This window comes from Camelus bactrianus, chromosome 9, assembly GCF_048773025.1.
Source record: "Camelus bactrianus isolate YW-2024 breed Bactrian camel chromosome 9, ASM4877302v1, whole genome shotgun sequence".
Classification (NCBI taxonomy): domain Eukaryota; kingdom Metazoa; phylum Chordata; class Mammalia; order Artiodactyla; family Camelidae; genus Camelus; species Camelus bactrianus.
This window is the reverse complement of record NC_133547.1, coordinates 25,385,900-25,507,795: the sequence shown is the minus strand read 5'-3', so window position 1 is coordinate 25,507,795 and position 121,896 is coordinate 25,385,900. Positions and strand designations below refer to the sequence as shown.

General features: G+C 45.2%; 2 protein-coding genes across 4 annotated transcripts in view; one reads left to right on the top strand and one right to left on the bottom strand.

Moving 5' to 3' along the window:
• Window positions 1–5,145: 5,145 nt before the first annotated feature.
• Window positions 5,146–68,177, bottom strand: LRRC8B (leucine rich repeat containing 8 VRAC subunit B). 2 transcript variants are annotated; one of them, XM_074369889.1, is made up of 5 exons: window positions 68,022–68,177; window positions 30,198–30,252; window positions 21,294–21,395; window positions 16,607–18,771; window positions 5,146–9,906 (listed from the first exon to the last, which is right to left on the bottom strand). In XM_074369889.1, the coding sequence occupies exons 4-5, from the start codon at window positions 18,743–18,745 to the stop codon at window positions 9,634–9,636; spliced, it is 2,412 nt and encodes an 803-aa protein (XP_074225990.1). In that variant the 5' UTR covers window positions 18,746–18,771; window positions 21,294–21,395; window positions 30,198–30,252; window positions 68,022–68,177; the 3' UTR covers window positions 5,146–9,633. The 2 variants fall into 2 exon arrangements, with proteins under 2 accessions (XP_074225990.1, XP_074225991.1); XM_074369890.1 differs by lacking the exon at window positions 68,022–68,177 and adding an exon at window positions 56,891–56,986.
• A 50,006-nt stretch (window positions 68,178–118,183) lies between these two features.
• LOC105065289 (guanylate-binding protein 6) overlaps window positions 118,184–121,896 on the top strand; it is an 18,201-nt gene continuing 14,488 nt past the window's right edge. The window contains exons 1-2 of one of the 2 annotated variants that reach the window (XM_010950367.3): window positions 118,184–118,413; window positions 120,308–120,401. The gene's annotated coding sequence lies outside the window, so the exon portion shown is untranslated. The remainder of the gene's footprint in view (window positions 118,414–120,307; window positions 120,402–121,896) is intronic. The other variant, XM_074369886.1, reaches the window with a different exon arrangement.

Genomic DNA, 121,896 nt, shown 5'->3' with positions numbered 1-121,896 from the left:
ACGCTTGATACTCAGTGTTAACCCTGATCGACACTTCCCGCTCGCTGAGCATTTTTTGTAGATCAGAATACTGGAGTTGGAAGGCACCCCCAGGGACCACTGAGGCTCACCCGCATTAGGCTCCCTCCGTCCAGGACCCGGAGCACACAGCACGCGCAGGGGACAGTGGAAACGGCAGCGTGCTGACGCCTAGAAGTCACTGGTCTCCCACGTTCTCTCCCACTGTGAGCTGGCCAAGCTCCGAGCCACAGCTCATCCTGAGAAACACGCGGATTTCCTGCAGCCCCTCTGGTCAGGGACTCGGCCGGAGCCTCTGCTGGCTATGTGAGGCAGCCCCGGGCTGTGGGCTCGTTTCCAGTCTGCAAAAAAAAAAAAAAAAAAAAAAATCTCTGTAGGTGCTTGTCTCTAAGCTGGAGGAATTAGACTCACCTCCCAGAAAGAAAGAGGGAGGCGGGCCAGCTGCTTTCATCTTTTAGAAGAGCACAAAAAACAGCTAAGGTGAAGGTGCGAAGTCACTTGGTAAGTCTCCTTCTCCTGAGCCCAGTGCAAGGAGGAGGGACTGTGAGAGCGGCAGCCCCACTGTGTGGAGGGCCTTGGACGTGCTGATCTGGGTGCTCAGTGGGCCCGACACGCCCCCCGTCTTGAAGGGCAGGCACATTCTGAAGAAGCCAAGGGGAAATGCAAAGTGAACCAGTGCTTCGGGGAGTCAGTGCTCAGAGCCCCGTTAAGGCTTTCTCCAGGCGTAGACGTGTGTTCAGCCACAAGGCAGGGGCAGGGAGGGACACACCATCGTTTTGGGGTAAGGAACACGGCTTCTCATCTGGAGCACGGCACGAAGTCAGTAGGGACAGCATAGCCCGTCCCTCCTCCTCCTCCCCCTCCCGAAGTCCACATCAGCAGAGCACATTCAGAGCAAGTCCAGCCTGAGCTGTGCCCGGTAGCCCCTCTGCAGCTCTGAACGCTGGCCAGCATCTCCCTACGTACATCAAGACTCCCAGGGAGTCAACTGGAACTACAGTTCCGTATAAAACCCAAGCTGACTGGGAGCCCCCTCTGCACCTTGAAACGAAAACCAGAACGTCGGCAGCTCTCTTCAACAGGATGAGGTCTTTATCCAACGTCTCCCACAGGGTCTGAAATCCAGAATGGCACTCTGCTCTAAGGAGAGCCCATGTGCTCACAGTTTAGGTTAGGACGTGAAAATAAGAGCCCTGCTGTTGGGAAAAGAACCACAAGGTTTAAAATTACATCAGTCCTTGGGGTGAAATTGCTGTATTTATACTACAGGGTGTCGAGGACTGTGCGTGTGTGTGTGTGTGTGTCTGCATGCACACCACCCCTCTTCCAGGGTGTCTGCACATCCTGAAAGACAGAAGACTGGGTTAGAGGCCAGAGTCCTCCGCTGCACTCACCGCCATCACTCACCTGCCACAGGACCTTGGCCGCACGCACTGTGCAAAAGGCAGAGATGTGGTGCCACAGAGTCTGCGGCTCGAGGCCTCGGCCCGCTGCGCCCTGGCTCTGTGCCGGCCCACGGCCAGCTGCGTCGGTTAGTCTTCCTGGACCGCTTTCTTTTCTTCCATAAAATGGAGTCGGCGCCTGCCTTAACGCGTAGTAAGCATCAGCGATGCTTACAAAGTCTGGCAGACGCTTTAGCAGTTCTCAGTAATTGTAACTGTGGATGGTCCTTTCAGAGCCCTGTTCCCTGCCGAGTGAGATGGGGACGGGAGCCTCCAGGGCTGTGGGCGCAGTGACAGGGAGCACAGGGAAGGGCGAGCAACAGGACGCAGACCGTGGCCGCAGGGACTGCGGCTGCTCAGAGGCGGCCCGGGGCCGGGGGTCAGGGAGGACGCCTGGGCGCTAGCCGTGGCTCTTCCGCTAGGCTTTGGTTCAGCCGACTCTGTGCCCCGGAGGGCCACACGCAGTCCCTGTGCCACCTCCCTCAGACAGCCGGCTTCCGACCGCGGGCCAGCCACCTAGGCCTCCCTCTTCAGAACAGCCTCCATGGTTCCTCTAACTGGAAATCTCTGTGTTTCTAAATCACATTAAGAGATGAGGCGGAAACTCAATGGCTAGGAAGGGACTTGCTGGCTCAGGAGAAGACGGCTAGGACAGACGGGCAGCGGGAGGGCGCACCAGCTCAGAGTCGGCGAGAGGAGACCAGGGAGCGCTGGGGACCATGGCGTGAGCCCTGCGTCTTCAGACACCCGGGTGGGGGAGGGAGAGGCGTGCCGAGCTTGGGTGCTGTCTACCTGACCCTCCGTGGGAGCGGCTTCGCAGACCTGTGGGTTAAGTAGGGCTCCTCTTCTGAACAGCCATGAGATGCTGGGAGAGTCCTCATTTTTAAGTCTTCTTTCTCATCTGTAAAATGGGAATGACACACCGAAGCAGGCTGTCGGGTGGGTTGACACAGCACACGTGCGGGGCCGGTGGAGCCCCCGGCGGGAGGTAAATGGCTCGCTGAGGTGCTTCCCCAGAGGTGACAGACTCCACGCTGGAGGAGCGGGGATGAAGCGGCTAGATGTTCATCTTTCCTCAGTGTGGAGCCTCTCATGAGGTCTGGGACGCTCTGCTCTGCCCAGGTTCCGCGTCACAGGTCCAGAGAGTTTCCCTCAGGCCTCTTGCTGCAGACTGCACCGGCGCTCCTTCACTCGGCAGCTTCTTCAGGGTTTTCCTTTCCACAGAGCAACCGCCTGAGATGGGTTCAGTCTGTTGTGGAAAGGGGGACAGAACGCCCTCTTCTCGCCACGATGAGCCGAGTAGCCCTCCATGAAGTGCAGCAGAGGCAGGAAGACCGGCACGCGAGCCCTCCCCACCGCTCGAGGGAAGACTGGAGGGGGACTCCCCGCACAAGGCGGTGTTTGAACCCTGGACCGGGTGCTCACTTACAAGGGACACCGAGTGCCACCGGAATGACTGGTAAAGGGTGGGGACCAGGCCACTCAGGTCTCCACGTGCAGCTAGGTCACCAGCCTAGGGGACGCGACGGCCCTACTCTGTCCAGCGCAGTGAGCAAGTCTCTTCTTTGGAACCCGGAGTTGTGCCAGGAAGCCCCCTTGCAGGGAGTGGGGACCTTGATAACGGAAAGACATTCATTTTGATGAGCACAGGCTAAAACACCCCCTTTGATACGGCAGGTGTGTGATACTTTCAAAGCTGGGGTTTAGTGATGGGTGAGGGTACGTAAGCTTGGAGTATGCGGTTAGGCCAGTGCCAGACAGCCCGGAGAGAGACAGAGAGAGACAGAGGCAGGGACAGGGAGACAGAGGGGGAGGGAGGGGGAGGGAGGGAGACAGGCTCTGGAGTCTGCAGGGAGTGGGACCGGGAAGGGACAGAGTCGGGGCCGAAAAGCAGGGCGCCCCACTGGAGAGACGGGAAGGGAGACCCAGCAGCCGATGAGGCCTGGGGGACGAGACCATCCCCTGGGGATGGTGCACAGAAGTGCCGTGAGAACCCTCCTTTGCCCAGCAGCCCCCTCCCCGCACCTGTCTCTCTGCTCGTCGTAGTCTCGAAGCGCCACCTCCCTCTTGTACCCAGGCCGCCTGCTCACGTCTGGTCTGGTCCTGGTGCTGGGAACTGCATGGGGCTTCTCAGTGCATCTCACTCGAGATGGAGTCATCGAGACTAAGGAGGGTCCCTGAGTCCTCCAGCGCCTACCTCGGGGGCTGCACTAGACACAGGCAGGGCGGGGAGGAACTGAACCCACGGGAGGGAGTGGGAACCGAGCACACGTCTGCTTGACTTACTCTCATCTCAGCGGCAGAGGGAGGCAGAGAATCAGAAAAGATGTGTGTGAGCCGTCCACACACCAACAAGCAGGCCTGTGTAAAAAGGCACCGGACACAGAAGGTATTGGTATAAGCAGCAATTTGAAAAGCTCCTCAGAAGCACACAGGCCGTCCTGGAGACTCCGTGGCACGGCAGAGGCAGGACTAGGAATGCTGGCCTGGAGCACGACGAAGCTACGCGGGCGCAGAGAGCTGGCTCTCCAAAGACGACACGCATCAAAAAGTGACTTTTTTCCTGATCCTTCTTTGGCATATATATTCTTCCTAAGTGTGGGGTTGAGTTCAAGGTCTGGCTCTGTGCTTTTGGATAACTGCTTTGCTCTAGACCTGAGAGATGAGAGGGACAGAGGACACACGCCAGGAACCCGGATTTCAGAGAACCGAGACGAGGGGCAGGAACCCAGGCACAAGCTGCAGCTCCAGAGAGTCAAACCGTGGCCTCCACGGCGCCAGCGCAGCCTCTCTCTTGCACAGCCAGGCCCTGGGTGTGGGTTGAAAAGTGAGTTTGCAAAGCAGAAGGGAGAGCTGAGGAACCCGAGGCCACCTGGTCCCCGCACTCTGGGCTGGGTCACAGGACCCGGCACCCAAGGCACCTCGCAGGGAGGCCCGGGCTCAGGCACTGGCTTCATTTCCTAACGCATCCCCACTCCTAAGGCACTTAGAGGTGAGGGAAAGCCTCACTTGCAGAACTGCATTTCCAGGAAAAAATACGGCCGCCTGGTTTCCTTCATCTGTATTGAGTTCTGTTCTCTCGGTACCTGCTTTACTGTGTGTAAACTCATGTGTGTGTGTGTGTGTGTGTGTGTGTGTGTGTGTGTGTCTGAAAGAGGAACGTCTTCCATCCAAAAGTTTCAACCAATGCATGCCTAGCTTACCTGATAATTCAATTTTTTCTCCCTTTACTAAGCCTTCTCAAAAGTTCCTACCTTGCAGCTTCTCACTTTTTACTGATCCAGGCCACCATTCAGTGTCGGTGTTGGACTAACAGCACACAGAGAAACGGGAGTCAGGAAGGAGGCGGGGAGAGATGGGCTGGTCTGTGAACACCAGTCCCCAAGGGTGAGCACGACTGGACAGATGGGCCTGTCAGGAGAGCGGCAGACTTCACGCCCTCCCCCACCCCAGCGCGTTCTCGGCTCAAGCCGTCTCTTTCCAGGGTCTTGATATTTTGCGGCCGTTGTAGTGTATTTTGAAAACTCCCACTACTGTTGTGAGATCTGCATGCAAGTCTAAAGTCAATCTTCCGGTGAATAATACAACAGGACAGCTGCCCAGGGAGCCGTGGGAAGAGGAGGGTCCCTCTGGCACCTGGGCCGCGAGGGTGAAAGAAGTGGCGGGCACTGCGTCCGACACGGCGTCCGCTTGTATTCGCCATTTATTAGAAAAATCAGATTTTTATTTTACACAAAAATTACCTTAAAAACAGTAAAATTTACCAAAAACTACTGAATCTCAGGCAGAATGGTTACTACCAAGATGCAGATTTACACGGTAAACCTGAGGGCCCAAAACATTCAACTCACAGCAAAACCTTACATCTTCAAATAATCATTATCAGAAGCAAAAACCAACTATGTACATGTTTCAAAAGACGTGACAAAGACAAAATAATGGATGCTAGCTGTCACTGTGAAGCTAGCTAACAAAAGAAAATGCCTCTACTCAGGGTTGGCCCATTACTTTGCTGAGAGTGAAACATTTGAAGAGTTTTTAAAAATATCTGAGCATAAATATTTAGGGTTACACACAACACACATACGCACAAACACATCCATTTTAATTCTGTGCCCCTTTGTATTTTTAAAATTGCACCGTCTCTGTCAGAGATAGTATGTAACATGCAGGAGGCATTCCTGTTTTTCTCAGCAGTGGCGTGTTACACAAGTCAAACGCAAACTTAAGAATGAATTCAGTTCAGCTGGAAGCCACTGCCACTCAGTACTTTGGCTCATATATTCTGTTAATGCTTTAGGGGTTGATGAAATTGTTCACATAAAAAAAAGTTGGAGAGAACGCAGTCCATTACCAAAGGTACTTGGTAGACAGTCCCCAGTGCATGCAGCAGTGCTGGGCCGGAAACTGGAAGGAACCAGTTAAACAGCACAGCAGTGTTCCCCCTGCTTCAACTTCCATATCCAGCTGAAGATAAGAAGTAATTATATCCAGGGCATTTTGCAGCAGTTATTAGTTTATGCCATTTCATGTATATAATGTCTTCATAATTCACACCAGGATGCAAAGTAACTCCTCTCCTCTCCTCTCCTCTCCCACCAGCCTTCCTCTTGTTTCCAGAAAGAAAGAAACACTGACGCAATACGTAGCTCCTGAAAACAAAGTGGGTCTCCAGTTATAGTCACGGGCTGCTGGCAGGGATGAGGGATCACGGGACCAGCCCTAAATTCTGCAGGATGGGACAAGAGAACTAAGCAGTCAGGCACAGTGATGGGCTCTGGCTCCCCCCAAGATACGTGCCCGAGGGTCACTGCACGTCCTCCAGCACAAACACACTCTGTTGCCTCACAAATTCAAGGAAGCAGGCGAGTGGAGAGGGAGAACAAAATTCCTTATCGGACGGGACAGTGCGAAGGGACAGTAAAGATGGAAAGAGCATTTCAATGAAAATACGAGGAAGGAAAGCTGTTAAGCCCTCGAGGATGATTGTTTCAGTGGTTTCCGAGCCCGTCGATATAACGCAAACCCTAATTAAGCCACAGGACTCGACTCACGAGACGCCCAAAGGACAGAAACAAGTATTTCACTATCAAACAGCAATGTTAAGCCAGTAACTCACTGCACTTACGCTGGAGCTAAGCCACAGGGCTGGGACCCCGAGGACCTCTGTGCACCCTGTTTAGCACAAACATCTGCTGAGTGACAGCAAGACGTGGTGCTATCTGGGGGAGAGATCGAAGGCTGAGGATGAAGGATGAAACGCCGTGTCTAAGTGCCACACAGACGTACCCCGACACAGGTTAGGGAGGGAACACCTTCCTTACCAGGAATGCTCAGAACCACCTAGGTTTGCAGACCGAGGCTGAGCATTCAGTTTTCTTTGAAATGTTATAACTAAGAGAATGGAGCACTCCGCGATTACAAGTGAGGAATAAAACAGAATGCCTATCCCAGCGCTAACCCGCAGCCTCTGGCGACTTTGGAAAAACACTAAACATATCCAGAACTAGTAAGTTACATTTTGCACACACAGGGGTGTGTGTCTGTGTACGCAAGCTCGTCTTTGTGCTTCTGTGTCTCCTTGTGTGTGGATGTAAGTAAATGAATCAATGCCATTGTCAGCATAAGCCTTAAACTTTGTTCTGAATAACATCTATATTTTTTTGGAAAATACATGATACATTCTTGGAAATCAAGTGCCACCTAAAGTCTCAAAATTATAAGTGAACAAACTTTATTTTCTTCGTTTAAAATCCTCTTATATGAATACAAACACTTGCAAAATGAAGATCTGCTCCCACAGAGCGGTAGAGGTGGCATCAAACACCAGACTTTTGCACATTAAGTGGGTGGCCTCAGAGTCCATGGCGTCAGTGCCACATCATTCGAAAAGCTCCCCAACACTGACGCGTGGGGCTGAAGCAAAGAAGAGGTCCAAAAGCTACGGCGTCAAGAACAGGGACCACACCCTGCTGTCTGGAAAGCAGCTTACAAAATTCACCATTGAGCCCGACAGTAACTCGCTTCTAGGGTTTCAACAGTGGGTGCGATTTAGTTAGTGACTTTTGCAGGTAAACAGAACCAGTGACTAGCCGTGGAGAAGGTCCAGTCTCAAAGAAATGGTAGCAAATCTGAAAACTGTTTTTGAAAACTCTTTCTTATAGAAGAGGGTGGGATTTTTCATACAAATTATGGCTAATTACATGGCCCAAAACATTTAAACATACGTCCATGTATCATATTCATGTTCCAAATGTCAGATAATCCTATCCAACAGTGGACTCGGTACACATGACAAGTCTATTGTGAAACACAGATGCAAAACATTAAAATGATCAACTCACATTAAGAAAATTGAAAATAACAGAAAACCCTAGAGAGAGTGAGAATCTGTTTTCTGAAGCCCTAGAGGAACACTTCGTCAGTTACGCCTGGGACCCTGAGAACTCGAGTGTTCTGACTAAAGGCAAGTTTTGGTAAGAATTGCGTTTTTACACTTGTTTACAACAAAATAAACAATGTTTTAGGCAGCCTTTGGTGTCTTGTGTGTTTTATAGTTAGTATTACTCAAATCTCGTCTGATGTGAACAATTCTCTTCTCTGCGGACCAGTCCAGGGGTGAGTGGCAGGTGAGGGAAGCTGCATTTTGCTGTAATTTAAAGACCCACTTCATCCTCTGGAAGGGGCAGAGCACGAAGCACTGCACCTCACGGTTCCGTGCGCCTCCCAGGTCTGTCCAGGCGCGGCTAGCAGATCCCTTCACGGCTACGTCCAGAGCGAGGCGGCAGCACGACGCCTGGGCCCGTCAGAGAAACCGCATTGGAAATGCACATTCCCCCGAACGAGTCAGTCGATTTTATTCATTTTACAACATGTGTGATAATCAACGGCCAAGCACAAAGCTCTTTATAAAAAAGAGCAAAATGGACTCCAGGAAAGTTGGACAAAGGCATGAGATGCATTTCAGTTAAGTGGACCTACTTCTTTCTGAGCTTTGAGAGCTCATCTGAACCACCGCATAGAGGCTGAGTGTTTTACATCATTATCACATCTAGAGATCATGCAGACGGAGAAGAAAAGTGTTTGGCTTAACTCTTACTTCTACAGAGTGTTTTACAGGCAGTTTTAAAGACCCAGATCTGCGCCTGCCCCTCCACCACAGCTCTGGGAGCAGTTAGCACAGCGACAGCAGGGCGACCAGGGAAGAGAGAGGCAGACGATACGGCCGTCCTCTTAGAAGGAAACCCCCAAATATTTTAGGGCATGAAACACAAGGCTTTTGTTATCCAAAAGTAATTAGTTGCAGAGTACAAAAACATTTTGGAGCAGAATGCACACAAATATGAGAATCAGAAGCCGCCCAAACCAAGCATATTAATAATAAATTCTTAAAGAAATGCATGTGTTCCCTGTACCTTACAAAAATCATTCCCACAGATTTTGAATCCAAGATTATATAATAGAAAATATTTATGTGTTTTACATTGAATATAAAAATTACTAGCAAATAAAAAAGGCTTTGACGATACACAAGAGGACCTTTCAGCGGACACATTCATTTTTAGGACGCCCCGAGGGTGACGTGCCCTAAGTACCCTGCTCCTGCTCCAGGTAAAGGCCAAAGGCAGGCACTTCCTCAGCGTTCATCACTGTCATTAAAGGAAGACTCAAGGAAGCTGGGACAGGAAGTAAAAATTGAGCTGAGAAGGAATTCTGCCAAGCACAATGCACCCTGCTTAAAAATATTTAAGAACAGAAATCAAAGACAGTGCTGAGGGCACATCAAGGGACTTTATACTGATGCGTTTATGGTCTAGGTGACAAATGTCACAACAGGAAGTCCGCTAAAACAAGTGTGCAAATAAGTAACAGGGGCTGGGGGGGGGGGAATGTCTACTCTTTAGGGTGTAAACTGCAGCAACGTCACGCCCCCATTCACCCTCCACGTGCACCTCGGACATCTCCGTAAGTTAAAGATCAGTGACTCACAAAACTTTGTTCAGTGTTAACACTTTTTTACCTGTTTAATTTAGGGATAGACACTGAGTTTCTTTAATAAGACATTTGGTTCTAGTTACTCACAAAGATCCATTTTTCATCCTTGTAACTCAGGAAATTTTAGTTCTCATTTAAAGCCCTGGAGTGTTCTCTTAGAAATGATTTGCCCTTTAGGTCAACATTTATCTAAGCACGTCTGCAGACGTTCTGTTACAGGAGGAGGAAGGGTACTGAGCAAGCTTTCCTCGGCGATCAGGCAGCTCCGTTTTAGGGACTGGCACCCTTCCAGTTCAGGAGGAAGCGTTTCCAGGTAATTACCCATGAGCTCCAGATGAGTAAGGTTCGACAGCTCACCCACGTGAGGGGACAAACTCATCAGGCTATTTTTCCCCAAAAGTAAACACTGCAGCTTTTTGCACTGAAACAGCCCATCTGGTAGCATCTCAATCTGGAAAGGGAGAAAAAGAAGCTAGTAAAACTGGTTTTGGATGGCCTACCACAACATATTTGTTTATATACACCCTTACATTCCCCCCCAAAACATCTGAAGTGGACAGAGACGATTTTAAAGGAAAAATAAGGACATCCCGACATGGAGTCAGGATTGAAGCCACCACGAACTTCTAAATCCCTGTTATACACAAGTGGGCAACCGGTTTGGCTCGGAACGTTCTAACGAGCAGTTCTCAATTCTCAAAGAAAACCTCTCTGTCACACATTCATCCCTAAGATAAAAAAACAAACCAGTAACTCAGGAGAATCATAATTATTCTTGAGTCTTAGATCAGAAATAAATCGATCTCAAGAATCCTCATACGGAGTTTGCTGTGTGATGTAAGGGGCTCCACCGTCAAGAACGTCCTGAGAACAGACACAAGGCTATTTGTAAGGGTTTCATAGCATAGACTGAAAACTCGATTCTGTTAAAAAAAAAAAAAAACGTTGACAGAAGCAGAGACCAAAAGATATAATACATACATATGTACAGTTCATTCCCCTCTACATACACACACACGAGTTTTCACTCTTCCTCCTCTCTGGGAGCTTTGATTAAACCACATGACAGAGAGATCACTTTAAATACGATAACCCGCCTGCAGTTAGGTCAACTCTCGCAGCGGCTCGGCTGCACTGCTCCGTCTCTGGTGTGAAGGGTGCCATGTGAGTTTCCGGGGGAGCCACAGTGTACATATAAATGCACAGGATTTACTGGGGAAAGAGCTCCAGCGAGAGGCCGAGCATGCACAGTGCCCTTCACCCTCATCCTGCCACTGAGGGGCACGTTTGCCCCGGGCAGAGCGAGCTGCACACACCCCGCCCTGCAACGCTCGGCACAGAGATGCAGCAGAGAGATGAGACAGAAGAAATGTAACCTTTCTGATCAGAGACACCTGCAGCTCAGGAGCAGGGTCGGTGAGCAGAGGGAACAATCAAGTCCTGCGCTGTGAGCTCAGGGTTGAGAGTGCCCTTTGATGCCGAGGCAACGACAAGCAAAAATGAGTTGGAAGGATGGAAGGCTTAGCTCACCTGTATTCAGTGGACGCCTGCTGAGCGCCTGGGCGGGGGTTGTGCCAGGTTCCCAGCCAGGTGTCGTAGACAGAGCGCTGAGTGAGACAGATGGGTCTTTGGGACCCATGCAGGGTCTTTCAACATTGGCACTGTGGACATTTTAAACGGCATAGTCTTTTTATGGGGGTGCCCTGCATACTGGTCAACGTTCAGCAGCCTCCCTGGCCTCTGACCGCTAGACACCAGTGCCACTCTCCTCCAAAGCTGTGACAACCAAAAACGTCTCCAGGCAAACGTCTTCTCGGGGGCAAAACTGTCCCAATCTGAGAAGCACTGGTCTAACAGGGGAGAGAAGTAGCAAACAATCATAGCAATCACCAGTCTGCAACGGCTGCCATGCAGAAGAGTGCCCTAGCCAGGGCTGCACCAGGGAGTCCCAGTCTCCTTTCTGCGGTCGGTCGGCTTCCAGATCCCAGCAGGTACCTTGCTTGACTGGACTATTTCCTGCTGAACACCCTGAGCCATTGCCTCCCTCTCCTTCTGTCCGGCTGTCGGTACTACCCTGTCTTACCGATGGTCCTTCGAATCTCAGAATTTGTGATTTGAGTGACTTCCCAGCCCCCAGTCCAGGCAAGGGATTTCGCCAGGTAATGGGAGTGCCCCTCTGGGGTCAGCCCCTCAGTTGTGTTGCTTTCGTGAAAGGAGCTAAGGGTGTGGCTAGAGGCATGCTCCCTGAGGGTCAAGTGTCCCTTTCAGGGGCTTTCTCTTGGGATCAGCAGCCAGCTAAAGCACAGGACCTCAGCTCACCTGCTGGAATTCATCCTTGCTAAAGGAGGCGGGGGAGCTGTGTTAGAGACTTGAGCAGTTTTACCCTGAAAAATCTACTTACACATTTTGCCTGAGCCAGTAAAATTTAAAAAGAAATGTTTAGATGGCATTTATTTATACTGAATTCATTAAGCATGCTCTTTCTTAGACTATATAATATGTGAGTCAGGAAGGAAAAAAATTCCCCAGTGGACTAGTGATTTCTTCTCAAAAATCAAAAGAAATATTTACAGACCATCAGATGATAAACTTTATAAACAGAATGGTTTTATAGGATAAATTTTATACATACATAAACTGAAAAAAAAAACCAACCATACTAATGGCTACATGACCACTCTATATCCTAGAATTTCCTTACAACCAAGTGTCTTCAACAAAATCGACTGGACCCCCAGAACATGCAGGGAAGGGTGGCTCTTTCTCTGTGTCCACGGCTGACACTGATAATTAAACATTCCCCTGTTTCCCAGAGGCTGGGACCCCACTTCAGAACTCCTCAATGTCAGATTTCCTGTTTTTCTGGCCATTGACACATGCTGTCTCGGAACGTGCCAACCTAATCTATGAAATCCAATCATTTCAAGAAACAAAGTTGCGTTATTTCCGTATTAAGTAGTAATGTCAAAACCAACAAGCAGCACTGCCAGATAAATGGTCTTCCAAAGAAATTCCTGTATTATTCACCTTCTGGCTAAAGTCTTCCAATTAATTAAAGAAATGCATTCAATGCAGAAAAGGAGAAATTGGAAGACCTAGGTGTAAACTGAAATGGTTTTTAAGATGTGAGCAAAGCTATTACATCCTCCCCCTTCCCTGTGCTTCTCCGTCACATTTAACACCATCATTGTCCAACTATGCTTTGGCACCAGATAGAACTGGGTGCTGCCTCTCCCTCTCCCATCATCCACACACACCACCGCTTCCCAGGGATCATCATTTGGACCAGTGCGTCTGCGATGTAGTAGAAAGAGCACGCGAGCCGGAGCTGGAGCGTGGGGTCCACCCCAGATCCATCCCTGGGAAGCTTTGGATCTTGGGCAAACTGCTCTGAACCTCAGTTTCAGGACCAGCAAAATGAGGGCAGTGGACTAGAGCAGAGGTTAGCAAAGTTCTTCTCTAAAGGAGCTGGACAGAAAATATTTTAGGTTTTGCGAGCCAGGTGGCAAAATTGAAAATATTATGTAGGTACTTGATGACTTAAGAGGGAAAAAATTTCATGTTATATTTTTAAGTGATGAAGTTAAAAATATAAAAACAATTCAGTACAATTTTTTTGGAATACAGGCCCGCTAATGAGAACAATGGAATTTATTCATGAACACTGAAATTTGAATTTCCTATAATTTTCATATGTGATAAATATTATTATTCTTTTGATATTTTTTCCCACAACCACTTAAAAACTTAAAAACCATTCTTAAGTCAGGCTGTGGGTGGATCTGGCTTGCAGGCTGTATGTACTTTGCTGACCTCAGGACCAGGTGACCCACAGTGTTCCTTTCAGATATGAGCCTTTGTCTCCTGGTTTTAATCTATATTCCTACTTCTGAACCGTAACTGATTAAACCTCCCCATGGGGTTTCGTTCCTCGACTGCCCTCTCCCAACCCTTCTGAATGCTACCACCAGAGCCTCCTTTGAAGGTACCAGTTCAGGCTCACCAGCACTTTCAAATTCAGGTCTGATCCCGGCTACTACCCAGTGACTCAGCACTGAACTAGACTGGCAGACTTCAGGGCACTCTCCTCCCGACCCACCTTCTGAAGGCTCTCATCTCTTACTCCATCGGGGCATGCCTACTGCAGTCCTCTGGGCATGACCTCTATTCTTTCACATCACCCCATTCAGTGTTCCCAGCAACACTCTTCTCCAAGAGTTACCACGAAAAAGAATGCCCTGCTCAAATACGCGTGGCAACCGTTGTGCACCACACCTCCCTCTCAGAGAAGCACAACGCATGCTCACGGATTAAAGGCTTTGAGGAGTCCTGCAGCAAAAATATCATAAACGTGTTTAATGTTTTTTTGTGATAAGAACCATTACTACCCCGTGGAAGAAGCTCTGGAGTGCCCTCTCAGTGCACGTCTGCCATGTGGGGGCTGCCCAGCATCCTGATGTCTAGAGAGTTCCCTGTCTCGTCTCGGTGGGAAGCAGAGCCCACTTCCCACTAGAGGAACTGTATTTAGCATCTGTAACTGAGTTAGTATTTGTTTCCTCCATCTATATACGTGACACAATGCCTAAGTCTTTGGAGAAAAAAAGAGTCTTTAAAACCTCTTTTTTCAGGAATCTTTACCAACCTCCATTCCAAATGGAGGCGTTAAGTCACATTTCTGAGTATATGCATATCTAAATATTAATACAGCCAGTTTGATTTTTTGTTTGTTTGTTTTTGGAGTTTTTTGGGAGGAGTTAATTAGGTTTATTTATTGATTTTTTTTTTAGAGGAGGGACTGGGGATTGAACCTGGGACCCCATGCATGCTAGGCATGCACTCTACCACTGAGCTATACCCTCCCCTTTTATTTTCGAATTTTTACAAATATTTTGTTCTACTTCATAATATCATGAGAATCTCAAGGTTTCAAGAAGGAACTCTGAAGAAATTATTTAAATCCCTACGTGAAACATGAATCCTCATTCCTTCAACAATATTCCTACCAAGGGACTGACCATGTATATCTGAACAGTTTCATGAATAAGAAGATCACTTCTCCCTTCTCAAATGTTCATTCAGTCTTTAGACAGCTTTTTTGGGAAGATGAGAAAGCTTTTACTGATTGTCTAAGTTCTAACATTTACAGCTACTCCCAATAAGCTTTCTTTCCTATGTAAGTCTTCCAAACATTTGAAGACCAATACTGTGGACTGTTCTCTCGCCCTTCCCTCCCCAGTACTTCCCATCATTAGGCTACACTGTCCCATTAGAGAGGAACTTGTCCTCTCTCTGGCTGTTGTCTTCCAAGTGAGTTCCTGTTCCTCCACATCCTTAGTAGGTAAGACTCTTTGTGGTTCTAAGGATGCTCAGCATCTGCTGGTCACCAGATTCTGGAGACAATGCAGCTAAAGGCACCACTCTACTCTGGCCATGAACTGTCCCCAGCATAAGGCTCCTCACGTGCTACCAAGTACCTCCCTTATTCAAGACAGACTGTATCTGACACTCACGCCTATTCTCTCTGTCAACCAAGATCAAGAAGTAAATGAGCTTGGTATCAAAAGTACCAACGTCTTACAGTTTCACTACCTTAAGGCAGGAAAAAAAACATTAACCTGCTTATACATTTAGATAATTCAAGAGCTGCTAACAATTTAATCAGCTCCAACTTTCAAAACTTCATGGAGTGATTTAACTGTACAACAACTTGGTAAAACCGATGCCTTTCAAAATAATTATATTTTTTATGATAGGTTTAACAATGGAAAAGGTGTCACCAAAATACTAACATTAATCAACTGCATAAATCAATGACACTAACGGTAAATCTCGAGACCTGTAGTTTTCCAAGGTGGTCGCTTGACCAGTGGCATCAGCTTCCCTTGAGATTTTTAGAGCTTCAAACTCTTGGGTGCTACACCAGACCTGCTGAATCAGAAACCCTGCAAGTGGGGCCCAGAAATCAGTGTTTTAACAAGCCCCTCAGGTGATTCTGGTGTACACAGATAATCCAGATCAGGCTTAAAGGAGTTTGAAAACCTCATAATCCTTTAAGACCTGAAGTTTTTTGTGTTTTATAATGGCTTCTAATCTTGTGCATATGAGTAAAGTCACAGAGTTCTAAAAGCATGAATTTTGCTCTTCTTCCCTAGATCTTCGGTATTTTCCCAACAATCCATGGTTTCTGAAAATACCGTCAGGTGATTAATGTGTTTATCAGCCAACACCATGCTTACAGCTATATTTAGCATAAAATACGAATTACAAAGGAGGTAACACCTTTCGGGGTCGGGTAGAGGGAAGTCATCCCCATGTTCGACTAGAGAGGGGGCACCTCCATCGTCTGGCAGACCTGATTTCTGACAGGTTCTTCTCCTTCTTCCTGTGCAGATGTTACCATCACTCTCTTGCCCTTCCAGCCAGCATGGTTTTTGTTTTTTCCCTCCTCCTTCACATTTTAACCTAGGAAACTACTCATTTATTTTGTTTTTTCTTGTTTCAGCAAAGTTAAGTTTTCCTTAACTTGGCTTTACTGCTGCAAATTATGGTTCATTTTAAAAGCGTGGATGCTGGAAAAAGCTTCCAAGAAGCCCTAGTGTCGCATTATAGAACCAGGCCTTTCATTTTGAGTTGTCTTTCTACACATGCGTGGAGATCTCAAGTCTTTCTTACTGCATCACAAATAGGGTTTATGAATAACTCATGATCCCAGTATTTTTAACAGAAAGTTCTCCTGTGACAGATTTGGAAAGCTGAAAAGTTCTACGAAACTTTCTAAGTACTTAAGGCTTTTCCAAAATGAACACAAGCTCTGTCATAACTAGTTAATTAGTTTAAAATACTTCAACTCTGATGGTTACATTAAAAAAAAAAAAGGGAAAGAGAATAAAGAGAACATTTGTTGATCAACTACTGTGTGCCAGGAACTGTGCCAAAGGCCTATCCATTTTCTCATAAAATCCCCATGACAGCTTGTGAGTTAGATTAAAAACTGATGCTCAGTGCTCTGAACACTTGTCTGGTGGGTGGTAGTCAGGCCAGCTCAGGACGCTCGGCATGACTTAAAGTCCATTATCTTTACTTACATCACACGCTGTAACAGCAGATGCTTGAAAGACTGGCCAAACAAAGGGAAGAGTGGAGTTACTTACGTTGTTGTTGGTCACAGCAAAGTACTGCAGATTACTCAGATACTGGATTTCTTCCGGAATGAAGGTCAGGTGGTTGTAGCTTAGATCCAGGTAATGTAGTTTGGTGCACAGGAAAAGCTGCAGGGGCAGATTCTCTATGTTGTTATGGTCCAGAAAGAGCTGCTCGAGATTAGATAATGCCCCGATCTGTGCAGGAATATAAGCGATGTTATTGTGCCACAACTTCAAGCAGGAAAGATTCTGCAGATGCTGAAAGCTAATGATCTCTTCCACAGTTTTAAGGTTATTTTCTCTGAGGTCTAACTCATGCAAATTGTTCAGGCTGAAGATGGAGTGTGGAATGCGTTCCAGGTCGCAGCTGATCAGCTCCAGGCTTTTCAGATGGACCATCTTTTTCAAGTTGTTCAACACAACCAGTTTGCTTCCCTCATTATCGAGGGACAACTTCTGCAGCGAAGGCAGGAGGTCTGTGATGACTTGTGGGATCCGGGAGAGGCTGCTCTTCAAGTAGAGGGTCCTCAGGTTTTTCAAGTCCTGGAAGCCCTCCAGCTGCATGGTACTCACCTGCTCAGGTAGAACACAGCCCGACAGGTAAAGTTCCTTGAGATTCTTCAGGTGGAACACCCAGCGGGGAATTTTCCCCATTTCAGTAAATTTCAGGCGGAGGATTTTTAAATTCTCCTCTAGGAAGGCCAGGGCGGGATGGTCGACCACCAGAGATGAATGGTACACGTGGAGCTCCTTGAGGTTGACCAGCTGCGAGACTGCGGAGGGCAGCTTGACCTCAGGGATCAGCTCCAGGCTGAGCACTTCGATTTCAGTCAACTCAAAGACATTGTCTGGAAGACCGTTTAGCATGAAAAGGTGCAGCTCTGCCTTGTCCTGGGAATTCTTCACAAGCTTACTCTTCAGTTTCTCAACCGTCCACTCGTTGTTGAGGTTGATCTGTTTCAGTTTGTTCTCACTGACCTCCGACAGGAAGATGGAGAAGCGTTTGGAGTAAAGAGGATCGTACTGGTCAGCCAGGTGCAGGATGAAGGCGAAGTCATTCTTGACGTCCGGGATGTCACTGTAGTTGCTCTTCTCTCGCAGCGCCTCAAAGGAGTACTGCTTCAGAGAACTCCGCAGCATCCACCACAAGCTGTACGAGGAGGTGAGGCCGTAAAGTATCACCAAGATGACGTAAAACGAAGCCAGGACCTTAAATATCTCTGCCAAGGAGTAGACGCACTGGTAGCGCTTATACCCCGTGAAAGCCTGCAGGTCCACCGAGCAGTCGATTTCAAGAGCGATGTAGGTTAAAAAGTACGGAACGTATGTGATGATGAGGACAAACAGAATGACCTTGACGATGATCTGCTTCAGATACACTCTGTAAATGATGTCCTTCTGCTCCACATGCATGCGGAACCTTTTCACTTTTTCAAAGATGGCTTTGGCCTGTTCGCCCTCCTTCTTGTCCAGGACGCTAGAGGCCGGGCTTTCTAAGCCGGCTGACTCCAAGCCAGGCTGCGGGAAGGGCAACGGCTGCTTGTTGGAATCGACGTCGGCTGAGCACCCTGAGGACGAAAGCAAAACCTTGGACTTGGAGAGTGTCAGGGGTCGCCCTGACTGTTCGGCCACCGTTTCCGACAGGGCTCGGGTGGTCCATGGAGAATCGAAGCACTTGTGCAGGATGGCAACAAAGTGCTCGAGCCGGGAACTGGTGCTGGGGTAGTGAAGCCAAAAGTTGCTGCAGGCTGCAAAGATGAGCGTGTGCAAGAGCACCAGGTAGGGGAAGAACTTTGCAAACCAGTGGAGCTGCTTCTCGTAGCAGACAGCGTCAATGTAGGCATACTGCTGTCGGTGGAGGTCGTTCTGGATTCTGAGGGGGAGCGGAGGCGGTGGCCCGGGATCAGAGGACGCGTTCATGCTGGCTTTCAGGACGTCCCAAGGCACGGCGCAGTGATTGTCGAACTCCACCTTACATGGGAGACAGCACAGAACCCTACTCTGTGTCAGCTGGAGGGCTCCAGCCAGCACGGCCACCAGCAGCATGATCAGGGTGATGTAATACCAGAAGACGTCCCACCACGGTTTCAGGATGTGATAACATGACTGGGCGTCTGCTAAACATTTCAGCTCTGTTAGTGTAATCATGACTTCCCCTTGCAGGAGTACAGAAGCTGGAAGAGGAAAGTAAAAGAAAAACTACTGGAGCAGGTACCCCCAAGCAAGCTGAAGCTCTAAAGCTCAAGCACATCCAAGCAGGACTCAGCTCAGGGGCAAGTCTTGGGAGGCAGGGCTGATGACCAAGAGGCAGGAGAGCCTTCTGGTTTCATGTGAAACCTCAGGCCATCCCTCTGTGCGCTACACAGCCCCTCAGTTGAGACACATTCGGTGCCGGCCAGGCTGCATCTGCAAAGGTATTCGGTGCAGGACATGGAGCAGCTACCTCGTTTCCTCCTGGAGCGCCACTCCATGCTAAGCTGTTAAAAACCGGAGGCCAAATTTTCTTCAATCAACATTAGGAAAACTGGTTTTTATGCCACTAAGTTCTAACAGCCACGTTTTGTACCTTCCAAACGGTCTGAATAAGCTCTTTCTCACGTCCCACTCACTTGCCCGGAGCATCGGGCACAGCCCCAGGGCTGTGCTCCCACCACTGCAAGGACTTCCTTTGAGCCAACACTGCTTCATAAAATTATCCCTTAGGGTTTGAGTGATTTATCAATTGTATGGTCAGAACAAACTGTGATTTAATACATTATCTCCTTTCCCCTCCGAGCTCTTGCTTCGTAACTTAAGTTCACACCCAACTTAGAATATTTAAAAGCTGACACACAGAGCTGATGGCTTAAAAATGGATGGGGAAGGAGGCCCCAGTTACGACTCCCCCATGGGGACGCTCTCACGTTTAACGGCTCGATGGCAAAGCACTAAAAAGATAAATGATCAGGGCACATGCTATTATTAAAGTATTTTTGCCTTCAGAAAAACAAGGTGGATTTTGCATTTTCACGTCAAAAAGTACTCAGACAATGCTCTTTACAGAAATGATTGATGTAGTGTTCAGCCTTACATGTACCAATTGTTTAAAAAACTGCTAGCTAGTAAAATCCAGACCATCTATAAGATGGCACAGATTAAGACAGATAAAAGGAAATATTTGGATCTAGTAACAATTCTGGTAAATATCGCAGCAGCATGGTCGTCTTTTGCTGGTGGTCCAGCTCCAAGCTTTGCTCGAGGGCTTCTCTTGCACTTTTTTGAGTCTGAAGTCTTAACCTTCCTGGGTCTGAGTTTCTCTCTCTGGACACCCTAGTACTGGGAGCACCCCCAAGGAAAACTTTCTGCTCTCACCAGTCCCCCTCCGAGGGCCTGGTGTCCTGCCTTTGACCCTAGAATCCCATGACAGGGGCCCTGGGACCTGCGAATACGCATCTTCTCTTTTGCTAGTCAGTCCGAGCATGCTCCTGACCACCTGACCCTGAACCCTAACCCTTCATGCAGTCCCCTAACAAGGACACCCCCGATCCTGACTTTACCTGCTGGCCTGGGGCACCACCGTCCAGCTGTATTCTCACTGGGCACCAGCATGTCATATGGATTCAACTTCCTCTTGGGACACATGGCTTGAATAAATAACTCTCCAGGGCGCCTTTACTTTAGTTTAGTGGGTCTAGCTCTTAACTTCCTCCCTTCTGCCTCACCCCACTGCAGTTAATCATAATTGTGTGTGAAGACAAGACAAGACAAAAGCAAGAGGATTATAAGAGACAAACAGAAAATCCTGGACTAAGACCCCCAAATACTATAAACACGATGGGAGGAAAGGATGGCAAAAAACACTGCTGGAGGAACATGTGAAAAATATCTAGGGGTTTCAGTCGACATAAATGCATGCTTTAGGCTAACTGTGTCAGAGCTATTACGTAAAACACAGCTATGTGCTGTATTTATGCTGAGCAGAGTTATGACATGACTATAATCTAGGGGCATAGTATTACACGAGCCCAGTAAAGGGGCAACAGTCCTTCTGTGCCCAGCTGGTGAGACCATACCTGGCACCCAACATGCAGTCATAGGGTTAAAGACCAAGTGGGCAATAAAGTAATCAGGAGCGACTTGCCTACGAACCATTTCCTATAGAGGAACACAGGTACTTGACGGAGGAACACATGCACTTGAAGATATTCAGCTGAGATAAAAGATGACTAGGGGAACCTGAGAATTTATCTTTACATCTTGCAGTGCCACCCCTTGGATTAAAGAATAAGTGGAATTCTTCCAGAGGCAGAACGAGGTGGGTGCTCATTTTAGGAACGACATTTTGATTCAGTTTGTAGCAGAGCATCCGCAGAACTGACTCCTCCGAGGAATAGCTGAGGCCCTTCTCCCGACTGGGGCAGAGCTGAATAAGATGACCATCCACCAAGGAGGCTGCAGAGGGATTTCTTGCAATGGATAAAGAGGGTGAACGGGACCATCTCCACGGGCTCTGGCAGCTCAAAGCTTAGGGCTTTCTTTATACTCTCAAAGGTCCTGAGAGTTAAAGTCATGTAAGATCCACAACTGAAATTATGGAAGAATGTAAACACAAATGGCTCTAACAACAAGGGTACTTGACAAGACAGTGAATATTTATCCACCAAAGAACATAAGCCAACACTGGCCAAGATAAAATACTTCAAATATTTATACTTACTATAGTGAGAAAAATGAATCCGAGAAGTTGACTGTTCTTCAGTCAGGAGGCCTACACCTTTTGAAATTTCTTAGACACACCATCTCTGTGATTGTCTTCATTCTATGAGAAAGCATAGGTAACTTGAAATAGCTATGGATGTTCAAACAAACAAAGCTGGAGACACTATCCTCAGAGACCCTCTCCATCGGAAAACTTTATATGGCAGATGGATTTTTCATAGACCAGCTTACTTTTCATATTGGGGGACATTCTGGCAAAGGTGTATAGACAGGACCCCACCCACAAACAGATCACACACAGCCCCTGAACTCCCTTAATTTACAGAGAAGTTTCTACAGAAATTTAGACATTAATGTATTTCAAAATGCTGTGTCTACAACACTTAGATGAACACGTGGCTTTCTCAAGTAGTTTATGTATGTCAAGTTCTCTCACTTGGTCCTCACACACAGTTGCATTTATCAGATGGCCTGTCAAACCATATAATTTTTGAACCTTACCATACATCCATCCAAATAAGACTCAATGCTCCTAAAATTTAGCCTACTGATTCATCAGATAGTTACAAGTTAATAACTTTTTAAGACATAGTCCCAAAATATGGCTGAAATTCTCTGAAATTATATTATTAAATATAGCTCCACCCTTTGTATTGGGCTTTTGTTTTTTACCTTGTAGGTGAATAAAAGCCATTCTTAGCATCTACTTAAACAATCATTTGCAGTAGTTTAAATTACACATATATTGACTAGTTTGAAATGTGAAAACATTCTAAAACATAAACAATTTTTTTAGCTGGGTATGAAAATTATATATTTAGTCCCTATGTAATCTCTGAAAAGTTGCTGGGAAGTTCTATAAATTTGGCTGAAGATACAATCCTTTTTTGGTTTATTAAGTACTTGAAATCCAGCTCAGAGTACTGACCCCAAATTGTATTTAAGGTATTTTTAGCAGTATTCTTGTAACTTTGTCATTTTCAAAGATCAAAAAGTTAGCATGTCTGAAATGTACTTTGGATTTACCAATCCATGTGTAAAGCCTGCTTTATAATTACCATCCAGTATCAAATTATTTTGCAAGCCAGAAAGCACAGTTAGTGTGTGACAACCCAGCTATGTACTAGTTCATACTCGGCGCCACTGGAGTATGAGTTTCTTGTTCACGACTCATTTTTGAAAGGCTTACAACATATGCTACATAACTGCATTTACGTGTAGTAAGCATGATAAAGACATTCACTGTGTGAAACATTTACATATTTCCCACTGCATTGCATCTGTAATGAGCCAGGGGAGAATTTATTGCCTAATTCCAGCATGCTACCAGGCCATCATGATCACTTCCTGCACAATACAGTTTCCTTTAAATACTGCAAATACACTTTTCTGCTTTAAACACGGTATTTCTAGGAAAAGAGAGAGTCACAAGCCAACTACAGTAATATTTTAAAATAATCATAATGAGAAACTTCTGCAACTAACCTGTCAGAGAACCACAGCTGAGGACAGGCTCGCCATATCTATTCTAACCAAAAATTTTTCTAAAGAGTGCTTCTTGTTCACCTTTTTAAGAATTATTTTTAAAAAAGAATTATAAACTTTTCCTCTAATCACCTAGTTCACATTCCCTTTGATGATTTCCTTGTCAACAAGAAAGCAAATAAAAATCTATTATTAATAATCTAATGTCTGTTTCTCTATTTTCAAAGCACTTTCATTACATTAGTTTCATGCCAACAACAAACCATTAAGATAAATATTATTCTTCACACATTTCATAAACATGGAAAATAAGGCAGGCCCAAAGGAGCTATCTTGTCCAAGGTGACAAGCCTGGCAAGAAATAGTTACAACTAGAACTTAGGTCCTCCAGCTCAAATCTCCAGCCTTGTGCACACTAGACCATGCTGTCTCATTCAGTTAACTATGCCAGTCTGAGTTCTCTCAAAAGCTAAAGAGAAAGCTGAATATTTAACTCTCTTCCCTAACTACAATGTACTGAATGTTTGCATCCCTATAAAATATATACTTTAAAATCCTAATCCCTAAAGTGATAGTATTAGGAGGTGGAGCCTTGGGAGGTGATTAGGTCCTGAGAGTGGAGCCCTTGTGGATGGGATGAGGGCCCTCACAGAAGAGACCCCGGAGAGCGCTCCTGCCCCTCCCACCACGTGAGGACACAAGCAAGAACGTGGCCATCTGGGAACTAGGAAGTGAGCCCTCATCAGACACGGAGTCCGCCAGGACCTCGATCTCAGGTTTCCCAGCCTCCAGAAACTGTGAGAGATAAATGTGTGCTGAAGGGACTAAGACATCAACTTACCCCCACATCTGCATTATAACTGCTTCCATTTTAACCTTTTGAAAGACCAGGACACAAATGAACAGCTTTCTGCAGTGTCTCCAGTTATATACTATATAATCTGCTTTCTCAGCTAAACTTTTTCTACTAAACATTTCCCACTGAACTACCTAAGACTTTATATAAATCTGTCTGACTTTAATGATGTATGAAAAGTTTCAAGCATTTCTATGTATTAAATGATGTTAATTTTTCTAACTGAAGTGTTTAACTGGAGATTAGAACATAGCTCTCCTTTGTCATTACAAAATTTAATACCGTTTGTGTGTCTAGGGAATTTTTTCCAGACAATATTTTTGCAAACAATGAGAATTCAATCTGAATCAGATCTCTATTTCTAATATACCAATGCACTAAATCAGTTCAAAGAAACAATGTTAAAAGTAAAGGATTTTATGGTCCTAATTCCATTCCTTTAACTTTTAAACCTCATTAAAAAATCATAAAAGCTTTCAAAGCACATGAATTCATTTGGCAATCTCCCCCCACCACCACCACCACCACCAAGTCTCTAAGACTGAACAACAACACTCAAGTTAGCCGGCCTTCACTTCCCACTAGTCCTTATTTTACTTTGAAAGCATTTCCAAAATAACCAGTGAAAAAATAAACAAATGATGATCAGATGGCATTTAGAGTCATTATATGCTGAGATCTGGACGCCACTTCAAAGGTCTCTGCCTCTGGCCCCAGGCAGGGATACAGCCAAACAATTCAGAATGGGGTTTCTCTATACCACCATTGAAAACTGATTTAAAAATCACCTTATATCCTTTCAAAATGCTTAGTCCTACTTCTCATCAAGATGCTTCTGGGGTTTAACATACACCTAACTGAAGTTTACACTCACCTCTGTGAGTTCTCTCGCTGGGAGACAATGTGCTATATCCAGGATTAATTTGCTCCTTTTCTTTGTACTAAATAACCCCCGAACCTTCATCAGAAATCTGATGACAATCATTTAGCATTTCTCCAGCACTTGAATGATCATTAGCAAGACACTGGTTTTGAGGTCTAGAAGAGAACTAGGATTCATCTAGTAAAGGGTTTCTCTAACATCAGTGCTCGTGAATCACTGGAGAGCCTGTGCAGTCGAACACGACGAGCCCCTCTGCGCGTTTCTGACTCGTTAGGGCTGGAGGAGGCCCGAGAATGCGCATTTCCAACAAACCCTGAGTCGGCGTTGATGCTGCTGGCGCAGAGGTCACTTTTTGAGAATCGCAAATCTAAGACAGGGTTCTCAATTCTGGCTCACGTCAGAACCAGTTGGGGCACTTTTACAAGAAACTGAAACTCGGGCGCCACTCCTACAGAGCACTTCAATTGGTCTAGGTGAGGCCAGACTTTTTTTCTCCCCAACTCTCCCCAGGAGAAGAGGCTCACAAGACAGACTGGCAACAGAGTATCTGGGGAAAGCGCCTACCTTTTAAGTCTTCCCAGAAGTTTCGGGTGTCTAGATCCCCCCCCCCCCCGCCACAGGCCACGAAGTAACAGCTACCGCCAACCACACTCCAGAGACTCAGGCCTGTGAGGCAGTGGGACAGCGAGTCGCTGAGCTGCAGAGAGTTGCAGGATGGGTTTAAGGAGGAAGGATCAGAAATAGGGGGCCAGCTGAAAGGCTATTTCAGCCATGTCGGCCAGAGATGACATGGCAACACTTTGTAATATATTTGAAAAGAAAGCAGTATATGAAATAATCACTGTAAATAAAAATTCAACACCATTAGCAACATCAAATATCCAAAGAGAGGGCCATGGAGAAGCAGGGTTTAAAAGGGCTCTGATTCAGATCCTAAGGTACTATGGTACCTTCCATAGTTTCTAGCACGTGGTGTACAATAAACACAGCTGAACACACAAAAAGCGGAAGGCAGAAGAAAGTACGTTCACGCCTTAGGCAGGGTGTATCTAAGGTGATTAAGCCTATCCCTGGAGAGGCTAGAACTCAGAAGCATATAGATGGGAAGGATTTTGGCTAACTGGTCTGCATATTCCAAACCTTAATGGCTTAAAAGTAGTTTTATTTCCTGTGAGTCTGTGGGTAGTTCTTTCACCTCGTGGTGCTGGCACAAAGAAGGCCCAGATGTCCTCACCCGCCAGGCTGGTAGTTGGCTCTGACTGCTGGCTGGAACTTCACCTGAGACTCTTCTTGGCTGCTCGAGTGTCCTCACGTAGCCTGGGGTTGGGTTCTGCAGTGGTGCGCTCCGAGCAGAGAGGCGAAAACTGCAGGTTTTTTATGGCTCAGCCCCCAAAGCTACACAGTGCCAGCTCTGCCACATTCCACCAGTCACAGGGTTCAAGGGGACAGGAAGCAAATGCCTCCTCCCCGCGGGAAGACCACTGGGGCGTGCGGCCATGTTGGATCCACCACAGTCTCTGCCCACAGATGACTTACCGTTCTCCCGCATGAAAGGCCTCACCCTCTCCCCAGCCCTCCAAGAGCTTCATCTCACCATGGCATCAAGTTCAGCTTGAAGTCTAGGATCCTGTGCTGTCAGTCACGTCCAGGATGCTGCGGGACAACACCCTTAAGGTTCTGTCTAACAGGGCAGATCCAGGAGGCACTGCCTTAAGGCCTTTTGAAGTCTTAATGCAGGGTCCTGCACCCGTGCCCTGGCTTTCATTAGTACCTTAAGACCGAGTTTTACTGCACGAGCGCTCTGGATCTGTTCTTTCAGCTTGAGGCCATTTCTTACTTTGGGTCCCTTTTGCTGGGTGGAGAAGCTAGGAACAAGAAACAGTTTCATCCATGACCCCAGAAAACTCTGGACTGGAAACGTATCTTCTAAAATCTACTTGAAATCTGAACCGTTTCTTCTTTAATTAACCTCTCTCTTACAATAATTTGGGCGTAAGTGGTCTAAAAAAGTCAACTAGTACTTCTAATATTCCGCTGGAAAATCTAAACCAGAATCACAAATCCGTTAGGTTCATTTTCCACTTTCCACGTTACTGTGGGTGTCAATCTTGTCAATCTTCCCGTCAACACACAACCAGGGTACCACTTTACATCCTCCAACAGCAACTTCCTCACTGCCCTTCCAGCCACCATGAACAGTCTTCTTACTTCCCCTCCAGGTTCACCACCGCCTGGTCCCAAAGCCAGTGCCAGATGTTTTGTTACAGCAGAACCTCACTTCTAGGCACCAATTTTTGTTTTGGCTCTTTATTGCTATGTAACGAACCATCCCCAAACTTGGCAGCTAAAATAACCATTCATCATTTCTCATGATTCTGTGGGATGATGAGGCAGTTCTTCTGTTTCACATGGTGTTGGCCGGAATGTTGGGATGGCTGGACGGTCCAAAATCAAAGGGCTGCTGTTTCAGCTGGCTGCTGGCCTGAACTCAGCTTGAGCGAGTGGCCAGGCGCCGGCCGCCCTTCCACATCGCTGGTTAGGCTTTCTCACAGCCAGGTGGCTCAGCTCTAAGCAGGAGCAGCTGCAAGCACCGGAAGGCAGAGGCTACAAATCTCCTGAAGGTCCAGCCTTAGGAATTACTCCACACCATTTCTGCCACACTTGATGGGTCAAAAAGGTAACAGGGCCAGCCCAGATGCACAGGAGGGGAAACAAGACTCTACCTCTTCATGGGAAAAATCACAAAGTATTTGCAGCCATCTTTAGTCCACCACTGGGAGTCATGAGCATTTAAGGAGCAGACAGTGCCATAGAAATGAATTCATTCTCTGAAAGAATTTAGTCAGTAAAGAATAGAATTTCTCTTCCCTGTATAACATATCAGATGAGGAAGGACAATCAGACAAGGAAGATTTAGCAAAAGGGGGACAGAGAAGCAGAGTCAGTAACGTAAAAAAAAAAAAAAAAAAAAAAGCAGCAGTGCAGTGCTTGTGGACACAGAAGCCAGAGTCGGGCTTCGCAGCCGAGACACAGAGGAAGCAGGGGAGGGCAGTGACTGGCACCGCCTTTCTGCAGCTTCTTGCCCAGAGCTGTGAATCAGTCCAGTAACATGCGAAGTATGAGGAAAATCACCCTAACCAGCTGAAGCCCCAGGAGAAAGGTACTGGATGTGACAGGTGAGAGCATGTGAGCAACTCCAGAAACCCTAATTAAATCACTTGCTGAACTTTAAGGACTTTGGCTTCACGTCTCCTTGTTTCTGACGGTTATGAAATACATCGCGCATTTAATTTAGATGGTAATTGTGTTTTTAGGAAAAGACCTCTCAATTCTTTGATGCTTTTAGTAAGCTACCAAATTATCTATAATCCATTTAAAATGAAGAGAAGTTACAGCCACATTATTATAATATTAACACTAGAGCATAAGCTACCAGTGGCTACAGAATTCCTAGAATGTGTAAACAGAAGGCAACCTCAAACCCTTCTCCACCATCTTCATCGTTTATAAAATTGTTTTCCTGACCCCTCCTGTCTCCTCAGAGTAAGCAAGCCGTAAAGGAGAGCCAAGCCCAGTCACTATGCGTGGTCTCTGGTGACACACACATGCTCTCCTTTCGGATGACGAGCTGACGGCAGAGACCATCAGCCCACGCGTTTCTCCTAGTGCTTCCACAGGTGACCCACCTTCCACAGGAGCAGGACCACATGGACGACTTAACCCAGGAAGAAACCACAGAGTCTGGGTCTAACTCTCCTCAAATAAGAGAACTAAATACCAGAGGTGTTCGAGCAGCTTCTCTATAGACACAGGGTAGCAGAATGCGGGATTGTGGCCAACTTTCCTAATTTGAAAAGAACTGGGAGGTTGACAGCATTGCTTCTGGCCACCTACCCTAAGTAATGATAAGCCTCCTCAATAAAATAAAACAGGGTTTTGGAACACGAAGTGGCAAACATAGTCCAGAACATTTCTATGCTATAATTGTTTTTAAACTATAAATCAAAATGAGATTTTTTTTTGAGCCCTGGGACACAGAAACCAGTGTATTCCAGAAATACTTAAAGGTATGATTAAGCCACCAATCTTAACCATTTCTCTAAAGTTAACATGTATATGCATTCAGTTATGGAAGTTAGCATTACAAATGAACACCAAGGCAATAGGAGGCCTGTCTCTGCCTTCATGGGATTTGCAGTCTTATTGTGGAGAGAAGACATGCATGGTTGAGAGTAAGCCCCACCATCTATGCTGTCATTTCAGCACCAAAATGAGCAGGATGATGGCCAAATCTTTATTGGGTTCTGCATTTGGTTCTACAGAAACAAAATGCCGAAGGAGAATGGGTGAAAACTTACTGAGAACGGCAAAGCAGTACTTGTCAAAGAGAGGGCAGGATTTTAGTCAGTTCATGCAACAAATACTTAGAAAGCCTACTCTGTGCCAGACAGAGTTCTATGTCTTAGGGTAATATAGATGTGCAAGACAGACTAGATCCCTGCTCCCAGGGGCCTTACTGTGCAGTACGGGAAGAGAGAAAATTAAATATACACGCACGATGGAATCAGAAATTTTATGAAGAACACACAGCTACTTTAGACTGGGGAGTCAGGGAGAGCCTCTTTAAAGGGACTGCCGTTAGAGTGGAGACCTAAACGGAGCCAACCGTGTGATGGTTTGGGGGAAGATCCTTCCAGGCAGAAAGAGCAAGAAACTTAGGATGTGTGTAGATCAAAACGGAGGCCACTTGGCGGGACTGTCAGAAGCCCGGCGAGAGCAGTACAGAGGGCCCGCAGCCGAGATGAAGCATCTGGGTATCGGCAGCGGTGGTGGAAAAGCCACGGAAGAGTCCTAAGCAGAGAAGTAGCTCATCTGTCATCAGCTTTTAGATTCATGGTCAGCTCAGCGGATCAGCAGGGAAATGCGGGGACACCCAGGAGGTCCAAGGTCCACACCTTCAACCATGAAAAGAAGGGTGTTCAAGACGCAGCAGGGGGCAGACCCACTGTCCTCATTCCTGCCTCACCTGGACTGTGCGTTCGGAGCTGGTGACACGCTTTTAACACGTGTGTCGTATTCTCAGCACCAGAGGGCCATGCTGCGTAATACCGTGTTCACATTAATCACCCACTGTGTCAAAGTCAAAAGCTCTGCCACAGAGCTAGTTTAGGATTAAACTTCCAGAATCATGAAAGATGAGTGAAGTCTGCAGGAGGTGACAGAGCGGAGGACCTGGTTATTTCCGCCCCACCTATTCTAGGAGAGCGTGGCCAGCTTTCCCTTGTGGAAACATGGCAACTGAGTCCATGCGTTAAGAGTGCTACTTAAACAAAAGTCAGAAAAGTCTAGACATGGAGTCGTGGAGCGTAAGTCTCTCACAGAAATTCATTATATTCATTAGATCTCTAATGGTAAAGAAAATGACAAACACCAAACATACACCCCTTTCTACATGCAAAACCAACAAAGGATAAGAAGATAACATTTTACCAGAATGCATTCAGATTTACTTTTCTGTTTAATTGGTTTAAAAACATCAAAAGGATTTTACTCAAAACGTCTGTCTGAATAGTAATTTCTTTTTACACACCAAGCAGTCAGTACTTACCTGCCCCAAGCTACCAGTGTAATAGTAATTTTCCTTGCCGTGTGCTCACAGTTTAGAATAGTAATCTTACCCTGTGAGTGCTGATCAACCGGAAGCTCTGCAGTTAGCTTCTGCTTGAAAAATTCCTAAAGAGATATCATAAACACATTGTTATATTTTATGCATCACAGAACTGCAAGACAATGCAGCCACCTATGTGGCTCTAAAATTTCAGACATGTATAATAACTTTATGCAACATACAAAAGATAACTTTTTAAAAAAGTGAGTGCTGTTAAAAGAGATCACTTTCTGACCTCTCACAAAAGGTGTCAGCTGAAGCCCAGGGAGAGAAACAGATCTCTGCCATAAGGCACACACTCAGTCCCATCCCCACGGGAGTTCACAGGGCAAGAAACACAAATTTTAAATTTGTAATGAAGAATGAGACAAGCATTGTATCTGAGGCACCACTCATTTTATAAGCAGAAGACAGGAAAGCTCACTGAAATCGTCTGTGCTTCAAATAGGGGAACATGGAGCAGGGGCGGCTTAATGTTTAGCATCACCTTCTCCTTCCAGTTTGTTGTTGCTCTGCTTTTTGCTGGCCTGCTGTTTGCACACGATCGCGCCATTATAAATTCAACAGCAGGACACTGAGGCCTCTTTTCGCCTCATTTCTCATACACTTTCTTGACAATGTTGTAGTCTCCCTAGACATCATTTCTGATGGAAGCAGAGTAGTTCACACATGGCTATGTCATAGTTTACAAAATCACTTCCCTTCTGAATCTTAGATTTTCTTTTTTTACTACTAATTAAGCTGTAAACATCTGTAATTATGTTCACATGATTTCCTTTGCACAGACCTACAAAAGTAAGAGTGATGGGTCAAAGAGCATGAACGCCGTAAGGCTTCTGACATATAACATAAGTTATCTCCCAAGGAGATTACACCAATTTTCTTTCCTACAAACAGCACGAGCAGCACCCTTACCACATGTGGGAACCATCGTCAAAAATAAGTCTCTGCTGATCCCATACACGAAAATGGTCTCGCTGTTGCCTTACTGTGCATTTCTTTGACTGAACTGGGCTGAATGCCTCCCGACATGTCTGAGCAATGAGTTTCATTCCTCCTTCCTGTTTCACATTTACCTAAACTGGAGGAATATTTTGCTGGGAAGACTAAACGTAGAACTTAATGAAATCTCGCTCAGAACGACAACCTGTCATCTCAGAGTGAAGCCATGGCCGTCAAGCGAAAAAAGAGAAACCTAGCTCCATTTCTTTGCCCGGGGTAAAATCAAATCACCCAAACTAATTTTAGAAACCGTAGCAGAAGTTATCGTCTTTCTTCCTCCCCAGCAGCAAATAAAAACACAAGTGGGAAGGAAGAAGCCAACGCGAAAGCACTAAATGGCAATGCTCCTCAGAACAGGGACAAATGCTCCCTGGCAGGCAGGGTCAGGGCAGGGGCTGGACCGCGACCGAGGCAGAAGGGCCGCAGAGGCGGCACCCGTGGGATCCCCAGCCCAGTGCTCATGGAGGCCGTAAAGCCGGCATTATCTTCCCCTGAAAAATGTTTTCTCCCCCCAGAGGCAGGACACAAGAGACATGAATTTTCACTCCAAAAAATAAATTCCCAGATCATCTAAAAAAATGTATTCCGGAAGATCTGGCGATGACAAGCATATGCCGAGAACTCCCTTTCTCAAATAAGAGCTCCTTTCAGAAGGTTCCCAGTAGGGGACAAGAAGGGCTACTCCCAAGTGACTGCGGATTAAGGAACAACAGGGGGCGGTCAGCTTCCTGACGGAAAAACAAAAGGCCCCGAGGCTTTCACTGAAAACTGAGAAAGCGGGTGCTCCTACCTCCCTACTGTCAGGGGGGGCCAGAGGGGACGCACAAAACACACTCCTTGGAGGAAAGCGAAGAACTGCCGCACAGTTCTGGAGACTGGGGATGGGTGAGTTTGTCTTTCAGCGATAGTTAAGCAGACTCCTTTTAGGATTTAGCAAGGAGGCAAGAATCTCTGCAGAGCCACTCGACCCATTTTGCAGGTCAGATGTGGCAGGAACCACTGCGACGGCACACTTACGCGACCTGCCTCGTGCAAGCCCCCAGGTTGAAGGCGTTAGGTCGTGTAAAATTCAAGTGTCCTGTTTCCACCAGTTTGAAAGGTTCAGACCTTGAGTACCAGGTGCACTTAAGAGAAGGACACACCTGACTTCACCGGCAGCCCCACCCTACGACCGACCGCTGCGTGGGCCACCCCGCCCTCCGCAGGCCACACTCACTGCTCCTCCACCTGCGCCCCAGAGCCCGCCACTAGTGGCTCCCTCTCACTCTTTTAAGAGACGTAATAAGCGACTGCCTCCAGACCTTTGAGGATGGGGGCAGAACCTTACTTGCCTGCATCCTCGGGACCTACCCCAGAGTCTCCTTCCAGGGCCAGGTTAAGGGCCCGGGTGTTACGGCAGCCGCCCTGTGCCAGTTCATCAACGGGCGCCGCAGCATCTCGGGAAAACTGCTGAACTGCACAAACATAGCACCTACCCGACCTCCCGTCGGGGCCTGTGCAGAGCGTGGCTGGAAGGGACGCCTGGGAGTCTGCTAGGGGACTTCTAGCCGGCTGAGATCCTGGGAGCTGGCAGAGGGGGGGCCACAAGGGGCTCTCTGGCTCCCTCTTCCCTCTCATACAGCTCCTGGCTCCTCTTAGAAATGCGGAACAGGTATTTAAAGAACAGCGGCCTGAAGTGGCGTCGGATCCTTAGCCTGCCCAGGACACAGGCTGACAACCCACCTCAGCTGCCCCCAGTCTCAGGCCTGCCCTCCCGCACCGTAAGCACTGAGTAAGGAATTACTTCGTGAGCCAGTGATACTGGATCAGGTTGCCCCAACCAGCCAGGAACCAAGGGCACAGAGGAGCGGGGCTGGCGCTCTGAGGGACCTGGGGGCACATTCGGTGGGTCGGGAAGGACGATGAGCAAAGCAGTGGGGCCAGAGCCTCAGGCAGCCATTCCACCAGCTCATGACAGGCACAGAGGTTCAGAAGCAGAGGCTGAGCCTCCCCCCTTCAGAAAGAAAGGAGAAAAATTCATATTTGCCAACTTACTCACCAAACATGACATCTCACAAATCTGAATGGAGAACTGCTGTCACATTCAGCAGGATTGGCTGCGTTAAAACGACAGTGAGTCACTCTGAATCAGTGATGGATCACTGGATAAATGCCACAGCATCCCTAAATGATCTTAAGATCTTATCAAATTATGATTTCACAATTCTTCTTCCGTACAAATTAACAGCATAATGCAACAGGAATAATGCTGGGACCAGTGGAAGTATCAAGCTGCTGCCCCACAAGGATAGTGTGCACCATGCTGTTCGGTGCCCAAGTGCTGCCCAGTCCACCTCCCCCTGAGACCACAGGCTCCGGGAAGGTAAGGACGTTCCTTGTCGCCCAGAGCCTGCCGCGTATGAAGTGCTCCCTGAGTGCTGTAGTTCCACAACCCTGTGAGCTATGATCAAGATGACAATATTTCACATCTTGGGATGGTTTCAGTCTCATAAAACCAGTAACTTCCGACAGTGATCACTGTAAAGAACGCTTTCGCCGCTGTACCATGTTGTTAACCCAACGACAGAAATCAAATTGCTGTGCAGGGCAAATCAGAGCAGTGTTTAGATCCAGCTAATTTCTGACCCAAAGTGCAAACGATGTTTCAAATAAACACTGCTGCTCACTCTTCCCCCGAAACGAGCAGTTGTTCCACAGGAGGTGCTCCTTTGGCGCTGAGGGAGCGCTCAGTGCTCTATGGCTTCTGTTAAACGGCATCGCCATTAGCTGGTCAGGCGCTGCCTTCCTGCCTCTCAGAAGGGCTCAGCATGCAAGACAGGGGCTGACACACCAGGTATTCTGATAATCATCTGTTGAATGGAGAAAGCGATGGGAGGTGGGAGGGGGAAGGCTACAGCTACTGTGCACTGACTGAGGTAGGAATAACCATCCCAACTCTAATGGTGAGAAAGGTAAGGCCTGGAGAAACCAAGAAGCTTGCTCAAGCTCAAGCTCACAAGGCGAAGCAGAACTCACAGCAGCTCTAAGGGCCGTCCGCTACACCGCCTCTGCAATGAGCTGTGTGAAAAGGAGTTTTATATAGAATGTGACATCGCTTTACAAAAAAAACTACAGTCTATCTTTTAGAGAAACTAAAAGACACAATCTGAAAATCAGGTCCCTATAGCTGTGCTAGCTCATGACTCAGCATTCCATCTAGAGAAACAGAACCACCACTGCTCCCTCCATCCTGCCTGCCTCTTTTAAGTAATTTAGATCAACGTGACAGACACCTGAGCAGGGGAGCATCCTGCCAGCACAACCTCTTCCAGAGAAACATTGCCCTCCCGTCTAACGACGAGAGGAATAACCTGCGTTTAAACTGTGTTTAAATGATGTTTCATGTGGCTTTTCTCCCTGGCCTTCCTATCAAATGTGGCTAAAATAAATTTATGCCACATCACCTAGATATGACCCTCCTTCTGAGTGCCTTGATAAAGATGCATCTCATGTCCTCATTGTTACTCTGTCAGGCCTGGTTCTTACCTGAAACTCATACAAGAAAGGGAGGGTGCACAGCGGGCAAGGCCGAGTGCAGACCGTGTCATTTGCTACCTGCTTGATCTTAGATAAGCCAAGTATCAACTTTCTCATCCCTAAAATGGAGATAAGAATGGAGTTGTTTTAAGAATTAGATAACTTAGGAGGCAACTATGAATCAAAACGCTTAGCACAGCAGCAGGAACTCAGTAAGTGCCCAGAAACGGGCACTCACTGGGCAGTAGGCTTAGCTACAGTGAGCTCTTTAAAGGCTGGCTTTACAGGGTTATCCTACCAAGAGAAACCAGACTGGATGTTAGAGGGTCTGGTTATCCACCCAACTTAGTGATTTCCGTGCCAGATTTTGCAACATATTGCATGACTCCAGTTACTAGAAAATGCTGTGAAATATAATTATAAATGTAACACCTCAATTATTTAATCTGTGACCTGCAGGGAAGACCAAAATATTGTGAAGTCAAAACAATATACAGCAATGCAACATTTTAAAAAGTTAACCGGGGCAAGCAACCTCCACTTTTTGATGCAACGCTTGTCTTCCCAACCGAGATTCATGCTGCAGACAGGTCAGATACAGCCAATGTCACACAAGCAAAGGCCATGTTTTAAAATCTATAATCAATAACTGAATCACTATGCTTCACGCCAGAAATTAATACAACATTGTAAACTGGCTATACTTCAATACAAAATAAAATATTAAAAAATAAAATCTATAATCATAGATGCACAACAAAGTGAATATACTTCATGCCACAGAACTGTACACCTAAAAACGGTAAAAATCATAAACTTTATGCTACATATATTTTACCACAAAAAAATCATCATGTAAAACAGGAAAACTGTTCTGACTGCTTTAAAACAAACATAAATGGATGACACAAATTAAATACGCAGTGGGTCCCCACGTACTGGAAAACACACCAACACATGAAAATGTAACTTTGCCATGTCAGAGCTGCTTTCCACAATCCATAGGCTATGATGATAAATAACAGATATTTACCAAGTTTCCATCACCTTTACTTTAAAGGATTTGGGTGAGATAGATGATATGATCTCACTAATTTGCCCAGGAAAGGTATGAGCTGCTTCTACACTAGAAAAACAGCCACAGAGGCAGTGAACACATTCAAAGGTCTTCTAGTGACGAGGTAAACACACACCTGAGATCTTTTTTTTTTTGCAAAATAACCGTTGGAGCACCTATATTTACAAAAATCATTAATAACTTCAGATGAATTTGAAAAGTATTTGATCCTCTTGCTAATCTTCTATTAAGAGCTCAATTCAGCAGAAAGCATTAAGAACAGCCTTGTAGGGTGTGGGTGCCAGCCAGGGTGGAGGGAGAGGTTGGTGGTAAGATGGAGAGGTTGTGTGTGTGTGTGTGTGTGTGTGTGTGTGTGTGTGTGTGTGTGTGTGTGTGGCAGTGGTTAGAGAAGAGCCACCATGACCTTCTGTCTCAGTGAGAGGAGACATACTCACTGGGCACATACACTAGTCAATCAATCCATCCCTGAGGCTTTCAGAATAACGCACATTTTTGTAGGATTGCCTTGCTGCTTCCTTGGTCTCTGAGTTATGTCGGGGGAAACGTCCATTCAAGGCAGGAGTAAACACAGGCAGTGACCTATGTTAAATGAGAGCCGATTTAACACAAGCAACAGCTGCTCTGCTCTCTACAGGGCTGTACTGGAGGAGGAGGAGGGGCATGCAGCGACAAGACTGGATGTTTACATGAAGGGAAGTAACCATCACCAGGGCACAGGGAAGAATCAGGCTAGGAGGCATCGCACCCCAACAGAAAGAACCCCCGACCTGCTGTCAGAGACCCAGCTTCTACTACCTACTCTACATCTAACTGACAGTACAATGTTGGCAAGTCATCTCACCTGACTTGACCTTCTTTGCTCACTTGTCGTGCACGAGAGCAAGCCAAACGGTGCAGACAGACCCTCCGCTCCCAGCACTCCACCAGCCCGTGAGTGGGTCGCCTGCAGCTGGAGCTACGGGAGACCTAAGCTGAAGAGACGCCTCTGGAGCGGTGCGAACTGAGCAGGGCTTTCAAAGAAGACAGTGGTAGCACCAGAAAAGGCATGAACTCGAAGATGAATGCTGTGTGTTTTCTTAGAAAGAGAGCACACTGAATGGTCTACAATTGGCAACCAATAAATTGGTCTTGCTGAGAAGAGAGCGAAGTGGGTCACAGCAGGTGCAGAAGGTCATCGGGTCACGCGTGTAATGAAAGCACGGACTTTTACTGAAGGTGGAAAGGTAACTGGGAACCACGGACGGGTCCTAATGCTGCCCATCCCTTGGGCAGCGCGGTTCGCCAGGGTCAGTGGACTGACCGGTGGATTCTCTGCTCAAGCAGAAGCTCTCCTGGGTGACATCCTCTATCCACCACCTGTGCATGGACGATTCCCCAAAACCACACGCGCGTCCACTCCCTAACCCTAAGCCTCAGAACCGCCTGCCCATTATCCTCTTGGCCATGCGCACTGAGACTTGTGGGAGCAGTTTGGACTCAGCCCCAGACGGAACCTGCCGTTCCTTCCCACGCCCGCACCAAGCCTGCTGGGTCCCTGCAGGTCAGCAGCAGCATCAAGCGTGCAGGCTCCTAACCTCACGCCTCCTTTTCCTCTATTCCCTGAAATCAGCTAGCTCTTTTCTTAAACTACCCCTTCTTCTGCATCCCTGCCATCACTCCCTTGAGTGGAGCCTGCGCCATCTTTGGGGAGGACAGCTGAGATATCCTTTCTTAGTCCGTTTCCGTATTGCAGCCAGAGAGCTCCTTCTAAAGCACATTGCCTCCTGACTCGGTTGTTTGTTATTATGAAGGCAACATCTCGGCTGGGGGTGAGGGGAGGGCAGCGGCTGGCAAGGGGCCATGATGGGCAGGCACGCTATCCAGCTTCTCTTGCTGTTTTATTAGCTCTTGCTATTCTCAGCAGGAATGCGAGGATCTGACCCCAAAAGGCTGGGCAGACGGGACCATGTTCTGTGATCACCGTGACTCCCACTCCCTTGAGAACAGCTGGAACAGGAAGGAAGGACGCTGCACCACGCGGCTCCCGGGCGGCAATCACACAGCCTCGCGGGCTCGGTATGGCCACCGCTACCTCCAGCTCACGCTGCCCGTGTCGTGGATTCTGACGCAGTCCGGACAACTGTGAGGGGAAGGGGGCGGGGAGGCCTCTGGCTCCATTTCTGTCTACCCGTTGCTGGCGTCTGTGCTCCCAGAATCAGGCACCTTTACAGAAGGTCCCCTCCACTTCCTGGTCAGCAGTGCTCGCTGCTGGGGCGGTCGGTTCTAGGAAAGCAGTGTTTGGCCCTCCTGCCGAGGCGCTGCTCTGTGAATGTTCTGGGGACGTTCTAGGTAACTGCAAACCACCCGCTTTTTATTTATTTGTGTATCTTTCCTTCCCCCAACCCTCCTCTCCCCTCCCCTCAAGTGAGAGTGAGCGGTGGGGGCTGGTTTTCTCTGCTCACAGTGTGGAAAACGTGCCCTGGAGCGGTTCCCAGGCCTGCCTCCACCTCCATCTGCGTGGACCAACGCAGCGCACTCACCCACCCCAGGCTTCTAAGCGTGGACGCTCATGCTGGCCTTGTGATTGGTAGCAGTGGTAAAAGAAATACTGTGGAAGCACTTTGAAATCATTAACGGTGCACGTAAATGTAAAGGGTGACTCAAAGAAAGTAATTTTTTTTGCCAGTAATTTTAAAAGAAGCTGCTTTTGGCCTTGGAACAGTATCCGAAGTTGACACAAACAGCCACGAAATGAGCCCTACTCACACCACTTTGGTTCCAAGGAAACAAAGCAGCACGTGCTGGAAGGCCACCGACACCCCCTCACGTTTAGGTCCTGCTATAAAGTCAAAAAGAACTTCTTAAACAGGCCCAGCGGTCCAGGTGGAAATGCGTGGCCACAACAGAGCTGCAGCAGTCTCTTCCCTGCGAGCAGGCAGTGACCCGAGGAGGAGGCCCTTCTCCAAGTCGACCCTGCAGCAATGAGCAGGAATGGAGCGAACACAGTGCCAGCCGGGGACCGACCTCTGCTCACGGTGCCGATGAAATGCGGCCGCGCCTGCCTGCCCGGCACAGAGACGGCTCTTCAAAACATTCCAGCCGGCCAGGACTGCTTATCTCTTCCGGCTCCTACTTTCCCTGGAAGGAGGTGCGGACGTAAAGGGTTGAGCAAGAGCGTGAAGAGAGAAATAGGTCAGTTTCGAAAAAACAAGCTCTTGTGTCACCCACGTTTCAGGTAAAAAGTCCGCTTTCACCCTGGTGTTCAATCGGAGCCTCATCTTCGTAGCTTGGTTATGGCCGCTGGGGCTCTAGGCCACCGGCTTCCGCTGGCTCCTGCTGGAGCAGAGAAACATCTGGTTTCTACTCAGGGGAAACACAGCGAGTTGCCTTTTTTCTGACACCGCCCCCTCTGCACCAGCTGGGTGTCCGGTGACGCAAGCCTGCTCTGACACGTACGGCGGTGTCGCTCCACAGGTTTAAGTAAGTGCTCCGTCCCACAAGACTGTCGCCACTTCAGGTGCCAGCCTCCAGTCCCAGGGACCCAGGACAGCTCCACTGGACAAAATTCAGGGGCTCTCACACCCCCCCTCAAGTTCAGTCATTCACCAGAACAAGTCACAGAACTAAGGAAGACCGTTGCTGGCACACACAGGCTTACTGTGTAGGACACAACTCAGCAGCAGCCAAACGGAAGAGAGGCCGCGGGCAAGGCACTCGGCGGGGGGAGGGGGGGAGCAGGTGGGACCGGGGTGGGGGGACCGGGGGAGCTTTCCACCTGCACTGAGCACGCTGCCCTCCTGGAACCTCTCTACGTTCCCCAGCCTGGACGCTGCCGACCTCTGGCGTTTAGGGGTGTTTGGGGAAATTTCATCACATAGGCATGCACGGCTGATGAACTCATGGGCCACTGGAGATGGAAAATCTCCAGCCCCTTCCGCCCCCTCAGCAGTCAGGAGGTGTACTGAAAGTTCTGCCCCTCCAACCACCTGGTCAGCTCCTCTGGCGACCAGCACCCCCACCCAGAGTCACTCCATCAGCATAAACTCAGCATAAACTCGGGCAGGATGGAAAGGGGCGCTTGTGAGTAACAAAAGATGCCCCAGCCGGAAATTCCAAGGGTTTTAGGAGCTCTGTGCCAGATGCCGGGGGCAAGGCCAAAATACACACGAACTTCTGACTGTACCACGTGTGGCATCACACTGCAGGGGGACAGTCTTGCAGGAGGTCTAGTGCTTGTTTAGAGCAGCTGCACTCTGAAGCAGTGCCAAGCAGGCCACTTAGGAAGTTAAGCTCACCTTCAAGGACCAAACAAAGCAGGTGAGCCAGCGACACCCTGGGTCAATGACTAGAGCAGTCACTTCTGAAGGGAGGCCTTCCCTGGCCACTCTGACCAGGCCCTTCACAACGTGCTTTCAGTTCTCCATTCCTCGCTTTCACAGCACTTACCACACACTTTCATGAAGTTGTTCAATTAAGGCTTGTTTCTCTCCCACTAAAGTAAGTGCAAGCTCCGTCAGGTCTGCTCTACGTGTATCATGCTCATCGCTGTGTCCCCAGGGCTTAGCAGACAGCCGCTGCTGTTAAATATTAAATGAACATTAGAAGAATTAAAACTAGACCCTCCCCGCCGTGTGGAGCAAAGACAAGAATAACTTATCATTGCTGCATCATCTTATCTTCAATTCACCAAATTCCACACGACACGCAAAAGCCTCTGACTCCTTCAGCAGGTAAAGACTCTTCCAGCCGTATCAGCAGAGAAGAGACTTCGCTCAGCCGCGGCATCAAGAATACTTCGAGGAGCTCTCGGGACGCTGGAGTGATGAGTACGGTCAGGCTTCCGTAAGATCCCACAAAGAGCTAACAGGGATCGGGGAGGACGCCCGCGGTCCAAGGAAGGGGAGTGGCAGCGTCCCTGCACATCAGGCTGGCTTTGGGCTTCAGAACCCAGGGTTCTGCGGCCTTGCTTGCTGTCAGCAAAGAGGAGAAACCATGTTCTCTCTGCAATTTAGTTTTGATGGCTTCCCAGGAAACAAAAGCCACATTCCCCATCTGGAAGCTTCACACAGGATTTCTAAGTCAGGGAGGGGCTCTGTCTGGCTCAGTCAGCCGCGCAAGCACCACCTCCGCTCAGCGACCTAGGCTCCTCCTCTGTTCACAGCAAGTAAGTCTACAGTCATTTCTCTGCAGCAAACCTGAATGTGGAAGGACTGCACCACGAAAGCTGAAGGCGTCTTTTTTTTCTGTCTCCCCCCCCCCAACCCCTACACAAGAAACAGTATTTTTCTATTTATACTTGACAACATCATGTGTTTTTATTGTGGAAAGTCTTACTCATTCAAAGACGGCGACAACTTAGGCACTGTTCGTTGAACAGAGAAAGGAAGAGGCCTCATGTGCCACCAACGCACGTCATGACCAGAGCTGGGTACTGAGACCGTCACATCTCGCATCCTCTCTGACACAAGGTGTCCTCAGTAATCATGGCCTAACCGCTAAGGTGCAAAGCATCATCACCCCAGATGCTGAAGAGGATGGCAAGGCGTCCAACTCAGACACAGCCTCCACAAGGAACTCATGCTTCGTTGAAATAAGCCTGAATGTGAGATCAAACAAATGGCTTCCACAGTTGTGTCTTAAGGGAATCTGTGCCAAAGCAGTAAGAGTCACTGCCCAGGAGCTACGAGCTGGACCAAGAAAGATGCATGGGGTTCACACAAATGGAGGTGAGGGATGAGGGGCCGAGGGAGGAGGATTAATGGCGGGGCATGTAATACGTTACGTGAAGGAATGAGGAACAAATAAAGAAGGCGGGGGAAGACAAGGCGAATTTAAGGAGTTAGTGAAGAGACATCTATGGATGAAGTGGAATTTTTGAGACAGAAATAATGGAGATAAGAATGGAAAGTAGATTTTGGTCAAATACTAAAGTCTAGAATGTCTGGCTAAGAATTTTTCAAGACATAGCTCAGCCCTTCGCATCAACAGGCACCTGAGAAATAACTGCTTCGGCACAAAAATGCCACTTTCAGGATTAATAGCCAAATATCTTTATGAGAGCACAAAGGAATTTAGATTTGATCACACAAGCAGTAGGGAGTCACTGATGATGCCCGAGCAGAGGAATGATGGAAAAAACACACTGAAGGGCATGTTAGTGCGCATCAGGGACGCTGACTCGAAAGCATCAGGACTAATTCATCGAAGGGGGTTTGAGGACGAGACAGGGCGCCTAAGCCTGTACCAGGGCACATATCACATCACCTTGTGAAATAAAACAGAGACTTCGAAGGTAAAATGCCAAGCAGAAACATGAGGCAGTACAATGATGCAACTGAACAAGACAGTTAGATTTTGAGGCAGCAGACTGTTCCCAAAAGTCTTAACTGATATTTTCAAAAGAGGAATAGATTTGATCAGCTTTTCTACACTACATGCTACTTGAATACTTTGGTGAAATTTGATGCTCTGGAGTAAAAATGTTACTTTCAGAAACAGTAGTCAAGTATTTCATGCAATGCCACAGCACACAAGAGCAGTCACTTAACACACACACACACACACAATGGCGCCAGGTACGCGAGTGGCCATGCTGGATGCACCGTGAGCCAGCCAGCAGCCTGACAGCACGATGGGCCTTCCTTCTGGAAAAGCCACTAGGCGTGATGTCAGTCACCACGCAATCAAACCTCTGCTTAAAATCAAGTTACAGTTATTCTAACTATGGGCCAACATTTCATTTGTTTCACAACTGGTGCCTAATCAAACAGTTCTGTAGACTGCACCACAAGGTAACTTAATTAAATTCGGTGCCAAAAAAGTGGGGTCTTTTTTTTTGTTTTCTTTAAGCAACTGATCTATCAGTTTAGACAACAGAAATCTCATTTCTATAAAAATTATCACATGAATTAAATCTAAATCAAACCAAAATGCATCTGTTAAAAAACAGTCTTCTCTCACAAACTCTGCTTAAATATTTCCCAGCAACCGGCTTATGTGAACAAACCAGGAAGTGAAACCAAATTTGGTCACGTTGTGAAAACCAAGTAACATGAAAGAATATGTCTGGCTTAGCTGAAGCACTGTAGAGATTTCACTTAAAAATTCACCCCCTTGGAAACATCGATTTAATTAAAGCAGCAACAAGAGGAATTTCAAAAGCAGAAGGTCTTCACTTTGTTGTTTGGCAACTTCCCTCCATCTTCTGTGCAAACGTCTTTTCCTGTAGCCAGGCTGGCTCCTCTGAGATGCGAGTGCTCACCCGCCGGCCTGGTGAGTGGGGGACGGGGATAAGCTATCATTTTCATGCTACTGAGCCAGCTCTGCCACAAACCGGCACAATCTTTAACGACCTGCTTTGGAGAAATGTACCTTTTGCCTCTAAGGTAACAAGCAAATCTCATTTCTCCTAATTGTTTTGGGGTTACTGTCATTCCCTGTATTTTGCTTTAAAATACAAACTCTTTAAAAACAGGAACTGTATTTTACTATTTGTAGTTTGTTTTTGAACTGAGTATGAAGATTCAGTGACCCAGACGTACTAAGTCATCAAGTACCTAATGATTACCCTTACTGTCCAAGGACAGTGGCGTCAGACAAGACTTGTCACAGTTATGTTCAATATCTTACGTCACCTGTAACGAGAAAGAATGTGAAAACGAGTGTATACGTACGTGTACAGAATGCTGCGCACCAGAAATCGACACAACACTGCAAACTGACTACACTTCAATTAAAAAAAAGACTTGTTACAGTTCATATGGCCCTTCTAAGCACAGCCGTAAGTCCCTGCACTCCACTTCCACCCTGACTCCTAGCGGGCTGCCTGTGGAAGAGACAGCTAGAAGATACCTGTGCAAAAATAGAACGAATTCTCATTTACTGATTCTTTTTCTTTATTCTTAAGCAAGATTTGAGTGAGTTTAATATGAAAAATACTGCAGTATTTTTATGGACATTTCTTAGCAATGAACTACTACGACTTCATCAAGTGGTCAGATACCTCCCATCAGACACCGCACAAACACAGTGCAAGTGCGAACACCAGCGCTGCTCTGCAGACTACGCAGACACGTGGCCGCTGCACACGAGAATGAAATTTAAAGAGAAAAAACCTGCGAAGATAAGCAGCGACGTGCAAACCCACTGGCGTGTGTGTGTGTGTGTGTGTCCATACCATGTGTGTGTGCGTGACAGCCGGCACACTGACGTGGGCAGTGAACCCAGCAGACATTTGGAAGAGCTGTGTCACGCCCAAGAAAATGAGACGGTCCTACTGCCGTTTTGTAAAGAGGCCGAAGAGACTTCTGTACGGTCCCTCGTGGACCGTAAAGAAGTCGTGCGGAGGCAGTCGCCTCCTGGTCAGACCCCTGCTCTCGGGCACCTCGTTTTCTTCCTGTTACTCTCACTTTCTGTAGCAAATACCACACTGTCACGACAGCACCTGATACTTTGCATTCTTTGGAGTCTGGGAACAGGGTGGAATTTATTGCACATTTACTGTGGATGTGGGCTAAACAGGACAAGAAGGAATGATAATCAGTGAATGAGAATTCATTATTTCATTTTACTCTGGCATTTCACCTTAAATCTATCCTTAAAACACTCAAGGTTAGGGAGATGGGAGATACACACAAAATGAATAGGGAACAGGAATATATATAATCAAGGATTAAACAGTATAACTGAAACAGTGAGATACATTTGCATAATGCTTAAAGTTTATGGAGCATCTTTTCCCACAAGTCATTTAAATCATGCACTTGACTTTGCAATATGGACACCAGCTCAGAGAGAAAAAAATAAACTAAGTCACACGTGTCTGGTGAACGAGAGCTTGACTCCATAACTGACACCAAAATCGTGCTGTTCTCGCCGTCTGAGGCCGCCTCTCACAGCTCAGGGAGTGGAGAAAGCAGCCCGGGCGGTGTGCACCTGAGCCCCTGGGGGTAAGCAGGGGCCAACCAGGAGGAAGACGTCTCGCTGGGGCGGCAAGAGCAGCGGGGTCTCGCGTGAGGAAGAGCAGCGAGGCGGCAGGTCCCACTGAGGAGAGAGTCTTCACAGCCAGAGCGCGATGACGTCACAACGTGAAGCGGTGACGTGGTGAGGGCAGTTTGGACCTAAGATTCCATCCAGAATGAAGACTATGGCTTCACTTGACTCACAAAAGGGAACCATTATAAATTCTGAAACAGAACGTGAGCAATGTTCTGGGGAAATTAAGCTGGTGTGGCACGGGGGCTACCCTGGGGCGGGAGAAGGGAGGGGAGGGAGACAGAATGAAGGCAAGGGAGCCAGGCAGGATCCCACAGCAGTAAATCAATAACTGAGGAGTGAGGACCCGAACAGGGGGTGTCCGTGGAGATGTCCGGTGTGACTTTAAGTAGTGCTAACAGGGAAAAATCTGGCTGTACTGGCTGACGGGAGAGATGAGGAAAGGAAATAGAAGTAGACCTGGGCGAAGGCTTTATCATAAAGTGTGAGTTAATATTTCAATATTCACTGAAAAGCCAATGAGCAATCTGGTGAATTTTGCTCTTTTCCTTTGAATCAAGGGTAATTTACGAACATAATTAAGCTTTTATACCTTTATTAGGAGTTTGGCATAGCTAAGTTTTGACCGAGCATTGCTCTTGGGGGTGAATCCAGGGGGAAAGCTGAAGAAGGTGAGGTGAAAAGGCCATTTAGGTTCAGGTCATGATGAGACTTGGGTACCATGCTGTGGAATTCATGAAGGTTTTTATGCAAGGGAGTGAAATGTTCTGGCTAGTGTCAAATTTCAAATTTAGGAATTTAGCATTTGCTGCTTTGGCAGCAGCACGGAGGGTTCATCAGAAGGGAGAAGTGTATGATGTGGGCAGGAGGCCGGAGACAGGAAGGCTTGCGCGAAGACGCGACTGTGAGGAGAAGGGGGAGAGAAGCAAGTACGTTACGGCGCTGTTGAGTACCACCACTCCTAAGCACTTTCAAGCAGGTGTTCTGCTGAACAGCTTACGGGCACGGACTCCAGGCTCCCTCAGGGACTGACCAGGGCTGGTGGCAGACCAGGTGCTAAGGAGAGCCAGGACTCAAGAACAAGTGACCACCCTGGTTTTGGTCACAGAGTCGATGGTGAAAATTGGTCAGTGGAGAAGGGTGAGGAGTCTGGTTTTCAAAATACTGAGTCTGCAATACCCGTGGGTCATTGGGTGAAGGTCTGGCAGGCAGTTATAGATGCAAACTGGAGCCCTGGGTGAGGAGGACGAATGAACGAGCTTGTTAGATGCTCGTTGTTGCTGCTGGCCCTGGCCAGTGTTGGATTGAAAGACGTGCACTTGGTAATTTGGAAAAAATCAGTTACTTAAAATAAAGAACTAGACTGAGTCCATCTTGTCTGCAAAGGATGCACTTGGCACTTTCCTTTGTAAATATTTCTATTTAAAGATGAGACAATTTAACTTTTTACCAGGGCAATCAAGTTGACTAAGACATGAAGTCTGCATGTTATAACACACCCACACCCACACACACACACACACGCACACCCCTCCTTGAGTGGTTTCTGCTTGTCTGCCCAATCCAGTAAACAGGACTGGAAGTTCTCAGGTGACTTCCAGCCTCCCTGCTGCAGGTGCTCACTGCCTCCCTGTCCACGAACGGCCGGCTCTCACACGATACGCGATACACGAGGGCCTGCTTTCACTGCACTGCACTGAGAGAAGGCTGCTCTCCCCCCGCCCCCCGCGACTTCAACTACATTTCGTGCTCTAAACCTATTGGTTGTTTGAAGAAATAGTGAATATATTTAGCTTATTGAGGAGTTGACAGAAACAGGAAGGAATTTCAGACGTCATATGTTTTGTATTTTTACAAATACCGATCTTTCCTTTGCTAGCTCTGGTAGAGTTGGAAACTGTATCCTGGGGAATCCAATGCTGAAGAGCACTTCCTGTTCTGTTCTTCTCTATGTAATTTATCTCTGCTTAATGTACTATGTAATCATTCTGTCTGTTTTCTATGTCTACCCACTAGCTTCAAGAGCACAGAGCTTTCATCTGTAGGGTTCAGCGATGTGTCCCCAGATTTCAACCCAGAGAGCAGGAGATCAGTAAATAACTGCTGAGTAGACAGATCGCAATCCCGTGATTCCTGCACTTCGAGAACTCAGCGTGTGTTTTTCCTTAGCAATCATGGCTCGGTCTCCATATTCCAGCTTAACCCTGAACCACGACTTCTATTTATATCTCCAAAGAAACTCCTTCAGGATCTGCATCTTGGTGGGACCCTGTAGGGCACTGAAGGTAATTGGTGCAAAGAAATTACCAGTGGGAAGAAAGGAGGAGTCACGGTTCCTCTCCGCATCCCACTCTGGCTTCTGGTTTCCTGATCTCAATTCCTGTTTTCAGCACCTGCTTCAAGCCAGACTTCCTTTTGCTATTCTGACCCCGGCTTACCTGAGCCCGACACCTGTCGTCTTCATCGCTTGACATCTTGATTCTCTTTCTTGTGGTTAAACCTAGAGAAAGGCCTAAGCCTGTGCTTCTCACACAGCCTAGGCACTCACACAACTTCACCTCACAAGACAGTGGGATTTGACACAACGCTGTAAAATGACTATGACTCAATTTAAAAAATGTGAAAAAAAAAAAGACTGTTATACTTTCTCCTCAAGGTTCTTACTACCTTTTCTTGTCCCCCTTATAACACCCGATAATTTCCTCACCCCCTGTTTGATGGGATAATCACAGCAACCACTTGCATTTCTTACTCTACAGAATTTTTTCTGGTCTACTGGATTTAGTCAGCACGAACTATTATACAATCAAAGACAAGAAGAAACTATTACCATTCTCCAGATGCATAGTAAGAATGAAATTAAAAAGGACTTCAAACTTAGAAAAAAGATGTATTCTAAGCAATTTACGCTACATATTTTCCGTTTGATGTCTAGCTATGTTAGGAGAAAGTTCTGTGCTTGCGCATTCGTTGTGAGATGCAGCCAGTGTGCAACCTGAACTCTGCATTTCAAGTCGCTGGACTGGGTCGAATTTAATTCATCGGCCAAACACATCAATTTTATCAGCAGGGCAATGTTTAGAAAGGCTCTCGTCGTCTGCACAGAAGACAATTCACTTGACAGCACTTTCTTGAGTAATGACTCGAATCAGTCAGACTGAAAATAAACCTAGAGGGTGCACAGCTGTCACACAGCCCACAGCAGTCCTCTAGCAACAGCTTGATTCATTTTTCCCTCTCTGTACAACTGGTTCTGCAAACACGACTGCAATCCAATAAACGCATTTTTCACCCCACTGTGAAGAGAGAGCTTTTCATTGTAGGGGGAGGGCCCTGTTGGATTCCTTTACCCTTACAGGTATGATAAACTGCACAGAGTGACTTCTGGATTCTATTTAATGAGAAACAGACATTTAAAGTCAATGATCTATGTAAACCAGTTACAAATTAGGGCTCTAAAATTAGAGAATAATGTTTTATCAATTATAGCATCAAAGTTTGAGGGACAGACAGGTACTAGACTGTCCACTGAGTAAAGGCAACTTATTTATTTACACTGTAACATTCCTTAGTTATTAACTTTTTAATCATGGAAAACTTTAAACATACGCAAAAGTAGTATATGAAACCCACGTGCCCATCACTCTGATACAACAATCGTGATACCTACCCTGACTGGATTATTTGAAACAAATTCTAGATATTACATCTTATCTGTCTTATTTCAGTATGCACCTCCAAAAGGTAGAGTTTTTTTTTTTTTTTAATATAGCCACAATATCCTAATTGTGTGCTGGTGGATATTTAACAACCAGTTATCTGAGGGGGAAATAAAAGGCCCCGATCTGTAGTCTTTGCCAATTTCCATGGTGTAAATATTCCACCACGGCCAATTTCAAGCTACTGACACGATGTCACTGGATGTGCAGCTCCTTTACTATGCAGATACATTAGACATACATAACCTTAAGAGCACAGACAACAGCAAACTATAGTAAAATAGAAAATTAAAAGTTTTGAGTGTGACCTTTATTTTAATACTTTGAATTTTATAATGGTTGTGTTTAACAACTGGCTTGCAAAATTCTTGAGAACATAACAATCAGCTCCCATCAGCTCCAGCGCACCACTGAATCCAAGCAAATAATGAACAATTCCTTAATACCACCAACCACCCAAATTTCTCTTCCTTCTCTTCTTCCTCAGCAACAGAGGAGCATTTTCAGCAGGAAGGAAGAGGGAGCTCTGCTTCGGCTACATCGAAATGTTAGGCTTTCTAAATGGTTTGGTGCTGCTGTGTGCAGCTCCGTAGACTGTGAGAGGCTGTTTCTAGGCTAAATGAGACGCCGTCACGCACGGGTACCCCGTATTACTGGCAATCGGCAGTGTTTTTATTTCACTTTTACTGCCCATTCTCAGGCCCGTGAGAGAGAGTTTGAAGAGGAGCAGGAAAGCGACCTGGCAGAGGGAATTAAGCCCTTTCCCAGGTGGACAGCTGCGATTCGACGGAGCGCTCTGCAGGAGAAACTCCTGAGATGCCAGACAGATCCGTCCCACCACGGAGACTCAGTTTGTAAAAAGCCCGCTTGAAATGTGCCTTCCAGAGCTGAGTACGGCAAGTCAGATGTGGTGGGGCGTAAGCATCCTGCTGAATCCTTGGCAAGGACGCCAGGCTGCCCTGTGACTCCACCCTGAGCTCACCGTCAGGTGAAACTCAAGTCCAGTAAATGAACCAGTGTCTCCCAGCACTCGCCCAGACTCCAGAGTGTACCTTCACGAACCCCCTCCCACCACCCAATCTGTTCCCGAACATCACTCCCCACCCTGCCGTTGGACAAACCCTTTATTCCAGACAGGCCGGCCTGCGCACTGCCCCACAAACACACCCCGTCTTCATATATTTAATACATACTATTTTATATTTATTCAGAAGTATAAATAGTAGCACAAGGAAGCCCCTGTGGCCTTCACCCAGCTTCAGCAGTTCTCAACACACCACACCCACGCCTGGGATTACTGCAAGCAAATCCTGGACGCATCACTTCACCCACAGTTCTTTCAGTGCTGCGAACATTCTGCCCTCTGCACATCTCTGCTCAGACACGTCCCTCCCATCCCCTGCACCTTCCCAAATTCTATCTCATCCTGCCAGGCTCACCTGGGTCTCACGTCCTACATTGTTTGCACTGAACCTGCCCGAGTCGTATGTCTCCTTGGACATCCTTCTTATCGCTGTCCTGGGGCTCCTTACCACTTAAGTTGCACATTCACAACGTCATTGGCCTGGAAAGCAGGAAATTGTTCTCACTGCACAGACAGTGCAGTGACAATGCTTAGTAAAGAAAGAACTAAAGGATAACAATTTGGTCTTATAAAATTTATTAAAATTTGGTACACCAATTTCACACAGCAAACTGACTAAATTCCTCACGTGGCAGACGCCTCGTGGCACAGAACGTGGTGTGCAGTATGACAGGCCAGAGAGAGCACTAGACATGGGGCTAAAAGGCTGGTCCTTGTCCTGGTCCTTCTCTTCGTGTGTTTTTTGGGTACACTGAATGACTCAGAGCTCACCCATAAAATCACCTGTAGCCATCCTCTCTCCCCGTCACTGAACGGTCAGAATCAAATGCGATTATATATGTAAAGACGGCTTTGTAATTATAAAGCATTTGTTGATACACATCATTACCTGTAAATGTAGAAATAACTGGCCATCTGATTTGATTACAAGGAAAACTATTGCTTTGGATCCTGATTATATGAGAATAAATTAAAGCTCTCAACCGGGAAAACGAGAATGTGAAAGTCAGCATCGTGGTCAGACAGGATTCAGAACCACAAGCTTAACCCTGGGGGAATATAAGAGCACAGATAGATTCTAGCTTCAAAAACCACTGCCTTACAATCAACATAGACAAACCGAAGGACCCCTAAAAAGAGACTGCAAAAGAAGCAAGCCAGACAGTCGGCTGTTTAAGAAAAATTCCTGTTACATGACTTACATGAAAAGGCAAAATTCAACGTCTGATTCCCTCCTTCAAATGAAACTGCAGAGTTATCCAGTGGCATGGCTGTCATTCTGAGTTTATTCTCTCCTAGGACATTTTCAAAGTCTGGCTTCTCAACTTTTCCTTCTGCTTTGCCAAAGAACAATCATGACTATCAAACTGCAAATATTTATCGTATTACACTAAACACTACTTAAATTACAGTGGAACTGAGGTCTCTTCTTCCTCCAACAGAAAAGAAGATGGATGGCGTCATCAAAAAAAATACCGTTCTACAAATGACACTGCAAGCAGTGTCCCGTGAGGGAAAGACTCAGCCTACCTAAATGATCCACTGGAATATTAATATTACAAGTTTTCTTGCAAGTAAGTGAAAATTATGAGGGGTGAGGAAAAGGCTTCTAATTTTTTTTTTCATAAAACTCGGGATAATCTAGGCCAATGTAGAGAAAAGGCTTTTTCAACTCTGGACGTTAACACAATTTAGCAATAGCTGGTAAAAACAACAGCTGCTAAGCCTGGTAGATCCAAACGAGATTACTAGTTCAACATCACAGAAACACACAGAACATCTCAAGATTCACAGCACACTGACGACAAAGCACCAAAACGAAATCTCATTAGGAAAGGAAATCTTTTGTCTAGGGAGAATTTTTTTATTAGACTGAACCATGTGTAACACCTCTGAATGCTTCACTGGAAGGGAAAACACAGCATCAAAAGAATGAACCGCGGAGCGGCTTCCTTCCTCTGCCCGCTCCCCACTCCCCGCCCTCCGCCGCACACGCCGGCCAGCTCTCTGCACCCTTGCGGCTCGTTCTCCACTCACACACCCACTTAGACAGAAACCTTTTTTTTTAAAAAAATCATCATTTTTCAAAAATGAGATCATATTGTTAGAATAAACCTTCTCTCATCTGGATTGCTTGAAGATTAGGAAACTACCCCTAACTGACTCAGTCACCTTCACACCCAACAGGAAGAGAAACAAAGGCGTTCTAGGACTTCTGACAAATAAAAATGAGCATTTCCTACCACTTAGACTTACGTGACTCTGAGTGTTGTTACCATGAGGACCAATTATAACGAAAGACTCTTCAAAGTTAAAACCTATGTATCTCAAAATACGTGTTAAAGATGGGAAGGACCATAATTTTTTTTTACTTATTCGTTTGCTGAATAACTTGTGCTTGAATTTCAGAGAATGCAAAGACTGAACATATTTCAGGCTATAACAAAAATTTAGAGGCTTTTCCAACCTGGTCTTGGAACAGCTATAATTTCTTCTAATTAGTCTGTAGTGCTCCTGGGCAATCAGTAACTATACAAAAGCCTAATTTTCCAGAATTAAGCAATTGGACTCTACTTTTAAGATAACCAGGAAAAAGGTCCACTGAAGCCTAGTTAACTGAAACAAGTCATAAATCATCAAGAGACAAACCGGGTGGCACCTGCCCTAACAGTTCCTCCTAGGTCAAAGGTCAATGGGACTCAACAAGCCCCGTGTTTTGTGAGGCCCTGAGAAGCGGCTGACGTGAGGCTGAGGTAGTCGAATGTGGCCAGTATGTTCTGACTCTCAGCTGCGGGAGCTGGTGCCCATCACAAGGTGACCACGTGTTCAATATGCTACTTAGCCCTTTACATCAATTGCCTTATTCATGCTCCCAACAACTCAGTGAGGTTATCTCCACTGTAAGATGAGGCAACTGAGGCAGTTACGGGATTTACCTACGTCTGCACAACCAACAATCTCACAAGGCTAGCACGAATGCGAATAACCTTCAAACAGACCTTGGAGGAGAGTCAAAAGCAGCTCAGCCCAAGATGAGATGAACAGCAGCCTAAACGTGCTTTGTGCCTTCGCGCCGCCGTGCGCGCAGCAGCAGTGCTCGGCAAAGCGGCTCGGCAGGGTGGCCCCTCACCCTGCCTGGCGGCGCCTTCACTCGAGCAAGCTCGTCTCTCAGAACGCAGCTTAACTGGGAAAGCAGAAGCAACGCTGCCTGGCCTACTGTCTCCTCCACACTGAGACAGCCTCCAACGCAGCGGCCACTCCTTCCGCTCCGGAGGCGTCAGAGAACAATCGCCCACGAAGGAGTGAACTCCTCGCAAACACAAAACCTACCCGACAGCTCGCAAGCCTCCTAGAAGACGAGGAGCTGCCCTGCACGGAAGGACTACCTGGTTTCTGCAGACTCTCCTGTGCAAAAGAGTCCTTTTCCTTCCCACAGAATACACACTCCTTCTCCGCAGCCTTCCCTCGTCGCTAGTCAGAAGACACTCACGTCCAGAACCGTCCTAGTCCACTGGGGCTGCTGCAACAGACTCCCACACCCTGGGCGGCTCAGTCAGAAACTCTCACTGCCCACAGTCCCAGAGGCTGAGAAGCCCAGCATCCAGGAACCGGAAGATTCGGGGTCTGGTGAGAGCTCACTTCCTGGTCCACACACGGCTGTGGCTGGAGGGGCCAGGGAGCTCTCTGGAGACCCTTTCACAAGGGCACTAATCCCGCTCTTGAAGGCTCCACCCTCGCGACTCAATTACCTTCCGAAGGCCCCCTCCTACCACCATAACCTTAAGGGTTAGGTTTTAACATATGACTCTGGAGGGAGACGCATTCAGTCTGGAGCAGAAGACTCAGCTTTAAAGCTGTGCTGGTATGACATATATTCACGGGTAATCTGAAATTTGAGGATTCGAGGGGCCTCATAAATAATCAGGAGGAATGTAATCCAGTCCTTCTGTGAAAAACAGCTGAAGAGCTAGGACTTAATAGTAAAACTAGCAAAACTTCAGCAACGTAACCACCATGAGACCCGTGATGAAAGGAAACGGGTGTATTTACTCCTCTGACCTCTTCCTCAGGCATTTTTTTCCTATTAGCCTCCTCTGCTCCATCCTCACTGCCCTGCTTGGTCCCTCGGCGTGCTCTCTCACATCTCCAACTCATCCTCCACACAGCTGCCAGCATCGCTTCCTGGAGCAAAGCCGACGTCACCTTCTGCTTCCAAACCTTCCCTGCAGCTCCTGGGCTGCCCCTGATGAAGCTGCGTGCTGCCTGGGGGGCCAAAAGTGCATGTGCAGGCCCGCCCTGGGCAGAGGCTGCGCCGAGTCAGCACTGGGAGCTCCAGCTCCCACTCCAGGCTCCAGTGCTCTGGTTCTCCCAGGCATGGTACCAGGGGAAAAGCTGACTTTGGTGGCGAGGGCTACACTGTCACATACGGAAAAGCCCCAAAGCATGAGGTTGATTCCAAGCACATTTCCACATCCGTGTAAGAGCCAATATAGTAGATAAAATTGGCAAAGTCCTACTTCATCAGGCAAAAAAGAAAGGAGCCCTATGGCCAAAGAAACTCGAATTTAAAGCCAAAAGGAACTTCAGGCCCTCATGCCACACACCGTGCAAGACACACAGAGCATTCACCTTCTTCAGCTCCAAAAATGTGATTCACGCCCCTTGACTTCATATACTAAAACATGGTGCTAAATTATTTTCCCTTTACATAAACATAGACATAAAATATGAGTGATACAAAACTTAAGACATAATAATAAATTTAAAAATAACTGTCCAGAGGATGTAATTAGCTGGAATATTTTATTTAATCTCTGGGTATTTCATAGTGAGTGTCTAAGAACCTGACATGTGAAGACACAACGTATGAACGAATGACCACGCGTGTGGAAGGTCAGAAACTGCCCGTGGGCACCTTCTCCCAGATCTTACGAAAAACACTAATTTCCACGGTATCTAGAGAACATTTAACTGTAATTCTAAAACAAGCACAAAATAAGTGCACATTAGTTTAACCACTTATTTTTAAAAATTTAATGGATGGGAGCAAATACTGCAAGCTATCAGTAAGCAAGATAGATCTTTAATTTTTTAAAATATCTAATGCAGGCTAAGTACCTTGAAGAAAGGAAAGTCCATGCTGGCAGAGCCCCTCTCCTGAAAGGTCATGTTAAACAACGCTCAATCCAGCCAAGGACTCAGGACTGGCAGACCTCAACACCAGCCAAGATCCCCTCCCACGTGCTACGCTCAGTAGGTTTGCCTTTTGCAGTGGGCTGACTCTGCAGCACTTATCTCTGCCGTGCACCCCTCCACAGGCTCCCACCGCTCTCCATTCACCTTCATGACTACGGGTCAAGAAAGGGCTGGTGAAGCCAGAGCAACAGAAGAGCAGACCCTGAATCAGCTCGTAGCCCCCGCGCCCCCTCTCAGCTGGGCTGGCCCAGTTCTGCCACCAATAAAGAACAAGCCACGCCCGAAAAAACCTTGATCCCTTTTTAGCACTGTAAACCATGGAAGAGATGCTTATTACATCTGCTTTGTTCTCGATTTCTATGGTGCCCATCACCATAGTAACAAGGCACACAGATGGAAAAGTAGGCTAGAAATACCCAGAAACGGGAAGTGGGGATGGGAATATGGAAGAAGGGTCCTTTCACTGGTTCAGAGAGAAAAGGCCAGAATTTTTCTATCTATCAACATAACACTAAGGGGCACTTCTAATGGGGAAAGTAGGTTTCTTTGTCTTCAAGAGCAGCAATAGAAAGCAGCCTAAAAATTCAACAACTATCAATGTTCGCAGGAGGTAGCTGCCAAGCTTCGGAGGGTTTAAAGCCAGATGTGTTTTATTAGAAAATCCTGTATGCAAATCAAAAGCTTTATACAGCACCCAACTTTGGAAGTCACATATGCACTCCCCAGTGTGGAGGATTACTACTGAACATTTTTTGTTATTTTGCAGTGTTAAAAGTCGAGACATCTGTTAAGGAAGCGTGGCTGGGAAGATAAGCTGATACAGTGAGTATCTTCCTGAAAGAGACAGCTCTGTCTTCCAAGCTTTTGTAAAAAACGGCCCAAGAGGAAATCCCTGGGTGGGGTTGTGGGGTGGCTGTTATTCCCCCAGGGAGTCGCTGTCCCTGTTGAAACTGGGACAAGGTCTTTCCCAACTCCAGCCCCTCTGATGTCTGTACAGAGACCTTCAAAGGCGCTGTCAGTCCCTATCAGCTCTGTGAGAAAATTCTTCCCGCTCCAAGATCTCCATTTTATTTTTTTGTTTTTTTCCTTCCCTGCCACCAGCCCGGGTCCTAATTTTCTAGGACATTTGGAATACTTGGGATATTATTTATGTTGTTACTGGTCAGGAAACAGGAAAAGGAGACACACTAGCTGCATGAGCTAGTTGGGGAGGTTTTATGCCATGCAGATAAAAATGGTGTATATACAAAACAAAGCAGGAGATGCTTTATGGACTAACCTGAGAGAGTTTAACACTCTAGCAACCTACGAGTTTAGCAGAAGAAAGCAATGGGCAACTTTGTGGGACTCGTAGGCCCTTGACTCAGCTGCAAACCAGTCTGCCACTGGATGCTTCTTACCTTGATGTCTTAACCTTAATGTCTTGTCAGCAAAAAGAAAAGCTGAAATAGAGCAGGGGTGTGAACTGGAGGTGTCAAGGCACGTTAAAATGTTATGCATGTGTGTTATTCCGGGAAAAACTCTCAAGGCTACGTATGCACGTGCGATGTAAAAACTGAGATACTCTCTAAGGTCTCTTTCGCACAAGTCTAGAATACCATGAACTGAGTCAGGTTATCCACATGAACTCAAGGCTCTGAGCTCCGACTCAAGTGAGCGTAATATTCAGGTCTTCCCAAAAGTCCTCACCCTAAGCTGAGGGATGCTGTTCCTGGCCACCCTGTGCAACCCCCGCCACCAGCCACTCTCTAGCTCTCTGCCCTGCTTCATTTTCCTTCATTTCCGCTCTTAGCACACGACATCATGTGTCGGATTTGCTTACTGCCTTTCTTCTCTCCTCTGGGATGTGTGCTACATCCAAAAAGGGCTCATTCTGTCTTCTTCATTGTTGGGTTTGAATTCTGTTTTCTTCATAGTTGCATATAGATCCCAGTGCCTGGTGAGATGCCTGGTAAATATGAATTGCTCAAAAAATAATGAATGAACTTTTTTTAATCCATAACACAAAGCATGGCAGGCCCAAAATTCAAATACTCTTTTTCTCTTTGTAAAAAATCTGGGGGCCTGCTAAGAGCCGCGCACTCTACTGAGCACTTCACGAGCGTATCTATCTTACTCAGTCTTCACGTGCTCACCTTAAGACACGTTTTCCAATCTTTAGAGCCTTCTATAAAATAACACATCCGGGGAAAGGAGGCCGGCAGCATACTGCAGAAGAAGTTGCCTCATCAGGTGCCAGATCTGCACTCACGTGTGGCATCTGCTGAGACAAGCCGCACATCTCCTTATTAACTCAGTGTCCACGTCCGTATCATGGGGATGGATAACACTTGCTCCATCTCCCACAGGTCATCAGGAGAATAAATGCGAGTGTAAATGCTTTGGTATGAGAGAAGCGATGCGCAAATGTATAACACAGTAATGAGGTGGGGGCTCCTGTGAAGTGTTTCAGGAGAGATCTACTATAAGCTGTCGGGAGAAGGCAAGGGGACGGGGGACACCTGCACAGCGTCCTGACATACAAGGTGTCGGGAGGACCCAGTGAAGACGTCCCACTCAGTGGCACGAAGCCAGACTCACCTCCTCTGCCTTCAGACTGCAGTGCTCTGTAAAGAAAACAGCGTCCCAAACCTAGCCTGGGACCAAACCATTTTGCATGTAATTCACAACCTCCTCTTGGAAAGAAATTAGCATTCCCGATGAAACACCGCAGAAATTTTCTTTTCAGTGGGATTAAAACTTGTTTTCAGAAGTCACCTACTGCTGCCGTAGGTGATTGCCGGTCAAGCACCTGGTGATCCTTACCAGCATTCTTTTTGTGTCTAATCTAACAGTGAGTATTAAAAATTCATGTACTATTTCTAAATGTTCTAGGAGAGTTTGAGCATACGTTCTTAAAACAAATAATGGTGATTCAATTACTTTGGTATCAAATTAACTTCCATCAAGTATTTTTAAAAGAGTCATAAGCTCCAACTATGTTCTTTCCTTAATGAATGCTCTTGTCCACCAAGAAGAAATCTTTAAACTGGTCTATTAGAGGCCTTCCCCCTTAAGAGTTGATAGTCAGTTTGACTGAAAAGTTTTCTTGAGCCCCCCAAACCAGCTGATCTTCAAAGTGGGTATAGGGTTTGGGGGCCTTTTGTTTTTGGAAGGAAGGGTACTCTGGTAGAATCCCTTTCCAGATCACCAGTTAACCCTTGTCTAAAAAGCATCTGCTTCAGAACCCCTGATGTCCAGCTGGTTCTTTCTGGCCATCTCCCGTTTTCCCTTTTCAGCCATCCTCTCCCCACGTTCCAGAAGAAAGGTAAACAGCTCACTTATCAGGAGACTGCTTACGGTGCATTGCCTTGGGCAGTGAAAATCTCCAGGGCCCAAAGCCGAAGGTCATTTGAAATACCTGTAGGGTGAGAGATGTTAAGAAAGAGAATGATTTTCAAGACCGAGAAATCCTTCTGGGAGTCAGGGGAAAATATCCATCCATGTCCTTGCTTGCAAACAGCACTAGAAGAAGACCTTATCAAGCTGTTAGACAATCACTTTTGTGGTCAGTCGCTACGTAACTTTTGGCATACACCTCAGGAGTTTTAAAAGCAGAGTGGAGTTATACTGCCTTCATGCCCATATATTCATTTATGCAGTAAAATAATGTGTCTCAAGTGTTTACATTTAAAGAGAAGCACTTGATTTGATTATGAAGCCTATCTTGTTTTAGCATACGTGATATTTACCTCTGCATAAACAAGCTATTTTAAAGCCCCAGGCACCTCACTGAGAAATTATTTTCCAGCAAAATTTTACCTATGCTTAATAATTATTCATCAAAATTCTAATATACTTGTTCTGGTCAATTGTATGTTAGTCAAAATTAATAACTCAATCCAAATGAAATTTTATTTGAAGTATAGAAACTTATTGTCAAAAGAACTTAAAAAAATAGATTTGGTATGTGTACATGTGTGTCACAAGAGTATGACAGGTAATAAGTAAAAGATTTCAAACGTAAGAACATTGTATGGGGATTAAGTTTTACAGGAGAAGAGGAATGAAATGATTCCACGAGGGAAACAACTGTGTAAAACTCCCGGCTTCTCTGGAAGAGTCTGTTTACAATGTGGTTTTTACACGGATGACACGGTAGAGACAAAACCACTTTGGTATTAAATTTAGCTTCCGTTGTGTACATTAAAAAGAGTGGTTTTTAAAAATCAGTGTTTATAATATCAGAAGCACCATCTTTTATAACTATTTAAAATCAAGATAAAAATTTTTGATATTAACTTTTAAACTGGATGAGAAAAGGACAGTGTTTCAAAATCCTTTTAGAGGTAGTGGATGAAAAACATTCAGACACTTTGTTCTAAAGTGCCTGGAAGCCAAGAACCTGTGCCGACCATCTAACGTTTTGATACAATAAAAAGATAAAGCCAGAGTCATTTCAGGAAAGTCCGAAAGCTGTCTCGAGCATCCCCTGCAAATGGCCAAATCAAGCGCTCTGCACACAGTAAGTGTTCAGTGAACGCCAGCTCACTGACAAAATACTTCGGCCATCCAACTGGCATCTACTAACAGCACGTGTACAGTACCCCTTCTTCCTACCTCTAACCTTCAAGGAGGTCTTTCAATTTTTCAAATGCCAGCCAAAAGTGTCTTACTGAAACAAAGCCCCGGACTAGATAGTAAGCACACCGAATCTGACTGCTCAGTTCTTTTCCAGATGTTGATTCACGTGCCGAGCGTAATGCCTGGCCCAGGAAGCTCAGGAGATGAAGAAAGTAGCTTCACCACGAAGGAGCACCGAGCAGGCGGCGGAGACGGTCTCTGGCGCGGGGATTACACGAGGGTTAGTGCAGGCTCAGAGCCAGTGCAGAGAAAGGAATGAGGAGCTCCTGGAAGTGGTGGGCAGAGGGCAAGGGTCTGGAATGGTCTTTCAGAATAGGTACACTTGAACTGACTCTTGAAAGACGGGCAGGTGTTTGACAAGGCGATGTGAACACCACAGACAGAGGGGAGCGAAGCCACCTGGCAACCTAGTGCCTTCCTCCCTGCACCGCAAACAGTCTGGGATGGCTGGTGCGTGGTGCGTGACTGTGCACACTGTGTGCGTGGTGCGTGCACTGATGACTTAGAAATGACAGAGGGGCGAGAGGTGAAGCTGGAGAGTTGCAGAAGCACACAGAGGAAGACTGTCTTATGTGGGTCTCCAAGGCATCTGGACTTGATCCTGCGGCAAAGCAAGTCACGACACGATTATTAAACTAAGCAGCAGTGGTTGTGGAATTTGCCTTCCCTGCAGTGTGGGTGACAGATCTGGGAGGTGGAAGAGGGGAAAGACTACAAACTGAACTGCTGGCTGGAAGACAATTAGCGGTGGTCCTGGCAGGACTCAAGGCAGTCAAGAGGCTGTGAAGGAAGGGCGCTGAAGGGAGGGACCTTAAGGATGTGGCCTCTGGACAAACTGGTTACTATTGTTTAAGGAGTAGTTTAGGGGGGAACAAAGCAAAGAGAAGCCCAAAATGTGTTCTAAGTTTTTTGGGTTATGTAATTGGGTAAATGGTATTGATGTTTGATGGAATCAAAAGATGAATCACAAGTTTCAGGGAGAGAAAGTACCTTCAGCGCCCTAACTCCAGGCCCCACTTGTTCTACGAGGCAGGTAATTTTTTTGCCCACTATCACATGCAGCAGGTTGGGAAGTTCGCTCCATTCCAGGCTTAAGAGCAGGTAAACCAGGGAGACAAGATCCACGCTTTCACAGAACTTACATTCTGGTGTCTGTGTTGGGGGGAACAGAAGATGAACAGGTCGGCAAGCAATAAACCCAGGCCCGAGGACTGTGATGGGGGCAGGCAGCCACACTTTATCTAGGCGATCAGGGAAAGTATCCCTGAGGTCACACTGAAGCTGACCTTCCATTGAGAAGGATGCAGTCATGCAGATTCTTAAGGGAAGAATGTTCCAGGCAGAGAACAGCATTTGAGAAGTCCCTGAGGTCAAAACAAGGTTGGTGCACCCTGAGGGAGGAATTCCACATACAGGGCAAGTGAGGAGCTGGGGGAAGTCCCAGTTCCTGTGGCATTCCTGGGAGGGCGAAGGGGAAAGGCTTGCGGGCCCTTAGGGCAGTGCTGCCTAGCACAGATACTCTCGGGGAGGCTGGAAACCCGCCCACCACGCACACACTGTGCCTGCAGAAAAGGCATCATGACTCACAATTGCTTTGGGAAGACAAGCCACTGCTCAGCTGCCTATTCCCGCACTGAAACAGGGCCAGGAACAAACTCCTTTAGGTTCGCCTAGACAGATGAACTTTAGACCCTTTAGACGAATGGAATTCACCCTAAACGTATCAGCTTAGAACAAGAAAGCGCCTGCAGCCCAGTGGCAGGCGGCTCTGCCCCGAGGCTCAGTCGTGCCCTGACATGGTGCACAGGAGCAGAGCCTCCAACCAAACCCCAAGCCCTACCAGGGGCCAGAGGCGACATTTCCCCCAAAGGATGCCCCACTAGCTCAGCTGGACAGGACAAGGAGAAACGGCACCCCACTGCCAAGGTGCCAAGCTGGGCTCTTGTCTATGCGGACCTGGAACACCTTGGAGAGACAGGTGTTGGGCTGCCTGCTGGCCCTGAGGTGGGCCGTCCCAAGCACGGTCCCGCCCGCTCTCTGGCACACGCTGCTCACACCTCTCACCCCGTGGTTGCCTTCCACTGCTGCGTTGTGGGCTACCTGTTCTTCTGCCCACAGTGTTTCATATGCCCCCCGTTCAGCCAAATGGCTTCCAATTCCACCCGCTAAGGGCGATGCAGATCCACCTCGGACCCTGTCTGAAAAGAGCCTGCTTTACGGCCAGTTTCGTCAGATGCCTGTGCTTGGTGTATCAAAAAAAAAAAAAAAAAGTATGTGAATTTAATGTTTGTCAATATAACATGAATAAATTGTGAAAGAATTAAATTATTCCTAAATTATGCAGCCCCTTTCAGAGCAGCACGCTGAGAAGTTACATGTCATGGGCACTTAAAGACGGCCCCAAACCATGAAATGCATTCTCTGGAGTGGTGCTGGAGACCGTGGCGTGTTCTGGTCCATGCCAAGGGCAGGCTCACCTTGTGTCCGAGCTCATTTCAAACCATATGCCCATAACATCTCTTTACTTCAGCTCACTGGCCAATTTTTCGTTCCTAAAGTCACCATTCAACCTCGGATCATAAGATGTTCGCACATACTTTCACAGCACCCACACGTCTCCTTCGTAATGCTTTAATAATGGCAATGTTTCACTTACTTGCAGTGATCGATTCACCTGTCTCCCTCAGTAACTGCAGCTTCCACAGCAGCAGGGACCATGCTCATTTCTGCTTACCAAGATGTCCCCAGAACCTAGCACAGCTTCTGGCACACAGTAGGCGCTTAACAACTAGCCACTGGGGGAAAGATGCTATGAAATATACTCACTGGTGGAAATGTTTCTGCTTCTAAGAGTGGATCTGCCAAAAATCATTCAAATCAAGGCTGAATAAGGTTAAATAAGGCTCAGCTATGCTGTTTTTTTCTTTAAAAAAAGATACATGAAAGACTTTGCTGCTATTTGGGTTTAAACTGATTTTGGAGACAATTATCAAAAGGTTTGACTAACAATTTAACAACACTCATTTGGATATGCATGGAGATGACCAATTTTAAAACTTTTTTTTTAATGGAATAACAGTTTATTTTCAAAAAGGTTCACCCAGATTAGGCCAAATTTAAAAAGATAAGAAAAACTACCACTGACGTTGTCAGGCGCTCTCTCTCTATTATTTTCACTTAATCCTCATATCTGAATCTTACCCCGGGTCACAGATGAGGAAATGGAGGGAGCAAGAGGCTGGGGTTCGACACTGACTAAGCGGCAGAGCCAGGGTTCACATCTAGGTCTATTTGATCCCAAGAGCTATGTCTTAAATCTAAGCCTTACCTTAAGCTAAAAAAAAAAGCTGACATTGAATAATAATGTGTTTGTTGCTCCCGCTCATGAAAAGGTACAAGACTACAGCTTAGTACCATCAACTGGGGCGAGTATTTAAAATAGGATTTGGATGCCCATGATGCGGTAGCAGGGAAATGAGAAAACTCATGAAAAAGGAATAAGGAGGGATATGAACTAACATTAACTGAAAGCTTGTTTATGCCAGATGCTGTATTAAATGCTTTCATAGTAATATTTCTTTTAATCCTAAGACTCCTGTGAGATGGGTAATAACAGTCAAGAAAAAAGAGGCATAGAATAACTGTGGTATTTGGCTACTCTGATGTTCCTTTCCCCCTTTCTTCCTAAAGATGTGAACCTCCCACATTTCAGCTGGGCATAAGGGTGTATGGAATAAGGACAATATCCCCCAGTCTCTATTCCAGCTCGGTGAGGCCATAATACTAAATTCTTGTCAATGAGATGTAACAGGAAGTGTATAACAGCCTCCAGGAAATTTCCTTAAGAGACCATAGATTCTTGGAACCCTCCTACACTGCTGGTGGGAATGCAGTTTGGTGCAGCCACTGTGGAAAACAGTATGGAGATTCCTCCAAAGACTAGGAATAGACTTACCGTATGACCCAGGAATCCTGCTCCTGGGCATATATCCAGAAGGAACCTTACTTCAAAATGACACCTGCACCCCAATGTTCATAGCAGCACTATTTACAATAGCCAAGGCATGGAAACAGCCTAAACACCCATCACAGATGACTGGATAAAGAAGATGTGGTATATTTATACAATGGAATACTATTCAGCCATAAGAACTGACAATATAACACCATTTGCAGCAACATGGATGTCCCTGGAGAATGTCATTCTAAGTGAAGTAAGCCAGAAAGAGAAAGAAAAATACCATATGAGATCACTAATATGTGGAATTTAAAACAAAAACAAAAACATAAATACAAAACAGAAACAGACTCATAGACATAGAATACAAACTTGTGGTTGCCAAGGGGGTGGGGGTGGGAAGGGACAGACTGGGATTTCAAAATGTAGAATAAACAAGATTATACTGTATAGCACAGGGAAATATATACAACATCTTATGGTAGCTCACAGCGAAAAACAAAATGTGACAATGAATATATGTATGTTCATGTATAACTGAAAAATTGTGCTCTACACTGGAATTTGACACAACATTGTAAAGTGACTATAACTCAAAAAAAAAGTTTAAAAACAAACAAACAAAACAAAAAAAGAGACCACAGATTCTTGCCTTTCTCCGTCTCCTTCCCTTCCTTCCTTCCTCCATTCTACTTTGCATGTGATGGCTAAAGCCCCATCTAGGACCATGAAGTTGAAGGCCTCATCTGATGTTTAGTGGACCTAAAAGGTAGAACCAGCCTAGGTCTCAGGAGATTTGTGAACTCATAATACCAGTTCTGGATTGTCTCTCTAGAAACTTTTTTTTTTAATGTGAAAGAGAAACAAACATCACTTTGTTTAAGCCACTCTTCTTTGCAGTCTCTGTAACTGGCAGCTAATTTTACCTCATCCAGAAACTCATCCAAAGTCTTCATGTAGGATTCAAATCCAGGCCCACCAGTCTGCAAAGTCCATGCTCTTACGTAGAAGCCTGAAGAACTCCTGCTTATAATTCTGCAAAAGGTTGGTGGTAGGGGAGGAGTGTGTGTGTGTAAAAATGCTGACAAGAATTTGACAGAAGAAAAGAAGGAAGGTTCGAATACACTCTCAACTCTGCATACCTGAGAGACAATCAAAGGAAATATGCTACTGGAGAGCAAGAACGTAGTCTCCATCAGAGAGGGACCTGCACGGAGCTGAGAAGGGAAAAGAAACAGAAGCTGTGCAGCTGGTAATGTCTCTGAAAGATGATGCTGACCGAGAAGGAGGCACTGTGGAGCAGAGCCCTGGAAATGGCCACAGGATGAAACAGACAAGGAAGAATTACAAGGAACCCTGAAATCAGAGAAGCAGGAGATGAGATGCACGGTCTGGAAAGGGACAAGCCAAGTCACATGACCCATATCAAAGACAGCATACAGCCCAAAAAGGCAAAAACAAAGGTCAAGGTTGAAGCTCTGACAACTCATTTTTATTCATTTCCTTTACACAGATTCACAACAGCATTGAAGAAGTGAATTTAAATTGTGTTGCAATTGAGTGGAATCCTAAATGAGGGGAAGTCACAGAACAGGGAGTTTATTATTACCCTTTGTTCAGTTTCTAAATGAACAGCACTGATAAGAACTTAGCAGAGAGACCCAGTGATTGGAGTTAGGCCTAATTTTATTTAAGATCAATCTTAATAGTCCAGACAGGGAAAGATAAGTTGTTATGTCTGCCAAAGACATTATTTTAAACACCAGAAAAAAAAAAACTAAGTCATAATAAGGTTATGCAAGAAATTTATAAAATATAGATGGGAAATAAAATGCAAGTGGGCAATAGCAAAAAAAAAAAAAAAAAAGGAAAGGCGGCAATGTGAAAGCAGACAAGACAGAAATGGCAATGCGTTCTGCAGCTGGTTAAATGCACTCTATGCTGTAACTGGACCTCCCCGGTTTCTTTTGAGTGGTCACAGGTCAGATTTGTTTGCAGAGCATACTGTACTCCCCAAGTCAGGAAAGCAGAGAGGGACACGCTGTATAGCAGGCAATGAGAATCATGCCGCCAGCGGGAGGGTATAGCTCAGTGGCAGAGTGAGTGCTTAGCATGCACGAGGTCCTGGGTTCAATCCTCAGTGTACATTTTTCCTGATGATATCAGTGTATGCTAGGTGGATGCTGGAAAGGAGAAACAAAAATAAAATGTGGAACTTCAATGTGAGAGACACTAAATAAATTTCAGAGATTAGACTAAATAGGCTATTTTCGTATGGGCAGTAAAAAGTCCAAAAGGAATATAAAAATACTCAGGTACCATCAAGAGGATTTTTAAATTAAAAAAAAAAAAAAAAAACTTGTTTATAGATTTTAAAAATTAGCTTAAGCAAGAATCTTCTACATATTAAAATATTTCTACCCTTCGACCCCAGAAAACAAAACAAAACAAAAAATCACAAATTTCAAGCCTTTGCAGGAAAATACCCACGCAGTCTAAAAAAATTTGGAGGGATAATGGAATATTATTCAGCACTGAAAAGAAATAAGCTATCAAACCATAAAAATGCATGGGGCAAACTTAAATGCATAACACTAAGTGTAAGAAGCCAATATGAAAAGGCTACAGACTGATTCCAATAACATGACATTTTGAAAAAATAAAACTATGAAGACAGTAAAAACATGAATGGTTGCCAAGGGTAGGTGGGGGAAGGAGGCATGTATAGGTGGAACACAGAGGATTTTGGTGGAGCACAGGACTTTCAGGGCAGTGATAATACAGTATAGTACCACACTCTGATGATACTGTAATGGTGGATGCATCATAGAATGTACACCACCAAATGAGCCCTAATGCAGACTATATATGGTCTGCGGGGGAGAATGATGCATCAACGTTCGTTCATCGATGTGTCAGATGGACTACTCTGGGGGATACTGATGATGGGGAAGGCTGTGCAGGAGTTGGGGGCGGGGGTATATGGGGACTCTGCGCACTTCCTCTCAGTTCTGCTGTGAGCCTAACACTGCTCTAAAAATAAATTCTATTTAAAAAAACAAACCTTGGAGGACATGATATCTCTTTCCAGTTATATTGACTAGAGCCCTTTTCATTTTAACTAATGTTAGTGCTTTCCTTCTGAGGAGTCAGAAGGCTGAAACAGCAATGGGGAGGGGAACGGTCTTAGAAAAGCAAATCTTAACAGCAAATCTAAATCATTGAAAATGAAATCACTCTCAACGTGAGAATGTGCATGTTAGGCTGGACATGTTGGAACACCTTTCCAACTGAAGAAAAACAGAACAAGTTTCAAAGAATCGTAAATTTAATTCTAATGAGCAGTAGAGGGGTAAGTAGGGTTAAGTGCCGTAACTCAGCCGTGCACTCAGTGACAGCTGTGCGCCCTTCATACCTGAACGAAGAGCAACGTCAGACACGTCAGCGCTTCTACTCTTCACTCACACAGACCCAGTTACTCGTGCGCCTGGCTGTCATTTCATGTTCCTTCAAGGGTGGAGCTACTGACTAGGAAAGCCAGGGGCAAAAGAAAGTCATCTTGGCACTCACAAACCGAAGAGCATTTTGGGGTCTCAGGAGGTGGAACCTGAACACACGGAGGGTCCTGGAACTGGTAACTAATTACACTGCAGTTTGGTTGCTTCTGTGTCTTCAACCTAACACTTAGGTTTAGCAGACCTAACAGTCTGATAAAGAAACATGCCATTTCATTTCCTCTTGGAAAGCAGTGAACACTGCCTATTTTAAGTTGGCCACATATTTGCAATTTAAAATTTTCATACTGATATCTTTTCACGGACTTTTAAAAAGGTTTTGGCAAGGCAAATTTACTCAAGGAAGTTCACGGGTAGGTTTTTGTTTTAAAATTTATCTGCCCTCCTCTCGGGAGGCGGGAAGGGGGCTGCTGAGAGGGAGCCTTTCTGACCACAAAGAAAGCTTCCACCAACGTCATCCGACTAGAGGCGACCTATGGACTTCGGGAAGTCAGCTGAGGACACAGAGTGACGAGCCAGCACCGAGCCTCCTCCCCGCCGGTCTCTCAGCACCTGCTCCGCTGCAGCCCCGCCGGAGGAAACTCTCGGCTTCTCTCTCGAAACGGGTGTAGGTTGCTCCCTTCGCCCTAACGAACGCCGACACCACCATCATATCGCAGGCCAACAATCGAAGGTTTCCCATGAGCAGAAAATGTTTGCCAACCAACAGCGCCAGGGCAGGGGTCAAAAGAGACAGGCCGCAGCGCAGACGCCCCCCGGAGAGGTCCGCTCCCCTAGGGAGGGCGAGACTGCAGCCCGGGGACCCGGAGCCCGCTTCCCGCACCCCCCGAGGACTCGCGCTCCGCTGCCGCGCCGACGGGGCTCGGGGAGAGAGGGGCTTGCTCGCCGCGGGCGCCCACTCCTCCTGCCCCAGATGACCCCAGCACTCGGAAGAGGTCCCCTCCGGGGTATCACTCCCTCTCTGCCGGGGACCAGGGAGCGGCAAAGCCGCGCCTCATCGCTTTGGCCCAGCCACCTGCCCGCAGGCCCGGCCCGCAGGTGAGACGGGGACAGGTACCCGCACCTGCTCGGCCGGCCCCACCTGCTGCGTCCCCTCACCCGGTCCTCCTCCTCCACCCCCGGGTCGGCTCGGCTCCTGCTCCGCGCGGGGGGCGCCCCGCCCCGACCTACCTGCGCGCCTCCGGCCCCGGACGCCGGCGCTCCCCGCGGCGGGCGCCCTGCGCCGCTCCGGGCGCGCCGGCGGCCGCCCCGCGCCGGCTCTCCCTCGCCGCCGGCTGCTGCGGGCTCAGCGGGAAGCCCCAGCGCTGCCCGGCTCGCCGCCTCCGAGCGGCTCCATTGTGACGCGGCGCGTCCGGGCGGCCAATCGGGGCGCGGCGGCGCGAACCGCTGACTAAGAGCGCGGAGGGAGGGGGAGGGGACTGGGCGGGGGCGGGGGCCGCGCCGGGGCGGCGGCGGCGGCGGCGGAGGAGGAGGAAGAGGGAGAACGCGCTGCGGCGGCTTCGGTGGCTGCGCCTGCTGTTGACTTCGCAGCCGCCGCGGCCCGAGTGTTTGCCGAGCTTCGGGACTGCGCGGCCGGTGACTCACCGCTCAGCGCTGGGAACAAAGCGCGGCTGCCGTCACCCGGGAGCGCGCCACGAGGCCGCCCGGCCGCCCCGCCGCGAGCGCCGGTGCGCGGGCAGCAGGGCCCGGCTGCACACCTCTCGCGGGCGGGGAGAGGGTCGGGAGAGAGGCGTAGGACTGTCCAGGCGCACATGCGAGGGGCTCTGGAAGTCCGGTGTTGGTGTCGGCCGCCGCCTTCCCACGTGTGCATCCTGAGCGACTTGTTATTTACAGATGGGTTTGCAGCCCAAGGGAAGACTGGGAGCAGGCGCGAACTTAACTCTCACACGCAGAAATCTATCTTTTCTTACACCGCGTGCTTAGACAGGCTGCAGGGCCGCGTGGCAGTTTACAGTTGTACCAAACTAAGCGGCTTAAGTTAGGATTCTGGGCCTCCAGTAGCATCCGTCTCTCTCATAAATCCTTATCCTCGAGATGGGGAGGGAGCATCATGGCAGAGGGGCCTAGTTTTACTCATAAAGGGGGTTTTATGGCCGGTCCACCCGCCTACTGCCCCGCTCGGTTTCCTTCTGCAGTTGAGTGGCCTTCCTTTGAAAAGCAGCAAGGCTCCTTACCAAACAAACACTCCAAACCCAGGAATTCGGGGGATTTAAAATTTCTGTTATCCCCATTCACCACCTCCTCTCATCCCCACCCCAGATTTAACTCAGTCTTTGCACAGGCTGTCATCCTCAACACTGATTCAATTTAGGCAACACCTCTATCTCCGGATTGCTACAGGGATCACATTCCCATTTAACGAAAAAAAAAAAAAAAAGTTTTTACAGGAACCTCCCAAAGGAATAAAATAAACACTATAAAAACCGAAGCCTCTGAAGCCTTTGAAGCATATCTGATCGGTTTGTATAAATGAAAGTAAATGGCACAACTGTGCTATCTGAGACGGAGATGTGCCCGACAGAGACTGATTAGGACTCCGGATTGAATTACCCTGAAAAGGAGTAAGAAGGCTGTCTTCTCTATTCTCTCCTTGTCCACTCCATTCTGAGCTGGCAGCTGCCCTTCCTGAGTCTTGGAGGAAAGGCTGGAAGAGCATTCCTTCCTTTGGTCGTCGATAGAGTTGTTATTTAGCTTATGAGTGTGAGACATTAGAGTATGCGTTTATGGACAGATCTTTTAAGCTAACTTAGATTTGGGTTGGGTCCTCAAACTGCCTACAACCTGGAGGGGAAGATAAAAGCTACAGAATTAAATATAAAACAGGGGAAAAGGTGAGTGTTACGAGAAATACTGATTGGGAAGTCATGACATTAAAAACTGAAAATGTCCAATTTCCCATGTGTCTTTGAATGTTTAGAAAGGAATATCCTCTCCCCTTCCAAATCTATGGACAGAGAATGCATTCTTCTGCCACAGCAATATCACTACCTGTGTGATTTGGAGGAGTCACTCAACGTCCTTGGGAGTCAAGCTCTTTATCTACAAAATAAGAGATTATAAACTAGACGATCTGTTAAGATTTCAACTCCAGTGAGGGTACGAGTAAAAAAGTGACTCCCGTGCTTGATAACCCAAGTCACCATTAGCAGGAAGATGAAGTGCTCAAGTTCATAAAAACCACCATATCAGCTCTGGGTTCATCTCAGATATGTAGCTTATAAATGTGTTTATTTTATTCCAATTCTCATGAACAAAATCGCCCTCCATGATAACAACACATATTACTAACACTGGAAAAAGTGGGCTTCTGAATTTGAGCTATTGCTCCTGGGAATCCTCCTCTGAAACTGTAGCATCAAATAGATGTTTCTTTGTTTCTTCCTCCTCCTATTTCGCTTCATGTAAGCTCCTGCCTGCGTTGCAGTGGGGAGAAAACTGAATAACCTCAAACGCTGTTCTCGAAGAACTTTAATACTACTCATGTGATTCGGGCCCAAAAAGAAAAGAGAGTATTTAGTAACTAGAAATTACTGGCATCCCAGGGTAGGCCTTATGATGAGAAATACAAAAGTGTTTGGTGTTTTATGCCTGTTCCCAGTTTTTCTACTACGCTGCAATCTCTTTGAAAACACAGCAGGTGGAGTCTTGAAATATGCTCAAGTCCTTAGAGGAATATCCAAAATTCTCTAAGGGACTCTCTGATCAACTTATTTTTATCGAAGAAAATCAATTATTCTATTCAAAGAAAATTCTAAAAAGACTCAGTCACTATGTCCACAGCCAAATTTGTCAAAGTGTAAAATTGTGTTTAGAAGTCTCATCATAAATATTAAGCACTCATTTTGTGCCCATCAGTATGCTAGACATCAAGCGTGATATCAAACAAAGCGTCAGTCTTGGTTTCTGACCTCAAGCAGCTCAGAACTTAGATGAACACATAGAAGACAACCAAGTACTAACATGGAGAGCTGGATCGGTGCAGGTGGTAATAATCAGGAAGAGTCTGATTGTTTAGAAAGAACTAAATTCTATACCTTTGCCTTCTCTGCCCCAAATATTGTCTTAAAATGACCAATCCACCCTCAGGGCTCAGTCAATCTCTTTCTGGTTAGCTGAGAAACTCTAGAAGAAACAGACGTAGAAATACTGTTTTCTTCAGCATGCCATTGGTTTGGGGAATAGCTAGGGGTAGGCGCCTCACATTCGTATGATGAAGGGGATGGCTGTGAGCAGCAGTGCTGCCAGTTCCGCTGCCCAGTGACACAAGCAGAGTCACAAATAACAGACATGAAAGGGTCACTACAGTCTGGTCATCTGGTTATTGAACTGCGTGACCCACATGGAATAATCAGCTCACTCCTGGGTTTGGCAGGGCCCTTCTGAGTTGATTCCCTGAAAAACAAAATGAAATAAAACAAAAAAAAAACCCAAACCAAACCAAAAAAAAAAAAAAGAGAGAGAGACCCTGAGTGTCATCAGCATTAAGCTATGCTCCCATGTGGCTGCCTTGATAAGTGTTCAGTTTTCTGTGTCATGAGAAAATTTTTATGCTTAATAGAAGACAGAATATTATCCAATATTAACAGTTCTTTTCCAATTCTGTATTCTAAAGTTATTTCTGATAATGAAAACTCCTCTATTTTTTTAAATTAATTAAAACATTGAAAGTCTACAGCATCTAAAAGAAAGCACTGGAGATCTGGAGAGGTGAGGCAGAATACCACGGTAAACAGGAATTATTGCTCCTTTCCTCAGAAGCATGTACTCTTCAGGGGAAGCACGCAGCACCTGAACAGAAAGGAGAGGTTGGTGGGCCACGCAGGGCTGAAGGAGGAGCATAGGAACATGGGTCTGGGGAAGTGTGGCTAGCTTTATGGTGCTCGATTGAAATACCACTTTGGAATATTGTCTCAGCATCAGGGTTCAAGTTTGTTAGTCCTACTGAGACGTCAGGTCAGAGAAAAGAGCAGCAGTGAGAAGGCATGCACGGCTCTGCGTTCTCAGAAAGTCATCCCCTGGTCCAGCTGTGCATGACTGGGCATATTGTCACTGAGGGAGAACTGATATTTACTTTTGGCCAGAGACTTCACCATGTTTCCCTGACCTTTTCAATCTCCTGGTTGCAGAGGTTTAACGTGAGCTCTCCTCGGGCCTGGGAGAGACTCTGAGACTGACCCCTGAGGATGAGCTCAGTGGTGAGAATTCCAAGGACAGGATGAGGAGGACACTGCGCGTGTTTTTGGAATAAGGTAGCTTGACTAGAGACGGTAATTGTGCAAGGCCAGCTGTGCACTTCTGTGTGAGCTGATCCCTTATCATGGTCCTAGTCTGAAATATTCACGACCAACTGCTCTGTGTTCTCAGTGCCCACTGTGCTGATTGACCCTCTGCCTTAACTATGGGACACCCCTTCCTTTTTCTGACAAGTGTTAGGAAGGCGACCTTCCAGGCTCTTCTCCAAAGGAAAAACACGAATTCCTGCAGCAGGATGCCCGCCATCCCCAGCTAATCTGTCTCCTGGGAAGACATCCAAACGTTTCTTTGAAAGTTTCCCATGCATCCCATTTAAAGAATATGTACTGTCATCTGGGTCACATACTGTATTCCACCACACAGGAGCCAGCCAGTTATTGACTCTTGTCCCTTTCCCATCCATAAAATGAAGACTTCTAAGAAGAAAACGTTTGCAAGTGAAGCCAGGCTGAAACTTAGAATTAAAGCAGAGCTGGTGCTCCTTAGCTCCTGTGAAGTGGTCTGAAGAAAGCCCTGATGGGTTCTGCTAGTGACTGAGACAGTGCCTGCTGGGGTCCCTGTGAGGGTTCGATCTGTGTTCCCTGGACCACGTTGAAATCTGGGCAAAAGTGTTCCCGATGCTGTGAAAGCAGCTGGTTTCTGAGGTTCCTCACAGTCAGCTCATTTCTTTGCTTTGTGGTGACCCAGGTCTAACATCAGCCAGAGTTTGATTCCACCCCCACTCCCACATTTTGTTCCTCAACGGCTGTGTGTGTATGTATTTGTGCACATGTGTTTCTTGGCCTAATATTAGGCTATCTGTTCATTGTAATACACATTTAATACCGGACTTCAATTCTCGCCCGGACCGATTCTCTAAGAGTAGGACATAATGTGTGCGTGCGCGCGCATGTGTGTGTGTATAATTTACTAAGAATTTTTTTAGAATCAAAATAAATTATAAAAGAACAAGATTCAGAACAGTTTAGAGCTAGAGAAGAAGAGATGTGTGCCAGAAAGTGTATGAGAATTCGTATCGGGTTCTTCTGGTGGCTCTTCTGGCCGTGAGACCTAGGGCAAGCCACTAGCAGTCTAGGCAGGAGTTTCTGTTTTCTGTGTGTTTAATGTACCTACCCTGGGCTACATAAGAAAAGAAGATAGAAATAGTTCATGCTCCAGAAATCTCAGACTTCATTTCATTTTACTCACTCATTTATCGTCCAACAAATATTTATTCTATGCCTACTGTGTGCAGAACACTGGACTGGCTCTGAGGATGCACTGGTCCATTTGATGGATGTGGCCTTTGCCCTCCTGGGGTCCACAAGTCTCCAAGCATTCCTCCAGGGACCGTTAGGCTGGACATGATAAATCAGTGAGGACTAACTAACCAAACCCCAGTGTGTCCCCACACCACCATTCTCTTCAGCTTTGTCTCCTGAATCCTATGTATCCAAATGCAGGCACACCTTCCAATTATCCACTTACTCTTCTACTAACTTCTCTGCCAACTTCTTTATATCCAGTTCACTCTCTCTGCCAAATTTTTTGGAGCATATAAAAACAAAAAGACATGTGCCCTCAAGAATCTTAAAGTTTTTAAAACAAAATAAAAAATAGAGGCAAACAGAAGGGACAGACTGGGATTTCAAAATGTAGACTAGGAAAACAGGATTGTACTGTGTAGCACAGGAAATATACACAGGATCTTGTGGTGGCTCACAGCAAAAGGGAATGTGACAATGAATGCATGTATGTTCATGTATAACTGAAAAATTGTGCTTGCCACTGGAATTTGACACAACATTGTAAAATGACTATAACTCAATAAAAAAAAAGTTTAAAAAAAAAGATACATGCTTACCAAAACAACAACAACAACAAAAAAAACAGAGGCAAATATGTAGCTGGATACATGAGCAAATACAGGGCAGAGCAGAATTTCCTAATACAGGATATTGACATGGTTCAGAGCCTACGACTCAAATACGCTTTGTCATAGCTGAATGTAACCAGGTCGCCTTGTGAAAAACAGAAGTATGATAATAAACCAGGCGTCCTTTATCTCGTTACAAAACTGAAGGGCAGAGATAGTCGGGTCTCACACGGTAGATGAGAGTGGGTTAAAGTGGAGAGGACTGCCCAGATTTCTCAGGGAAATTGAGACTAAAGGGTAAAGTAAAGGACTTGAGGCCAGAGGAAGCCTGTTGTTTTTGTGAGCAGAATAGCTTTTGGTGTCTGGTACAGGCCTCTGTGTACCTGGGGGAGTTACAGACAGCTCGATCACAAGTAAAAGTGAGGGGAAAGTGTACTAAAGGGTGGAAACAGATGCACAGGTAGGTGTAAGTTTTACAATTTTGCCTTCATCTTTGAGTGAACTTGATTATCAGGTAAAATCCCTGGATTTGCTTAATTTACTTAACCAATTCAATAAGCAGATAAAATACCTTGCTCTTCATCCTCAAGGACAGAAAAAAAAGATGTGTGCATTCTGACAAAACACAATCATAATGCAAGTAATTTCTATTTATAAACTATTTTATAGTTCATGCATATCACTCAAACAGTGTATTACTGTCATTTCTAAACAATATGCTCTCTCCTCTGTCGTCTGCACACCTGAGTCACAGCGTCTATTAGCAGTCCCCAGTCTTGCTGAGTCATTCTGTTCATTCGCCTGTAGCTCGGCCAACATTCAGAGGCCCAGCAGGTTGAGAGTTGACAAGTGCTTAGCTACAGATCCCTAACTTCCTCTGGAGGAATGCTGCAAGCCTTGGACCTCAGGAGGGCAAAGGTCACATCCATCACATCGACTAGGACATCCCCAGAACCCAGTGCAGTGTTGTGCACATGGCAGGCACCAAGTAAATATTTGTTAGATGATAAATGAATGAGTGAAATGAAGTCTGAGGCTTCTGAAATGCACATCTTCTCTAGCTTGTACAGTGCAGGGTCCTCTCAAGCTTTAATCCCTAGCTCTGTCTACGTTAACATGTTCTTACTTGATGGAAGAATCAACACACTTAAAGACTGGGGTTTGGAAGTGGGAAGGAGTACACAGGAGTGATTCAGGAAAACAAGGAAATGGGATACAAGTGGCAACATTTGTCAAAGTTCACTAAAAAAAAATTACCTATTACAAGGTTACTATTATATTTCTCACTGCTCTGTATGTCTGCATCTTCACCTTCTGGCAACATATACATCCACGTTGGATTGAGCCATTTTCCCCAACTCAAGGATGTTGTGACTTTGAAGTACCATAACATCTTGAGATTTCTTTGATAGTTTTTGACCAGTGGGTTCTAGGGACGCTGGAAACCCTGACAGTATAAAGTAACAAGACAATGTGAAAACATGAGTCAGAAAATCATGGCTGCCTTTAGACGCAGCTACTTAAATGCTGCATGGCGACTGAAAGTATGAGTTCTGGAGCAAGGCTACTTGGATTCAAATCCTGACTTGGCCCTTGTGAGCTGCTCGATTTTTGTTGTTACTTGATTTCTCTGTGCCTTAGTTTTCTTTTTGAAAACTGAGTTGTGGTGAGGACTAAATAAATAACTCTGTTAGAGCAGTTCTGGGCACATAGGAAGTGCCGTATTAATCTTGGCTCTTGTTGCGAAACGGGCAAGTCACTTACCCACTCTGGGCTTAGAGTTTCTAGGTATAAAATGAGAGGTTTTGACTGGATTTTCTCTAAGGCCCTCCTGAACCTACTGTTTTCAAATGCTTACAGTCCATGCACTTTTCTACATATACGTATGCCGTTTGTGATAGGAAAGTGCATGATTAGTTAGTAAATGCTTTCCTTGATTGATGGAAGGAGAGGTTATTAGGAGATTGAGACAGTCTTCTTCACTAGAACTTAAATCCCTCAGGGTAAGAACTTCCTCCTCAGGGTCCCAAGGCCTAACGTGGTGCCTGGGGACAGGGGCTGCTCTGTGAACTGTTGATGAAGGTGGCGTAAATGCCTGGGTCCTGTGTCCCCAGGGCTGTGGGGCTGGGAAGGGGCTGTAACTGCTTCCTAAGCCTCGTCTCAGTTACAGCCACTTACACTGAATATTCAGAACACATTAGTGCTCTCTGCTGGGGACATTCCCAGTACAGGCGTTCATGGTCGATTGAGGCTTTGATGGCAAATTCTGACTTGAGTCCATAAGTCCTGGATTTGAGAAGCAGGGTACGGAAGGTACACACAGTTTGCTGTGTCGCAAGCACAGATTTGGTGTTACGGCATTGAGGATGACATGATCAGCATTGAAACGCCAAGTCTCATTTCTTTGCCATGTATTTACGCCTTTCTTCCAGAGCACTTGTGTCTATACATTTGTACACACGTTGTGTTTGCTCTCATTCACTTTAAGTAAAAAAAGAGATGGCATTAATTAAAATATTAAGGTTAAGAAAATGAAAAGACAGCCCACAGAGTGGTAGAAAATATTCACATATAATATACCTGCTAAGGGACTTGTACCCAGAGTGCATGAAAACAAAACTCAGCAAAACAAAGGGATTTACGCTTCCCGTTTAAGTGACTATTTTCTCTATACCTCGAGTCCTTTTTTTTTTTTTTTTTGGCGTTACCGCTTTCTTTTTCATTAATTGAACATTTTCTAATATTACGTTTTAATTTCTTTAATGATTTTCTTGCTGTATGTTTTTAGTTGTTTCCTTAGTCATTGCTTTAGGGCTTACCATGCACATCTTATCAAAACCAGTTTCGGAATTGCACCAGCCATTCCAGAGAATGCAGAGACGGCGTTCCCACACAGCTCTGTTCTCTCTTCCCTCTTACTGTGGTATTCTTGTCGCAGTGTTATCTCTATGCATGTTACAAGCCCAACAAAACATCGTTATAATTATTATTCTTTTACGTAATTGTATGTCTTTTACAGAAGCTGAGAGCAGAAAGGAGAGCAAGTATGTACGTGTAACTTTTCTCACATTAGCCTTCTTCCCATTTCAGGGTCTCTGCCCTTGCTCCTTCGGATTCAAGTGAAACATCTGGAGTCAGTTCTTAACCCAGCGTAGGTTTGTTCTCACCAACCTCCTTGTGCTGCTATTGGCAAATATATTACATTTCTGTATGTTATGGGCCCTCAGATACAATTAAATATATATTGCTTTATGCTTTTTAAATGAGGTAAGAGAAGAAAGGGTAAGAAATAGGCATTTATACTCCTTTATAATTGCATGATTACCTTCACCAGTGTTCTTTGCTGTGTGTGTGTGTGTGTGTGTGTGTGTGTGTGTGTGTGTGTTCAGATTATTGTCTTGGGTCACTTGCTTTCAGCCTGAAGAACTAACTTCAGTTTATCTTGTAAGTAGGTCTGCTGGCAGCTGATTCTTTCCGTTTTTGTTTATCCAAATGTCTTTTTATTTCATCTTCATTTTTAAATGATAATGTTCCTGGATATAGGAGTCTTGATTAAGAGTTTTTAAAATTTGAGGGCTGAGAGTATGTTATCCCATTGCCTTCAGCCCTCTATTGTTTCTGATGATAAGTCAACTGTTAATCTTATAGGAGTTTCCCTAAGCGAGGAGTCATTTTTCTCTTGCTGCCTTCAAGATTTTCTTCGGCATTTTTACTATGATGTGTCTATTCGTGGGTCTTTTTGAGTTTATCCTACTTGCAGGTTGTTGAACTTCCTGGATATGTAGATTTAAATTTTTTCAGTAAATTTGGGAATTTCTTAGCCACTAACTTTTCAAATATTTTTCTGCTCCCTTCTGTCTCTGTTCTTCTGGTGCTGCCTTTCCACGTCTGTCGGTGTGCTTTAGTGTCCCCACATTTCTCTGAGGCTTTGCTCATTTTTTTCTTCATTCTTTTTTCACTCTGTTCTCTGGATTGCATAATTTCTATTGATCTAGTCTCAAGTTCTTTAATTGTACCTTCTGCCAGCTTAAGTGTACGATTGATCCCATCTAGTGAATTTTAAAATGTCAGTTACTGCACCTTTCAACTCTAAAATTTCCATTTGGTTATTTTTAGTAACTGCTGTCTCTTTATTAATGTTCTCTACGTGATGTGGCACTGTCATCATGCTTTACTTCTAAAATCACGGTTTCCTTTGTTTCTTTGAACATATTTATAATGGCTTCTTTCTCACATCTGGTCACTCCTGCAGGTGGCTTTATTGCCTGCTTTTCTTCTGGTATCTAGGCCATAATTTCCTGCTTATTTTGCATGTCTCATAATATTTTTTGGAAAATGAACATTTTAGATATTGCAGCAACTTTGGGTACTGGCTTCATCTCTCCCCCCTTCCCGTGCTTGTCATTGTTGTTAGCTTGTTTACTTGTTTAAGGACTAACTGGATTATTTTAGTGATGTCCGTTCCCTGCTCCTCCTCCTCTATCCCCTCAACAGACATAGGGCAAAGCCTCTGATGTTTTTCCTCAGGGATTCATCCTCGGACATGCCCAGCCACTCTGGGATAACAGGGTTTTAGCAGGACTTTGGCAGTGCTTGTCTAGTTACCTGACCACACTAACCGATGAAACTCCACTAACCGCCGGTTAAAAGCTCTATTGTTTGTGACAATGCCCTGGAGAATGAATTATTTACACCCTAATCCAGTCAAATTCAGGTTGCTATGAAGGGACAGTTCCTGACGGTCAGTGTGTGAAGTTTATTCAGACTCTAGTTCTTGCAGCTGTTTTCTCACTTTTCTCCAGCAACTAGTTGGCTTATCATTCAGCCTGTATCTTCAATGAATTTATCAGTCTCCTCCCCACTGCCTCTCACCAACACTTCTACTGTTTTTGAAAGCATCCTTAGACTTGAACTTCATATGCTGTTGCAAATAAAGTTGACTCTCCTTTGGGGAGAGGATCTGAGCTCTCTGTTCTACGGTCTGCCTTTCGTCCCAGGGAGAATCTCTGAGCCACAACTCGTGCTGGAGTGAGGCCCAGCAGGTCAGCTCTGAGCAACGGCCCCGTGTGAAGAAGTAAGTGCCCAGCGGGTACAAGGGCAGGAGCCCCGGGCGCCCTCAGCTTGTCTCCCTCGGCACAAGCCCAGGTCCCGTGAGCTGAGTCCAGAGCAGCTGGGGCCTCAGTGTCCTGCCATGCCCAAGGTGGAACCCTTGTCTCGTGAGAGGAAGCTTGGTGGAAGAATGGAGCCCCCGCCTTTTGGCTGCACTCGTCCAGAACTTTGCCTCCGCAGCAAGTATCTAGGGGCAGCATGAGAAATGCTAATGTCCTGTCCTTCCCAGGAGGACAACCCTCCAACCAGGACCTGGGGGGCGTCAGAACCTTGTGTTCGTGGTGGTACCAGTCTGGGTGGAGTTCCCAGCTCAATGAGTGGAGTGGGGAAGGGTACGGGTCTTCAGTTGCTACAGACTCCTGTCGTTTTAGGGAGTTGTAGTAAATATTCTTGAGTAAATGTGTCCTCATTTGCTGTATGCCTGTAGGGTATTTCCGTTTTTTGTATGCCCATAAGGCCAACTATTTTTAAATGGGTGTTTTAAAAACAATTTTCATCAGTTTTGCTGAGGAGTGAGTCTGAGTTGCACACCGTCATGCCAGAAGTGGAGCCAGGAAGGGAAAACTGATCCAGTATAGATTAGCATTCTCTTTAGCTGAGGGCTTGGAGTATCTTTGGTTGCTAGTGGAAGGCCTAAGATATATTTGTAGTATTAAAAATTAATAATTAATAATAATAATAATAATAATAATAATAATAATAATTTTCTTATGTTAGTATCTTAGAAGCAAAGCCTAAGGCGGCAATTCCTGTAGATGATTTGTTGCTTGAATCCTCTGAGAAGAAATCTTTAGAGAAGTGGAGACATGGGAGGATGCAAGTTCCCAGGCATCTCTCAAGGGAGAGCATGTGAGCGACTCTAGCAGCCAGCACTCACAGCGTCCTGGGATGGATACTCTGCTGTAAGGAGACTAAGAGAGTTCAATAGCAGCTATCAAAATCTAAATCAACCGCATAAAAATGATCATAGTAAAGAGTATGTGAAGAGCACAGACTCAGAACAAAGTTCAGTAACAGCTGCCACAGGAAGCTAAATCAACCATATAAACATGATTGTAGTAACAGTAATAAAAATAATATAACAGCCACTCTTATCGGACGCTTTCTACCTTTTAAGGAAGTACACTTACCATCTCTAACTCGCATGACCACACAGTAAATTAGATATTATTCCTACATTTCTGCAGGTGAAGAGATTAGAGCTGACCTCTTCTAGGTCACTTAGCTTGGCTCTAGAGCTTAGTCTCAGATGCAACCCATCTGACTCCAAGGCCCGTCCTCTGTCCATTACTTACACAAAACTGTCCAAGAAGAGGTAAAGAAATGAGAAATGAAAGCAAAACAGAGGGTAAAAACAGAGAAGAGAATAAAATGGTAAGCATAAAAGTATAAAAGTATAGTCATGCATGGGAGCGCCAGGGCAGGACCAACAGGTGCCCCAGTAGCTCTTCATGAGCACAAATACCCTCAGATTTGGTCTAAGCCTTCTGAGGTCAGCCTTGTCAAGGCTCAACAATGCTGAACTCTTTTGGTTAATATCACTCAAGGGGGAGAATTTGAGGAAAATTGCACATGGGTCCATTTCTCACTCAACTTGCTTAAATTACTTGGCTTAGCAAGGAGCAGAGCTATTTCTCTGAAGCAAGAACCCCACATGGCAAGTATTTTCCTTCAAATTAATTGGCAGTGGAGAGACTCCAAGTAGTGCTCCATCCCCCGAAGCCCCATTGTGGTTCAACTGCTAAGTGTTCAGCTGCTCCACGAACATCAATTTAAATAACATCCTGCAGCAGCCTCTTCCGAAAGAGCCAGATTTGTGTAAACAGAGAATACACACACCTGGTCTCTCTTCACAAGGTAGCACTGTGATGTTTCCTAGTAAGAAGGAATACATGTGTGAATGTGCATGACTGGGACATTGTCTGTGCACCAGAAATTGACACACTGTAACTGACTGTACCTCAGTTGAAAAAAAAAGAACATAAAGGAGGACTTACAAGTTGAGCCCCAGTCGCTGATAGATGCAACAAATGCTTTCCTTTTATGTTAAAGATACTTTGTGAAGTAGATCATGGAGGCCATTCCAAAGCCTTCCCTTTTTAAGATTAGGTTAAAGAGAAAGTGCCATCCGGTGAGAAAATGGTTCTACTGAAGTGGTAAGTTAGGCGCCCAGCTAAACTGATCTATGCCAGTGAGTGTGCAGTTGGAGTTAGAAATCACTTTCTCACTTTGTCTTGCTACTTTAAAAATGCATTAGCAGATAAGTAACTCTCGCTCGTGACTCCAAACGGTGTGCCATCTGAATATCACAGAAATATTTGAAAGTGGTGATTTTTATCACAAAACAGAAACTTGCCTTTTCTCCTAAAAACAGAAGTTGTAGTTTCAGACCTAGAAACACCAGTGCAATCTGACAAGTTAATAACTTCGACAACAAAATTATAAAGACCTCATTGGCATATGAATAATGTGGGTGTTATAACAAAGACATTTGAGAAAAGTTTAGATCTATTACTTCGAAATGAAATAGTTCCTACAGTTTCCTCTAACGTCTGCTTCTTCGACGCCAGCCAAGGCTGGTAAGATGATTGAACTATATTTCTAGTCTCTTGGGTTTCACATTGTTTAAATTTGTCATGCAAGAATACTTTTTAGCATATGGCATTTCAATATTTTTTAAGGTTTCTTACAGCAGTTTGTAGGAGAACTTAAAACTAAATTCTCCTCAGGAAATCACTCCTTATGCACCAGTAGAAATGTAGTAACGTGCCAGCAGGAATGGACGAAGAAGTCACAGCTGGCTTAGGCAGAGCAGGTGAAGCACTGGTACTGATGACTGGCATCCTGCTAAATGACCACTTCCGGGTGCTTCCTTCCCTACAAGGTCAGGCTGATCCGTAATTCACTACTATTTTTATTATGTTTTTTTATTTTATGATGCAACTAGAACAATGGACAGTACTTTAGGACATAATCCAATAGGAAAATAATCTATACTCTGCTTACATCAATTTTTAGTATTTCTATGTGTTGTCTCTCACATGTATTCCATTTGCAGTGAATTACTACCTTCAATGGCCCTTTATTTCCATTCAATGCCCGACAACTCCACTCTCCGTGGAGAGGGTAAGTCCTTCTCCATATTTTCAATCTTATTCTTCTTTTTGCTAACCCTTGGGACTCTGCCCCAGTTAAATCAATTCAACGTGTGTCTGTGGCTGACAACAGCTTAATATATGCTAAAATCAACAGTCACAAAAAGTCATTAAGCATCTACCATGGACTAGTTGGAGTATATGCTTATAGTCCATGTTATAGCATACACACACACACACACACACACACACATCAGGCAGGCTCTTTCCCCAGAAGACTGAAATGTAACAATGGCCCTATTATTTGAAAAAATCAAACATTATCTCTGACAATAGTGTTTTCAGAAATCAATATATAGTAAACATTATACAATACTCTTTTTCCATGTCTACTGACATTGATGAATAAATACATAATTTTAGGCTTACAAAGAACTAAAAAGAGACATGTCCCATTTTTATTCATGTAGGACCCAGAAACTCAGAATTATAAAACAGATTAATTAGATGTGGTTATTTTTTTCCAAACAAGGGTGCTACCTCACAGGATTCTTTTAAAGTGTGAACTCTGATTTTAACATCGTTAATAATTAGATTTTTAAAATGGAATTTGTGCACCAGCTTTCCCGTAATCATTACAGCTGCATAGATTTACCCATCTGAGCTGCTTCCTGAAAAATAACAAGCATTTGGACAGAGTGCTAAATTGAGGTCAAAGTACTTTTTAAAATTTAAAAACATTGTATTTGATTCTCTTGGAACATTGAAGCTAGAGAAGGAAGCAGAGGTAACTAAACTTCATTTAGTATTTAATTTTTCCAGACTTTCTGCTAAGCATTGTGTGTCCCACTTAGCCTCAGAACAGGCTGAGGCGGCTGCTACGGCCCTTACTTTGTAGATCAGGAGCAGAAGCCCGTACGTGACCGCAGCGACGCAGTTCGTCAGGGCTGGAAAGAAGCGTATGATTCAGGCCCACGCGGCTCCTCAATGCATACCTTTTTGAAAACAAACAAACAAAAATACAGTTCATCAGCCATAAGAAAAAGCAACTTCAAAAAACCTTGATTTTGGAAGGAAATAATAAACAAATATTTTCTGAGTACAAAGGTCCAGATCGTTATCCTCCAACAATATGTAAAATAACTTTTCTTTTCTAGTTAGCTAGCTTTAAGGTAAAACAATCTAGGCTCTTGCAAATTGTAGGTTTAGCCTCTTGGAAAACACTGAAAATTTACCATGCAAGAATTGAACAATTCATTGGACCAATTATAGCCTACTGGCATATTAAATGCCCAGTTTTTAGGAGGAAGCCGTGCCAAATATAGGGTAATTTTAGCCACTGAAGTCTGTCTTTATGTAAATAGATGTCTGCTCTCATCGGTGCCATCCCCAGGAATACAGATGGGCTATTTGTTGCCTGGTGCCAGCCTGTAGAAAGAGCTTAGAAGTACCACAGACTGGTCTGCTGTTTGAGTTGGAACTGAACCAACTACCATATGATAACTCCAGTCATCTATTTTGATAGTCAGTTCTCTTTATTAGGATTCATTTTTGCTCTGGGGATTCGGCTCTTACACAAAGGGTGGGTCCCTGAAAGCATCTGGTTTCCCCCTTCCATATCACTGGCTTTGGATATTTTATTAATTGCCGTGTGAGTTGGCATCATTTACTAGTTTTGAAAGCTCTGCAAATGCCATCAGTATAAGTAATTCTTTGTTCTTTCTTTACAAAAAAATCGCAGGGTTCAAAGTCTCTGGCTCATTACGATGCTGTATTTTATTTCATTCCTGATATGAAGTGAGCATAGCCAATCTCTCAGAATGTCATGACAGATTTTTGCTGCATGACTACAGCATTTTTCTTGTATGATTTCATTTTATACTTTCCTTTAATCTGCCCTGCCTACTCCTGGAGCTCCTTCTGTTGATCCTCTCCTGTTTTCAGTTCCTTCTCAAAGTAGTAGATGTCACATCTATGCCACTTCCGAACTGTCATGTATCCATACCCAAATGATGCCCTTTACCACCTCCATACTAACATGTGACTATGGACCAAGTGGTTACTCAGGCAACTGAGGGATCTAGGCTATGACACGACTGGTTTATCCTTTTCTTGACCCACTCTACCTCCAAAGTAAGAGTAAAGTCTGGAAAAATACTCAGATTAGAGACATGAAAATTCTGACGTGGCATACACGTGACAACTATTACTGTGCATGAATCCTATATGTTAAAAGCATCAGAGTCTCGTACAGCATGCCAGTGAGGCAGCGTGCTGGACCCTGCCTCAGAGCCTGCAGGACCTAGAAGACCCATGAGACACAGAAAATGACAGAGCCTTGGACAGCACATCAGATATCAGCACACATGCTGCCTTCTCTTATGCAAGCATCTGTATTCTGGGTCTTGAAATGGAAATACTGAGATTCCTCTATTCCTTGTTTTACTTCTTTTTTCACTCAAATGTTTACTGACTGCCTACTATGTGCCAGGAAGTCTGCTAAGGACCAAAAATACAGCTCACAATCATTTTCTTGGCATTGCAGTGGATTTTCCCCTACTTCCCTCACAAATCACGATGATATCATTGTTAGGTACTTGCCAAGCATTGGCCCTGTGCTAGGCACTGTGGTGAGAGACACAGTGTCTCTCATCAGCATCATGATCCTGTACGGTAGACACTAACGCTCCCATTTTATAACCGAGGAAACTGAGACTCAGAAAAACGAGTTCGTTCTCTCAAGGTGGTGGAGCCTGTGGACCCTGGTTCTGGTGGGCTCCAAACAGCTCTACTACACCTTCTTTTCCCATTAAGGGGTAGAAAACCCTCCCGGACTGAGAGTTCAAGTGCCCAGCATGCCAGACCCGACAGCTCCCTGCAGCATTTCGGAGCCATTCCAGGTCTCTTCCTGCCAGGACTAAGTTCAGGCTTCCTCCCCTCTCCAGGGTTTTGGCAACTGAAGGAAGATTCTTCTCCCAAAACCAGTCTTTTTCTCTCGTGTCTCTTGCCAAGTGTTGTCCAGTTGCCCAGTTAGCAGATTCAACTTTTTCTCCTTCTTTACAGCTCTTCTCACCTGTGTATGAACAAATTTAAAGTCATTTGTTCTCTCTTACCTTTCCTTTTTCTGAAACGCACTTGGTCTTCTATATGTGGTTGAAGTATTTCTGCGTCATTTCCCAGGTAGATTAAACGCTTTATTTCCTGGTGAACGTGTGTGTACCCAATGACCAGTTCTTCTCCCTCCTGTCCCAGGCTGCTTCCTTGCAATGTTCCTTACCTGCTGAAGTCTGGTCTCCGCTGCTTACGAGCAACGAATGTTGGGTAAGTTATCTAACCAGTAGGTGCCTCAATTTCTTCTTTTGTACAAGGCAGCAGTACCTGCCTCACAGAGTTGTTGTAAGAACCAAAAAAAAAAAAGATACTTTACAGTGAGACTGGAGCTTAGTAAGATATTAATAAGTGTTAACTGCTATTATTATTGGGATTTGGTAGAACATGTCAGTTCTTTCCACCAGAATAGGCTCGGTGGAGGGGTTAGGCCTTGGCAATAAACCCACCCAGTGGGGAGCTGGCACCTGATGTATGTGCTGGGCTGGGTTTAGGTTGTCAGGTAAGCATGCGTTCTGACTTTCTGAGGGCTACAGTCAGGTTCAATCAGATGTGTAGTTGGTAACACAACTGACAGTGAGGTAGCAGGGAGTCCTGGCTTGTGAGCAAGACACAGCAATGAAGACCTGAAGATCTGTCAAGGGACGTGAAGGCTCAGTTCCCTAGGCTGATTTCTAGGCCAGGCCTCCAGTCGTTCAGAAGGAGCCTTGGAAGAAGTCCTGGGGAGGAACTGAAACACAGACAAGTAATCAGAAACTTGGAGATGGGCAGAAGCCAGCGTCAGCCATGGAGGTAGATGCCAAGCCCTGGGAATGCAGTCGAGGCCCAGACATCAGAAGAGAGGCCCTGCACTAGGGTTAGCTTTAGGACAAGGTGAGCAGCAGGGAACTCCGAGACGTGGGGCTGGGGCAGTCCCAGGCCAGGACTAGGGACCTAGCCAGCCAGTGAGGGCCTGGATCCAGACCCAGCGATTCTGGGTGGGGAGAGATACAGAGGCAAGGAACCAGGCTAAACTAGATCTTTGTAAATCTCATATTTTATTAGGCTATATTGGATGTATAAACCCTGTGAGTTTAGATAGCTACGTACGCATAGTTCTCTCGGTGCTTAATTAACATCTTACTCCACCACTACTGCGAAGTATTATAGAGGTAAGGAAAGAAAGATGTGAAAGGGATTTTAATTTTTTTAATGCTTTTTAAATGTAAGGCATTGTGGCTATTATTTATAATCATACCTTTTCATGATAGCAATTCAATTTTCCATTAAATCCTTATTTTTCTTTATAATCTAGCCTAAAAAATATTGCCACTACAACAAATAGAACTGGTATATTGAATAAGCATGGTTTGAGGGATGTAATAAAAAAGCAATTTTATTTTTGCCTCCCACTGTCACTTTAAAGTGTATTCAGTAAGATAAATGTTTTTCCTGCTGCTGGATAAAAGCTCAAGGGATCGTAATGACAGAAAGTCCCAGGGTTGCTTTAACTTGCAAAACAGAGCTTGATTCAGAAATTAGACTGTCTAGTCTAAATTTTCATTTTTGCTTAAGAATTCTTTCCCCTCTCCTTCTCCCTCCCATTGCTAGCTGCCTCCTCCAAACCTTGTCAGGTAGGGACCGTGGGTTGCCTGTCCCACCTAAGCAGCCTCATGGACGGACCAGGAAAAAGCGGCCGGAATGTTCTTACTTCACCGGTACTTCCATTCTGTCTCTTTGCTCTCTGGGCTCGGTTAGTGTTTAAAGCTGACTTTCTCTCTCTGGGGCCATTCTGGATTCTTTGACAGCTCACCTGCTGGGCCCCTCAGACCTCACCCCCCAGCGTGGACAATGTCCCTCATTCGCCGACTATGGGTGCCCTCTTAGCTTCTAGGTTTGCTGCAGTCCACCCAAGCGCAGACTCTGTTGGGACCTCTCGCCCTCCAACCAAAGCTCTGTTCGAACAGAGGGGAGCGCTTTTAACATGGCTCCGGCAGGGCAGTCTCCCAGCCACCAGTCTCTGCTGGTGAGCTGACAGCAGCAGGTCTCACCTCAGGCCAGCAGCCGTAGCGTCCAGCCACCGTCCTCAGACATGTGACACGCCCCAGCCCAGCTTGCTCCCACAGCTGCAGGGACACAGATTATGTCTCCCAGAGTCTCCTTAAGGGTCCCCTGCCTTGTCTGAAGAAGGACAATGCTCTTTTCAGTAGGTAAAATTTCTTCATAGTTCCACCCTCTCCATCTACTCTCAACTTCTTACATCAGCAAAGTGGGTCAGGGTACCCAAACTGGTTCTCATAATTTTGTTTGAAAATTGATACATGGTCTGGTGCCTAACTTTGGAATTAAATATCTATTGTATCACGATGTATGAGACAAAATTTCCAATTTGCTGTCCTAACATACAAACAAAAAATGTATCAGTCAAAAAAGGCTTCTCAATTATTTATGTTTCGAATACAGGGAATTTAGAGTTTGTCAGGCTGCAAAATCGGTGGGAAAAATAAGAATCCTTATTTACTCCTCGAGTTCCAAGCCCAGGCGTCTCCTGACTGTGAGAGCGCGAGCCCACTCTTCCCTGTGCCTTCGCGGTGCTGGGGCAGCGCCAGTACCACTGCACTCGCCGTTCCACCCTTACGTTTACTAAATTTTAAAATCCTGGAGAATAAGGACATGTACTTATTTTCCCTTGTATTTTTGGTGCCTGGTGTAGTATTTGGAATATTGAGGAAGCCCAAAAAATGTTTATTAAACTAAATTAAAGAGAGGTGGATCTGGGCTCTAATGATAAATGAGTGAGTGACGTAGGAATGCAGGATTCCTGTTTTCCAGGCTCCTCATCAGCAAAATGGGGAAACCACTATTACACTAATTAATAATGATGAAAACTACTAAAAATGACTTAAAAAACATTCTTAAAACAAAGTGACTTATAAATGCTAGTAATTACTTCTATGACTAGATGTACTGTCAAAATGACCTAGAATCACAGATTTTGCCCAGCCTAAGGGACAGGAGGGCGGACTCTGTGTTCCTCTGTAGGATTTCTTGATTTCACAGCCCTTGACAAGTCTTCATTTATTATACGGCTAAAAGGAAAAAATCTCAGGTGACGTTTGAACTGAACTACACTTTTTATTTTGTTAATCACCAAGTCAGAGTGACATCAGGCGTGGTAGGAAAAGCACATTGTCTGTCTGTGAACATCTTCAGGAAGAAACCTGCAAAACCAAGAGTCCCAGTCCCTTGTTCCCTTACGCTTCTGTGAAGTACGCCTGCCCGAGTCAGCATACGTCAATACAGCTCTCATCTAGTGCTGCGTGGAAAACTGCCGCAACACTTACCAGCTTAAACCAGCAAACATCTTTATTGTTTCACAGTTTCTGTGGGTCAGAAATCTGTGGAAGGCTTGGCTGGGTGGTTCTTGTTCAAAGCTTCTCATGTAGCTTCAGTCAAGGTGTCTGCCAGGGCTGGAGGCATCCGAGTCTTCTCTAAGTCTGCAGAATCTGCTTGGCTGAGAACTACAGCTGTTGGCAAGAGGCTTCAGTTACTCTCCATATGGGTCCTCTTGGGATTGCTCGTGACGTGGCTTTTCCCAGAGTGGTCTAAGAGAGAAGGAGAAAGAGAGAGGGGGAGGGAGACAAAGAGAGGCAGGGAGCAGGGGGCTAGCGACAGAGGAGAGTAAACATCTCCCCAAACAGAAGCTTTATGCTTTGTAATCTGACTTTGGAAGTAACATACCATCACTTCTGCCGCGTATCCTGGTCACAGAGACCCACCCTGGTACAGAATGGGAGGGAAGTACACAAAGCTCTGAATTCCAGGAGGTGGGGATCACTGGGGATTCTAGGAAGCTGGTCACCTCCCGCAGCACACCCGCTGGCCCCACAGATTCACCTCCTCTCCCGCTCTTGTCTGCTCCCAGGAGCCCCACTGCAGTACCAGCCTGACGTCCAGGCTCTCATCATCCAAGTTGGGCGCACATGTGGATACGACTTCTGGGGTGTGTTTTCTTAGGTATAGAAGCTCAAGTACAGCTCCCCTAGATCTGTGCATTTGTGAGCTAAAGACACAAGGATATGTCCCTCTCAAAACACCCAGTGAACAGCGGTGTGGAAGGCACAGGGTCACTGCTATAGATACAGCTGCACAGAAAGGGGACACCGGGGAGTCACTGATCAGAGCAGTTATAAAACCCAATCAGACGTGCTGGAATTCCTTGATTAGGTCTCTAGCCCTGGGGCCACTTCATCACAGCTCTCAGTGCCTTTCTCTGGGCTCCTGGCATTGCTCTCTGAATAACCCTTCTTTTTTCATGAAAGATAGCATGTGTTGCCAGCTAAGCAGTTTTCTCAGCCTGCGTCCTTCCAGTGGAATTTTGTAGTCCAAAGGTCACTCTCCATACCGGACTGCTTCTGTCCTTTCCGGGCCAAGCTGGTAACATTTCTGAATGTGTAATTCTTTTAACAAACATTGTGGATTTTCTGTGAATCTTATTAAGTTGTACCATTAGACAAAAGCCACACCCACAAACCCTTTCAATGTAGCCCTGTCTCTACCTTAGGTTTTTGCTGAGAAGGCTGAGGAAAACTGCCTGTAAACTTTCCAGAAGCCCAGTTGTTTGAAAATATCTATGACACACACTGCAAGTCTCCTCGGAGAGCCTGTTTCTGGCCGTGTCGCACTCCAAGGACCCAACCTCAATGATCCTGAGGGTTAAACAAAACACTCTGCAGTCACATCCTTCGTTTCATATTTGATCCCCACCCCCACCTTTTTTTTCCCCCCCTGGCAACACCCTGGATTTGTTCTTTGCTTAGAAACCATTTCTTAATTTAATTTTAGGATCATTTGCCTTCCTGGGAAGCTAAGGACTTTCAAAATAATTGATTCCTGTCTCTTTTTTGTTTAATAAATTCTTCCTTTAGTCTATCTCCCCTTGCATTCTACTATAAGCAGCAAAAAGAAAGCAGGTGGTACTTTTAACACTCTTGTTGGAAATCTCTGTCACCCAGTTCATTAGGTACATTTTATACTTTTTTTATAACTACATGCAACACTGCTGCTGAACTTTCTGCTATTTAACTGAAGGCTCTTCTCCATTCTGGGTTCTAGTAACAGTTATTTTGCTTTCTGGTCAGCCCTCACTCAATGCCTTGTCAAAGACTACGAGGCATCTGTTTACAGCTACTTCAAGGCACTTTAGGCTTCCATGAATGCCCTCTTCAATGCCCACTGCCCAGTTCCTAAGCTACTTCCACATTTTAGGCTTTGGTTATGCCTATTCCAGACACCAAAATCCATACTAGTTATCTATTGTGTAATGAATTACTCTCAACCATAACACCTTTAAATAGCAAATATTTATTATCTCACAGTTTCCAAAGGAAGCTTGGAGCAGCTTAGCTGGAAGCTTCTGACTCAAGATCTCTCGTGTGATTGTGGCTGAGCTGTCAGCTGGGCTGCAGTCAGTGGAGGCTTGGGTGGGGATGGGGTTCCATTTCCAAGCTCTTTCCAGTGGCTTTTTGCAAGAGGCTTCAGTTCCTCCTTACCTGGCCCCTCCGCAGGGCTCCTCATGACGTGTCTTCTCCTCGAGTAGGTCATCCAGGGCAGAAAAAGCGCGTTTCCAAGGAGGAGTCTGCAGACCTTTTACACTCTAACCTCAGAAGTCAGTACCATCACTTCTGTTGTATCCAAGTCATTAAAAATTAGTCATTAAAACTAACCTACACTCATGGGGAGGGGATTAAGCTTTACCTCCCAAAGAGAGAGGGTTCAAAGAATTTGGGGGCATACTTTCAAAACCACCACAGGCAGCATGCTGACTGGGGAAGGTAGTTTTAGATGGTTTTAGTTACTTTGATTCCCTGTTGTCAGAGTTTAAGATATAAACTATCTTAAAGTAACCCCATCCCCTGAAAGAGAAGTCTCAAGTAATATTAGCTATCTGAAGGCATTAAAGGGACTGGGCATTAAAGGGAGTGGGCATTAAATTCCACAATCTAGTTGAGGCTAAAAGAAAAGAAAAAGAAATCTTGTGTGTGTGGCTGGTTTATAAAGCATTGACATCAATTGATTGAGCATATTCCTATTAGCAGTGAAAATGGACAACTCCTGCTGATGACTTTATCTTGTGGTTCCTTTCAGATTTGTGGTTAAATAATATGTGGTCAGAAGGTTTTCATCATCTACCTTGTCATTATAAATACTTCCTCTTTGTGGACATCTAGTTAACTTTGAACAATTAATCCATTCCAATCTAAATAAGTCTTTTTCAGAGAAAGTTCATGAATTTGAAAAACATATAACAAATGGTATGAAAGGCACAGTTAAGTATTATTACAGACATGGCACAGACATGACATGTAGGTAACATTCAATGATCGTAAGAGGTTGGAATGGGTCTAGAAGGGCTAGATTGTAATGCACTGTTCTGAGAGAAGCTAGAGTTCACCAGGCGCACTCAGGATAGGAGAAAGAAGCTTTTCCCAGTCTCCCCTAATATGCCCACGTGCGCTGTTTGAGCTGAGCGTTCAACATCGAGCCCTGAGAACGGAAGAGGATGTATTAAGCAGAGTTGGCAAACAGGAAGAACGCTTCCATTCATTACTTCTTTTAAAAAAAAACTCACGCTCCTTGGCCCTGGGCAGAATGCTGTGCGGGATCTGGAGTGGCTGAAGTTAGTGATGAAGATGATGTTAGTGATGGGCTGGTGGCACTGGGTGGCCGTGTGTCTCAAAGCCCTGGAATCGTGCATTCTGCACCTCGCAGCTCCCCCTGGTGGCCGGAACTTGATCTTCTTACAGGACTCCCCTGCTTCTCACAGACCCCTCTTTCGGAGTCACACCAGAAGTCGGCACAACACTGTAAACTGACTGTATTTCAATTAAAAGCCATAATAAAGGATAACGTCTCCTTGCTTCCTTACTCCTACAACCAACTCATTAGAAGTGGGAACATAATTATCATGATTTCACTTGCCTAGTGTGTTCAGCAGTGGTAGAAATCAAGACATCCTTGTCGACACTGGCTGGCTGGATGTTCACTGCTGCTCTCCTGTACCTGCAGTCCATACAAGCATTCACGGCTTTTCTCTTTTTGTTTCCTCAAAGCATGACATAAGCAGAAATTTAAGAAATCCCTGTATATGTATTTTGACAAAGTCATAATCTTAGGGGGGTTATAAAATGAATAAAATCTCAATAATTTCCATGAATTATGATATTAAGGTGAATGGAACAAACTACAGCGATCAGAAGTAAATAGTGTCATTATGAAAGTGTTAGAGAAGACATCTGATGGTGATTTACAGTGGTGATGAGAGAGGAATTTCCTAAGCGGCAAACCTGGAAGTCTGCAGTGCGCTCGTCAGCTGATGGGTCTCTGAGTATCACAGCAGGTGCTGTGTATCACCATAGTATTTCATCAATAAAAACTTCTTTATAAAATCATACTTTCCGCTGTAGAACAATAATAATAAACAAAAATAAAGGAATAGTTTTCCATGTTTTGCATATTTCCATTTTTTAATTAAAAAATAGAAGTAAGTATGACAATTCAGAAAAATGAACTAATTGTAAGTGTTCAGCTCAATAAACTATCACAAAGTACACTCACAGGGTAATCACAACCCAGGCCAAGAGGCAGAGTGTTATCTTCATTCCTCTCCCAATCAATGCCTCCTCCCTTCTTTCCCAGGAGCACACGTTATCCTGACTTTTAGCATCATTTTGGCTGCTTTAAAACTTTGTATGAAAGCAACCACACAGCATGTATTCTTTAATGTTTGGGTTCTTTCGCTCAACATCGTATTTGTGAGAGTCATCTATGTCGTGCTGAGCTTCAGTTCTTTAATTTTAATTGTTATATAGCATTCCATTTTATGAATATATGCTATGTGACCATTCACTCAGTGTTGGTAGACATTTGAACCCTTTCTAGCTCAGGGCCGCTGGAAGTGATGCTATTACAGATGCTCGTGAGCGTGTCTTTTGCGGCACATATGTATGCATTTCTGTTAGCTGTAAGCCTAGGAGTGGCTCTGCTGGGGAGGGCTGGCTTCACGGGCATGCAGCTTGTACGGCTGCACAGCACCCTGGGCTCACTAAGGCCCTGCGCTCTTGGCTTAATGCTCTGCTATTGCTGCCTTGAAACTCTTGATAGTTTCGCCTTGAAACTTGTGTGTTGTAATTGAAGTCTGATGGGGATAGTGAGCATGTGCATAAACAGAGAAAGGCACAACATGCGTGCTCGAGGCGGTTCCTGGTGACTTCATTTACCTGTGACTGAATGCCAACAAGCACAGAATTCTGGTGGAGCCTCTATTCATGGAAGTTCAACAAGATTCAAAACGAATTTAAAACAAATGTGTTAAATCTACAGCCCGGACTGAGTAAGCGGGGCACTGACAGCCTGTGGAGGCCACGCTTTCATTCGATTCAGAATTTGCATTGAATGCAGGGAGGAGGCAGTGCATTCTAAGAAACATGACTTCCAACCACTAACTCTGAAAACGATGACAGAAAAGGGAAGGGAAAGATGAGGCAACCCTAGTTTCTTTTCCTTTTCGTCCTCCCTTAGTAAGGGCTAAAGTAAGCCAAAGGTAAAGACTGTTGACAAAATGCGACCATGTCAAGACGCGAAATGGAAACAGCAGAGTTAGTTTTGTGCAGTCTCTCAGCAAAGCACGTCTGCATGAATGGGGTATGAAGCACAAGGCGTGGAATGTCGGAGGCTCCACATACGCATCAAACACGCACCCTTGAACTGACACTGCACAGTACAGATTGTAACTGTGAAATTCACGCCAGCAACTTAAAATTTTAATTTCTCTTTACCTAGAGTGGCATTAAAGAGCAAATAAACAGCATCATGACAAGTTGCCAGAGGACTGAGGAAGAAGGGAAGATATGTTTCACTACCTTTTGCAGAACTTTCTCCCTGCTGTTTGGACAGCAGGCCGTATTTTTAACTTTGCACTGGACCCGCAAACTTTGCAGCTGGCCCTGCTACTCAGGGTTGTAGGGTACGCGCGGCCATTTTAGAAAACAGTTTTTGGAAGCGATTGTACTAATTTACACTCCACCTGAAGGGGACAAATTTCCTGCTGTGTCGCAAGTTTGTCAGCACTTGACGTTGTCAATCTTTTTAAGTTTAGATATTCTGCTGGGCGTGTTGTGTGTCCCTGGTGATCAGCGAGACTGAGCCTTTTCATATGTTTGTTGGCCACTTGGTTGTTTTCCTCTGTGAAGACTCTTTAAAGAGACCCATTTTTAACTGGTTTGTGTATTCGCCCTTTCTGTACCCGTTAGTAGTGTTCTCCTGTTTTCTGGACGAGCATGTTCAGATTTGGGGCCGAGAACGCCTTCTCTCACTTTTTATGGCCTGGATAAAGTCTTTTTATGAACTTAAATTCGTAATTTCGATCCAGTCTGACCTGTCCATCTTCTCCTCTGTGATGTCTGCTCCGAGTCCTGTCTCAGATACCTTGCCCTACCTCCGAATCCTGACGCTCCTCCGTAACAGCTTCTGAGAGCTTCACTGCCTTGCCGTTCACATGCAAATCTACAACACATCTGGAACGGATGCTGGTTACAGTGTGAAGCAGAGGTGACGCTTCATTTCCCTCACGTCGGGATCCAACGAGTCCAGCTCGGCCTGTCCCAGATGCTCTGCAGCGCTACCTTTTTCACACAGTGAAGGCCCGGGAACATGTGGGTCTGCCTTCTCAGCCCTCCGTTTTGGTCCACTGTCTATTTGTCTGTCCCTGTTCCCACACCACCTGACCACGATGGCTTAGCTCCTGAGGCTTGGTAATGCATGTTTCCTGATACCTCGTACAGCACATTCTCCCAGTGGTTCTTCCAAGGTGTCTTGGCTAGTTTTAGCGCTTTGTATTCCGTTTTTACAAATCTTAGAATCCGCTTGAAAATTAACATAACATAAATCTGTTGTGACTTTTATTGGGATTGCAATGATTTATCAGTCACTTTGAGGCTTTCATCTTTACAGTTTTGAGGCTTTTAATCCTTGAATAGAGTGTACATAGTTTTCTTTAATTTCCCTCTATACTGTTTTATAATTTTCCGTGTAGATATCTTGCATATAAAAAATTAAATATAAATTAATTTTATTCCTAGATATTTGATGTTTATTTATGCTAATATCTTTTTAAATTTTAATTTTCTAACTTTCACAGACATACATATATAATGTACTGTAAACAGGAATAGAATTGAGTTTTGTAATACTGACCTTGTGTATAGATTTTTGTTTATTTTATGTATATTATATTTTTGTGTCATTTGCAAATAAAGACAAATTTCCAATCAGTAATCATTTTATTTCTTTTCCTTGATTTATTTTACTGGTTAGAGTCTCCAAATGTATGACATTGAAGTGGGTATATTGAATATTTTTGTCTCACTTCTATTCTTGAAGGCATCGACTCATTAGGTACAATGTTTTCTGTAGTCCTTTTGTAGGTTCCCTTTGGAAATTAAGGAAGATCCTCTCTCTTTGTAGCTTACTATATTAAATTATGAAAGAGTATTGAAATTTCTGCATTTATTGAGATTCATATGGGTTTCTCTTTTATTTTGTTAATGTAAAGAACAATATTAATTGATTTAAAAATGGTAACCAATTTTGCATTCTTTGAATAACCTGGAGTTAGCTGTGATGCATTATCCTTTTTACATATTATTGTATTATTCTGTTTTTATTTTGTTTGGGATATTTGCGTCAATTGTCATCAATAAGAAAAACTCATACGTTTCTTTCCCTGTAGTGTATTTGGTAAAAAAAAAATTTTTAATTTCGTTGGTAATCTTTTGGGCCTAGAGATTTTTTTATGGAAAATATTTAAATTATACACTTGATTTTTTAAATTATTATAGAACTATTTAGATTTTCTATTTCTTTTTGTGTCAGTTCTAGAAAGTTATGTTTTTCTAAACAAATGTATTGATTTGTACCTAAATTTTCAAATGTATTTGGATACTATTTTTCCTAATATCCTCTTGTGACATTTCCAATGTCTTTGTGATCCACAAGACGTCACTTCGTTAACTCCCAATGTTATTTATTTTGTACCTTCTTTCTCTCTTTCCTTGATTGCCAGGGTTCAGTCAGTATTTTTACACATTTCAAATAATAAGCTTAAGGCCTTGCAGGTTTTTTACTCTGTGTTTGTTTTTCTGCTTTGTTAGTTGCTCTTACTTTTCTTTCCCCTGTTCTTTCTTTGGGTTTAACTTGCTGTTCTTTTTCTCAGCTTCATAACTGAGCTTAACTCATTGATTTTTGACCTTTTTCTCTCTCTAAATATGTATTTTAAGTCTATAAAGGTTTGGCTCTAGCTGCACCCTAAAAGTTTTAGTGCTGGCTCTTGTCATCACCATTTAGTTCAAAATAGTTTATAATTTTCATTGTAATTTCCTTATTATCTCATGAGCTATTTATTCAAAATGCAGATAAACAAGACTGTGCTGTGTGGCACAGGAACATATATACAGGATCTTGTGGTGGCTCACGGCGAAAGAGAATGTGACAATGGATGTATGTATGTTCATGTATAACTGAAAAATTGTGCTCTACAGTGGAATTTGACACAACATTGTAAAATGACTATAACTCAATAAAAAAAAGTTTAAAAAAATAAAGTATATTTAAAAAATTCCAAATGTGTGAGGATTTTTATTTTATCTTTGTATTATTTATTTTTAGCTTAGTTCCATTGTGGTGACATAATATGTTCTGTATGATTGCAGTTTTTGAAATTTGTGACTTGTTTTATGACCCAGAATGTTTAAAAAAAAAAAAAAAGTGTAACTGTAGACGTTTGGTGCAGTATTTCACGTGTTTCATACATTAACTAAGTCATTGCTGCTTTGTCGTTAAAGCTTCTCTAGGCTTATTAATATTTTTATCCCATTGCTCTAGTTAATGAAAGAGGCATGGTAAAATTTCCCACTATGCATATGGATTTATGCATTTTTCCTTGACATTTATCGATTTTTGCACCATATCATTTGAGACTATATTACTATTATACATGCATATGATTACAATTTCTTGGTGAATTGAAATTTTTACCATTAAACGGCTTTCTCTAACTACAGAAACCCCAGGGAAGACCAATGAGAAAACCGCTGAATGGGAGGGGCCCCACGCTTCACTTCTGTGGACTGTCCCTTAGTTACTTAACCAAGTGACGTGCTTATGACACGCTCAGATATGTGTATTTTAACTGTACAGATATGTCTGAGTTATTTCTATTTTACTTGTAGTTCAAGTCCTGGCAAAATTGCCATTTCCACCGTGACACCGTTTTTGACACCTCAAGGTGAGATAGTTGCTTCCTCTTTAGAACCTTCATATTTGTATGGCTGCAAAATGGCACCGCAACATTCTGTCTTCACTGATCCTACGTTACTCCCATTTGCAGTTTAAGCTATTGAGAAGAAGAAATTACATCTCACCAAAATACACATGCTCTGAAACATCTAACATCGTATTTCGAATGTAATATGAGCTTAATATATATTTGCAAGGTAAGTGGAGGGATAAATGAACAAACAAGTATGCTGCATTGCAGTGAAAGGAGTGTTTTTTTGAAATAAGATCTAGGTTAATGGGCCATCTCTACATCGGGCAAATGTTTTAAATGTTTTCTCAGTGTCGTCATTTGTAATATCGGAATAAATGCTTACCTCAAGGTGTTTTGAAGCTTAACAACATAATCTATCTTCATGTGCACTCTAGGGCCTTACACAAATATAAGGTGGCCATTTAAATTTTAAAAGCATGGGAAGGAGAAAATATATGCCTGTAAAGGCATAAAATATCTTTAGAAGAACACAGAAGAAACTCTAGACAGGGGAACTGGATGGTGAGGAGACAGGATAGGAATTTGACTTTTAACATTACATACCCATTTGAATTTTAGTCCATGCGAATATTTCAACTATTAAAAATAAAACAAATGGAATTTAAGAAAAATATAATGTATTGTTATTTCATTTTGTGTCAGAGAACTTGGCTCAACAACAACAACAATAAAAAAAAAAAACGCTTTGTGCTGATAATAATCAAGCTTGAGGTCATTCATTATCTAAACAAATCAACTTTATAGATAGAGATTTAAAGAACTTGTGAATTAATTAATTTGCTTTTATTATTTATTAGAAAGTTCTTAACCTGGTTCAGAGGCTGGAACACATATTGATTATTTTAAAAATTCGTTATGTAGTTTAGGTTTGTTAGATTATCACATAACTGGATTTGGAAAGGTCAAAAAGCTAGAGATTTGTGGAATGTGAGGCTTCCTGTCATTTAGTATAATTTAGAAATGTTTCCTGTACACTGAGCTACAAACAGAAATACTCTTTTAGGACATCGAGCAGGGAAGGCTACTCGCGTATCCCTGGTGATGATACTGTCCTCCCGGGCTGACCTGACGGCACTGGCAGGGACACACGAGACCCAGTGAGGGGGGATGGGGCCCCCCACCACCTGAGTCAGCCGCCCACCTGGGTGATACAGGGGATGGCACATGTGGCAGACTGACGGCCTTTACCTCCAGAACTTCTGTGGGGGCTTTCCGAGTCAACTTTTCAGGCATTTAAAATATTTCTTGATATCCAGGAACATTTCCTAGCCTTTAGCTTTGTCTATGTTCTGGCCACTGTCAGTTGCACCAGGCGACCAGGAATCTTAAATCCAATCTACGGAAACCCTGTTCTCTTTGAGTAGCTCTTGCTGAACCTCAGTGGAGGAGGGGAGTGAAGCTAAAGCCTCACCTGAGGATGGAGATTGGCTCTGGAGCTCGGCTCTGGAGCTCATTCATTTATGTCTCCCAGGTTGGCAGGAAAAAAAATGACTTCACTCTGTCTCCAGCTATTGTAAAGTGATTTCTGATTTTCTTAAAAAAAAAGTTCTTCTCCTCCTTTTCAAACTCTCCAGCTTCACTAAATTCAGTTTATGGTGTTTTAAACTAAATAAAATGAAACAGACTTTGGGAGGATATTTTCTGTTCACAGTTTGTTTAGGTCTTCCAGTTTTTTAGTCATATCTTTCAAAAGACTCAGGATTTTTTTTTATATTTCAAAAAGCCTCAGGGTTTTTATCTTTTAAAAGCTTTTATAATTCTCTTGAGAGGCACATGAGGTGTCTTCCCAGGCCCTGCAATTTCCAAATCTCAGTATCAAAGATGAGTCGCTGCTGGAATTATATTAACAAATTTTATAGTCACCACTAAGCTGAAAGTAATATGAGAACTTGTTTAGTTTCAACTTGATTATAAAACTGAGCAAATCATTGTACAGTCATGATTTTTGGTTCTGTTGCTTAATGTAAAATGTCATATAAACAGATTTTCTAGGTGTTTCAGTTCCATACTGTTTATGATTTAAGGTGGTTTGTTACAGAACAACGGGTAACTGCAACAACAGGCAATAACACCTGTTCATTTTCTCACGATTCTGCGGTCTGCGGTGGCTCAGTGGGGAGGTACTGTCTCTGGACCACATGTGCCGGCTGGGGTGGTACCAGCTTCACTCACACGCCCGATGCCTCACCTGGAGTGGCCGGGCCACCTGGGACTGGTCTTCCCTCTTTTCTTGCAAATTCTTATTGTCCAGGGCTTCTCTCTCTGTACAAGCTATCATCTATCTGTCTGTCGTCTGCCCGTCCAGCATCTATCAGTCATTGTCTGTGTATCTGTCTGCTCATCCACCCACCCACCCACTCACCCACGCACCCCTCCACCCACCCAAGTGGCTTTTCTCTTTAACACGGTAGTTGAACTTCCTTACGTGGCTGCTACCTTCCAAGAGAATTAAAACAGGACTCACCCTATTTCTGAAGGCCTAGGCCTGGAACCGTGAAAACGTCACTTCTGCCGTACGCTTTTTAACAAAACAATTCACAAGGACAATCCAGATTCAAAGTCGGGGGAAGGGACTCCACTCTTCAGGATGAAGTGTCATGATACACAGAGGTGAGAGGAAGATGGCCTTGTTTGGAAACAATTATCACCTCAAGACAGCCAGACCAGTCCATTAAAATATCTCTTTGATGAGCCCCTTTGCTCCTAAAAAAGAATCAATTCATTTCCCGAAAATGTGTCCTTTTACGGAATCTGACCTTTTAATCTTTACCTGATTATCATCAATATGCACAGGTTTTTGCACTTCTCACCTAACAGATTAGATGCTTAAGTTTGCCTTCCTTACTACATTTTTTGGTAACAACTATGTAGGCTTTTATGAACACCACACACACACTCACACAAACATACACACACACAAACACACGCACAAAAACGATTTCTGCGATGAGACAGAATTAGGTTTTAATCCCAAGTTTTATCACACATTAATGGTACGACTTTGGGCAAGCTCCTAAACTCTAAGATTCTCAGCTTCCTCATCTGAAAATTGGATTGATAGAAATATTTATTTTATGGCATGGTTCTCAGGTTTGAATGAGACAGGCAATATCTGATAAGCCTTCGATCATTATTAACTATTATCATAGCTTCTTTTATAATTCCAGGATCATTTATAAAATTGTTTATTTTCACGCTTATTTTTCAAGGCTCCCTGTAGTTTGAGACACTAGGTGAATGGTGGTGCCATTACTGAGGTGGAAAAGACTGAGACAAGAGTATGTGTTGAGATAAGTAATCTTCTGGATAAGAAATTATCCCAGAGGCTATTAAGATGATATGTGAGCATATAGTCAGTTGTGTATATATGTTTACATACACACGCATGCATTTACGTGTATACAGATACATAGCAAGACATGCAGACTCAGAATGGGGTTGGCGGAGGAAGGGGAGGAGGAGGAGAGAGAGAGAGAGGATAATTTTGGAAACAATTATCTCAACTGATGATGGACGACCAAGGGCTATTCATCACTCTGCTCTCAAAGGCAGAGATTTTGCCGTATTCATCTTTCTAGTCTCCATAACACATATCACCATCCATCACCTCCATGTGATAAAGTATTCATACAATTCATGTCATCTTCTACTGAACTGTATGAATACATTCCTTGTAGAGCTGGCCTGAGAAACAACCTGGCAACAATTTTCAGAGCTCCTTAATATTCCACAGATCCAGTCATACCCAGGTCACATCACGCCTCTCACTTGCTGAGTGTGTTAAATGCCTTTCTCTGCTTTCTCGATACGGCAGCAGAGCGGGGAAGGACTTAAAACGTGGGTGTTCTCCTTGTCTTCTAAAGCCAGTAACTTCTATTAGAACTTGAGCAAACAAATATATTTTGTTATTTATTAACATTCAATGCTAATTAACACTTATAATTCACAAACCATTTTCATAGTCATTACAGAATTTGATAAATACAAACCCTTGGGGTATCATTAGTATGCCCATATGACATGCTCAGGGTTTAAGCATGAGCCAGTATGTGTCAGAGCTGGGACTCAAACACGTGTCTTCTAACTCCAGAATCTACACAATAATAAAATTTTGATAGGAGAAGCATCTTTGGGAATGTATATGAATTTAAATTTTTCCTGATTCCTATACCATGAGTAATTTGGAAGGACTACATATCTCAAAATTTCTAATTTGATTTTTGGTAACATATTTAAAAAATGCACCATCTGTGACTCTCCAGCAACTTTTCGTGGTGGATCTGTAGTTTATTTTACATACACAGGTTATTAATTCATAATTAAAATGAACACAATGCTAGTCAAAGAAATTCACCAAAACAATGATAAATCTATCATTAAAAATGATTCTAAGAATCTGTTCTTTCGGCTAGTTATGAATAAGATTTTTGAAATTAAAATCACTCCAATTATAGCACACCATTACTCGTTTTCGTTTTTCCATCCCACAGCGGGTTCAGGACTTGATTGAACTTCATTCCTGGCAAATCGCTTCTTCCCTAGCACTGAAAGGCCGTGACATGAAATCGCGGTTTCAGTACCAGCTAATGGACTGGCGGCTGCTCTCAGTGCTCTTACTGGTGATCTGAGAGTTTGCTAGGGTTGCCTTTTGAACAGCTTCTGACTGAAGACGCTTCTGTTACTAACAATAGCAAACCCATGAGCCTGCAGCCTGTGCCAAGCATTACAGAATTATATTTCACAGAGGTATTTAGTTCCAGACCTGTTATAATAGTCCTGTCTAAATGTTCAAGAAGAGAGCTAAATTAGATGGCACAAGTAGTCGTTGCTCAAGGGATGCTGAAACACTCCAGCCTTTTGTATGTTCCTGACAGCTTGCAGAACACTTTCTCAGACTTATCTAATCCTCGAGGTGGCTTCAGGCTCAGGTGTTATAACTGAGATCTTACGGGAGAGGAAGTGACGTTTAGAGAAGTTAAGGTCCCCTTGGTGCTGGCAGAGTAGGGTCCTGGGGCATCGTGGTAAGAGCAGGGTGTCAGAGAGACTCAGAGACACTCAGGTTCCACCGTCTTTGCTGTTTCCTAGCTCTGCGACCTTGAGCAGTTCCCTTGAAAACACCTGAGTCTGCTTCCTCATCTGCCTTGGGCTGCTGACAGGACTGAGTGGACACTGGGTATGGAGGTGTCTGACCCCTGAAAGGTGTGTGCTAGTTACATCATCCAACCTTTGGGGAGGAGAAGGGAGACGGCTCAGTGCTGCGGACTGCAGCGTTTCGTGTCAGACAGGACTGGCTCCAACCAGCACGTGCTGCTTGGACTTGCGTGTGTTACTTGAACTCTCTGGGTCTCTGTCTCCTCTGTTGTGAAATGTGTGTCCTAGTGTGACCTTGGGGAGCTGCGAGCACCGACCGATGTGACAGAGGCGAAGTGCGGAGCACGGCACAGGCCCTCCTCGAGGCACTGGGTGCGCATCAGGGCTCCTCTCTCTGGCTCCCGGCCTGGTGCTGCTGTCAGGAAAGCGCTGGCTCCCTAGAGAGCACCGAGGGGGTGGCCCAGCCCAAAAGCGCTGTGACAGGCTTGCAGGGCTCTTCAAGGGTGAGGTCTGAGGCCGGAGGGGCGAACCCACTTACCCAGGTCACAGAGCTAATGGCAGAGGTGGACCTGGAGCCCAGTTCTGTTCTGAGCTCCAGCAGTCTTTTCTTTTTCTTTTTCTTTTTCACAAAGTTACAATAACCTCACGATCGCATTAATCGTGCCTCCCTTGCCCTGTGAACGTGACTTTTATTAAGAATCATTAGTATGTGTGAATAGCATTGCTAAAGCAGTTGAACCAGACCTGCATTTCTCCGCTTCACAAGCAGCCAGCTCTAGGACCGCAAGCACACAAAGCTTTCCTCCTGTGTCGTGAGCTGTCCTCCGGAACAGAACCACGGAGGTTACTTGGTCACTGTGCCTGGTGTTTAAAGCTGTGCTCCCTTGGAATCAAGTCGCACACTTTCAGCGTCTACTCACTTGGCTTCAAATTCGCTGTTGCCGTTGCTCCAGAGACGCGCGTGTCCGCCAGAAGACGTGTGAGAGAGCCCAGAGCGGAGGCGCCAGGAAGCCCAGATTCTGCTTCCACGCTTGGCGCTAACTGGCTGTTAAACCTGGTTGGGAACGAATTTACTGCCTCTCTGGTGCCTCTGGAGATCCCGAAGTGAGTCTGGGAATTTCCCACGGCGGCACTTCTTACTGCTGCTGTGACAGACTACCACGCGCCTAGCGGCTTTGAACAACACAGATTCATCTCCTGCTAGTTCTGGGGTCAGAAATTGGAAAGGGGTGCTATGTGGCTAAAATCAAGAAGCTCGTTCCTCCTGAGGCACAGGAGGCTCCGTTCCCTTGCCCTTCTCAGCTTCTCGAGGCTGCCTGCATCCCTGGGCTCCTGGCCCCTCCCCTCCGTCTCCTGCTTCCATGAGCACATGCCCTGCTCCTCTTTCTGACTCCTTCGACGTCCTTCTTATGAGGCCCGTGTGGTTTCATTGGGCCCAGCGGCGTACTCTGGGACAATCTTCCCATGTCAAAACCCTTGACTGGGTCGTGTCTGTAGTCTCCTCTGCCACATGAGGAAGCATTTGGAGGTTTCAGAGATTAGGATGTGGACACACTGAGGGGGCAGCATATCCAGCCCACCATGGTGACCCAAGTGCTCACACAGCAGAGGCCTGGGGGTGGAGGAGGAGAGAATGAACCTGCTTTTAGTAACTTCTTTCATTTCCTAACACTGTGAGCAGCAGCAGAAGACGCAGCGCGGGAGCCTCGGAGCCCTGCAGACCTACAGCCAGACCCCCTGCGCCGCTCGCCGGCTGTAGGGCCTCGGCAAGCAGCACGGCCTCTCTGAGGCTCTGCTTCCTCCCCTGCAAAATGGCAATGACAGCACGGACTCTTTTAAACGTGAGGATTCAATGAGATAATGCACAGAATGTCGAGTTACCAGACAATGACGAGTGTAGTTCCAGACCTCAGCAAACGAGGCTGTCAGCACTGCCACAGCCCAGGCCTTGCTTCTAATTCAGTCCATATTTTTTCCTTTTAAAGTCTGGACCTCGGGTGCAGGGCTGAGATCGCTGTACTCCTCCTTCTTCCCCTGGTCCCCACCCCCATTTTCTCCACCGCCTCCTCAACAAACCCTCTCTAACGTGCTTGATGTGTGTCTTCGGATTTGTATGTATTCTTTTAAAATATACACTATGGTGTAATACACGTGTGCTTTAAATTAAATGTTACGTATTGTACTGCAGAGTGTGTCTACTTCTTTTTTTTCCACTCACCGCCGCACTGCTCAGGGCTTCTCCCTCCCAGCCCGTGTTGCTTAGCTACTTCGGGGTGATGGGCATCTGCCCCTACTACAGATGAGTATCCGTTTCTATGTATCTTTACAGACTTGTGCAAAAGGTTCTCCAGGTTATGCACATGCTAGTAGGAAGCAGGGTCGTGAGGGAAGTCCTGACAGACTGTGCTGCAGAGAGGCTGCACCATTTCTTCTTCCCTCAGCTGAACAAGTCTTCTTGTTCTTCTTCTTTGCTAACACCTGGTGTTTTCTGACTCTGATTTTTGCCATCTGATGGGTAAAAAGTGCTATCATTCATTTTTTTTATTTAATTGAGCACTACTGGAGTTAAGCATAGGTTTGTATACTTGCTGGTCCTCAGGTTTCTCCATTCTGTGGATACATATTATATATGTGTACGTATAATTTACATGGATATTCATTCTTTGCTCATTTCTTTCTTGGCCTCACTAGCTTTTTGTTGTTGTTCTTTCTTAATTCACTGGTGTTCCCTGAATGTTCTAGATGCTACTTCTTTGTTGGGGCTAGACATTTCAAATTTCTTGCCCCATTCTTCATCCTTTTATTAACTCTGTCTGTGATATATGTTCTAGATATACTCAGGTGCAGATATCATGCCAGTTACAAGTGCTGTGACTAACTGTGCCAGATCACCTGGATCTTAAGATTGGGAGTGTTTCTTTGAGGAAAAGAAACTCAACAATTTTCCCCTGTGTGATGTATGATTTGGGGGTCTCATTAAAAATCTTCCCCACCCCAAGAGAACAAAGATGCTCACCTATATTTTCTTCTACTAGCTTTATATATTCCTTCATACTTTTAGTTCCGTAAAGCTTCTATGCTCACTTTTGTGTATGGTGTGAGGCAGAGATCCAGCTTAACGGTTTCCCACGTCAGGACCGGTTTTCCTTGTACCATCTCATGCACGACACACCCTTTCTCCACTTGTCTGTGGTGCTGTGTCCATCATATGGCAAGTTTCCAGATGCACATGGACCTATTTCTGAACTCAGTATCTAACTCCAAGGTCTATTTGTCTGTCCCTCCATGAATATCATGTGTTTTTAAAAAATTCCTGTGGATAGATAGCATGTCAATTTCTGATGGGCAGAGTCCGCCCCTTCTCTGTACAAGAACAGTTTTTGGTATTCATGAACTCTTGTTCTCCCACATCCTAAATGTGCCGAAGTCCTCTAAAATTTCTCTTATCATTTTGATTGGGATTTAATGGAAATGACATGTGTAATCTTTGATTTTTGGCACTAGGTAATTGTGAAGAGTCATGGCTATAAATACTACAGAGTTATTTCTAGCTTTTGCTATAAGTTACGGAGGGATAAATATTGCATTTATGCATAGGGACTGGGAAGTATCTTTGAAATATAAACGGTGGCCTTTTGCTTAACTTGCAATTACAGCAAAAGGTGCAGTGCTGCAAGAATGTTTCTACAGCCAGAAGACTGTAGCATTTGAATACCACTTTATGAAGCCTCTATGTGTGCAGACACAATCGCAGACAGAAGCTCCCAACAGAATAGACTCTGTGGCCACTGACTGTTTCTGCATAATGTGCACCTTGTGGGCTGTCAAGCTCGTTCTGAGGCATTTTTAGTCCAAAGCCTGACTTCTGGAGCGAGAGGTTAAATGAGCACTTTTTGGGTGGTACATGTACAGTTATCTGTGTAGTTATCTCACTCTGGAAGCATGGTTATTTAAATGTTACCATGGCACATTTGTTCTCCGACTGTCTCACAAAAGCAGGTCTCTTTCTCTAGAAACAAATATTCTGAAACATGTGACCACTGGAGAGGTGCTGGCCAGAAACATTCTGCTCTGTTCTGAATAGAGTTTGCCTGGCATAAGATTCTGCAGTGGCCCGTCTGCCTTCAGTGCCGTCTCGTGCCTAGACCTGTGTGCATTTCCCACGTAGGTGCTCACTCTCCCACTCCTAGTAGTCCTGGTCTTTCCTGCCCCAGTCGGCTGGCTCTCAGGAAGTAATCTGAAACCCATCCAGATCAAGGTGCAAATGGCCCCGAGACCTCACGGCCTGCTCTCCCGTCATCCTGCATAAGAACAGAAATCTCAGTCTCAAAATAAAGATATGGATCTGCAAGGTATGCAGCCCCCCAAGCCCCTGGACGCATAACTCACATTCCATTTATGCACAATCTCAGCTTTAGAACTAAGGAAAGGATGCTAGCAAAGACAAAAAACCTAGACTGGCCGTTAATTTTTTTAAATGTACAGTCACCAGGTGACCTGCAGCGACTATGAAACTCCATGTAACTGCTGCCCCACTCCTCCAGCCCCAAAGGGTGACATTCGCTGTGAGTCTCTCTGTGAATGGATGGTGCAAAGGTCACCTCTCTCCACTCCCCTCTCCTCTGGGCTTTCTGCAGGAGAGTGGGGGGCGTCGAGCACGACCCACCTGAGCACAGCGTGGCCTTACCAGCTCAAAGCCCATCCGAGACACGGGACACCAAGGGCCATGTCCTTGGATTTGTCCTGGACAATTACAACTGCCTGTAAAAGCACCCCACCTGGAAGGAACCTAGTACTCACCAAGGAAAACACGGTCTTCGCCGGCCTTTCTGAAAAGGAGCCAGGCACAGAAGAGGCTCCTTCCAGCTAATCGGCAAATGCATAAGAAATATCACTTGAGTATTATGGCAGTTCAACTGTAAGGAATCTGATGGTTGTTTGTGGTTGAATTTTACTTAAAAAGTGATCCAACTTAACCTCTGAAAAAAGGCTTAGGTCAACAGTTAGTCAGCACCTGGTCTCTGCCAAATGTGGACTGAACTTTCCAAAGCTGAGCTGGGGTTGGAAAGAGCCAATGGGAAAAAGGAAGTTGGGGTCATGCTGAGTTCAGCTCAGGATTTGGGGCGGGCTTTCGCAGACACTGCCCTTCTGGCGGCCCATGGATTAAGCAGGGCAAAATGATTAACAAAACTGTTCGTGTACTGGGGACACAGTCAGCCATTTCAAATATGCCCAGACTGACAAGAATGCATTTCTCAACCCTGGGTCAAGAGGAAACTGATCACACTTCACAGCAGATTCTGGACATGCACTGCTTGCTCATGATGAAAGTCCCAGAACGTTAACTGTGGAGCTGAGTAACTCCCGCTCTGTCCCTTCCTAGCTACCTGGAAATCCTTAAAGACAGAGACAATGGCTCACTTGTTTCAGCACCCTAGCACGCAGCACAATGCCCAGCACATAGCAAATGCTTAATTAGTGTCTGCTAAGTGAGGCATGCGGTAACGTCCGCAGGCTAATGCAGAGGAGCAGCCTCATAATCTGGCTGTGCTGTGACAGGCCCTTCAGTGTGGCAGTCTGTGTAGCTGTAAGCTCACTGGGGGGAATACACCTTCTAACTTATAGCCCACCACTTCTGTGCTTAGAAACCAGAGAGGGCACAACACTTAAAGCCATGGATCTGTTTATAGGTCTGTTTGCCTTGTCTGCGTATCAGACAAGGTAGCTACCACCTAGCACTGGATTCAAAGGAATGTCATTATTTAGCAAGGGCAGAAGGGGTGCCTGGGACCTAAGGGCAAAGAAACGAGAAGGGAGTGCTCTAAAGGAAAAAGGGATTCGAGTGCTCGAGAGGTCAGAGAGACAGTTCTGCCCTAGTGGACGCTGGGACTTCGGGCCTGCTAGACTAGGACAGTGGGCAGACTTCCTAGATTTATGGCCGTCCTGAAAGCAGCAAGTAAACGGTCTTGCTTTTAATCAAACTTCAGTAACATGCAGGCCGCTTTCCAGTACCTCACCCACATCAAGCAAGAGGAAGAGTACAGGGAAAACTGAAACCCAGAGACCACAGCCACACTTACTCTCTCCGGAGGAGTGCACCCCCGGCTTTCCCCACTAGACTCTGACAAAGAAGCTCTTAGCCCTGAGGCCCCTGCCCGCCTCTTCTTCCACTTTCGCTGTGCAATCAGAGACACGGGTGAGCGGAGTTTGGAGTGGAAAGCAAAGGGCCGAGGTGACTGACAGCGGGACAGTAAACCTCTTGGGGATCGCAGACTCAGACGTGATCGCAGAAGGACGGGACTCTGTCTCCTCCACCCCGTTGTCCTTGCCGTCCCCCAGGCGGTGAGGCCTCTGAGCACGGCCACTCAGCAGCTGCACGTCAGAGCTGGTCACTCACGGCCGAGGGGACCGGGTGATGGGTCAGCCCCACTCAGACCCTTGAAAGGACACACATTTACCTTTGCACGCTTCCACCCAGGAATGTTGTCAGGGACTCACCTGGGCCACGTGGGTCTTTCCGGGCTCTGTCCCAGGGCCTTGTGCAGCAGCTCTGCCCCTGCTCGTGTCTGTCTACAGCGGCACAGTCACTGCTTTCTGGGGGCTTGGCTCCTCCCTGGCCCTCAGCCCTCGGGGCCCCACCACATCTTTCCTTGTTTATTTCCCCTCTCCCACGGGGGAGTTTCTTCCTGGACGAAGGAAAGTCCTTCTATCCGGTTTGCTTTTTCCAAGACTCTCTGCTTGTAAATTCCCTTTCTCTTTTCTCTCTTCCACAAACCTTCTAAATTCCCCCATGGGTTTAGGCTCTGTGAAATAAAAACTGGAAGTTGAAAGAGGAAGAGGAAAGGAGGAAATAGAGGGAGAAGAAAAAAGAGAAACTCCTAAATTAAAGGCTTAAAATGTATTTTTTTTTCAAGATATAAGTATTTGTAAGTGCTCTGATCCCAAATAATCATAATAATAACATAGAAAAATAAACCGTTCAGTACTTGAAGGGAAGCTACTGTAGACAGGTAGGGTTATGGGGCCCCTCAGATGCCACTATGCATGCAGTTTTCCCCAGGTGAATGTGAGACTCCCCCGAGTACAGTATCCTGCAATATTTGGGTTGTAACTACTATTTCCTGCCATCTCTCAAAAGGTTGATCCCTCTACTCTTGACTCCCTCCCTTTTTTGTTTTACTCTTAGCAGGTTTTTGTGGATCAGATTTCCTTACATCTTCCTTCTACCAAACTTGGCTTATTTGCCCTGAATTGATTCTAACAAACTTTTACGAACTTGCTTCTTTATAAAATTTATTTTAAAATCTCCCCCTCTTTCTTTCTCTTCGTCTCCCCTTGCCTCTGTCCTCTGTCTCAAGTCCTATGAAGAGGGCAGCCAGCTCTCTTAAAAAGAAAAACAAAACAAACAAACAAACAAACAAACAAACAAAAAACCCCAGGAAAAAAAAAACAAACAAAAACTCCTCTGCTGCCCTCTCGTGGGTGTCTGCAGAGGAGCAGCCGACGGTCAGGCTCCCACTAAGGAGCCATGGGTAGGCTGCTTTCCTCTGTGGCAGCGGCCCGGACGCTGAATCCGTCATCGCCACACGTAGGCTCAGCTAGTCTTCCGCTGTCGGTAGCTTATGGGAAGCTTCCCCTCTTTTGTGTCCTAGTCCCAAGGCTTGGAGCCAAGGAAGGAAGCAAAGCACGCCACAGTGTGTGAAGCTGTTCTCTGCGAAGAGTGGCCGCCCGTGGGCGGGCGGCGTGCAGCTCCCCGCGCTGTGACGAGGCGGGGCCGCAATGGGCCTTCTCAGGCGTGCAGGCTGACCTTCATTCTGGGTGCCAGGCAGTGACTGTGAGCTGCTTCTGCTTTTTTTTTTCCCCCTCCAGGATAGGGCACAAGACTTTAAAAAAACTTTTTAAAACAGAAGTCGCACATTCATTTGCACACTGGCAAAAGCAGACAGTGAGAGTAAGAGAGACGCCCCGGACGCCAGCACAGCGACGAGCTGTAGGCGGCGGGCGTTGCATCGTCCCATGTGCGTGCGCATCCTTGAAGAGCGGCGACCTATCAGAGAAGCGAAGAGGCTCTGGACCCCCTTCCGCACAGCACCGTGCCTGCGAACACGATCCGCAGCCGCGCTCGTCCTTCCCGCCTGCGGCGCGTCCTCTCGCCCACATCACTGCCTTCGCACTCCGCTCTCCCTCCTGAGGAGGGGAAGGCTTCGGAGGCGTCCCCCGTGGCCGCTCCTTGTTGCCACGTAAACCTCAGCTCAAATACTGCCACCCCAGGGTCGCCTTCCCGCCCCTTCAGCCTAGGGACGCTCCTGTCATCTGTTACTTCCTTCATGCCATGCGTCAGTCCCGTTGGTAATGAACTTGCTCATGCATTTGTCTGCTTGTTTTTTGGCTCTCCCCTGAGAGCCCAGGCCTTCTGTATCTTCTTTATCACTCTGTCCCCAGGGCTTAGGGTAGTAGTTGATGCCGAGAATTTGCGTGGGTGGTAACTGCTCACTGACTGGCTGAATTCATTCTGTGGCTGGACCGACGGTACCAAATGCGTTTAAGCGATTTGTTTTTGCGGTGCCTTTAGGTTGTACCCTGAGTTTTAATATTTTTAACAGCGCTGCAGGAATGCCTTTGTACACTTGGACAGTTCTTTTCTCTCTCCAAACATTAAATTGAAACATTTTAAACATACAGAAAAGTGGAAAGGACAGTGCAATGAACACCCAAATACTTTTCATTAAGATTTAAAATTTGTTAATATTTTGCCACGTTTACTTTCTCTCCCTAAATACTTTTTTTGATGAACCACTTAAACCTCGCAGACTTCATGACACTTCGCAACAGCCCTAAGCATTTCAGCATGCATCTCCCAAGAATAAGCACCTTCTCCTAAATAAACACGTGTCATTAGCATACCTGGGAAAGAGTAGTAACTAATGGTTCACTGACACAACCGGATAGCCTATATTCGAATTCCCCAATCACGTCTAACATACTTTTACAGCTGTTTCACTTATTTATATTTTTGAATCAGGGTCAAACCAAGTTTCATGCCCTGTATTTATTTGTTACATCTGTTTACATAAACCTGAAGGTGTCATTGTGTGTTTCTGATGTATTATTCATTTAAAAAACAGCATTGAATTTTTAAAGAAACTAGTTTCCTTGTAGAATATCCCACCTGTTTATTTTCTCGTGGTGTCTTTTTTCTTGTTTTTCTTTCCCCATGTTTCCTATTGCTGAGGTTAGATCCGGAAACTGGCTTAGGTTATGTGATTATAATCACTTACAGTCATGAGTCTTTTTGATGTTAAAATTATCCCAAATTTGCCCATGAGGTGTCTATTTGGCATATTTGATATGATCTCATTAAATCTTTGAGAGTACTTTTGGTTTCCGGCACCAAAATATGTCATAGCCACATGTTGCGTTTTTCCCCTACACCTGCAATCTGTGGTTTCTCCAAGGAACATTGTTTGCTACTTTTTTTTTAAAGTGAACAAAAGTTATTTGAAAACAAAAATCTGGGTGTTGCATTTGCTCATTATTACTGCAGTGCTGTTGCTTCAGGAACATTTTAGTGTGCCAAACTGTTATATATATACTTTTTAATTTAATTTAATTTTTATTGAAATTTAGTCAGTTTACAATGTTGTGTCCATTTCTGGTGTACAGCACAATGCTTCAGTCATACGTATACATACATATATTCATTTTCATATTCTTTTTCTTTATATGTTACTACAAGATATTGACTATAATTCCCTGTTATACAGTATAAACTTGTTTATCTGTTTTATAGATAGTACTTAGTATCTGCAAATCTTGAATTTTTCAACTCAAATGTATATTATAAAGACTTTTCCTAACTTCTTTTATTTTACGTTTTTATATAAAACACTCATCAACCAAAACTCACCAAGGAAAAGATTAGATTTGTTTAGCTTGTTGTAGCAAAGAAAAATGCACACCATAGGGAACTGAGGGGCCATCTAAAAATTGGGGCATTAAGGTGGGCTCGGGGGATGGGAGTTGAACATAGGATAGCCTCAGCAGAAATTATTTAGAATTTGTAAAGTTGGAGAGTTGCTGATATTGTTTGTAGTTTATCTTCAGAACACAAGGGTCCCCGATGAGTTGTTGATAGCCATGTAGTCTCTTCTCAAAACTATGGGCTGAGTGAGCTGGTGTTTGAGCTCAATTTGTCTCACATGTTACATATTTTGTGCACTGTGGTACACGTATAGTAAGTTGTGGTTTCTGTTTCAGTTACTAGTTTCTGCTCTTGACTTGGCTGACATCAGGGTTACTTTTTTAAAACAGGTTTATTGAGGTGTAATTGATATACAAAACTGTGCAGACACAATGTCTACAGGTGATGAGTTAGGATATATGCACACAGCCATGAAACCATCACCAGTATCAAGACAATACACATATTCATCACCTCCAAAATTTTCCTTGTGCTTCTATTTTTTGTTTTTTTTTTTTGGTTACTCAAACTAACCAATCCTAGCCCTGCCTCTTTGCCTCACCTCTTCCCCTAACCCTTCCCCTTCCAGCAGCAGCCACAATGGAAGATAATTTTACCCTATTCATCTTACAATTCCAACAAGAAATTTTAAAAAAAATTAAATAGCAATAAAAAGAAAAAAATAACAAAGCTCAAAGGAAACAATGAGCAAACACCCCTCCAACAAGAAACCCCAAAAGAATAAAGAGACTAACAAAGTTTAAATATTGAAAATTATTGAATACAGATTACAAACTCATGAGATTTCTCTGTTTAAACAAATGAAAGACAAACTTTAAAATATCTGCAAGTAATAGAAAACTATATAAAGTGACAGCAAATTTCAAAAGGAATGAAAATGTCTTCCATTGTGGAGGATTCACATTTAATTCTTTCAAGTGCCTGTGACCATTACTAGTCCAGAATCACCTTAAACCAATATTTTGGCTTGAGTTCCTGGACCATCCAAGAGATGCAACCCTGTAGTAACTATATTTACTAGCTTCTGTGTTTAATGGTTTGGCATCTTGGGACTTTGCAGTCCCTGAAGAGACTGATCAACCCAGGACTAGCCAACACTCCTTTGCAAGTGTGCCTTTTATATAAAAACCAACCAGTCGATAGCCCATATTCCAGCCACCTCCTCTATCAGCCTTCACACTCTGGGCCACTACCCAACTGCTCTTGCCCAGGTTTCTCCTTGCTCCCTCTGCCCCTGACTGACCCTGATACCTTCTTGTGTGGCCGCACAGGGGCGTGGTGTGCCCTCTACTCTTGGGAGCTGTGAATAACAAACTATCTTTTCAATGACAATCATCTCCTTATCTGTTGGCCTCACCATATTTGAATAATAACAAAACATACATTTTAAAACAATCCCCAGTCTGCAAATAAATGTGATAGCCAGGAATCTTTTTTTGCTTCTACTGTCTCTCCTTTCCATGTGTATCAAATCAACCTTGGACGTAACGCGTTGGCAGTGAGGGAAGGCAGGCTTCCTTCTAGCTCCCGCTTTCTTTGCTGGTGCGCTCCAGTTGTTTTCATCCTTGACTGCAGTTAGAATCACCTGGGGAGGAGGCCTTAAAAAAACACTCATCCTTGCTCCAAGTCCAGGTCTACCGAGTCAGAGACTCTGGTGGTGGTCCAGAGAGCAAGTGTGAGCATTTTTAAGTACGTCCCTGTTGATGCTCATGTGCAGCAAATGTCAAGAATTACTAATTTAGTCTTTCAGTATCTGAAGGAGGTCTCCTACCAGACCCTGTCTGTCCTCCTAACATCTTCTACTGACAGAGCTGAACTCTGCCGTTTTGCGAAGGAAGAATACTTCAGGAGTTCAGCTCTGTTTTTTTCAGAGTAGAGAATAAAGGGTAGACTTGGAGTTGGGAAGCAATGAATTGATAAAAGCACAATCACACTGAGAATCACACAGGTGTATAGTGATCACACGTAACAGATTAACACTGAGCAAGTCTGGCACAGTTCCAGGGATGCAGTAAGCGATTAATATATATGATACTGTTACTATATTTTCTAATGTAACATGTAGTTTTACGTATTGTAAGACCCATTCCAGTTTTATTATCAGATAGTGCTGGGGTTCTCATTAATGGCTCCAGGAGCTGTGAGATGACGGGTAGTTTTCAGGAGGGGTGAGACAGCATCTCTTCCCTTCAAGCTGAAAAAACAGAACAGCAGGAAAAGCACAGTTATTCATTTGCCTCTTACAGATCAGGGAGCATTCCGACCTGAGGTAATTTTTTTGCAATGAAAGTGTGAGCCCCTCAAATTGCAGCAAGAATGCTTTGCTAGGGCTCTAGTATGGGAATTCCAAGCTTAGAATTTTTATGTTCAAACAAAACATATTTCCTCACTAATGAAGACACTTTGCCATTGAAGCGTCATCACCTTTTGTGTTGAATGGAACTGTGTTGTCATTGCATTAATCCTCAGGGTTCTTGAGAGGCAAGAGTATAGAATTATCCATTCCATTTTATATTGCTTTTACTTCTCATAATTGGTTAGTATCATGTTATTAAAACCTGTGTTCTTTACCTTTTATTTTTCTTCTTGCTAGCAATAGACTAGCAATTTTTGATCCTGAATAATAACATTTTGATGTTTTAGTTCATGGATTTTTACACTATTTTTAAATCGAGATGTAACTGGCATATAACATTATATTGCTTTCAGGTGCACAAAATCATGATTTGGTGTATATATGTATCAAATATGTATGTATATGTATCATATTTATGTATTTGATACAAATGATCACAGTAAGTCTAGTTAACAGCCATTGCCACAAATAACTGTATTTTTTTCCTATGGTGAGAGCTTTTAAGATCTGCTCTCTTAGCAACTTTCAAATAGAGAATACAGCATTACTGACTATGTACATTACATCCCCATAGACTCTCAGGGTGAGCTCTGGCTTTTGAGCTCTTGCCCCTTATCTCATAACACCTTCAAAACTGATGGTGCATTCCTTCGTTTGACAACAGCGTCAGGGCTCCACCTACCTCACTGAGTTCCCACTTTCCCTTGAAACTTGGCCTAATGACGTCACTCAATACCAGTTTAAAATTTTTATTGCTTTTAAAAAAACACTTTTTCTTAATCCAGAAGTTTACATTATTTTCAGTGCGAGGCTTTGTCTGAAAGGATTATTCAGATTCGGTCACCCTATTTCCCAATTCTCAGGCTTCAGTTATCTCCGACACTCCCTGTCTGCTCACCCTGTCTCTCGCCTCCGCTCTCAAACCCACCGCAGCAGAGCGTTCCTGGTACCAGTCGGCTTATGTCTGTGTCCCGCCTCGAGTGCCTTTCATCTATTCTCTCTCGGGCTTTCCTTTAAACTGTGACAGGCAGCCCACTTTGCACAAGCACGGCCTGTGAGTGTCGGGTGTTAAAGACCCCACAGAAGCTCTCAGCCAACGGGAAGTGCGCTTTGTTGGACAGGTCTCCGTGCTGCCCTTCATAAGGGATACTTCTGAGGTGCATTCCACGTCGTTCTTCAGAAGGTCCACGTTGGGATCGCCCTCCAGTTTCCCACAAGGGACCCAGCGCAGTGACTCACCTTCCTTGACTTGTCCCTTTTCCTCGTCTACTCCCCTCTGGATTCCTGGCATCACTGCCCAGATAAGCCACGTACACCCAAGTACCTGTTGCTGTGAAACTGTCTCTCCGTAGGAGCTTAAGACCTTACTACTTCTCTCTTCATTTCAATTAACCTTTAAAGAAACTACATTATAGCCAATGTTTATGTTATGAAACATATGATGGCAAAATTATTATTGCATGCATGTAATATACTTGTATATGTGGATTTCTACTCCATTATAATTGAATTTCTATAAAATCTACATTGAATTTATATTGAATTCAGTAAAGCGCTTTTGGCAGGGAAACTCACACATTACTGGATGGATGATGGCTCTGAGCTACCACACGATGGCAGTGTCGGCGAGCCTTTACACCTTAGGTTTGGCCTTGTGCAGCGTCCGTGGGAACCGTGTTGTTCTCTAATCTGTGCTGGGGATGAACAGACCATGTTGCACAAGTGTAGGCAGAAGTACCCCCTGAAAAGTCTCTTATAACCTTCACCATTGCCCCGCGCTCTCAGGCCAGCTGGGGTCTCCTTGACTGGTGCCCAGATGTCAGGCTTCCTCACTCTCTCACAGAGGCCTGCAGACCTGGGCAGATGTCACACACCAAACCAGCCTCTCCTTCACTACCACTGACTGTATTCCATCACTTTTGGCTTCTCTTCGGCCGGTCTAGGAGCTGCTGGCAGTGCTATGTTGCTGGGAGTAAGACAGTTACTGGCATAGACATGTGGTTGCGTGGCTTGGGGACCCAGGCAGGAACTCATGTGGATGATGCGTAGACACGTGGACAGTATACACATTCCTTCTCTGCATCTCTGCTCCAAGACTGAGGATCTTTAGACACTGTTTAACCCAAATGGCCCTAGAAGCAGACACTCAGCCTGAGAGTCTGGACTTGGACAATTTTACTCGGCTTGCAAGACGATGATACATCCATGAGCTGGTGACAACCCCTGGCATATCGTAGCACCACACTGGCCTAAACCAGGATGGCTCCCCATTGCCCACTTTGTAAACAGCGTCTCACTGGAACACAGCTGTGCCCGTTCGTTTACCTGTTGTGCAGGGATGGCCTCCTGAACAGCTGTGACCGAGGCCCTACGGCTCAAAAAGCCTGAAATACTTACTCTCTGGCCTTTTATGGAGAGGTCCCCACAGGCAAGGGGAACGGCGAGGAGGGCGGAGAAGGGCAGGGAGGAGGGGGCTCCCTGCACCCGCACAGCCTGGCTTCCCTGGACGTCTCCCTGCTGCACCGCTCGTCCTTCCCTTACACGCTGCTCCGCTTTCTTTCTCACAAGCACATGTGTGCACCCAGTCACTTTCTTATCTGATCAGATACATCCCTTTGGAACTGGTCCAACCGGCTAAATTCCTGTGGAAAGAGGGTATCTGTGTTAGGGGAGGGTCCGTGTGTCGGGGAGGTGCAGGCATGCTGAGCAAGTGCCAGTGGTGAGCATCTCCAGGTAACATAGTGAAGGGCTGCTCATTTCCATCTTTAATCTTTATTTTCTAGTTATGATAAAACATACTCGTTAACTAAATGTATACATTAAGGAACAGGTTTAAAATGTTACAAAAATCCCCAGGAGTCCCGCCAAGAGAAAAGTGCTTGAAATATCCTTGTTGTACACAGCCTTGCCTACGTTTGTGCCATGGATTTTCTATTTTTCTTGTTTGCCAACGAAACTTAAGCCTCCTTCGGCAGCCTTGCACCGGGGAGAGATGTATCAAGAAGGGGGGCTCTGAAGGCCTTCCAGTGTGGGGCGGCCCACAGAAAGCGGGGGCATGTGTTAGGGTGTGACAGCTAAATAGCTTTTCCTAACTTCCTTTCACCCTGAACCACACACACCCATAATTGTGCTGTAATCAGTGGGTCTGGCAGGAGTCTACTAGCTGAAAAACAGCATGAGTTACTTTTGCTTTCAGCTTCAGTTTTATCACCATTGTACTGGAAGAGAAGACAGACCTGCTCACTCTTTTTTAGCCTTGGTGAAGGAGGGACAGAGAGGTGGAAGGAGCTAGCGAGCAAGGTGTGAGAGGCACTAAGAACCGTTCTGGTACCCGTGTGTGGAGCAGGTATGTCCCTGTCTTTTACGTGCAGCACAAACCTGATTTCTTTCTTTCTTTTTTTTTTTTTTTTTTTTTTTTTGAAGTATAGTTGATTTACAATGCTGTGTTAGTTGCTGGTGTGCAGCACAGTGACTCAGTTACACACGCATATATTCTTTTTCATTATCGGTCACTGCAAGGTGCTGAATATAGTTCAGTGGGACTTTGTTGCTTATCTATTCTGTATGTAGTAATTTGCAAGATTGATTTCTGATTCAAAGTGACACCTGAGGATGGGCAAGTGGCCTCCGGTCTGGCATGCAGGGCTCTGAGGCTGGCTTTAGTTCGAGGGAAGCTCGGCTTCTCTGTTTGGACCAGTGGCAGCTGCAAAGTGACAGCCAGGCACATGGTGTCCCCCTGGATGTGCTGCTCCGTGAGAGAGTCCTCCTGGGAGCCTGCCTGTCTTGCTCTGTCAAGCTCTGTGGGCTGGCGTTAGAATTCAGAGAATAAGACAGTCCCTGGCAAGGAGGTTATAGGGAACTGTCATCTAGAGAGACAGTTTCTTTTCAATGTTTCTATTAGTCAGTTTAAGAAATCTCACAGTGAGGGCTCTGTAAATCTCTATGTAGAGATAAATTATGTTACCTCACCCCTGATCTTTATTAGTTAAACATTACAATTGTGTCAAAATTCTCTTTCTTTTTTTGTGTCTCTGGCTCCCCCTTCCTCCCTCTCATTCTCTCTCTTCTCCTCTTCCCCACCCCCTGCCCCCGTGTTTGTGGGTTTGTTTTTTGTAAGAACATTGGAGTCATTTGTAGCATGTTTTAAACGTACACAATCTGGGTTTAATGGTCCCTTTGGATGATTCATCACATTTTGAAAACCAATCTGAACAGGATTGAAGAGCTGCAGTTTGTTAATTTGATGTTAAAAATTCTGTGGCTCATTCACAGCTAAGAAATCACAGACCTGGTTTTTACAAAGTTGTTTCCCTCGCATTTTCCTGCAGCTTCCTTTAGTGCTCCCTTTAAAGAGGGGACTGGACGATTCCAGTCATTATAATGCGGCTGTCAGAGGCTCCTGTTCTACCTTTGTGTTCTTTGCTCCCACAATGAAGAATCAGACAAAAGGAGATGGTGCAGGAGCAGTGTTTGAATTTCCTTGCTGCTTTGCTCTGATAAAAATTTTTATTTACAGACCTTGTTTCTTAGTAACCCAAAGTTTGCCGATTGTGTTCAAACGCGTAACCCGATTTGTCTAGTGCAATATTGTGGATACAGCTCCACCTAATTCAATAAACATGCACTGAAACCCCATTTTGTGCTGCATGCTATGCTCAGATACAAGCTAATAGTTATCTAATTTTATTATCAAAACATCCTCCAGACTGGACTTATCATTTTCCTCATATGACCCCTATAATTATTCTTAAAAACTTAGGTTTAGCTAGGTGAGGCTTCTTGTTTAAGGCCACACAAGTAGTAACTGATAAAGCTGGTATTTTTTTTAAAATATTTTGTGATAGCATTTGAGGCATCTTTAATATTTGACTTATAAATATGAAACTGAATATTTGAGACATTTGAATATAACATCATATTTATATAGTCTGATTATGAAACATGCATATGTATTACAGGGAACTTTTAATACAATGCCAATCAAAAACATGCCCAAAGACCCATGGCGTAATTGCGCTTTTAAGGCTTGATTTTCTAAATCAGATTGTGCCTTGGAAGACAATGACAAGGGAATCTCTTGTCCTTTTCACCTAGATTCACCCACCGGTGGCATTTTGCTGGATTTGCTTTATCTCTCTGAATATATGTATACGTCTCTCAATAGAATATAAATGATATTTGCATTTTCATTCTTATTTTCATTTATGGGATTAAGTTGCAAAAAATCTGACCTTTCTCAGCTAAGCACTTTGGACTAAATCGCTTAAGATTCAAGACATCTTCCTGAAACAGAAGAAGAGTGGCAAGTGGAAGAAGGAGCAGCTGTGTGGGAAGGTCGGTCCACAGTGTGCGGCCCCTTCTCAAAAGGGGAGGCAGGCGGCGGGGAAAGGCTTCAGTGGTTTACCTATGAGTGTGATGCTAGCTGTAAGTTTTCCATACATAGCCTGTATTATGTTGAGGTGGTTTGTTTTTACTCCAAGTTTTATTGTTTGGTTTTCACATATTTGTGAATTTTGCGGTTTTACTCCATCTATTAATTTCTAGTTTAATTTCACTGGGTTCAGAAAAGATAATTTGTATGATTTTAGCCTTTTAAAATTTGTTATGACTTGTTTTGTGGCCTAAAATATGATCTATCCCTTGGAAATATTCCATGCCCATCTGGGAAAACGTGTGTTCTCTTGTTGTTGGATGGGAGTGTCTGTATATGTCTGTTGAGTTCAGTTAAGCTACAGTGTTGTTCAAGTCCTTTATTTTGTTTTTGATCTTCTGTCTGTTTTTTCTACCTATCATTGTAAGTAGGGTATTAAACTCTCCTATTATTGTTGAGTGATCTGTTGCTCAATTCTGTCAATGTTTATTTCATATATTTTGGAACTCTGCTGTTCAGGATATACATATTTAGAATTGTTTTATCTTCTAGATAAACTTGACTCTTTTAACACAATGTCCTTCCTTGTCTCTTTTAACAGCGCTTGAAACACATTCTCTTTTGTCTCATATAGGCATAAGCACAACAGTGCTCTTTTCGTTGTTATTTGCATAGAATATCTTCCTGGGGAGTACAGTAAGGTGGTAGTTGCGGGGGCAGACCTGTCTCCAACCTGTCCGGTGGCAAACCAGCACCCATTCACTCCTTCTAGTCTAGGCTTCTCCAGCCTTTCTATCTGTTTCAGTCTTTCTCCAAGTAGCCAAGGGGGCTTGTCTCCTCTGTGTAGGACCCCAGGACTGGGATGCCCAGTCTGTGGCTTGACCTACTCAATCCTCAGGGTTAGGGTCTGTTTGCACCATCTTCCTTTTCCTCTTAGTCCGTCCCCAGGTGCACAGGTCCCAGCCTAAAGTTTTCACCCCTGCCCTACCTAATTATGTGGAAATATCCCTTGAAATCTTGATTGTATAGGAGTTCTTCTGTCAGTTTTCAGTGGGAAATTCTTTTCCATCATCTTGATCCCCCTCCTCTGGAATCAAGTATTCTTGATTGACAGTTTCCACCCCCACCCCATCACTTTCAGTTTTTAGCAATTTAAATATATCATTCCACTGCCTTCTGGCCTCCAAATATTTTGTTGAGAAATTGACTGACAATCTTATTGGATGTGATGAGTCACTGCTTTCTTGTTGCTTTCAAGATTCTCTCTTTGTCTTTTGACAGTTTGATTATAATATGCCTCAGCATTGGTCTCTGATGATTTATCCCACTGGAGTTTGTTGAGCATCTTGCATTTGTAGATTCTTGTATTTCATTGCATTGGGATTTTTTAGCCATTATTTCCCCAGATAATCTCTCTGCCCTGCCTCTCCCTTCTGCTTTAGGGACTTTCACAACGCA

Bases quoted from the DNA above. Each gene is read 5' to 3' on its own strand.
- LRRC8B (XM_074369889.1), bottom strand. From the start codon at position 18,745: ATGATTACACTAACAGAGCTGAAATGTTTAGCAGACGCCCAGTCATGT. The intron at 9,907-16,606 runs GTAAGTAACTCC...CTCCCTTTCCAG, and splicing joins TTGCTGTGACCAACAACAAC to ATTGAGATGCTACCAGATGG.